This window comes from Cryptomeria japonica, chromosome 11 (genome assembly GCF_030272615.1).
Source record: "Cryptomeria japonica chromosome 11, Sugi_1.0, whole genome shotgun sequence".
NCBI classification, from domain to species: domain Eukaryota; kingdom Viridiplantae; phylum Streptophyta; class Pinopsida; order Cupressales; family Cupressaceae; genus Cryptomeria; species Cryptomeria japonica.
Window position 1 is genome coordinate 690,524,698 of NC_081415.1, and position 144,179 is coordinate 690,668,876.

The window sequence follows — 144,179 nt, forward strand, 5'->3', positions numbered from 1 at the left end:
GAGAGTTGAACCAGTAAACCCTACCTGTTGTTTTGATAAACCCTAACAATTTAAGTTTGGTGAATTGGTTATATTGGTTTATGATCTGATGATGAGAGGTAATGATTATGACACGTATGCATATTGTATGAAGAGAGTTTCAAAGTGATTTTGGCACGTTGAGTTAATGGTTTTTTGTCTTGGGAATGAGCAAGTATATTTTATGTAATGCAAAGTGTGTGATGAGTTACTGAGTTCGATGAAGCGGTGATCAAGGAGCGGTCGAGGCTTTATTGAATTATGTGTAGAGATTGTTATGTAATCCAACTATCATACTTGAACCGACTTGTTTTCAATCTCTATGTGAATTAGGTTTTTGTTGTGTTATCGATCTAGTTGATTTGTTTATAAGGTTGATGAGTTGTTTAGTTTAAGTGTGTTGGCAAAGTTGAATTGAGTGTGTGGTTGCTGAACCAGATGATGTATCTACAGTTTGAGTAAATGTAGATAGGAGCATGAAAAGGATCTGAACAAGCAAGTGAAGTGCTATTCAAATAGATAAGCAAACTCCTGTTGTTTTCTAACAATTACAATAGTTAAATCCCCTAACTGGATAAGCTCTAACAAGTTTGGTGTTATTCAAATCCTCTAACAAGGTGATCCATTAGCTTGGATTCTAAATCCTTTACAAAGGTTACTCATCACAGGGTATTGCTTCTAACAAGGCATTATAGTCAATCCCTTAACCGGGTGGTCCCTAACAGGATCTGTTCTTAACAAGACTTTTTGTAAAAGCTTTAACAGGCTTGGCTCCAAACAGGGCAAACTTCAAAAGAGTTCAAATAGTTATCTTGTGAGTCTCATCCCACCGTGGTTTTTCCCATTTGGGTTTCCACGTCAAAAATATTGTGTAAAGTGGTGAATATTTTCATGGTTATGTTTTTATGGTTGATTTGCTTAACTACTTATTCCACTTTGATAAGTCATGATAACCAACAACAATATAAAATAAAGTTTTACTTATGTCAGTAAAAGTATTTGGATGGTTATGAGTTTCAAGTTGTTTACTGTTATCTGTTGTAACACTCAACCAATTTAGCTTGACAATCTTAATCTTGATAGAGATATTGCATTGATAGTTATATGTTTACTTGAGAGATTGACTTTGAGATTGGTGAAGTTTTATCAGTTTTTCTATCTACTGATTCACCCCCCTCTCAGTAGTTGACCGGATCCTTGTTCTTTCATCATACCATCAATTGGTATCAAAGCATAACAAATTGAGGTAAAGATCTTGTAGATCATGATGAAGAAGGAAGGTTCGATGTTTAATAGAAAGAACTATAGGATATGGAGTGACAAAATGAATATTTATATCAAGAGTCTAGGAAATCAATACTCGGAACATGTTAATACTCAATATGTTGCACCTACTAGGATTATGATTGATGATCATAAGAAAGAGCAACAAGAAAACAATCAAGCACTGGAGGCTATTATTAGTTCTTTATCTAATGTTGAATATGTTGATGTTCATGGTCTGGAGACTGCACATGAGGTATGGAAGAAACTTGAAAAGATTTATAGCGGTGATGAACACGTGAAGATTGCCAAGGAAGAGAGTCTAAGAGGGAATTTTGATGACATGCGGATGGTTGAAGGTGAGAATATCAAACAGTATGGTCAAAGGATAAAAGAGATAGTTGGTGAGATCAAGAGTGTTGGTGGTAAAATGGATGATGCCACACTAGTTAGTAAGGTATTGAGAACCCTGGTACCAGTCTACGCTATCTGAGTTGCAGCCATTCAGGAGCTGAAATCTATTGACAAAACCAAGGTAACCCTTGACTCCATCATTGGTAAGCTTACTGCTTTTGAATTAAATGGTTATGATGGTAGTGTTCAGAAATCTGAATCAACATTTAGAGCTTTTGTTTCTAACCCATCTATGAGAAAAAGAAGAGATGTCAGTCACAGTTATAAATCTAGATCCAGTAGAGAAGTTGATGATGAAGACAGTTTGGTTGAGCTTGAAGCATTATTGTCCAAATGATTGCCCAGAGGAACCAGTAAATATAGAGGTAAATTACCTTTGAAATGTTTTGCATGCAACAAGATTGGACACATAGCTGCTAACTGTCCTAATGGTGATAATGAGCACAAGCAAGACAAGTTCAAGAAGTACAAGGGAAATGGAAAGAGAGATTGTCTTATTACAGTTGATGGTGGTATCACTGATGAGGAATCTGATGGTGATGCTAATGAATACATTATGTTTGTAGCCATCAAAGAAGAAACATCTGATCAGAAAGCTTTAGTTTCATGAATGGATAATTCTGATGATTGGATCATTGATAGTGGTTGTTCACATCACATGATCGGTGACTGGAGTAAATTTATTTCTTTGAAGAAATTTGATGGTGGATTTGTAAGATTTGGTAATGACTCACCCTGCATGGTTAAATGTAAGGGAACTATTTCTCTTAATGGAAAGAGCAGTGCAGATGATGTCTACTAGGTTGAAGGTCTAAAGCACAATCTGTTGAGTGTTTCCCAACTCAATGACAAAGGATATCCATTGGAGTTTAAGAATGGTATGTGCAAAATCTATGGGAGCAAAGGTGAACTGATCGCAACCGGCAAGCAGACTAAAGGTAACCTGTTTCACTTGAATCCTAAAGTTAGCAACTATTTAATTGCTAAAGTAGATGAAAGTTGGATTTAGCATAGGAGATTTTGTCATTTGAATCTTGATAACATTGTTAAAGTGAGTAAGTCAAAGACAGTGAGAGGTTTGCCTCAGTTTGACAAACCGGTTAATGCTCTATGTAAGGAATGTAAATTGGGAAAGATGACATCCTCAACTTTCAAGAGCAAGTCTTTTTCAGCAGAGCATTTGTTAGATTTGGTTCATACAGACCTATGTGGACCAATAAGGACTAAAACTATTCAAGGTGATAGATATTTCATGATCTTCACTGATGATTTCTCAAGGATGATGTGGGTCATATTCTTGAAGGATAAGACAAAGGCATTTGGTAATTTCAAGGCATTCAGGGCCTTAGCTGAAAAGGAGAGTGGAAAGAAGATAAAGTGTCTGAGGACAGATCAAGGCAGAGAATTCACTTATGAGGAATTCACTAGATATTGTGAAGAGAATGGTATCAAATGACAACTTTCTACACCAAGGACACCACAACAGAATGGTATTGCAGAGAGAAATAACCGGTCAGTTGTTGAAGCTGCTAGGATGATGTTGATACAAGGAGGTGTAGCGAAAACTTTCTGGAGAGAAGCTGTCAGCACAACTATCTACACAATGAACAGGATCTTGGTAAAAAGAGGTAAGAACAAGACTCCTTGTTAATACTGGTATGGTAGATCACCTAATGTTGGTTATTTTAAGATATTTGGTAGAAAATGTTTTATTAAGAGAGGTGACTATATTAGCAAGTTTGAGGCTAAAAGTGATGAAGGTATATTTCTTGGTTATTCCACCAAGAGTAAGGCCTACAAGTGTTTTAACAAACGGACACAAAGAATCATAGAGAGTGTTGATGTTTGAGTGGATGAGTATCCTAAAGTCTTAGGGGAAACCAGTGTAGAGGAAAAGGATGAAGACCCTTGTATTTTGTTTTTGGAACCAGAACTTGTGAAACCTGAAACTGGTAAAGCATATATTGATGTACCAGTTCAACCGGAACAGGTAGATTTAGAAGAAGATGATAATAATGAAGATTAACCTACAGATAATGATCATGTTATTCCAAGGTATGTGAGACTAGATCACAATCCTAAATAGATTATTGGAGATAAGGATGTTGGAGTGCTAACCAAAAGAAAAATCAGAGAAAATTCTTGCATGATCTCCACTATTGAGCCTAGAACTGCTAAGGAAGCATTTGGTGATGATCATTGGATTAAATCTATGGAGGAGGAGCTTGAACAAATTGAGAAGCACAATACATGGACTCTAGCACCCCGACCGGTAAATAAAAATGTAATAGGTACTAAGTGGGTTTTCAGGAACAAGTTGAATGAATATGGTGTTGTAGTTCGCAACAAAGCTAGATTGGTTTACAAAGGTTATGCACAAGAAGAAGGAGAAGATTATGGTGGAATTTTGCACCAGTGGCCAAATTGGAAGGTGTCAGAACTCTACTGGCTTTTGCTTCTCATAAAGGATTCAAAGTATATCAGATGGATGTGAAATCTGCATTTTTTAATGGAATACTGGAAGAAAAAGTATACATTAAGCAGCCAGATGGTTATGCTTTAACTGACATGAAGGACATGGTATGTAAGTTGCACAAAGAACTATATGGATTAAATCAAGCACCGAGAGCATGGTATGAAAGGCTTCATTCACACCTAATGAAGATAGGATTTCAAAGAACCAGTGAAGATAGTAGCATATATCTCAAATATGAAGGAGATAAAATATTGGTTAGTGAAATGTTTGTAGATTATATCATATTTGGAGGAAATGATGACATGAGCAATGACTTTGCAAATGAAATAAAAAGTGAGTTTAAAATGTCTCTAGTAGGAGAGATAAAAAAAATTCATAGGTTTGCAAATACAACAAATGAAGAGTGGTATTTTCATCACACAGTCTAACTGTGTGAAAGAGATATTAAAGACATTTGGTATGAGTGACTGTAAACTAGTTGGGACACCAATGGTTACAAGTTGTAAGTTGTCTAAGGAAGATGAGGCTACATCTATTGATGAGAAAGAGTATAGGTCAATGATTGGAAAATTTCACTATGTTGTTCATAGCAGATCGGATATAGCTCATGTAGTTGGTCTAGTTTCAAGATTTCAGAAGAATCCAAAGGAAACACATTTGATAGCAACCAAGAGGATTTTTAGATATTTGAAAGGTACTGTTGACTATGGATTATGGTATCCATATGAAGGAAACTTTGATTTGAAGGTGTACACAGATGCAGATTGGGTTGGTAATGTTGATGATCGGAGAAGCAAAACCAATGGAGCATTCTTTCTTGGAGGAAGACTCGTTTCATGGAGTAGCAGAAAGAAAAGTTGTATTTCACAGTCTACTGCTGAAGCTGAGTATGTTGCAGCTTATATGAATTGTACCTAGGCTATCTGGATGAGGTACATTTTGGAAGGTTTTAAGATGAAGTTTACAGAACCTGTAAAGATCTTTTGTGATAATACCAATGCCATAAATATTTCAAAGAACTCTGTCTTGCATGCACAAACCAAGCACATTGAATTGAAGTATCATTTCTTGAGGGAAAAAGTGTAGAGTAAAGATGTGATCTTAGAGCATGTTTCTACCAAGGAGTAGCTTGCAAATATCTTTACTAAACCTCTACCTAAGACTACTTTTGAGTATCTTAGAAATCAGCTAGGGGTTGTACCTCTTCATGAGGTAAATTGAGCATGATGTAGATTACATTAGTCCTGAAGCTACTTGCAGAATTTTACAACAGGATTGGTCTATAAGTAGAGTTATTCCACAGGGGGAGCATCAAGTTGTAGGTTGTTGATGCTACACAGTGAAGTTTTACATTGCATATTTTACTTTCACTTTGGAATTGTTGTAAAAGGGGGAGAAGAATTATGTGATTATTGTCAGCAGAATTGTATGATTGACAAAGGAAAGATGTACAACCAACTAGTAACTAAAGAAAAACTGAAGACAAGCTGAAGACAAGGAGAGTACATGGTCAAATGTAAACCTGGATTCCTATTCACAATCACAGCAATCAATGGTATCGATATTTGTATTGCCATCAATGCCAAAGGGGGAGATTGTTGGCATTTGCATGAAGATTGCATTAATGATTTGTTATGTTGTCATTGATGTCAATTAACTGGTAATGTTATTTTTGTAATGTTGTTTTGTAACTGGTGGGTAGAGCTAGTGAAAGGAAACTGTAACCAGTAGGTCAGTTTGTGGAGTGAACCAGTATTGCTATGTATTGGAGAGTTGAACCGGTAAACCCTACCTATTGTTTTGATAAACCCTAACCGATTAAGTTTGGTGAATAGGTTATATTGTTTTATGATCTGATGATGAGTGGTAATGATTATGACACATATGCATATTGTATGAAGAGAGTTTCAAAGCAATTTTGGCACATTGAGGTAACGGTTTTTTTGTCTTGGGAATGAGCAAGCATGTTGCATGTAATGCAAAGCACGTGATGAGTTACTGAGTTCGATGAAGCGGTGATCAAGGAGCGGTCGAGGCTTTCTTGAATGATGTGTAGAGATTGTTATGTAATCCAACGGTCATACTTGAACTGACTTGTTTGTAATCTCTATGTGAATTAGGTTTTTGTTGTGTTAGCGACCTAGTTGATTTTTTTATAAGGTCAATGAGTTGTTTAGTTTAAGTGTGTTGGCAAAGTTGAATTGAGTGTGTGGTTGCCAAACCAGATGATGTATCTGCAGTTTGAGTAAAGGCATATAGGAGCATGAAAAGGATCTAAACAAGCAAGTGAAGTGCTATTTAAACAGATCAACAAACTCCCATTGTTTTCTAATAATTACAATAGTTAAATCCCCTAACTGGGTAAGCTCTAACAAGCTTGGTGCTATTCAAATCCTCTAACAAGGTGATCCATTAGCTTGGATTCTAAATCCTTTACAAAGGATACTCCTCACAGGGTATTGCTTCTAACAAGGCATTATAGTCAATCCCTTAACAGGGTGGTCCCTGATAGGATATGTTCTTAACAAGACTTTTTGTAAAAGCTTTAACAAGCTTGGCTCCTAACAGGGCAAACTTCATAAGAGTTCAGATAGTTATCTTGTGAGTCTCATCTCACTGTGGTTTTTCCCATTTGGGTTTCCACCTCAAAAATATTGTGTCAAGTGGTGAATGTTTTTGTGGTTATGTTTTTATGGTTGATTTGCTTAACTACTTATTCCACTTTGATAAGTCGTGATAACCGACAACAATATAAAATGAAGTTTTACTTATGTCAGTAAAAGTATTTGGATGGTTATGAGTTTCAAGTTGTTTACTGTTATCTATTGTAACAATCAACTGGTTTAGCTTGACAGTATTAATCTTGACAGAGATATTGCATTGATAGTTCTATGTTTACTTGAGAGATTGATTTTGAGACTGGTGAAGTTATATCAGTTTTTCTATTTACTGATTCACCCCCCCCCACTCTCACTAGTTGATCGAATCCTTGTTCTTTCATCATACCATCACACATATACCTCTGCAACCTGCCAGAATCAAACACAGATCTCAAATAGGAGGTTTGAAAGATTTTCATGAAAACCTCTCCTAAGGCCGGATGCCTTAGCTTAGTTATTGAATGAGGTTCCAGCACCGGAATCAGGTACAGACCCATTTCCTAGCATTAACATCTCTTCTTCACCCAATTCTTCTTCATCTGTTATCTAATCTCCTCAACTTTTGTTTTTCCCTTCTCATTTGCCTTTACATTCTTATTCTTGTCTTCCAAACCTCTCCTATTCATATTTCTGCTTTTGCAATACTTAGCAATGTGACCAAATTTTTTGTAAGTATGGCAAACAACAATTCCTTGCATAGGTCTTAAGTTCATTTGATTTCCTCTTGATCTGCATTGATTAGCAATATGTCCAAACATACCACATGCATAATATTTGACATTTCTCCTATTCTAGAAGTTATTCATCATATTTTTGCATATATTTGTCTTGTGTCCATACTTGTTGCATTTAAAACATTGACCAGTAAAAGATGGACCATTATTGATCATCTTATTTCTGCACTAACTAGCCATATGACCAAATTCATTTCAAACAAAATAGTTACCATTGAACATATGAGCATTAGGTTGCCCTATGGGAGGCCTTCTTGAGTTGCTCTTATGTTGTGCTGATTTGGAGCTTTCACCTTTCTCAAATCCAAGACCTTGAGTATCATTAGGATTCTTCGGACTTGCAAGCATCTCATCTAGCTTGGATGAGCTAACCCAAAATTGATCTTCCTCATGCTCCCTAGCATCTTGTAGGTCAATCTTCAATTGTCCATTCTCATCCTCAAGTCTACAACATTCTTCAGATTTGTCTTTCAGGGATTGAGCAAGCTTCTCCTCATTCTTCTTCCTTTCTCCAATCTCTTTTGTCAATCTCATCACAGTGGCTTCCATATCATTCTTCTGGGTTGTATTAGCTCTAGCAAGTCTATCACATTATTATGTCTTTTCCTTCAAGGATTCTTCATCAATGCTTTGACTTTCTTTCTGCTTAAGTTGATCAACAAGATCCTTTCTCTTTTCCCTTGACTTGTTCAAATGATCTTTCAATGTTTCAATGTATTCCTCAACATATTTAAGATTTTCTTTCACTTGTCGGTTCTCATCTTATGCATGATCAAGATCTTCAAGAGCAACAACCAACTTCTTTCTAAGACTACCGGAATCCATTGGTTCACTTTCCCAGATCTTCCTCAAGTTGTTAGGCTTCTTCCAAGGAACTAGGCTCTGATACCAATTATTGGAATCAAGGAACACTCAGAGGGTGGGGTGAATCAGTGTTCTACAATTTTGACTCTATTAACCTATACTTTCAACCACTTAATGCTAATGAAGCAAAGTAAAATGTAGAAATACAAATCAAAGGTCAACAACACCATAACACCAGGATTTTTACGTGGAAACCCAGTTAAGGGAAAAACCATGATGGGTTTCAAACCCAGAATATTAGTATACTCTGTTAGAAGTATAAAAATATTACATAAGGGGAATGCGCATGCATTCAAGCACATTGCCTAGAGCTCACTTCTTAATTACAAGTAAGGGTTACAACCCGGAAGGCTCACTGCCTTACAAGATGATTATACATAATAATTGGAATGTCTAAATAGAGAAGTGACATCTACAAATGCCAGAAATAGTTCCAGTTAAGCACAAAAAACTCTGATTTGCACCACTACTTTGTTTTGATATTCTATTGTATTCCGGAGCAAAAATCCTTCAACTGCGCAAGTGAAACTATGCACAATCACTCATACACACTTCACACATCATCATCAATCTACCAAATAATCAAATCAATTGGTATTATATATCCACAATATCAATTTAGGTCTTCATCAAGCTAGTCCAACAATGCATAACACACAACATGAAACATGTTACCCAAGCTAGCTCAATCCAATCCAAAAACAACCGAGTGGACCAAAATAGATTATCCACATGCTTACCACATGTCGGTTCAACAGCCTCAAACATGTAAGAAACTGCCAAAATCGATCTGCAAGATCCACATAATGAATCTTCACATGCTACTGCCACAAAACACCATTCTACTAGAAAACCATGTACCAGATCTTCCAATTTACACAAGACATATCACCAGAGGCCATAATCCTGGGATAAAGGTAATTTACACATCTACAATGCATCTTCAATATCCGCAAAGAAAAATGTGTAGTACAAATAAACCACCAAACAAATGTTGCACACTCTGCCAGATGACCTATTCTTCTCACCAGACCTCACTAGACCTCAATCAATCTTCCTGTATGAATGAATCATGACCATGGATTGGATATATAACTCAAGTTGTCGTCAATGATAACATTTGTACATGCATGCAATGTCTCTTGCCAACATATGTTGGAAGGAAATATTTCGCATATATATTGGAGAGAAGTTGTGAGCACTGTTGTATACACTCTTAACCAGGTGCATATCAAAGGTGATACCGGTAAGACTCCTTATGAATTATGGTTTGTTCATGTTCCTACTGTTAGATATTTTAGAATTTTTGGAAGTAAATGCTATATTAAAAGAGATGAAGATCTAGAGAAGTTTTATGCTAGATGTGATGAAAGAATTTTTCTTGGTTATTCTACTAAGCGCAAGGCCTACCAATGTTATAATAAGAGATTGAGAAAGACAGTTGAAAGTGCTAATGTGAAATTTTATGAAGGTAATGAGTATCAACCGAGATGCTTCATATATGATTCTGATGATTAGAGTGATAGATCTTATAAAGGAAAGAAAGTGCAAACCCATAATCTAATTCAAGTTGTTCCAAAAAAGACAAAAAATCAAGGAGAGACTACTGCTAGTGCATAAGAAAGAGCTCAAGAGTATGAAAATCAAGAAAATACTAAGACTCCCATGTATGTGAGGTTGAATCATTTAGAAAATCAGATCATATGAGATAAAAATAAAGGTGTGATGACTAGAAGAATTATTATTGAAGAATATTGCTTGATTTCTAAGATTGAACCTAAAGATGTTAATGAAGAATGCAAAGATGAAAATTGGGTTAAAGTGGTGGAAGAAGAATTGAACCAGATTGAAAAGAATAATACATAGATTCTTGTTCCTAGACCTAAGGATAAAAATGTAATTGGACCTAAATGGGTCTTCCAAAACAAATTGGATGAACAAGGTGAAGTTGTTAGGAACAAAGCAAGACTTGTTTGTAAGGGTATTCTCAGATGGAAGGAATTGACTTTGAGGAGACTTTTGCTCCGGTGGCAATAATTGGAGCTGTTAGACTATTTCTTGCTTATGATGCTTACAAATATTTCAAAGTTTATCACATGGATGTCAAGTCGGCCTTTTTTAATGGTGAGTTGGAAGAGGAAGTTTATATAGAGCAACCAGATGGATTTCAGTTGATAGATCAAGAAGATATGGTTTGCAGATTGAAGAAAGCAATGTATGGATTGAAGCAAGCCCCAAGAGCGTGGTATGCCAGATTGGATAAGTATTTGTTGAAGCTTGGATTCAATAAAGGTACTATAGATAGTAATGTGTATTTCAAGATTGATCATGATAATATTTTGATTATTGAAGTTTTTGTTGATGATATTATTTTTGGAGGGAATGATAGTTTTTGCAAGAAGTTTGTTGATGAGATGCAAAATGAGTTTGATATGTCTATGATTGGTGAGATGAAATTATTATTGGGATTGAAAATTACTCAGTTGGATAAAGGAATTTTTATATCTCAGTCCAAGTATGTAAAGGAATTGTTGAAGAAGTTTGGTTTACATGATTCAAAGCTAGTTGGTACTCCTATGGTGATCAGATGTAAGTTGACAAAGGATGATGAATCCCCTAAAGTAAATCAGACAAGATATAGATCTATGAATGGTGGATTTCTATATTTAACTCAGACTAGACCAAATATTGTGAATGTTGTATGTCTTGTTGCTAGATTTCAAGCTGATCCTAAGGAATCTCATGTTGTAGCAGTGAAAAGGATTTTCATATATTTGAAAGGGACAGTTGATTTTGGTTTGTGGTATCCTAAAGATGATGATTTTACTTTGAGTGCTTTTACTGATGCTGATTGGGTCAGAGATGTCGATGAAAGAAAAAGTACTAGTGGTGGTGCATTTTTCTTGGGAAAGAGATTGGTTTCTTGGATGAGTAAGAAACAAAATGCTAATTATTTATCTACTATAGAGGCTGAGTATATTGTTGTTGCTAACAATTGTACTCAGGTGATATGGATGAAGCAAATGTTAAAGGATATCAGAGTTGTTTATGATGAGCCTACCGCTATATATTATGATAATTCAAGTGCTATCAACATTTCTAAGAATTCGGTGTTGCATTCAAAGACTAAGCATATATCAATCAAGTTTCATTTCTTGAGAGAAAGGGTGAATGGGAAGGAAGTCAAATTGGAGCATGTATCTACAAAGGAACAAATTGCAGATATCTTCATGAAGCCTTTGCCTAAGGATACTTTTGAGTATCTCAGAGAGAAGATAGGGGTGATTTCCCCTCCTAATAAGAACTAAGATGCATGGATTTGCATTAGTCTGGTGGATTCCATAATCATATTTTGTGATCCAGAATGATGAGTGGTGACTGCTACTTTGGGGGAGTAGTTAGTGTTGTGGTTCAGATATTCAGATGGAGAGATGTTCAGATTTGTGAGTTTTTTGGTTTGTTTGCAAAATGTGCCTTTAGCATTGATATCAAATGGGGAGAGATTCATGTGAAAAACTGAGTAATAATCTAAGGGAGAGAGAATCATGTGAAAATTTGTCATATCATATGCTAGATCTTAGGGGGAGATTGTTGAGAGTTCTTTCATTGTCATTGATTATTTTTCACATCATATATTTCCATCAATGCCAAAGGGGGAGATTGTTGGGATAATGTGCAAATATGTGTTTGGATTGACTGAGTGATGTGTTGTCATTGATGTCAACATATTCCTCTATGTGTTCTAGTGTTGTAGTTAGATTTAGTGAGTTGGTTTGGCCAGTGTGTTGCAAATGAGTTGTTGTGTATTAAAGGTTTTTGAGATAATTATCTCTGGTTGATTTAGCTCAAGTTTCAGTGGTTCGCATGGACATTTCATTGAGTTATGAGATCTGGTATCACAGTTGGTTTTTTTGTTGTTCGGTGTTGGTTAGTGTTCTTGATTTTGCTCCGCATTGATTCATGTTGTAATATTTTGGTTTGCGGATTTGGTAGAGTGTTTGGGTCATTCTGTTGTGTCCTCAATTTAGATGTTTCATGATTTAGAGGTCCGCAAGTGAATATTTCAATTTGACAGTCATTGCAGTTAATGTTCTTAAAGTTCGGTAAGTGGTGTTGGTGTAGTTGTTCTGTGGTAATTCATGATGCTTTTGGATGTTTCTAGATCTTGTCCTATTTGTGTTGATGGTTTTCATTGATCGGTGTACACGTTATTGATGATTTTCTATGATCCGGTAGTGTTCTTCATGTTCTTGGTTGACATGATGATTGTAGCATTTTGCAGATGTTCGAGGCATAATTCTTGGAGGTGTTTCATGTTTGAGGTGTTGATTTAGGTCCATACTATGTCTTAGCCGACATTTTTTTGGTCCACATATAATTGCTATCTAAATTTTGAATCATCAAAATTTGATAGGCCTATGATCGGCCTTACACATCAAATGAAAGAAAGGTACACAAAAAAAAAATTCATAATTCATAATTTATCAAATTTGAATATACAAATGACAAATTCCTTTCAAATGCAATGTATTTCAATAATGTACGTCAGAAAAGATGCATATGAAAGAATCTTTTTCATTTACATAAATGTGTAAGGATCCACACAAGTCATGGGTATAACTGTAAAAGTATAACAAATAGAATGATATGAACATGTATAAATAGAAAAGGAGAGAGAAAGATTTGTCATTGCCTTTCAATGACGAACCACTGGTTTGTTGAAGCCACATCTTAGTCTTCATGCTCCTAGTGCTCCTAGAGTGTCTAAAAGGGGTGAAAAATAGGTGTGTTAGAGCTCAAGATCTTTGTTCCTCTATTAATCTACTTATACGTATACACATCATACTATAAATGGAGAAAAATCAGATCAGAGCAAGCAAGAGAATCAAAAAGATTGAAGTAAAAAATCATTAGAAGCTTCATCAACTTTTTTTTTTCTAGCTTGTTTGTTCATTGTGCAGGTATACGACAAGTTTTCATTTCATAAATATCAAGTATGTGGGTTAAAATTCCCATAAGGGTTGAGCTCAGCATACTAGTCATCACTCATAGGGTGACAGTAATCAGCTATCAAACATGAATGCAACTGTATTCATGGTCTCATATATTGTCATCCAATGACAGTGTAGGCCGCCATCTGATGATAACATATAAAATAATAAATGAATTGCACTCTATATCTGACTAGTGACTAAGGTCATCATATGAGTGACAGAGTATGAAAGCATAAGGCAAGTGTTTCAGACCTTTATTATCAGATGACCGCAACATGCAAATGAAAAGAAGGAATTCTAAATGACCAAACTTTGAGGAAGGAGAGTGTCTGGTTTTACACAAATAGATATCACAAAGGAATAAATGCCTTCAAAGTCATAACAGTATACATAATCATTACATTCACTGTTAAAATAAAAGGCAACAGTCATTTAGTGTCTCAGATTTTCACAGTAGTCAATAGCGATCTCAAAAAGACATGCACAGTTTATAACAATGGAGGGATAATATTCATAGGTAACCAGTTGCAATTATTCCCAGGATTATCCAAAACCAATATTGTTGAGCAATATTTTTAAAGATCCTCAAAGAAATAGATATAAATGCAATAATGCTCAACTTGAACATGGTAGTAAAAGCAGTAGCTAAAGATAAAGATGTTCATTACTCAAGAGTTTTGGTTTTGGATAATCTTGAGAATCCAATGCTCGGCTACAACAAGGTGGTCTAATAAAGGTGTCAAGAACATTGATGAGTTCAAAGAACAGTAGAAAGGGTTGCTAAAGAAAAGGACAAGTTACAACACCTTGGGACAATGAAGGCAACAACAAAAGAATAGATATGCAGTCCCAAATCACAAAGGCTATTAAAGATAAAGTAGAAAGAGGATTGTAACTGTGCTAGATCAGCAATCCATTCAAAGTCATTCCCCCTTCACAGTCACAAATCGCACCAATCTAATAGTGAGACCTCATTATAGTAGAGATATCTAGAGATGAAGTCATGAGAATAGTAGTAATGCAGCAAGCAGTAACGAGGGTAGCCTCAAAGCTTCTGTTAATGATCTGAGTCATGAAAGACTAATAAATAAGACACAATGATTGTTTGAGGTAAGACAATGATTAATAATTGTGTAAATAATTATGGCAACACTATAAAGGAATGATCATTAATACCAAGCATTGTCAAGAGCAATGGATTTAGAATCATTTTGTTGTTAAGTTAATCACAGTCCATTCAAAGAGAACAACTACTAGTATGTGCAGACCTGTGTAGCATAGTTGCAGACCTTAATAATAGTGGACAAGGGCAACCACAGTAATCTTGACAAGGAGTTGTAATATTGCAATAAAGGTGATCTACACACTAAATAGAAAGCAATATCATAATGATATAAATTTGCAGAGTATTATACTTAGTTCAATGACATGTCAGTACAATGAAGTATCTCATTTCAATGCCAAGTCATTAATGGAATACTAACAAACAAAAAAATTCTCTTATCAGTCTTTTATACATTGATTAAATGGTAAAATGAGGTAGGAAGGGCCTATTACAGATATAAGACAGTGATAATACTCTACCACAGACATGATACAGTTATATAGTCATTCTCAATAAACAGTTTCAGTACTAGGATAAGAATAGAAAATCCTTGGTAGTGATAAAGACTTATAAAGAGTCATAGGGGTATCATGAAATTTGCAACACTAGAAGGTGGATATACCTCACAACTTAAAAGAATCTTCACTGTCATTAAGCCAATAATAATCTTAGGTCTGCTAAAGCAAAGTGATAATGGTCATATTTAATGGCCATATTAAAAATCAACTAAGGAGAAACCATGGAGTCAAATGGAGAGCGAGAGCAGGAGTGAGAGGGGTTTCGTGCGAAGGAGTTGCAGAAGATGGGGAAGATGGTGTTGCAGATGAGGATGATTTCCTCCCTCTCCTCCTTTCACCTTCCATGTTGCGACTATCTGATTGGGCTCTTCGTGGCTCTTCTTTGCTGGATTGGTGGGTGGACGAGTTTGGTGTAGAGAAAGGAGTGGAGGTTGCGGCAGCAATGGAAGCGTTTTGGCTTGGGTTTTTTGTGGCCTTTGTTTTTGGTTTTTAGGGGTGTGTGGTGGTTCCTATCAATGGCCTTTTTTCTACTCTTTCTTTGGTGGGTGGTGTTCTCTTGCCTGTGTCTAGGATGGTATTTGGGAAGATCTGGGACCCTGGCGGATCTCTTGTGGAGAGGCTCTTTGTGTTCTCTCCTTTCCTCTGTGCTGAGGATTTTTTGTTGTTCTGGCCTTTGGTGCTCTGGTTCTTCGAAGGAGCTTCTTTGTTGGGATACTCTCCTATTGAGGTGGAGAGTTGTCTTTGGTGCGAACCTTTGAGAGGGGTTTCTTGGCTCTTGTTCTTTTCCCCTCCTTGTCTATTAGAGGTGACCATATTTCCTATGGAGGTGGATATTTGGTGGAGGGGAAAGGGTTGATTTCTGCTTGCTGCTGGAGAGTGTTGGCTGTTGTCTTTCTGCTTCATTCTTCATCCTTTAGAGGTGGAGATCTTTCCTATTGAAGTGGAGAGATGGAATGTTGGGGATTTTCAACTTTTGGTGCTCCTCTTGTTGTTGGCTATGGATGTTTGTTTCTTCTCTCAAAGGTGTCTCCTTGGGTGGGTCTGGAAGTTCTTTTTCCCAGACTCCCAGCTTGTCTCCTGGACTGGTTCCTTTTTGTTGTTTCTTGGTTTGGCCTCCTTCCTTTTGGTTTTTGGGGTCTTTATTCCCCCTTTTTCTAGTGGTGGGTTCTTGGTTTATCCCATAGGCAGGCCAGTTGCTATTAGTTTTAAAGGGCCCAGTCGGTCTTTCTGTTGTCTTTGGTTTGGGGAAAATCTTGTGACTGGTGTTCTAAGCTCATTATTTAAGGTTGAGGGTGCCTAGCAAAACCCCTGGTTTCTGGTTTTGGGTTCTATTTTAAAACCCACTTTGAAGGTTGAGGGAGTCATTCAAAACCCCTACTAGCCAGATTCAAATTGTATGAATATTTGTTGTAATATGGTGTTGTTATTGAAGGTTAGGGGTACCTTTCAAAACCCTGAAAGTTGGCTGAGGGTGCTTGTTATACCCTCGATTATTACTCTTATGTGCTATAGTTTGGAGTTGTAGCTTTGTTGGGTGTGGCGTGACTATGCTGGTTGTTGCTAGTTTTAGTCATCTTTGTTGAATTTTGGCTACGGTTTTTCGTTGTTTATTTCTTTTAGCAGCCTGCTTTGTTGGGTTCTAGATCCCGATAAAATCTATTGGGTTTCGGGTCCCTCCAAAACCTGTTGTATGGAGTTTCGGGTCCCCTCAAAACCTGCTTTTCCCCTAATCAAAAACCATGGAGTCTGATTACAAATATATGATAAAGGTAGCCAAAAGCAAAGTTAGTAGTGATTCACAGTCCTTAAGAAGACAAATAACAGCCAAGAAGCCACTATTTGTAGCATCAAATAAATCTGCAAAAAGACAACCAAGGAGCTTCAAGGATCAATTTCAGAATAGTCATATTGACAGTGAGTAAAGAAGATGATAATGCCTTGATCATGAAAGATAAGAGATTCAGTCAGTTGAACAAAAGATGGAGCAATATATCCATGTGTTGAACATTTTTAGTGATTCAAAAGGCATTGTTTAACAGTGATGATTGAGCCAACCATAGGCACAAGTTGAAATGCCCTTACTCATTAACTATGGAATATATTGTCTTAATATTAATAAAGAATATAAATTCATGAAACTGTGAAGTTTCAACTTGACAAGCCAGTAAATCATTTCAAATCTAAGACAAAACAATAGACAAGGAAGCTAAATGCCCTCCAATGCACATATTACAGTCACAGTCAATGCATGATATTAGGTTAAAGTAACAAAAAGGGCAGTGTTTTGACAAAGACATAAAATATGAGATCACCATGGAGCTATGAGAAGTCCAAGGGTTTATAGATACAGTCAAATAAATACAAACATGTCCAATGCAAAGAGAAATCATCAACAAGAAGACATTAATTCATACATTTATGAGCGATAAAAAGTAATGAGTAGTGTCCAGGATCCAAAACAACATAACACAAAAAAGTATCACGACGACAGTCACCGTCAACCTGCTTGAGAACAGTGTGAAAATATAGAGAGAAAAGATCAATACTCCGACAAACCCTAGCATTACCTTACGCAGTAATATCATCTACAAACCCTAGCATTATGAGAGTGCAAGATAGTGTTAAGGTTTGATAAATCAAATAATACAAATACACTGAACCTTCATGGCCAAAAAGAGTTTCAGAATACTGAGAAATTTTATAATGAAAGAATGTTGTTATTAGGGTTTTAATCAACACCCTGTATATATTAAACCCAAAAATTACTCTCACAGTCATCAATAAAAGCAACTACAGTCTGCATGAAAGAAAAAATATTCTAGGGATTATTTCATCAAACCCTAAATATATGCAAACAAATATATGCAAACTTTGCAATAAATCCTCTTCCAAAGAAATAATATCTTCTAAGGACAAAGCAAAGATATTATTCAAAAAGATACAAAGAAGATGTCATGCCAAAACCCTAAACAAATGCATTTTTTCCTGCACAGAGAAGAAAACGGCAAGGATGAGAGGAAAAAGCAGCACATACCGTGCTTATGCCATGCAAAACCCCAGTCTAAGAAAAGCCCGATCCTAGTTGAAGCCCCTACCGAATTTCTTGCTTGATTTCCAACAGATGTGCATGACGGACAGAGAATGAAAGTTTTCTCCAAATAATATGCAAATGAAATGATTTTAGGGTTGGCAATTTTCGAAATGCTTTTGCCTTTGCATGCCCTAATTCTTTTTGGAATTATTATGGGCTTTATTATTTTTATAAATTGTTGTTAATTATTTATGCGGTGGTAGAGAAATGGGCTCCCACAAGGACTTTAAGTCCTAGTAGTCTATGACAGTCGTGGGGGGCTTAAAACCCTTATTATTATTTTTAAGTGCAAAGAATACTTATTATTATTATTTTTATTTATTTATTTAATAATGGTATTAAAAATAATGAAATTACAAAAATATACCATTATTAATTAATAAATAAAAATAATTAATTTAATGCACTTAGGGGATTTTTATTTTCTGTCATATGCATACATGCATAACTGAAGTGTAAAATAAATATTAAAGTGATGCTCCTATAAATCACTTTTAATATTTATTATCTAGACATAATAAGGGATGAAACCATGCATACACAATAGATATTAAAAGTAAAAGTCATGTTGACTACACTTTAAATATTTATTTTATTTTCTCCTTACACACACATGTATATGACAGAGAATGATAGTGTTCAGCAACCGATCAGAGTAGATTTCAAACAATTAGAAGCAATTCGGGGCTATTTTGAGGATTTTTTTTGGTTGTGCATTGACATGAGGGAATTTTGGAAGCATTATGGCATCTTTTGATGTAGATTCAACACCTATTTTTTAGGCTTTTCTTCTAAGCTCGAATTTTAGACTTGAGTTTGCTTTTGGAGAGTGCAGTTTTTTTCTTTTAGGGTTGCATGCCCTATTATTATATATAGAGGAAAGATTGTTAGATTTTTCCTCAATTCTTGTCTTTGTTATTCTCTTGCCTTAAGAGAATTTGCAGAGATTTGTAACGCATTCATTGATATAGAGAGATTTACAGCAGTGTTTCAATTCTATTTCTTGCAACAAGACTCCTTTTATTTACAAAATTTCATAAGTTTGCCTTTGTGATTGTGTTTTATCATGACAAATTTGATAGAAGTAATTTTTTTGTTTCACCTGAAACCTTGAATCTTTCTCTCCTTAGTGTGCATGCATCATTGTTTTTTTCAGAATCACGGGTCTTAGTTTGTGTTGCAAGTTTTGGTAAATTTGTGTTGTGAAATAAATTTTCCTTCCAGTTTACTAATTACTTAACATTTCTAAGAAATTTTCATTTGATTGGAAAGTAGATTACCTTGTGTAAGCAGAGTTTCTAATATTCTCATCATCATAGTTTGGTGCATCACCTCCTAGAATAGTTTCAATTCTCAGTTTTTCCAATCATTTCTTACTCTTTTCCATACCCATCATTAGTTTTAGGAGGTATTCAAAGGGAGCTAGACCATAACCCGAAGATTCATCTCTCATTCCGAGTTTACCCACAACTCAAGTTTTGTTTCCATGTTGCACAAGATTGCATAAGTACTGGTATTGATTTGCTTTTCAGAAGCGGGTGCATCCTCCGTGACAATAATAATATTGTAGCGTGTATGGTTATATCTTTGTAATTCGTGATGTGTGTTGAGCCGAACTTGAAAGATAGGTTGATGATATGTATAAATAAATGTAATACACATGCGAGAGAGGTATCTATGTGTGCGAATAATGCTTTTATCTTGCAGAAGCAATGAAGTAGTGTGAAGAAGTGTGAAGAAGTACGAAAGAGAAGAAGTTGTATGTCCTTAACCGGAACTGTAACCAGGCATAAGAGATGTTATTTTCTTAGTTTATGATCTTCTGGATGTAATTTGAATGTGTTTTTAAGATAGTGAGTCTTCCCTGGGTTGTAGCCCTTTGTTGTTTTTGAGCAGTGAGCTCTAGGAAGTGTGCTTGAATGCATGTGCATTCCCCATTGTAATATCTCATATACTTCTAGCAGGGTATCATCATATTGTGAGTAGGTTCCCCCCATGATTTTTCCCTTGAATGGGCTTTCCAAGTCAAAAATCTTGGTGTTATGTGTGTTATCGATGTGGTTTTGATTTTTGCTTTCATTATTAATTATTAGATCTGAAATTATGTTCGAGTTAAAGAAATGATTTTGAGAAAACTGATTCACCCCCCCCCCCTCTCAAATTTTTGCCCTATTTCCAACAATTTCTAGGTCAGCCTATGATCAAAAACAAAGTTAGGGTTTCATACATATAGCCTTTTCTTTCCTCATTTGAAGGATCCAACAACTCTATCAATTGGAGGAGGCTCTTATGAAGTGAAAGTGCAGGTTTATGTGAAGTCTTCAATCAACAAATCAAGCATCTATAAAGTCTACATCCACCATTTTCATCATCAATTGAAGCTTTGAAGATATTGAAGAATAATAGGAGATCACTAACTGTTGATTGGCTTGTACCTCTCCCTTAGGGTTTGGTATGGTTTCATGTTATTTTCATATCTTTGTATGAGCTTCGTAATATTACTTATTTTTAGATTTACATTCATGCTTTAGATCCACTATTGCATTTGTGATTTGAAGCATTTACATTGACATTTACACTCATTTAGGGTTCACTCTCCAAGTGTAGGGTAGAACTCTAGATTTACTTTCTTGTTCATTTAGGATTTTTCATACACACAAGGTTCTTGCACACACATTTTTCAGTATATTATCATCTATTTGTGGAGGTGGAAATCACCAAAACAAGGGGTTTGAACAAGGCAAAACCCCATATAGCCACCCAAACACCATTTTTTAAGTTGTAGGTGTGGGTACACAAATCCGATGGATGCGCGATCTTCAAAACCGATAGTTTTCATAGGTGCAAACTCAAGGCTAGAGGTGGGTCTCAATTTTTTAAGACTAGGGCATGATGCCCTGGTCTTGGACCAAGGCATGGTACCTTGGTCCTCTAGGGTTTTCTTCTTGTTGTGGTAGTTCTACAGTGCAAGGTCTCATATCTCAGAATCTAGAAGTTTAGCTTTGCATAGTATTAGGGACCAAGGAACCCAATACCCTGGTCTTGCTCAGTCAGGCCTATATTTTAGTGACAAGTAGACCTCTGAATTCAATTTCCTACTTTGTACTTTATGTCTTAGGTTCAAATCTGAATTTTTCTATATTTCAATTTATATCTGTACTTTTTCTTATCTTCCTAGCCTACTTGATCATTTCATTACATTGACACATCTCCTCTTCATAGAAGCAAAGGAATAGAAACCCTAATTTAATATTACTTGACTCTCTCTCTCTCTCTCTCTCTCTCTCTCTCTCTCTCTCTCTCTCTCTCTCTCTCTCTCTCTCTCTCTCTCTCTCTCTCACAAGAAGTAGTCAAAGTGAATAATCTCCTTAAGCCTTTCATATTCCAATGTGTGCATGAGAGTAGGATTATGTCTTAGTTTACTTGATTCCATTTTCATCCCACACACATAGTCAGGCATGGTAATGGTTGTGTTATCATGCTTTGATGACAAGTGTTTTTAGTCCACCCTCATCTCCAATCTTATCTAGCAGATCATCCATTGAGGGAAATTACATGGCAATAGCAGGCTAGCACAATGAAAAGAGAGATTGGACCACATTGCTATGTAGTTGCAACATGTGGCATCTTAGTGTGCTAGCATAAAAGGCAGAGGGTTGGGCTTACCAGGGTTCATATTGTCATGTGATGATAACACATGTTCAATATGCTTGTAGAGTTTTTCTAGCTTTATGGGATCGCACCAACAACATGTCAGTTTGACTTCTGCATGGTGAATTTTGATTGGACGAAGGATCTGACATGACATACATTCCCAACCAAACTATTCAAATCTAGTCAAATCATGCTTCATTGTTAATGACATTTCTAGGCCCTCTACTCATGAGAACAAGCTCGATAGTGTCTTTAAAAAACATGAGTGCCATTAAGTTTAGCTGCTTGCCCAACCATCATTGCCTCGAGCCCTAGGAGTTGTAGAAATATCTTGAAGACACTTGACATGGATTCAAATGTGTTGGACATGGACATGCTCATCAACATTGTAGATGTCTCTTAGGTCACTCCAAGCTATATTTTGCAAGCAATTTATCTTGACAAACTCAAAATCATCAATGCCAATCGAGGCATTGATCAAACGACGACTATGTCCTATCAACCCCTTTAAAAGTCAGATAATGTGTGCAATTTAGGTGGCTAGGGTTATGTTATGTGGCTATGTGCCCTTGTATCTAAAGATGATAAATATGCTTCTATGCCTCATTATAAAGGGTTGGTCTTTCTTAGTTTCTTTGAAAAACATTGTATTTCATTTTATTTGTAGCATTAAATAGCCTTATGCCTTTGTATGAATGAAATAATCAATTTTACCTTTCTTCTCTCATTGGATGTGTTGTGTAATTCATTCTTACCTCCATGTATAATTGTACTTCTATTATCTTTCATGTTAGTATGTTGTGTTAATCTCATTTATAGGGCGTAGTTGTGAATCTTCTTTTCCTCCTTTGTTTTATCAAACCCTAACCTTCATACACCCCCTATAATATAGTAGAAAGATACATGTTTAATATTTTGTGGATGCCCTTATTGATGCATTGTGTTGTTCAAACAAGAAAATTGCCATCTGATCTTGGTATATTACCTCCTTGTTCATTTTTGAATTCTCTCTCTACTTTCCTCCCATAATTCATAAAGTAGGATTAGAGTAGGGTTTCTAAGTATTGGCTGGGCCAATGCTTTGTATTTAAATTTGAAAGGAAATCAATTTTCTGTAGAGAATTAACCTCACTCGCAAAGGATTCACACTTTGAAGATTTTTACATTGTATCATTAGAATGATGGACCTACTCTAGCAAGGTGCAATTTCATGCGATAATAGATCTTATAACATACCTCATGCCACCTTTACAAATGAACATAAGTATTGGTGGAACTATGACAAAAAAATTCCTATTAGGCTATAAAGGTTCGGTCCCAACATACACATTCTATTTATTGGGTGAAAGAACAAGAAATGAGATCACTTAAAATATTTCAGATTTTTTTCATTTATGATTAGGGACCATCAAGGAACTTTAAACTTGGTTGGCTGATCCTTTGACACCTTTATTTCTACATTTCCATCTTTCTTCTTCTCATCTTTGTTATCAATTGATGGTTCAAAAAGAACCAAAAACCTATCCATGGTTTTGACAGCTTTTGGAACTTCCAAAAGTTTTGATCATGCTAAACTTAGCACCTTTCATTGAAAAAAAAGACCAAAATAGAAGTTAGGAACGTCCATTAATCCAATATTTATGAAGAAACCTTCAAATTTCACATACCTTACACATATGTTTCCCAAATCGATGATTTGGAGCTTCTCAAGAAAATTTGATTGCAGGAAGGGAGGTTAAGAATTAGGTCTAAGCTTCTTGTGGTTCTAAGAATAAGGCAAGGCTCTTCCTATCATTACCAAAATTTTGCTGAGGCACATGAAGGAAATCAATGATTGATAGCAGGGAAGAAATTGGGAACTTGTCAATGGTTTTGACAATTATCAAAATTGGTGACACTATTGATGGAGGATCCTACAACTAAGGAAACCTTTGTCTAGCCATAAATTGCACATTTTTTCGCCAAAATTATCCAAACTTTAAACAAAGATACCCATTTGATCATTAAAGAAGGTAGATGGCACAAAAAAATGTTATACTTAGCCAAATTTTAGATTTTTTCAATATGATATAAATGACTTAGGACAAGGGAAGGGAAGACACATCCAAAGGAAAACAACATAAAGGTAACCCCAAAGGCTTATCTTAGATTGGTTATCTATGAGGGACCACAAAATGGGTACATAAAGGGAAGAGAATCAAGTAAAATACAACTAGAAGTTTGAGTCCTAATATGTTGTTAGCTTCCTCACCTTCAACCTATTGACTTAGGGTGTATTATTAGGAGTGATTTTGAAAGGGTTGTGTTGTTAAATAAGAGTTGATATTTGGTGTTGTAGTTGAAAGTGCCCTAAAAGATATGTATGCAAAAATTAAAAGCATATACAAGACACAAATAAAATTTGAAAAAATATCTCAAAGAAATGTACTATCATTGAATGCAACATGAATCCAAGATATCTTTGACATGGTTTTTTTTAAAATACATTATTTTTTTAAGAAAATATAAATGACAGGTGTAAAAGTAACCTTTTCCAATGTCTTTCTCACCTTTTCTCAAATTGGAGCTTTAGAAGAGGGTATGGACATTATCAAAGTACACTTTAAAGTTGATTTTTTAAAGATGCAGTTGTTGCAAGTGCCACTTCGAATGACCATGAATTTCATAGGAACTTATGCACACATTCAATAAAGAAGAAATTATATGGATATTCTCTCTTGAATAATTTCAAATTATAATTAATTTTCTTGTTACCTTATATCATGTATACAAGATTTGAATTTCCTTGTAGTTTCTTACAACATTCACTAAAGTGGCTAAACTTTCCAAATGTGTAAATTGCATATTTAGTTTACATAACTTAGAGTGCATGAATATGACCTCACAATAGTATGTTTAGTATAAAACTTGAGTGACAAGTTAGGTAATTAAAATTTAGTGCTGTTACAAAGGCTAAGTGGCATATTTTTGAAAGGTGATGTTTGACAAGAGTTAGTATTCCAGTTTTGTAGGTGGTTAGCCTGTGTTTACGACATTGTAATTTTTTAAAAAGATTTATATGAAGTGCTTGAGAAGAAAAAAACTAAAAAACAAATTTTATTTATCATTTATTTTTCTCAAAATTTAAAAATTACAACTAGTAATTTGAGTTTCCAATATTTGGGCTATTGTAGAGACTAGGATGTTTGAAGACCATGACAAGTATAAGAGTGACTCAAATTAGCATGGTAAAGTGATTTGTACATAGGTGGAATTGATTATCCTTATATCAATAGATAGTGCAAATGGTTTGGGTGACATTTTTGTATGTGTTATATATTAGAAATCCAAGGTATACTTACATTTTTCAAACTTAGTAAACACTAAATTAATTATTATTTTTGTAATTATTTTTCTTAAATAAAGATTGCAATTCTTTAGATGTTTCTTGTTAGAGGTAGGTTATCCATGTGAGTAGGTGAACTACTTCTTTACATCTATAAAAAAGCCTATGTATATGCTACCAATAAATCAAATACTTTGATACATCTTTGAAACATGGATAATTCACTTTCAAAGATAAATACCATTATTTATTTTTCTCTATATTTAAACCTCCAATCCATTTCATTACGAGCATATAATTAGTCCCATGAAAATCTTATTGTTGATTTGACAAGGTCAATGTAGTACTATTTTATATTGTGATTACAAGTGACCAAGTGTGTCTAGAGAGGGTTATTTGTATTTGGATTGTAATTTTTTTAGATTGGATGAAATTTAATTTATAGCTAGAATGTATATTGTTTCTCATTTTCATTCTTTACATGCAATATCACAATATATGATAGTGGTTGCTATATTTTCTCCAAATTGAATGGACTTACAAAAAGGTTTGAGGTATTTTGTTTTATGGTGTATTATACAAATTATAATAACTCATTAACAAAGTTTAATACTGCATTTCATTGATAAAAAGGATAAATATATTGTGATAATAGTTAATAATTCTATTTGGACCTTCTTTATAAGTCATGTAATTCTTTGAGGCCTAACCTTTATTTTTATTGTTTATAATTTGGCTTGCTCTTGGGTAGAGCTGGGAGTGTTGTCACAAAGGATTGTGCTCGTGATGCTAAGTGTGAAACCAAACAATCCTATGAAACATGGAAACACCTTCGAGCCTGTGGGTTGCTCAAGTTGAAGGTGAATCTTCTGAGACCAGGTCGACTTCCTGTCTTGATGGATCTCCTACAACTAACTTCTTGTGAGAAAAGGGGAAAAGGCTTGCATGTGACAAAAAAACCTATCCCAATGGAGGTGATATACCAAAATTATGGAGTTTTAAACTACTGCACTAAAACTATAACAACTGCAATACTGAAAAACACTTCACAAATGAATTAGACCACCTAATTCATAAACAATTTGTGAAAAGGTTTGAAGCTATCCAACTTCTACATGCAAGAATAGTGAATTTTCACAACATGCAAGGAGTTGAAAAATAGATGAACACAACCCACAACCTGAATCATTGTGAAATTATCCCACTTTTGCAAAGCAAGAGTGTGATAGAGCAAAGGATTATAAAAATTACAAAAAACTCTATCAAAACGCTCACCTGACAGTGAAAAAAATCAAGAAATATTGACAAGGAAATAACTCTGTATTGCAAAACTGAATGAAAATATCTCTGTTACAATAATTGAAAATTGCTAAGTGTTGAGATACAATGCTTTTTACTATATGTGTAAGCAAAAAGAAAGAACCAGAGGCAAAAAAGAAGGAGAGGGAGAATATATAGAACTCATCATGTACATCTCCTTCAAAAACCCTAATGGAAAAATCCGTATGAGAAAAATCCTTGGGTGAATTTGCTCAAAAAATCTAAAAAACGCATGCCAAAATATGTCAAAAATAGCCATTGATGCTCAAGAAAGTCTCCAACTGCAATTGCATGAAAGAGAACTCCCACTCCCCAAATATAGAACTGTCAATCTCGCCAAAAATAGCTCCCCTAAAAAGAACGATGTCATCTAAAAATCTTGCATACCATAAGCTGCTAAATATAGCTCTCCTGAAAAAGAAACCCCTCTTTCCTAAAAACTGCATGATATCTCTGCCAAATATAGCCTCAGAAAAGCAACTCTATCTCTGAAAAAAATTGCATGTCCTCTAATGCTAAAAACAACTGATAAAGTCAAAAATACCTCCTCTGCTGAAAATAGAACTCCAAGTCTTGCATAAAATAGCTCTCCCCTTTTAAATATTTTATATTTTAATATATACTTATTAAGACTTTTAGTGAAGTAAGTCTTAATAAATATATATTAAATATAAATCACATTTGTTTCTAAAGGAAAGTATCAATCACTATTATATATTGATATATAATAATTAAGATTTTTATGAATTAAATCTTTAATTAATATATATTGACATATAATATGATTATATTATTAAAAAAAAAAACCCAGCCTTATTGCCCATTTACATGGGTTACAATATATTTGCTTTATTTAAAATCAATAAGACACAAAGCCCGTGAGAGATATTAGGGTGTGCATGACAAAAACAAAGTATTTTGGAACCCTAGAACATTTTGTATCTTTCATTTGTGTGAGATTTTGCCAAGATCAAGGGCACAATGAAAAGCATAAAGAGAGACAATATAATGACAAGAACAAACTGTATTCTCATCAATATACAAATGATCAACTGGATTAACCAATACAATGAATATGAGTCTGCTTATATAGGCAAGGCCATATGGATATACAAGCACACAATCATGACATGTGGCTCAATGAGAAACAAGGGTAGGTAAGAAATATTAGGGGTAGGTAGGAGAAATAATATAATATTCCACAAAAGGTGGATGACCCACCGAATGTGGAGTGTAACAACAAGATAAGACCACAAAAGGTGGAATTTCTCCTACAAGTTATATCCCTATGTGCACACTTCTCTAAGTGTCTCATATCTAAACTACGAAGAGATGCATTATCTTAAGTTAACTTAAGTAAAGTGTAATAATATCCATGATGAATATTTATTTACACCAACAATTTGAAAGAAAGAAAAACTCTGCGGCCGCCATGTATGGAAGAGCTAGGGTTTTGATCCGTGGCCCGGTCTTTGACATAGGGCTTATATTGCAGGATCTTTACATAGTATGTGTTATTTTATATCTTCCCTTCATGTAGACTTCTTGCAGAAATTTAGTTTTAAAATATGCCTATATTTGGGGTTCTTGCATGGTTCTTCTATTATGAACGCCTTCTTTGCATGCTTTTTGGACTAGGACTTGATGCTCTATCTTTCTTGTTGATCTATTGTAGATGATGGTAATGACATCTCACTATATTTTTATTGATTTGGGCCACTTTGTGCTTCTAACTCTAGGGTTTTAAGAATTCAAATCATGCTTTTATCATTATCCTATCAGAACCGTTTCAAGACATGGTCATTTCTTTTTGTCACAAATCACTCATGAATGTTATATGGTCATGATGCTATTGTATATGCATTTCAATGAAGTTTGTCTTGAAAATAGGGCACGAGATATTGGCGATTCTTCAAGGGTTATGTACACCTTTGTCTCAAAAGATGATTTCTACTACCTATCATTTACCTTATACTCAGGCCTCCATTCGTATATTGGGCATTCTTTCTAACTGTATATTAAAAAACATTGTCTTTCCTTTTGCTATCCTAAAGACCTTGGCTGTATTGATTTTTTTTCTGTTTGCTTATTTGTGGTATGATTCTGACTATACCAAACAATATATCTCTGTTTTCTGCTATGAGCATGTGATCTATGAAAGTGTCTTTGATATTATTGTCAAGATGACTAATAATACCTTTTTCTATTCTAGAGGTTTGAGAAACCTTTGTTGAGTGGAAAACTTGCTTACCGCTGTGGAATACCCTCATGTATATTTAATGTACATCAAAACAATATCTGTCTTTTCTCAGCTAGCTTGACTGTGACTGAGTTTTGATTTTACAATGAATGCTCAGAAACTATTTTCTATTATACTGTAGATGACTGTCATATAGACTTCCTTGTCAATGTTGATCGTTGCTTTCTTCATAACCCATTGCTCATAATGATTGTTGGCTGTTATAATAATTTGCTATTTTATATCTGCAAAACATGACTTTATTGGTTATGACCAAGCTTATAGCTTCTTTTTCTGTATATTTCTCCCTTGTGGCTACACTGTTGACTTGCTTTTATCTATCATTGTGGTATATCCTATATTCTCAGATTTCTCTTTTATGTCTTTGATAGTACCTTTTGCATTTATTGTTCTTAATCATCTATCAAAACTTTTGTGCTCTCTATAGAATGTTTCCAATGTATTGGGTTTTGGTAAACTATGCCATCTTTTATCACATGTACTTATTGAACTAGGGAGTGTAGACATATAAAAATGACCATATTCCTAAATGAATATTTTATGTTCATTTCTCTATTTGATTAAATCCAATTTAATTAAATTATCCACATTCTTCTATTTAATTAAGTAAATTACTCAATTTATTTAAATTAAATTCACTATACCCATTTAATGAATAAATCATTTTATTCAATTAAATCCCCCCTATCCACTTTTAATTAAATTCAAATTTAATTAAATAGTTATCCCAAATTTGATAAATCAAATTTATTTAATTACAACCAAATTGAATGAATTAAATTATTTCAATTAAATCCTATTATCCCTCCATCCACTTGCAAAATCCCAAACCCCTTTCTAATCCCTTCTAGAATCTTCTAATCGCTTCTAATTAACCTAACCCTCCTCTAAATTTTGTCACATCCCTAAGCAAAGGGAAGTCACTTCTCAAAACCCTTAAAGTCTTTGATAACCATTAAAGGTTTTCAACCTTCAACCACAAAATGGCTCAAAGTCTTTGATAACCATTGAAGGCTTTCAACCTTCAACCACTTAATCCCCAAAGTCTCCAATAACCATTAATGGTTAACTCAAACCCTCCCACATGGTTAAAACATTTGTTTTGACTCAAACTCTATCTAACCCAAGGGTCTCATCAGGCCATTAATGCTTTGACCATGATTATCTCTTAATCATTTGCACAAAGGTTTATCCTTAGATTAACTTTTAATCCAGTGGGTAAGCCTAACTTAGACTTGACCCTTAGCCTTTACATAACCATGAGGTCTTCTCAGGCCTTTAATGCCTCCAACCCCTTCTCTCAACCCAATCCTATATTGACACTTGTCACCATTTCATTGGTGCCAATTATGCACATGGATCTCCAAACTTTCAAACTCAACCCTTGATTAAACCATTCAATCCTGACCATCCATTGCCCTGTTTGTGCTATAAATAGAGCTCTCATTCCTCCATTTTTAACAATCATCTTTCAAATTTGAAGCATTACACTTATGCTCAAATTCTTTCAAGCTTTCTCATTTCATATATGCTCATCATTTAGCCTCTTTTAGATCAGGAAGTACACTAAATATGCATGTTTAGATTACTTTCTTTATCATTTTAGTTCAATCATAGACTAAATATAGTATGCTAGGATAGTATTCATACTAATCTTGTCATCTTATCATTTAGTTTATTGCATTTTAGAATCATACCTAGCCTATAACGCATCTCATACTAAAATGTATCAGAGCATCCCTCGTTCTTACATTTGCCATCCCTAAACCATTTTGCTCAGTGATCTGAGAGCAAAACATTGGTTTGAGGGACATTGTGAGATAGAGAACCATGGGACCCTCCTTGGGAAGCTGAGTAATACGTTATTACTCCATAGCTTGCATCAAGAAGTCCTGTGTGTGTGTGTGGACTAGTATTTTGAAATATTTTCACATATTAAATTCTATCAACCCACTTTTCCCGCATACATTTCTAGTGCCCACCGTGGGGCCCGACCCCAAACAACAAATCGGTTTTTCAAAATTAATGACTTTTGCAGGTCCGCGGGAAACAGGAATCGACGCGTCGGAAACATTCCATAGCGCATCTGATCAACAGTCTAGCGCATCTCGCTTACTGTTTAGCGCGTGGGCTCTATACTTTAGCGCTTGGAGCCCTTTTCTTAGCACATGACTTCACCTAAAAAAATTTTGTAGGTCTCGACGCGGGCAAAACACAGAGTAGCGCATCAAGTTAACATATTAGCGCATCTGATCCCTAATTTAGCGCTTATAGTCCATAATCCAGCGCGTAAAACTCAAAAGTTAGCACATGATATTTCAAATTTTCCTGCAGAACTGAGCGCGAGAGAAAGAAAAGGAACAGAGCAGCGCTTCCAATTCACAGAGTAGCGCATCCCAGCAACAGTATAGCGCAGAGGAACATAAGTTTAGCGCATCTGGATTTTATTGTAGCACGTACAGTCCATTCTGTAGCACATCACAGGCAAAAAAAAAAAAATTGTTGTAACCGAACTGAAATTTTAGACTTGTAGAAGTCCCCCAAATCATCTAACATTTTCTTCTTTTTTTTGTTTGCTTGCAGGATCCTAACAGTTTCTTGCAGATGGAGTGGAGGATTTTATTTTTTATTTATTTATAAAAAAAAAAAAAACACGCTTTCTTTTGTTGACCTCCAAATCGGAAATTTGCTTTGTTGACCATTTCCTTTTTATAGATCAGAAAATCTTTCTTTTAAGAATTAAAAGGAACATCATGTTTTTGTGGAGCAACATCTCTACATAGATTGTAGCAAATCACTGATTTGAAAGGATAAAATAAATCCAATTGATTGTTTTGTCTCGAAAGTAGAAGGAATATGCTCTCCCCTTAACTGGGTGATCAAAAATCCAGACCACTCTTACAGCTTTCAGTAATTCAAGCATTAAAACCTTTAGCAGACCTGCCTTCCCGAGGAGTTGCAATCAACTCTTAAAGCCATTTATGGCTGGTGTGAAGGGAACGACTTAAGTGGGGAATGGCTTTGATGCCAATAATTCCAACCCACTATAATCAAATGTGGAAAGTGACGAAAGTCCTTTTCAACGGTTGCGCGTAGTGATTAGCCTTCCCCCAGTATCCTTGAGATACGTAAAGCCTTTGTTCTAAAGGTTGGGAAGCCTCCTGAGGGAGTTTATCACTGACGGCCGAACGGGAAGCCTGATTATGAACCATAGAATTAGAAGCTTTGAACTGAGTCAGTAACCAAACATTTATAACATCATAGTGCAAGGGTGGGGAAGAATCCCCCCCCAAGATTACTCACCATATATCTCCCAAGATAACTACTCAACTGTGAAGCAATTCGCTTTTGGTTAATTTCTGGCAAAAGGCAAAAAAATGGGCGCCCTCTAGGGGGTGACACGGTTGTTTGAGCTGACGGAGTATCGAGACTAGTGGGCTATGATGTTATTTATGACCCTTGAATAAAGAGTCTTTCTGAAGTGTATTACTTGTATCCAAACCTGTTAAAACATTGGGGATTTGAACACATCCTCACAGAACATACACTTTTTGTTAGATTAGGCAAAATGGTTGTACTTTTTGTGTCGTGCTTGCATTTATTACTTCAGAAAATCATCCATCGCACTTGAAAATTTCTTAACAAAATTCAAAAACCTCAAGAAATCACCCAAACGAAAAAATCAGGGCAGTCTAGCGCATAAGAACAACATCTTAGCGCATGGAAGACTTTTGTTAGCACATTCAAACCTCAAATTAGCGCGTGAAGTTAAAACAGTAGCATTTTATCATTAGGCAAAACAGTATAAAAATCCTTTAGCGCATTCAAAACACAATCTAGCGCGTGGCAGCAACAGCTTAACGTGTAGGTACCAAGAATTAGCGCATAAAGTTTAAAAGTTAGCGCGTGACAGACCCAGTATAGCGCGTAGATTTTTCAAACAAACTCAAAAACAATTTTCAACAGTCCTAACTTTAGCGCGTAGAAGAAACAGCTTAGCGCGTGGCATAGAAACATTAGCGCATACAGTTTAAAAGTTAGCGCGTAGAAGACCCAGGATAGCACATAAACTTTTGAAACTATTAGACCGACATTTTCACAAAATCCGAACTTTAGCGCGTGTCTAGGGGCAGATTAGCGCGTGTGCTCATTCTTTTAGCGCATCAAGTAAATTCAGTAGCGCATGTAGACTCTGTTCTAGCGTGTAATCCAAAACAGGAAAACAGAGAGCTAACCGAGAGAAAAAATTCAAAATTTCAAAAACATTTTTAGAAGCCTTTTTTCGTCCAACATCAGTTTTCATCAAACCAGAGTGACAAACAAACCACTAAAATTATTTCTTGAGCTCAATTTGTGTCAAAACAAAAGTTGTCAGAATCCTAAACAAATCGCACAATAGAGGATGTCTCTCCTATCATAATCTGGAAATTTCATCATCAGTATCAACAAAATCCTTTACCATCTTACGGATTTCTATCTCAAAACACTTGTTTAAAATTTTCAAATCGTCAAATCCAGTTTCCAGATGGGGAAGCTTTTATCCATATCATTTGACATGCTTTATCGTGAAGGGACATCTAAACCTTCACTCTGATAAAGTGAGATTTGAAATTTTTCAAAACAAGAATCAATTGAATCCAAATCAATCAAAGGAAACCATTGATCACTCATGCATGACTAATCCCCTTATTCTGAGAAGAAAAAACCTCTATCGTAACATCACGTTGAAGAAACAACAACCTAGTTTTTCCAAATTCATCAAAAGAAATAAGTTTTTATACATCAATCGTCAACTCTTCAAATCCCATCAGGTATTCCTTCATCACGTCAAAAGGTATATTCAAAACAAATCTAACGAATTTGACAAAGAACCCTTGAAGACAAGAGCATACTGTCAAAAGTCTGCTTTTAATCAAACCATAAACCGCAGCGGAAAGATCAATCTAGCATTCTTGCCCGACGAATGCATCACATATAACACATCTCGACCAGAACCATCAACACCCAAGCAACACATCGAAGAGGCTTTTGTCCCTTTCATCACTGAAAGTTTCTACTAAAATGCCTGTTACTCGCTCTCAAAGTAACAAACAAAGTGAGACACACGCTGAGTCCAGTATGAATTGAAGATTATCAAATCCTTTCGAAGTTCCACCAGTAGAAGAACCTGAAATTACTGAAGCCCTTCTTCGGGAATGTCAAGAAAACCCTTCCTTCCAAAAACTTGTTGAAAAACTCAGAAAATGACAAAGAAAAATATCTGTTGATGCTTACAAGCAAAGGCGTTAAACTTCCTGAAGATTTCGACCCAAACATTTTTCAAACCGGATCTCAACAATATACATATCAAGAACAACACAAAGAAGAAGAAACTCGCATACCTGAACAACATATTCCAGAACAACACATTCCCGAACAACGTATACCAGAAATGCGTATACCTGAGCTAGAAACACCAGAGCAACATATACCATTTACCACACCTTTTCAGCTGAGAACCAATACAAGGCAAGAACTTTTTCCTCGACAAGACACTATACCTTTGGCAGCCCTTACTCAACAAATGCAAATGTTGCAAAGGCAAATACAGGATATGCAACAAGGGACAATAGTGCGGCACTCTTTAAACGAAATCTGTCCTTATCCATTTGACAGAAGCTTGAACATGGTGCCTTTTCCTCCAAACTCGGACGTTCCCAAATTTGATAAATATGATGGGAAAAGTGATCCCCGGGATCATGTTCGCGAATTTTGCACACTGAGCCTTGAATTTGCTCATGATGACACCTATTTGATGAGGTTATTCCCCAAAAGTTTGGGAGGGCAAACCATGGAATGGTTATCCAAAATCTCGCCACCTGTCAGATCATTTGATGAGCTGGTTAACAAATTCATAACCAACTATTCCTACAACATCCAACATGCCATAACCATGCTAGATGTTTGCAATACCAAACAAAAGAACAATGAAACATTCATAGTATTCCTTCAACGCTGGCTACGCATGGTCTCCAGATATCCTCGAGATATTCCTGAAAAGGAGAAAATGGAAATCTTCATCGATAACTTGAATGGCGAGATGAGTTACCGACTAAAACTTCAATGCATACCATCTTTCACTAAATTGATTGAAAATGGCATTCAAGTAGAAGAAGCATGTGTCAAAAAGGGAACACTCAAATTCTACAAGGAAGGAACAAACGCATCAAACTACAATAACCAAAGCAACACCAACCTTGACAAATCTCGATTTTGGACTCGAAACATAAACGAAGGCAACAATGAATCACATGATCCCAAATCTAAGCAACCAGTGCTTGCATTATTTGGAAATTCTCATAACATGAAAAATCTCAAAAATGCTTCACCAAATGCTAACACATATGCACCAAACATTGATCAAAGACAGCTCAACACAAACAACACCAACAATACTCAAAGCAAAAACATGAATCCAGGACCTAACAACAATTCACACAACGCGAACAATTTCCAAAAGCGCATCTTCACACCACTAGGACAATCGTTAGAATCATCATTCAGAAAACTTTTGGCAAACAAGATTCTGTCTTTACCTCCAATCAACAATTATGAACCCCCAATCAAACCACCTTGGTGGAATGATTCACACTATTGTGATTTCCATCGCAACAAGGGTCATAGAACAAACGAGTGCATGAGATTGAAACACATAGTACAGGACATGATTGATCGAGGTGACTTAACGGTTGATGGTCTCAAAACAAATGGTGATCACGGAGCCTTCAAAAATCCTCTCCCAAATTACAACAAGGATGGAGCATCCACTTCAGATGATACCCGCGGCGCTCGTATTAATCACATCTACAACAACACCATCAACCACATATCAGTTGAAGATCATCAAGTAAATGTCATCACCATCCGAGATCAGCGTGATCATGAATCTATCAATGTAACAACCCGAACTCAGAAATATGTCTTGAAAGGACATACTGCACCTGCAACTACTCCACCAAAAATCCAATATGACTTGGTTAGCCAACTACGCAAGACTCCAGCTCAGATATCTATCCTGGAATTATTGAAACTATCACCGAAGCACAAAGACATATTAGAACAAGCACTATTGGAAACCAATGTACCTCAAAATTTGGATACAGACAGATTTCAAGCCATGGTTGCCCATATGATTGGATCTCATAATCTCACCTTCTCAGAGCATGACGATGCTTCCTTGATCCATCCACATAATACTCCTCTCCATATTGAAGTCATTGTTTGCAAACACAGAGTCAAAAGAGTCATAATAGATGGAGGAGCCGACCTTAATATATGTACTTTAAAGCTTATCCGTGTATTAGGCTTCTCAGAAGAATCTATTGATCCTTGCAAGAAAATTACCATAAAGGCATATGATGATGAAAAAAGGTCCTCTAAAGGCACAATGATATTACCTATTCAAGTGGGACCAGTACAAAAAGATACTATATGTCAATTCTTAGATATTGATCTAACCTATAATATTTTGTTAGGACGACCCTGGATACATGAAATGCAAGCAATACCTTCTACGTATCACCAGTGTGTCAAGTTTCCTTATGATGGACAAGAAATATCCATATCCGCTGATCACAATCCATTTCAACATTGCAACGCAATGGGGGCAACCCAGGACAGTTTGGTTCCTCATAATAGAGAAAAGCAGCAATCTTCAACATCAGATCCACACACAGCAAAATCCAACTCCTTATGGAGAGACTTCAAGCAAAAAATGCAAATCAAAGACCAAGGCATGGGAGAATACTTTCTAGAGCCTTTATGCTTGGCCAAATTGCCAACATCACCTAGATCACATGGTTTGCCTACTACATCAACACAACTAGCTACTCAGCCCATCACTAAATTTGATGGTACCTTCATCCAATTGGGTACTCTAGCACATGAATCAGAAGACAAAGATGTTCTTAGCTAGTTATACAAAGATGAAGAAGAAAATCACAGAGCAGCCGCTCTGGACATTGTTCTACCAACACACCTGTATGGAAAAGGCTACTTAATCATGAAGCAAATGGGATATGGTGGTAAAAGACCTATTGGGAAACGCAAAGACGGAGTCACTGAACCTATAGATCTTCCTTCACAACCTAGCAAAAACAAAGCAGGATTGGGTTCTAAACTCACGTTCCTATTGAAACGGTCGCCACACCTACCTATCAAACCTCAATGGAAAGTAAACACAAAGTACAAAGAAGAATCCTGGCAGGAAGCACTTTTTTAATCCGCAGAAACAATCCGCAAGGCACGGGAACGTCAAGATCAGAAGTTACATCAGGAAAAGCTTCTAAGTCATAAGAAGGCCCTATCTGCAGTAGTAGCTCATATTCAAACACCAATATCTCAAGAACAAATCAGGTCATCTCCAGATACCATTATCCCTCCCCGAGGAAACACAGTCTATGAACAAATCCAGCAAGTAGAGGACGGATCTGACACAGAATCAACAAAAACCATCAAAATGGTATCAATCATCAAAGATTTATTTTCACCATACAACCTACCTCTTTACAGCACAGATAGAATCTGGGATGATGCCTATGAGACAGATTCTAATGAATATGAATGGGGTACCTGCTCCAATGCTACTACTGATATCCTGGATGATACTGATTCTATATCCCTTTCTCAAGAAGAACATAACACATGAGATAGACCTCTTGAGTTTGGACCACAACATATCTATGATGCCAAGGAAAGCGAACAGGAACATTATGAGCAAGTATATGTGGAGGATAATACCATCGAAGATCTCAACAAAATCCTGAACTTCTTTAAAACCAAGAACCATCACGATGAAAACTTTGTCCTAACACTCACAGTAGCCAAACTTGATCCACCTAACGATTCCTTACCACTTGTCTTTCCTAATCTCATTGACTGGGATGAACCTGAAATCCATGATATACCAATTTTCCCAAATGACAAATCTATTATCCATTACCTATGTACCGTAAATCCCGACACAGGCTCTATCAATGAACAAAATAATGATATCTGTCAATCAGGGAGTGTCAAGTCTCTCAGTCGCAAAAATGAACTAAATAAAGGATCCAATGCTGAAAACCAGTCAATGGCAGCTCTAGATCACAAAACAGTAAAAATAAAGGACGCATCTGAAGGTGAAAACCTTTTTAAGACGCCTAACGATGGGAGACTTGACACTCTTCCTGAGCACTTTCATGAGCGATCACCCATATTGATTGAGCCCACTCAATCAATCAACATTGGTACCACAGAAGCAGCCAGAAACATACACCTTGCAGAATCTCTGACAGAGGAAGAAAGATTAGCATTCATCATTTTCTTTAAAGAACAGCAAATTAACTTTGCTTGGTCATATGTTGATATGCCCGAAGTAGATCCTCATTTAATCATGCATCACTTGTCCATTTCTACCGGAGTTAAGCCAGTCAAGCAAAAGCTACGAAAGATGAATCCATAGGTGGCACTCATGGTCAAAACTGAACTAAAGAAATTATTAGACGTCGGATTCATTCCACCCATTGACTATACAAAATGGATTTCCAACATTGTTCCAGTATCAAAACCAAATGGTAGTATCAGAATCTGCACTGACTTCAGAGACGTCAACAAAGCTTGTCCAAAGGATGACTTTCCTCTGCCAAGTATCGACATAATTGTAGATCTTATAGCAGGCCACGCAATGCTCTCACTAATGGATGGTTTCTCAGGCTATAATCAAATCAAAATAGCTCCTGAAGATCAAGATAAAACAGCGTTCATCTGTCCTTGGGGAACGTACTGTTGGAATGTTATGCCTTTTGGCTTGAAAAATGTAGGGGCCACTTATCAAAGAGCAATGACCACAATATTCCATGACATGATGCACACATTTATGGAAGACTATGTGGATGATTTATTAGCTAAATCCTTCACTAGAGCTGAACATCTTGGCATCCTAACAAAGATTTTTGATCGATTGGAGAAATTCCAAGTCAGGCTCAACCCTAAGAAGTGTGTCTTCGGGGTTACATCAGGCAAATTATTAGGCTACATTGTCTCAGCTAAGGGTATTGAAGTAGATCCAGCAAAGGTACAAGCCATTATGGACATGCCACCACCAAAGAATATCAGTCAACTCAGATCTCTACAAGGACGACTTCAATCAATCAGGTGATTCATCGCTTAGCTAGTAGATAAAAGTCTCCCATTTAACCATTTACTACACAAAAATGTACCATTCAAATGGGAGGCCAAGTGTGCAGAATCTTTTTACCAAATCAAACAGTACCTGATGAATCCACCAGTTCTAGTACCTCCAGTCGCAGGAAAGCCTCTTATTTTATATATCTCAACCACAGACATATCGCTGGGGGCACTATTGGCACAAGAAGATCAACAAGGAAAGGAACGCGCCATATATTACATCAGTAGAACATTGAATGGCTATGAACTCAACTATACATTCATTGAAAAGGCTTGCTTAACAGTGGTCTTTGCATCTCAGAAGTTCCAACATTATATGTTAGCACACACCATCAAGTTAGTTGCAAAAATTGATCCTCTCAAATATCTACTCAGCAAGGCAGCTCTTACAGGCCGATTAGCTAAATGGGTCATGATTCTCAGTGAATTTGACATCCAATACACAGAAAGACGAGCCATCAAAGGACAAGCAATTGCAGATTAGTTAGCCGAAGCACCCCTACTAGGAAAACACACCATGGAGATTGAATTTCTCGACAGAGACGTTCTTGCTCTTTCTACCAAACACTGGACCCTATACTTTGACGGATCCTATACACAACATGGTTCAGGTGCCGGCATTTTATTCATCACTCCTGAAGGACACACTATACCAAGATCATACAGGCTTATGTTTCCATGCACCAATAATGTCGCTGAATATGAGGCATTGGTCATAGGCATCAAAATAGTCGTAGAATGGAAAATCACAGAGCTAAAAGTCTATGGGGATTCACAACTGGTCGTCCATCAAATCAACAACGACTATCAAACAAAGGATGACAAGCTCTTACCCTACAAGCGAATGGTGGATGACTTCAAACAGTATTTCGTGCACATCACTTTCGAGCAAATACCAAGGTTGAACAACAAAGCAGCCGATGCAATGGCTACTATCGCTTCACTACTACAAATTCCAGAGCAACAGAGTCATTATGAGTTCCTGGTAGAGCAACTGTTCTCCCCCGCCTATGACCATTCTGAATCCCATGTTATCTATGTCTTGACTGGTTCAGATTCTCCGTTATATGGACCAATATACGATTATCTCAAGCATAATATCTTACCCCTTGACCAATCCCGTAACCAAAAACGTAACTTTATCCGACAAGCTACCCGTTACACCCTTACCGCTGATACTTTATATTGTCGAGGTCTCGATGGTACTCTTCTTCGTTGTCTTGATCGTAATGATTCCAATTCTGCTTTACACGAGCTTCACGAAGGTATTTGTGGCACACATTCAAGTGGCACTACTCTTGCTAAAAAGCTTCTAAGGATGGGATACTACTGGCCTACAATGGAGAAAGACTCATATCACTTTGCCAAGAAATGTCCTAAATGCCAAATCCATGGTAATCTAATACATGCACCAGCACAAGAACTACAACCATTTACAACATCATGGCCCTTTTGTCAGTGGGGACTGGACCTCGTTGGCAAAATTCATCCTTCATCATCAAATGGACACAAGTTCATTATAACAACAACAGAATACTTTACCAAGTGGATAGAAGCAGTTCCCATGACCGCAGTGACTGGGAAACAAATTGCCTCTTTTATCCTCAATTATCTGATCTGCAGATATGGTATTCCAAGTTCAATCATTACAGATAATGGACGACCCTTCAAGAATCAAGATGTCCAAGAACTATGTGAAAAATTCAAAATCCAACATAGGTTCTCTACACCATATTACCCACAGGGAAATGGTCAAGCGGAGGCATCTAACAAGACAATACTGAAAATCCTCAAGAAAACAGTGAATGATGCAGGCAAAGATTGGCATGTACAACTCAATCCAGCACTTTGGGCATACAGGACCAGCATCCGCACACCTACAAGGGCAACACCATACTCATTGGTATATGGATCAGAGGCTATTTTACCCCTGGAGGTAGAGATCTCATCTCTCAGAGTCTCTTTGAAAGGCTTAATCCCAGATGAAGAGTATCGAGTTAACCGACTACAAGAACTTGAGCTATTAGATGAAAGACGCCAACATGCTTATACTCATCTCAAAGCATATCAACAACGCATGTGCAGGAGCTACAATCACAAAGTCATTCCCCGCAACTTCAAAGTTGGTGACTTAGTCCTCAAAGAAAATCCAAGAAATCAGCAAGATCGAGAAAAAAAAGGGAAATTTGAGCCTAACTGGTTGGGTCCCTATGTCATCATATCAGTTTATGGATCAGGTGTCTATCAGCTAACAAATTCTGAAGGAGATGTGCTCGACGAACCAACTAACAGCATTCATCTGAAGAGGTACTATACTTAAAGTAGCCTAGTGCACGGAAAAAGCCAAAAACAAACAAAAAAATTAAAAAAATCTAGAAAAAGCAAAAACAAAGTACAATAAAAACAAATGGTGAAAACCTGGTAAACAGGCGCTCTTGTGAAAGAATGGCTCCTCCATCTATCTCCACACCATTTTATCCCTACAAACACTATCGACCATCGCCCGACACTTAGCAAATATCCATTCAGGACATACTTAGCATAGTCACTATCCTGATTTGTCTATATATATCCTCTTACCACTAATCCACCATGGCTTGGAATCACTGTATATATTCACATCAAGAGGCACGCTCAGCTAGGGGCATGTCAATAATATTGCAAACACTCAAGACATCAAGCCTAGATGCAAAACTCAACAGCATGACATCCAACAAACAACTACGCTTCATCACCAAACAAAACTAAACAACTCACAAAAATACCAAGGATGGATGATTTTCTGAAGTACTGAATGTTGCACTATAGCATAAAATCTTAACTAGTTTTGCATTTTGAACTTTTTGCATTATTGGATTCTCTTCCTTGTCTCACTAAATGCTTCACAACTAGAGGTCAAGGGGAACTTCCAATATTTTCTTAGTCTTCTGTCTGGGAGGCAATCACTTGTACTATGTGAATACTTGCCTCGAGACATGATACATCGAATATCACTAAAGGCCTGATTCCACTTCACGCATACAAATGATCAAATCTTGTCTGTTTACGCAATACGCACTCAGGTCATCCTGGTTCAATTATACCTTGACGCTTGTGCTATCTTGCAAAATCAAACATCATGTAAATTTTTCTCAGGTCATTATGGTTCAATTATACCATTATGCTTGTATAAATTTTCAGTATATCCTCAACAAATCAATTCTCAATGATGAAACCTACAAAGAAAGCAAAAATATGGTTCTATCGGATGGCAAATACAGAATGAGGGATGCTCCAAAAACAATTAGTTGCACATCATTTTACAATTAGTTGCATATCATTTTACGATTAGTTGCACATCATTTTACAATTAGTTGCATAAGCATCATTCCATATCATTTAACCTCATTTACATATCACGATACATTTAGCAGCATAAATAAAACATACATCTCATTTTCAAGATACATCTCACAGCATATAAAAAGCATACATCCTGCATCATGCATTACATCATGTATTGCATCATCACATAAAATAACTCACATAACATACATCCATATAAACACATCACATAGATAAAAAATGGTGCCCTATATATATATATATATATATATATATATATATATATCTCAAAAATGATCAACATCTACAAAATGTGTCAAAACACTGTGTCCAGTCCAAAGGATAACAATAATCCAAAAATACAACAGAGACCATGTCTCTCAAGTATGACTATCTCCTGACGGAGATGGTCTCGCTCCAGATACACCCGCCCTTGGATCTCCAGGAGGGTCCTGTCTCGGTGGCCCCGTCACACCTCGGCTCTCAGATCGTGACCCGGTGGCTCGAGATCGAGTCGATCTCAACTGTGCAAAACTCTCCACTCACCGATCCCTGGGTACTGTAGCCTCATAATGCCGCCTATAATACTCTGCCTCCTGGGCTCTCAACGCCAGCTCTCTCAGGGTGTCTCTCATCGGACCACCCGCCGCTGCTCTCTGCACACTCACCACCACCTCCTCCGCTCGTCCTCGCCGCTCTATCTCAGTATCTCTCTCAGTGGTCAACTAAGAAATTTGCCGCTGATAGGTCAAAATCTGCGCCTGCAGCTGCTGAACGGTAATCTGCAAGGTCTGGATCTGCGCATCCTCCACATGACCTGGCACTCGAACCCGCAGCGGTACCTGTGCTGGAGGAACCCCTCCCACTCGGCCCGTCCTCGGTGCTGGAGGTGGGAGCACATCTGTCCTCCTCCTCTAAGCTGGTTGCATGACCTCCTCCTCACCCCCCATTGCAGCTAGCACCTCCCCCACTCTCCCCTCTCTCTTGGCTCTGATAGCCAATCCTCCTCTCCCCCTCTCAATCCTCCCCTGCCGCACCGCTCTCTCCACACCTCTACCTCCCTGCCTCCCTCTGGCTCCTCTGGCTCCTCCTCCTCCTCCATCCTCCCCATCATCTCCATCATCTCCCCTGTCTCCCTCCTCCTCATCTGAGTCAAACGCTGGCCTCATCTCCTCCGGATCTGAGATCCTATCCACCGCTCGCGCAACAAACAAACGGGCAAACTCATCTGTCATCCCTACGTCCTGAATCTCTGGGGCATAGTCCCAGATCTGCCCGGCCAACCCCGCAAACTCCTCCACTGCCACGACACTATCAATAGTCGGCCTTCAATCGGCCACATCCTGCTGCCACCGTGCATACAAACATGCTCCTTGAGGAATCCCCTGTTGGCACCCGAACTGCCTCAAAATTCGGGTCACCACAAAACGCTCAATGACGAACGGGGTCCTCCCAATCAGATACCTCGTCATAAATACAAAGGGCATTTCCAGCCCATCCTCCGCCCATACCTCACAACCTGTATACAGTCTCCAGGTGATCGTATCTATGTCGTCAAAAACCCTCCTCCAATGCTCTAGTTTGTCCAGCTTACGCTGGGCAACTAGACCTCTATATCCGTAGGCATACGCTGCACCTACGGGCCTGTCTCTATCTGCCAGTGGCCTCGCTGCTGCAATGTGCTCCCAGCACCATACCTGTAATAGGGTCATGCCAGCTGACAAACTGTCGTAACCGAGGTATACTACCTCATGTAAACTCTTGTATAAATGAGCTAGCATCGCTGACCCCCATGCAAACCTCCTGCCATGAGTAACCATCTCCTCCAACACTAACCCCCATCCCACTGAGAATCCCTTTGACCTGCGATCAGGACAAAGGAATCCCCCAATAAATCCTGCCAGTACAAATGGCAGCGGTGCATAACCCAAATCCAAAAACTCCTGCTAGGGTATTTCATAACCACAAACTGTATCATCCTGAAATATGCGGTGCATCTGTGCCACCCTCCTCTGACTGCTCATAGGGAAGTAGTGCCCCTACTACAGGAATGCGCAAAATCCGGTAGCAATCCTCCGATGTCACTGTCATCTCTCCAGTGGCAAAATGAAAGGTGTTCGTGTCGCTATGCCACCTCTCTGCCAAAGCTATCAAAAGCCCCCAGTTTACAGTGAACCGAGACATATCCAGGAGGGAGGTCAATCCACATCTCTCAATAATGTCCAAATCTGCCTGTGACAATCGCGGTATCAACGTCCACGGTCTCGGGAATCTCTCCCTCGACTGTACAACACCCAATCGCTCCTGTCAACAAACAAAACATATCCAATATCAGTTTCCACATCAAACACAAAGATATCAAAATCAAACTTACATCAACAACATGAAACAATTTGCTCATCTCTATCAAAGTTCAAAATCCTATCATTTCATATCAACTTGTAAAACAACTCAAGTTCTCAAAAACCATATCAAAACTTGTAACACAACTCAAGTCTCCACAATCACATAAACTTGTAAAACAACTCAAGTTTCCCACCCATATCAGCTTGTAAAACAACTCAAGTTTCCAACCCATATCGGCTTGTAATACAACTCAGGCTTCCCACACATTGAATTTGAAACAGAACACGCAAATACATCATATTCTGATTAACAAAAAATGTTGATATCTATACATAACTTGGAAACTCGCAAATCAAAACAAGTTATACAAACACTCATATTGGATAAATTCATTAAAACACGTCAGGCAGACAAAACAAATTTTCAAATCGGCCAAAATTGCAAAATTTTTCAGATGCGCTAAAATAGATATTCAATGCGCTAAAACATCCCCACGCACTAGGCTGTCTCTCCTACGCGCTATTCTATCTAACCTATGCGCTAGATTCAGTCTACGCGCTAAAATTTTCACCCCATGCATACCTAACCCACCCCATGCGCTAGACTCTGCCTACGCGCTAATCTACCCCTCCTAGGCGCTACCCTTTTAGCCCTATGCGCTAGGTTAGTCCTACGCACTAAACCCTCTTCCCTATGCGAACCCCTATGACCCCTATGCGCTAGGTCACACCTACGCGCTAATCTGTTGACGCGACGCGCTACCCAACACTTTCCATGCGCTATTCTACATGCACGCGCTAACCTACTAATTTTATGCGCTAACCTATCTTTTTCGGACGCGACCCCTAAAATTGACCTCGATGCGCTACTCTAAACTTCGTATGCGCTACTCTAGACCTTAGACGCGCTAAACCGGTAAACCCGAACTTTAAAATTCAAAAACTGACTGAAAACGACAAAACCAAAAATAAAAAAAGGTCAAAAACGTTGACTTACTGGTGGTCCACGTGCTACAAGTCTCCGATACCTCCGGACGCGCTCGAAACGGTGTCTGTGATAAGGAATAGGCATTTTCTCTCCAGAGCAAATTCTCTTTCTCCAAAGTCAATAAAGCACAAATGAACCTAAATCAAGCCCTTTTCCTCTTTTATAGGAGGAAAATGAAATTAGGGTTAGCCGACTGGACCTGTAATATGGTCGCGGTCTCCCTTATACCATAACATTTGTAACTTATCGGGAGATGAATCAATTTGCACACTTTTCATATACACGAAATTATACAAATCATCAAATTAAATCAAAATTTTTTTTTTTTTCAAAATATTGATTCATCTCCCGAGGGGGCATCATCATCAAATATCAAATCTGGGGCATCACATCAAATTTGGGGCACGACTGGCAAATCAAAAGAACGACCCAAAAATTACATTTGATCATAAACCATGATAAGGCATCATTTTCTTTGAAATAACATGTGCACACACGTCACTTCAAAGAGGGGCAAAATGTAGACATATAAAAATGACCATATTTCTAAATGAATATTTTATGTTTATTTCTCTATTTGATTAAATCTAATTTAATTAAATTATCCACATTCTTCTATTTAATTAAGTAAATTACTCAATTTATTTAAATTAAATTCACTATACCCATTTAATGAATAAATCATTTTATTCAATTAAATCCCCCCTATCCACTTTTAATTAAATTCAAATTTAATTAAATAGTTATCCCAAATTTGATAAATCAAATTTATTTAATTACAACCAAATTGAATGAATTAAATTATTTCCATTAAATCCTATTATCCCTCCATCCACTTGCAAAATCCCAAACCCCTTTCTAATCCCTTCTAGAATCTTCTAATCGCTTCTAATTAACCTAACCCTCCTCTAAATTTTGTCACATCCCTAAGCAAAGGGAAGTCACTTCTCAAAACCCTTAAAGTCTTTGATAACCATTAAAGGTTTTCAACCTTCAACCACAAAATGGCTCAAAGTCTTTGATAACCATTGAAGGCTTTCAACCTTCAACCACTTAATCCCCAAAGTCTCCAATAGCCATTAATGGTTAACTCAAACCCTCCCACATGGTTAAAACATTTGTTTTGACTCAACCTCTATCTAACCCAAGGGTCTCATCAGGCCATTAATGCTTTGACCATGATTATCTCTTAATCATTTGCACAAAGGTTTATCCTTAGATTAACTTTTAATCCAGTGGGTAAGCCTAACTTAGACTTGACCCTTAGCCTTTAGATAACCATGAGGTCTTCTCAGGCCTTTAATGCCTCCAACCCCTTCTCTCAACCCAATCCTATATTGACACTTGTCACCATTTCATTGGTGCCAATTATGCACATGGATCCCCAAACTTTCAAACTCAACCCTTGATTAAACCATTCAATCCTGACCATCCATTGCTCTGTTTGTGCTATAAATAGAGCTCTCATTCCTCCATTTTTAACAATCATCTTTCAAATTTGAAGCATTACACTTATGCTCAAATTCTTTCAAGCTTTCTCATTTCATATATGCTCATCATTTAGCCTCTTTTAGATCAGGAAGTACACTAAATATGCATGTTTAGATTACTTTCTTTATCATTTTAGTTCAATCATAGACTAAATATAGTATGCTAGGATAGTATTCATACTAATCTTGTCATCTTATCATTTAGTTTATTGCATTTTAAAATCATACCTAGCCTATAACGCATCTCATACTAAAATGTATCAGAGCATCCCTCGTTCTTACATTTGCCATCCCTAAACCATTTTGCTCAGTGATCTGAGAGCAAAACATTGGTTTGAGGGACATTGTGAGATAGAGAACCATGGGACCTTCCTTGGGAAGCTGAGTAATACATTATTACTCCATAGCTTGCATCAAGAAGTCCTGTGTGTGTGTGTGGACTAATATTTTGAAATATTTTCACATATTAAATTCTATCAGCCCACTTTTCCCGCATACAGGGAGTATCTATAAGCTCCTTATTGTTCCTAAGATGAATGATTGTATTCCTTGAGCCTGCCTTCATGATCTGAGTAATCTCATTCTTCTGTGACTATCTACATTTGCATCATTGTCATGTGCATGTGATTGTCTTCTTTACAATGTAATCTTATTTGGATTGTTCTTTTGCTCAAGGATGATACAATCTTGAATGGACTGATATGAGTAGTGGTCTGGGCTGTAATTATCATTGATTTTGTTGCTACTAAGCCTTTCTCACTGGCTGTGACTTTATTAGGACTATTCTTCTGAGTTTTTATGAATCATATCATTATCTTTTGTTTGAGATATAAGTCGAGACATGAAGATGAATCATTGTACCTTAGATAATTGTGCATGAATGATTTATCCATTTTCCCCTTTGTAGCTATGAGTTATTTTTCTCTGTTAATATACGAATTTGAGGATTTTGTTCATGGCAGTGAATGTACTCTCGGAACTGTAAGTTGTGACCATACTTTGACTATTCGAGAAGTTACTATGCTTGTGATCTATCAAACTCCCACCATTGATAATGCAATCTGATCTTCCCTATTGATGAAAGTCATCTTTACATCACTGTGTTATGAACTGTGATAGGGTTTTGTTTTGACTGTCTACTGAAGCTTGTATAGTGGCATCCAAGACTGGTGTCTGGATTCTTATTAGAAGTGTGATTGCTACATGACCATGACCAAACGATATTGTATAAACAATCTTTGTCAAGAAGAAAGTGGTCTATGTGCTACACTTTCTTAACAAGTCATTGTTTGATTGTCTCATGTTCTTCATAATATTCTTATGGCTTCTTTTTTAAATCAGAGTTTTCTGTGAAAGCATCTGATCTATTGGGTGGAGTCATTGTACTTATTAGCTTGTCAAGACTTCCTCTAAGTTGTAACTCTCATTATTGAAGATAACTTCTAATACTGGCTTTGTGAGGCTATAAGAACTATGAATGTACTAAAAACCATTTCATTGCAATCTTGTGTTACTACTTATCAAGTTGCCATTAGTTTTATGTTCAAAGTTATTCTATATACTCTAGTCGGTTATATCTACCGAAATATTCAGTCGGTATGCATAGTCCAGTCGGTTATAGAAGAAAGTAGTCTCAGAGCGTAGTATACACCGAGCTATCTACTGAGTAGCAAAGATGACACACCGAGTGAAACGTGTTATCGGATTCATTGAACCTGGACATGCATATGGAAACGTGTTACAAGATTGAGGAACATCTAACCGTTATCACATTGGAAATTGCACTTAAGGATTGTGTATGATTTTGAGGTCATCTAACCAATGAAATATTTTGCATGGTTATTCATTCGATAAAATATATTTGTAAGATCGAAGCAATGAATGGATCACCGACATAAGAGATCTATTTATACAACATGGATTAAGATCAGACATATACATGTAGCATGACAGAAAGGAAGATATCGAAATATATGAAGCAAGACATGTGAAAGCACTAAGTGTTATGACTGTTACAGAGACACAAAGGTCACCGAGAAGGATTTCAGAGAACAGTCAAAGAACAAAGTAAACAGAAGGGTTTACCGAGTTACTATATGGGTTACCAAGGTATGCTATAAGCAAGGTAATCTTATTCTGAGCACATAGAATCTGCTATAACATTTTAGATGTAAAGTTGCAGATATTTGTAATGATTTTATTGTAATATTTTGAAGTTGTAAGAGAAACCTTTAACAGGGTAAAAGACTCTAATCAAGTCTATAAATTGTAAAGCCTCTAACCAGGTGCAGCATTTAGATTAAGTGTTGTAAAATCCTTTAACAAGGTAGATCTAACAGATCTTGATACTCCTAACAGGGTAAGCTATCAGAAATAGCTAATCATGTAGCTCTAACCGAGCAACCTTTATTATTGCAGTAGTGAAGTTGTGGGTGCCATCCCCACCGCAGTTTTTCTCTCTAACCAAGAGTTTCTGCGTAACCAAAATATATGTGTTATGGAGTGAATCATGTATGATTGTTATCTATTTATTTTAGCTTTATATTATGTTACTGCACTATTCAGTTTATGCATAACAGTAAAGTTATTATTGAAGAAAGGTTTTGGAGTATTGATTCACCCCTCCCCTCTCAGTACATTAGCTTTACATATTGGGCCTAACATCTTGTTGTAAGGATGACTGCATTCTTGTTGTAGTAGTCCATGGAACATATATAACTCTTGCTTTGACTTGTGACTGTCAAAATCCATTAAAAATTTGTTCATGGTTGCTTATTGTATTTTCCTTTTTTGATCTTGATGAGTGTTCTAAAGTTGATCAATCCACTTATCTTTCCCATGTTAGCTGACTATCTCTGTATTGGTTGCAACATTTGTTTTGCACTCATGCATTTTAGTGAGGTTCTTTGAAATCTTTATCAATGTTGTGTATCTTTATACCTCTCTTTTGTATATGAAGTTGTTATTTCCATGAACCTTTGTCTAGCCATAAAATTTCACTGTGTCATAGAACTATGACAATCATTTGTGACTATAAAATTTGCATGGTATTTTTTGATGACTGTCATTAGATGTATGATTGATTTTGAAATAGTGAATGTACTCTCGCACTGTTCTTATGCATTGTTGCTTTGTTGAATATTTCTCTGGATGCCACCATATTTTCACAATCATTGTACTTCATGTAGATTATCATTACTATCAGTGCATATGAAGGCTACTCCTATGGATTATTGTCACTATCTTGAGTGACCCAGGGATTATTTCTCTTCTCTTTGCATTATGACACTGTAGATATGTCCTTAAATTTGTTCCAACTATTGTGTAGGGATGATTGTGTATAGGGTTAACACACAACTTCACTGTTCTTTATCATTTTTGTGACTACGCTTTCGAAGATGCTTTGAAGAAATACATCCCTTACCAGTTGCTAATAAACTGTCCTTGATATGCTTATGAAATCACCAAACTGTTCTTTGTGACTTTGAGACCTTGCTTAAACTGTTAGAACAATCATTTCTTTAGCTTTAGTTGTAGCTAATCTCATTCTATGGATGTTGATAAGAAACTTCTATATGACCGTTCTTTCATGACTTATATTATTCACTGCACTGCCTCTCTTCTTTGTACAACATAAGTGATTGTTATAGATGTTCATAACCTTGGTATGGGCTAAAACTTGATCCATACATATCATTTCTAGACTTTTCATGCCACGGTGACTGCATCTCCGAGTCTTTCATTCATTGCTTTCCCTTGTATTTAGTATCTTCATTCACTATGATTGTATTCAATGTCCTTTTGGATTGTTCAAGGGCCATAAAAAAATGTAAACTTTGCATTGTCTATGTCTTCAACTATGATTTTGCTTTGTGACTATCATGATACCACTGCCATTATCAATTATGAAGACTACAACAACTTCATTTCTTCATTTAAATGACAATGATGTGACTTCTTTTCATGAGGCTCATAGATAACTTCTACCTATGTTCTCACAACTGCAAGCATAAAGCCTCTCTTTTCACTGTTACACTGCCTTCTAAGTGTCGCAATATACAATATACCTATGTCATGATATATTTTAGGCTCTCACAACTTTGTAGTTTGGTGAAAAGGCTCTTCCACTTCTCTATACCTGTAGGTCTATGCATGAGTATTATTGTTGTTTCCTTTCATTCATTGTTATAAGCCCCTTTGTCTTTTTGTTGACAAATGGACTGTCTAGGACTTTGAGACCAATATGCTGCTCTCTGTTTGTGCCCTTCATTGTATTGTTCTTTTGGGTTCCCTAAATCCCTCAGATTGAAGCTAACTACCCCTTCATTGTTTGAAAGCCTATATGACTAATGTTCTTAATTTCAATCTTATTTAGTTCATTTGTTGCCCAACCATCTTTGAAGTGTACTTGTTCCACTGTAGCAACATATATTGTAGCAGTTCTTTGATGATTTGTGTCTTGGAGCATTGTATACTTGTCTTTTCTCATATGATGGCTTTAGTCTCCTATTGATTGTGGGACACAATTTTATTCATCGTTGTATGTGTTATTGGATGGCAGATTTTACCTGTCATTGAATGCCAATATATGGGACCATGGACATAGTTGTCTCATGTTTGATAGCTAATTAGTGTCACCCTGTGAGTAGTGACATGTATGCTGAGCTCAACCTCTTAGGGAGACATTTTAACCCACATACATGATGGATATGAAATGAAAAACCTGTATTTGCACATGAAGCAAACAAGATAGATAAAAACATGGTTCTTGTTGATATCGCATGTCATCTTTTCTGCACCATTTCTCTTCTACTATGAATCTGATATAACAGTGTAGGCACACTAGGAGTAGTATATTGTATGTAAGGGTGAAAGTAATAACCTAGAGCTCTAACACAACCATTTTATCTCTCTCTTTTAGGACATCACATGGAGTAGACATCAGGATGCTCGAATCAACGAAGCTGATAATAACACTCTTTTGCAGAACTCATCAACCTATTCAAGCAATAATGGGTTCTTTCTTTCCTTTCTTCATACATTCTTCTATTTATTTTGTGTTTACATTTTTGTAGCGTCATATTATTGCAGCCCTAGCAATTTTCAATTGCATTAGGGTCCTCACACATGTGAGCTCGAATCTTCTAGCCTGACCGGAGACCAGAGAGTGCTTGTCTTGTGAAAACAACTTCTTCCTTGGCCTCTACATCACCCCGTCCGCATTCTTCCCTGGAGAAAGGGGTAGGATAGGGGCGTGGTGCCACTGTCCCCCCTTGGACAGGGGTGTGATGCTCCTGTTCCTGCCCTATTTTAGGGCAGGACCCTTCCTAGAGCATGCCTCGTGGGTTGTGCCTTAGGTGGGAAACCTCCCCAATGTCGGCCCGTGACAAAATTCAAATCCTTCAAACATGTATTTAAGGGGGCATTCGCTCTCTCATTTGGATAATTTGGATAGGTCAAATTTGGAGAGATTCAAGTTGCATAAGTGATCAAGCATTCAGGCATTCAAGCACTCTTTTCCAACATTGAGCATTCTCAAGTCTCCCTTCAAGGCTAAGTGTTGCATTCAAGTCAAGGATTCAACCATTGAAGAGGAGACCCCTTTCAAAATTCAATTCCACACAAGCATTTCTATCAACATTGCTACTACAACCTCCCTTGAGGTGATTTACAATTCAGTCTTTCATTTACATCTACTTGTAAGTACTTTCTTTCATTACTTGGTTAATTCTAAAATTGGGGTTTGACCTAAAGGCAAACCCCTAATCCCAACACATTTCCCTCTCTTTTTTGTGTGTAGGTTGTAGGTGTGTAACTATACTTTCAGATCCGGGCTTCATTTGCAGAGGCGAAAAAACCCTTTTTGTTTTGCGGATTTTTTGGAGGACCGTGTACATTCCCGCCACACTCCAGATAACTTTTCGTCGAATTTGCAGGGCGACTTTGTCTCACCATTTTACTGCCAAATCCAGGTGCACAGCTTCATCCCATATTCTGATCTCATGTTATAATCGATTATTTGTCACTTTTGCACTACATAATTCAATCAATTCCTTTCCATTTCAAACAAGGAAGAAGGGATCATCCTAACATTCTCAATTCATTCAAAATTTAATCTATCATCTTTGTGTGGAGATTGAATCTAGTGAATTATCTCATCCCTTATCTTCCTAATGTAATGGTGAAAAGTGCTTGAAGGATAATCAATAGTGAAACTCTCATCTCTTTTTGAGGTAAAGGGTTGTTTTCCTCTTGATCCATCACTCATCATTTTCCCACCATTACATTTTGGTGAACCCGACATCTTGCACGCTTTCCTTTGAACAAAATTGCATTTTTTTTTTCATTTACAAGTTTCAACTTTCTGCAAACTTAGTGGTTAAATCATTAAAAACCCTAGTTTTTAAATTTAAAATTGAACTTGTGATTTGTAAAAATTGCTTGTGGTTATCTTAGATTTGAAAATCGCTTTGTTTGTCAAATTCAAATTCCTCATTGTCTTGTTCAATTTGCAATTAAAATTTACAAAATTGAGAGGTTACTTGTTAAAACCCTAATTTCCAAATATCATCTTGAACTTGTGCAAAAATTGGATTTCCATTTAATTTTCAGATTTGTCTTCAATCCTACAATTCAAAATTTTAATTTCCCCCCTTTTTCCTAAAATTCAAATTTCAAAATTAAGTGGTTAGGTCATCAAACCCTAATTTTTAAAATTAATTGGATTTTGTGTGAATTTCAAATGAATTCCAGTTACATTTAGATTTATAAACATTTTTCAAGGTGTCCCTATAAATTAGGTTTGACCCCTTTCAAAATTGCAATTCAATTCCTCTTTTTCTTCAAAACCCTAATAGGGTCCTATTTTCACCTTTGTGCCTTCATTTCGCCCATCTAGAAAGAAAGGAAGTTCCACATTTTGGAGGCTTTTGGTATATTTGTTAAGGTGAAGATTCTTTCTTTGTTTGAGAGATTTAGGGATTTATTGCTCATAATTCTGCACCATTTTGCATCTAGATTTGAGTACAATATCCATATCATTTTTGCTCCTATTGCCTTGTTTTAAATTTTCATATTGCGAATATCGAAATCCCCTTGAGTTTTAGGTCTTCATACTTTTTCTCATACTATTAGAGAAAGTTTATTTTGATTATGCAAGTTATTTGATTATAAAAAAGGTTTTTAACAAATTTTAAACTTCAACCATTGATCCCCATGGCATCTTCAAGACTAACATCATATATGTTAGAATAACACCCCAAATTGATTTCAACAGTATTATTTTACCTCATAGTACGAGCTATTTACTTCACCAAGACACAATCTTCTTTGAAATTGAAACAATCACATTTTCACAAAAAGTTACATATTTCCACTAAATAAAAAATGAATGCCTAGGTATTCACAAGAGAGAATTAAACAAACAACCCTATAAATTTGACATTTTGTTCCTAATTCTTGATGATGCATCGAGAGTTTTTTTTTTAATTACATGTATTGAGTAAAGGCAATACCTATTTCATTGCTTTTTCTTCATCTAAGTTTTCTCAACCAAAAAGTAGAGTATCGTTAGCAAACAAGGAGTGGGTAATTAGGTTTGTGCATGAATTTATCTTTATTCCCTTCTATTTATCTTGTGATTTGATTGCACTAATTGATATACTCAATCCTTCAATCATGAGTATGAAAAGGAAAGGGGACAACGGGTCTCCTTGGTTGATGCCTTGCGAGGAAGAGAAAAAGCCACATGAAGCATCGTTGAGTAGTATTGAGCATATAGAAAAACTTGCTCTTGAGATACATGAATGGATTCATTTGCACTATTTTTATTACAACCATGTCTTTATAGAACAACTAAAAGAAAATCTCAATTGACCCTATAATAGGCTTTCATCATGTCCAATTTTAACACAGTTGCTAGTATTTTGTCTCCCTAAATTAAAGGCAATGAGCCACAATTGGGCCATTTAGGGTTTCATGACCTAGCACAAAGCCACCTTGCTCATCTAAAATGACTAACGGAATGAGGTGGGCTAATCTCGCAACAATGGTTTTTGTGAAGATTTTATAAATTGTGTTACAAAGTGCAATTGAGTTGAAATCAACAAAATAGGAGGGGTTGGGTTTTTTAGGTATTAGAGCTAGAAAATTATAAAAGTAACAACAACATTTCAATTGACCTGTGAAAAAGTAAAACATATTTATTTTCGAGAAAAGATTAATCAAAAATAAAATTGTGAGATTTTGCCAAGATCAAGAGGCAATGGAAAGCACAAATAAGAGAGAACAAAATAGATGATAGGAATAAACTGTATTCTATCAAAATGAAAATATTGATCAACTGGATCATCAAGCGTTACATACAATGAATATGAGCCTGCTTATATAGGCAAGGCTATATGGATATGTGAGCACACAAACATGACATGTGGCTCAATAAGAAATAAGGGTAGGTAGGAAATAGGTATGGGTAGGTAGGAGAAACAATATAATATTCCACATGAGGTGGATCACCCACTGAATGTGGAGTGTAACAACAAGATCACACCATAAAAGGTGGAAATTATCCTACACACACTATCCCAATGTGGCACAAACACTCAAGTGTCTCATACCCAAACTACTATGGAATGCATTTCCTAAGTAAACTTAAGTAATGTGTAATAATATCCATGATGAATAATTATTTACACCACCCCCCTTTAAGTGCAACTTAGGGGAATGCACTAAAGTCTACAATGCAACTAAGCAATGCAAGATGAGTCCCGGCTACTAGGCCATGCAAGGTACCCATGTACAAATGCAAATGCAATCTCCCATAAAGCGGGGAAAGAGAGAAAAACCCAATGGAAAAAAACCCTCCCCCAAAAGAGAGATGATGAAAGAACCCAATGCTCTCAATGATGAATGAGAAGAACAAAAAATATGTCCCCCCCATAAGAGAGAAGAAGAGACCATGAAGCCCCCCCTCAATGTCGAATCTCCTGCAAAGATGGTCCAATGATGATGACCAAAATACCTCCCCATAAGGAAGAAAGAGAGCCTATGATGCACCAAAAATGTCAAAGTGTGACAAAACTAGGTACCAAGTCGATGACGATGAATCACTCGCTGCAACAAAATGAAGATCAGGCATGGAGACAACCTGCTGTGAGCATCATCTGGATACTCAGAAATAGCAGAAATACCAGTACAATCAAAATCTCATGGGAGCCATGCACAAATGTGTACAATCTAAGTCTCAACTGGAGCCATGCACCAAGTCTCACAAGATATTCCTAATCTATGTATACAAGAGGATTACATCAAATATGTCAATAATGACAAGATACAAAGAGGTGTGACATTTTATGATAGTGCGAGTACAACATTGCTTGAATGCAAGAGCATACATCATGATAAAATATTCAAATGTAGAAACATGAAAATGATGCCACCAACAAAGAAGCCCTGTAGAATACTGCAAAAAAAGACGCCTCCGATTGGGATGTGGCCAAGAGATATAAAGGAGCAAATCAACCCCCCCCTTTGACTGCCGGTTAGAAGCACTGCAAGACAGGTGTGAAGTGACAAGAAAAAAATGTGTTCCCAATTTGACTTATTAAATGATGTTTGTGTTTTAAAAAGATTTTAAAAATCTAAATAAAAACAACTTATTATGCCCCCAAAAAAACTTTATTAAAAAATAAAGGAAAAAAATGAAATGAAAAAAAAACTTTAATAAAAAGTTATTAAAGACAAAAAAAACTTTAACAAAAAGTTATTAAAGACAAAAAAAACTTTAATTTTTTTTTTTTTTTTTTAAAATTATTAAAAAACTTATTAAAAAAAAAAAAGAAAAGTTGATTTTTTTAATTTATTAAAAAAAATAAAAAAAACTTAAAAAAACAAACAAACAAGGGCCCTTGTGGGGACCACTGCAGGGCAACCTGCATCACCCTACGGACCGCAGGTGGCCTGCGGGCCCATAATGACCCCCCCCCACATAAATTTTTTTCGATAGTTCATTTTTTTTAAAACCCCCCCCCAAAAAATCACCCCCCTTTTTAAATAAATAAAAAACTTTCGATTATTTTTTTTTAATTTTTCTAATTTTCCGAAAATAATGAAAAACGAAAAAAATAAAAAGAATATTTTCAGACTTATACTTGCAAGTCCGTACAGCGGGTTAGGAGGGGAGATTTTTTCAACTTGGGGTAAAGGAGGCTGATTTCGACGAATTGATAGTTGATCTTGGGGTTTTTGGGTTTTCTGAGCACAATGGCAATGACAGATTTGGCAAAAAATGCTCCAAAATTGCAGATTGGTGTCGGGACAAGTCACCACCCTCCACTTTCAAACGGCTCTAGATTTGGCCTCGGATGTCGAATTTGGATGAAATAAAAGGCGATTCTTAATTGCTCAAACCTCCTCAATCCAATGGTGACCCCATATCTGACCCAACAAGCTCCAATAATAACTTGCAATAAAAAACTCCAAAATGCAAAACCCCAAATTTCTCTCAATTTGCAAACCAATGGCACTCTAATGGCTCTGATACCATGTGAGATTTTGCCCAGATCAAGAGGCAATGGAAAGCACAAATAAGAGAGAACAAAATAGATGATAGGAATAAACTGTATTCTATCAAAATGAAAATACTGATCAATTGGATCATCAAGCGTTACATACAATGAATACGAGCCTAAGGTGGAAATTCTCTTACACACACTATCTCAATGTGGCACAAACACCCAAGTGTCTCATACCCAAACTACTATGGAATGCATTTCCTAAGTAAACTTAAGTAAGATGTAATAATATCCATGATGAATAATTATTTACACCAACAAAAATATTAGCTTGAAATTTTGACGATAGATGTTGAAATGGAAGGGATGTTGAAAATATTGTATTACCATGTGAACCCCGAAGGATACATCTTGCATCTAAGGGGTTAGGATTTCCTTGAGATTCACCATCAAAATTTAACTTCATCCATCCATTTGGTTGAGGTTGTCATTGAGCAAGAGCCCTAAGGGCTTGGGAGTTAATTCCACATGCCCCATTAATAGAGTTGTACCAAGTTATTACTATATTATTATATTTTTATAATTCTATTAAACACTTGACCAAAGCAAAAACTCTATTAAGACTACTTTTTTTTTGATGCATAAGTAGATAGTTTGTATTGATCATTAAAAAAATATTGTTTTTCTAAACTATTATTATAATACTATTTTATTATATTATATATTTAAACAATATAATTTTAATTTTTTTTTTTTATATATATTTATTAAGAATATTGAGGTACTCATCTTGTAATAATAATATTAAATAAAAAAATAAAATAAAAAATAATAAAAGATTTTTTGTTTTTCATGTATTTAAAAATGTTTCTAATTTTTATTGACGAACATTTTTGTATGAATATGTGAATATAATATGCCTTGGACATAACTAATTATTATAAAAATTCTAAAAATTCCAATCTAAAATTATAAACAATGGGAAGTTTATGTCCCACAAAAATAAAAAATGCCTAAAAACTTACCGTTCACATATTGTAAGAAAAAAAACATAAAAAACCAATATTTATAATCTTTAAAAAAAATGTTTGTAGCCATATTTAAATATCACTGTATTTATACGAATTCAAAATCACCTCTACGGCACAGGAAAGCCAAATCCCAAACACAAAAGTGAAAAGGATCGCCCAACGTACCAGTAAAAAAATACACACACCATTGCCCCTAGGGTTTGATTTATACGACAGGATTTTAGCTACGGCTGTTAAGGTATACAATGTTGTGCAGTTGAAAGGACACTTTCATTACTTACAGTAGAAAAGAGAATTTTTTTCTCACTCGACCCGACCTGGCCAAAATCGCAACCGGCTGATCTCTCAAACCTTCAATACCATGGTAACGAGTAGTAATAAACAGGGATTTCTTACAGTTACTCTTATCCCGCCTGAAATTTGAATTTATATATTACTATGTATCTTTTGTAATAGGTATTGCCTCTCTCTATTTCAGATACATTGAAATCGTCTGTCATCAAGGAGAAAAGATCTACATTCTCAGCTGTGCAAGGAGGGTGGTTTTGAAGAAGACATAAATCAGTTGCTAATTGAAACAAACAACATGAACGGGGAGCCTGTGCAGAAGGTGTGATGGCGATTATTATTATTGTTTCTAATTCTGTTTTGATTTGTAGTTAACGACTGGGGTAGTTTAGTGGATGCCCTTCCCACATAATTTTAGACATAATTTTAGATAGAAATTACTCATTTCACTCGAAACAAGAAAACAATGTTGAGTTCTTGTAAACTTCTCAAATCTGACATGCCGACCATTTCAACTACATCACCGATAATGTAGATATTTTTTGCCTGCCCTCGTTGAAGAGGTAAGACTTGTGAATGTAGAGCATTTGTAATCAAAATTAACTTGTGAAGGTCTACCAGTCAGAAGGAAACTGGCGCTAGGATTTCTTGCCAAAATTACCTATAGAAGGATTACCCTTGAGAAGGAAACTATAGCGCCATGAATCTGATCTGGCTACCCTGATTCACCTTCTGTGCACTTCAAATTTGCACGAAACTTTAGCTACAGATTTGTGATCCCATGATGTATTATGTTAATTGTAGTTATAAAAACCTGAATGACTTTTGACAAGCCGCAGGATGGGGCTAAGAAAAAACAAGACGACAGTCAAATATTTCCACAAGTTGTATGCCAATTAAAGAGGGTTTTTGTGGGCTGCACCAATACCCAGCAAAGTGATCCGGATTTAGCCGAAGACACAGAAGTAAATAATAGATCCGGGGTTGGGAAGGGTCCAACTAAGCATCAATGTATATGTTAATCCATGCTAATTACAATGACATACGTAAAATAAATGATTTACAAAAATAAGATAGCAATAGCTCTAATCCAACCACAAGATCTAACGCTTTTACTGGTCCAATTCTTAGAAAAATAAAGGATAAGGTTAGAAATTTCACTGCCTACAACTTCCCATTTTCTGCATCAATTTACCAAATAATTTTTGACTTAACAACTAAGCAAAGACCAAAGACAAACATCTGAATAAGAGGCCATCTCTCCATGGTAACATACGACAATGAACTAAACTGAAGAATCTTTAATCATCGGTAGAGATACTGGGATTCCCTTCTAATCATTGTTTCAGAGAAAAACAAGAAAATTTACTTAGAGTGGATTTACCAATAAACAAAGTTTCCAAAAAATATTGACCAAAGTTTATGAAATGTTATAAAATAAATAAATTTTCCAAAATATAGCTGTATTAATTGTATTAAATGGGATTGAGCTTAAGAGGATAGTAATGAGGGTTGTTATAGTATAATTGTGGGTTAATTCTCCAGGACACTATGTAAATTTTAAATGTTAAAATTGGATAAAAGATATTTAACTGTGGTGCAGCATACCCAATATTCAAATCTGTTACAAGCTCCAATTTTCTGTCCTACACGCCAGATCAATTTTGTCAAGAAAAAACAAACATTTTGCCTTCTGCCTCAACTAGGTAAGAGAGGATAATGACAAACTACAAAGGCTTACTGTTAGATTTGGATGCCTGAGTTGAAGGATAGAACACACTGCCTCAGGAATTTCTTCCCACATTCATGCAGTCTTAAGCTGAATGCAGAAAAGAAAACTCTAGGCAATGAGAGCCAAATATAAACGACTGCATCACATAGAGTCCTAATAGTCTAATGAGTTGGAGGTTTCCCCAAAATCTTTGAAGAATCAGTTTGCACTCCAGAGAAATCCTTTCTACAAACAGTGATTGCCTCATTAGTCATTCTTTAACAACATGACAAAACGCATTTAAAAGATGGTAAATTCTCTTTACTTAATTTGTTCCCTACTAAAAATTCTCATCCCTAAATTGGCTAGAAGGTCCACTATTATATTCCCCTCTCCTTTTGACGAGAATCTGACAATCCTACTCCTTATCAGTATGGGCTATTATATCTTGAAAAATAATATTGAGCTGCCAAATCTGACTGCACCTATTATGGATGCCTTTGATAGCAAGAAGTGAGTCTCAGTTAAAAGTCTATGTGATGACAATTGATGTACAATAATATTCTTACTTTAAGTTTATATGACCTGTGAAGATGCATTATCTGCCCAACCTGCCTGGGTTTCTCATAGTTGCCCTATCAAAGTTCAGTTTTATCCATTCCTTTCTAGGGGACACAAATTAACGCTTGGTCTAGAGACCTTAATTTCACGAACCCTATTACTCGAGGTATAATTATAATTATACATGGTTATTATTGTGTTGCTTTGTATTGACCATGCTATAAATGAAAAATAATCACAGATTATCGAGAACCAAGTGCTGACCATAGCAAAAGCAGTAGAGGAGAAGCTGGATGAGCAGATATCTTGTTTAGATCTAGATCGGTTGGATGAAGATGATTTGGAGCAGCTGAGAGAAAGAAGGCTACAGGAGATGAAGAAGATGGCTACAAAGAGACAGCATTGGCTTTCTCTAGGTCATGGGGAATACCAAGAAATACCCACAGAGAAAGAATTCTTTGCTGTCGCCAAGGCAAGTGAGCGTGTTGTTTGCCACTTCTACAGAGAGAACTGGCCATGCAAGGTTTCTGACTTCCAACTTTTTTCCTTCTCTTTTTTCTTTTGTAAATTCAAGTTCAGATAATTGATGGGTACAAAAGGAAATCTAATCAATAATTTTAGACAAATCTTCCAACTGTTCTTTCGTTTCTCAGTTGTAGTTTGGAGTAGATATGCTTGCATATGTAGTGTGAATATTTATAGTTGTAGATAACAGTTTCCCAAGTATTTGCAGTCGTATATCTCTATCTCTTTTTGGCACATGGTTATGACACTCTTTGTTGCATCAAGATCAGAAAAAATATAATTGTTCACGAACACTAAATCTTATTGTAGGAACAGAGTCACAGCAACAAACAATTGACAAAACTTTTCATAAACCTTAATGGAAGCTGAAGGACTGTTTCCTTCAAGTTGTATTTAAAGTTGATTGGGGTATCATCCATATTTGCTGTCCATCTTGCCAGATTGGCAATCGGTAGAGCTTAAGTACCTTTCATTCCATTAAAATGAATCATGCTGCTTGATATTTGTATTCACACTGATGCAGGAGCATCCAGGGTTTGTGCAATCCTGCACACTCAAAAATATTATTCAAATGATTTTGATTATTCTTTTCTGGTATTTTTCATGTGTGGCAGGCTTTGCTTGATGTTCCTGTTCTTATCTGTGTGTGTGTGCACTCTTTCCTTTCCTTCATGGTCTCACTTGTTGCTGGCGTGGCTTTAACCTTCTGTTGTGTGGAGATGTAGATTTATAATAGCAGATATGTTTTTCAATGTTGGACAGTTTCATTCCTGAAATGGCACCCCCTTCATGATGATGACTGTTAGCGGCAGTGGTTACAAATCCTGAACATGGGTGATTAATAAGAGTTACAAGTTAAGTGAGAGCTGACAGTTACCTGTCAGGTCCAGACTCACCTTAAAAATAGCTATTTCTGGATGGTGACTCATAATAGTCAGTAATGCTGGGTGGTTACCATAGGGCTTAGTTTACTACTTCTTCATCCATTTGCTGCAGCAGGCCTTTAATACTCACACGTGAATGTAGTCATGCTTCCTGCTCGCGTTTTCACTCTATTGCATTTTTATTGCTGGCAGTTACTGGACACCACCATTTACCTGGTGTGAACACTCCCTATCAAATATAAACCTTGATCCTCGCAGTGGCAGAATTATTCATTGAAGGGATTCTGGTTACATGTGGCTAAGTTGAGAAGATATTAAAAAAAGGTCTACAGGCGGCCTGTGTGCTAGGCTGTGTCAGATATGCAGTAATAGTTGAAATGCAGAAGGTTTTTTAGTTTCTCAGTATTCTTTAAGTCTGTTTCCAGGGCTGTGTGCCTGTTGCTTTCATTGTTTGATTCTGGACTTTCTGAGTGTTACTTGCTGGGTTATATGCCTGTAACTAGTATTGACTGATTAAGGAAAGGGGTTCCATTGCTTTTTAAATCATAATGTATTTCTTTCAAAAGGAGGAATGTTGTTATAATGTGAAATACTGGGTTTGTTGCAAGTTGACCGCGTGTGTGTAGCTGCTTGGGTTCACTTCGGACACCTGATTTCTTGACTGCATTACAGACTATTTTCTTGAAGTTATTTGGGTTTGAGCTTTAAGTGTAGATGTAGGCCTTATAGAAGTTGTGGTTGAATCATGTAGAGACTGGACAAGAATAACAGTCATCTAGTCATACAAGAATCGTAGAACTTCCCTATCTATCATTTCATTTTGAAACATTCATTTTGTTTTTTATTGATTAGTTTAAATTTTAAGACTTAATATCAATGTGTTGTGTGAGTGTCTCAAACCCTGCTTTACAAGGCCTATCCTCTCTGCTATTCCTGAACTTCAGGATGTTGCCATGTTCTTTGATTCATCCGATTCTACGGATGTACTCAGCCTAAAAAAATAAATATCGTACTGGCATACCATACCCACGTACCTTTACACTTACCCAAAACTTATTCAGCAACTTTGAATATCTCTAATGACACAGATGAAATTAGCTTCCTTCATAAGGTACTGCTGATGGTACCATTTCCTATACCCTGTTCATTCCCAGGTAATTGGTTTGTTTAGTTGAGTCGGGACACTTATGGTTACTTGAGTGTTATCTGACTATTTTTTTTTTGTCTTTCATCCTGTTGTGACCTAATCACACATTGCCCCATTGCAAATGGGGACCCCCTACTTTTGGGCCCTCTCGGTCTTTTGGTTTTTGTTGTTGGGTTTTTTCGCGGCAGTCTCATCAGTTCTCTGAGTTTGCAAATGTTTGGGGGTCAATTTGATCAAGTCTGGAGCCTGTTTTGTCTGTTTTAGGGTTTCATCCTTCAGACTTGGATTTGAGGCCTTTCCTTTAGGGTTTTGGAAAAATTGAGCGTTGCATTGGAATCAAGATCCTTTAAGGACCTACTCATGAAATTTGAGCAAATTTTGAGTAACTTTCTATTTTTAGAAGGTTCCTATTTTTAGGGATTTCATTGCCTCCCGGATTGGTCTAATTTTGCCAAAAATCGAACTTACTATTTTTAGTAAGTACCTTTGTGTCCTATTTTGCCCTAATCCTAACATTTTGAAACACTTTCTATTTTAGGAAAGTCTATTTTGGGCAGGTTCTTCAGAGGCACAGGTGTAGACATTGAAGATTGAGCATTCTTGAACATTTTTAAATCCGAAAATTGTGAAATGGAGGCTAATTGATAAAAAAAATGGCTAAGTATGGGTTCCCATTCTAGAAGTGGAAAGCATTGAAAATCTCCCAAGTCTAGCAAAGAAATCTACTTCAATTCCAAAAATGGCATCCTGATCTAGGAATGAGCGAAAAACGGCCAAGTCTGATGAACAATCAATGATGAATCCTTACCAAGGCAGAATAGCATTCCAAATGCAAGAGGGCGCCAAAGTAAGGCCATGGAGAAATTTTCCTCCATGGTGGATTTTCCTTAGCAAGGTAAAATTATCGCTCATGAAGAATGAAGGGCGCCGAATTGGTGTTTTTTTTCCACCATGTGTTTCTAGCGCCCAAGGTCAACCTAGGGCGCTGTTGGTGTATGCTTTATCATATACCGAACATTAGAATAAAATATCCAAGGATACTCTATCCTCTCCTGAACAAAATCACTACTTGTGCCAAGATTGCGAGAAAGACCACAAGGCGATGCCAAGGTCTATATGTGCGAACAGGCGACTTTATGTGGATAGCTTCTTGGGTAGTGTGTGCTGAAATACAAGGGGGACTTACGCTTGACAACTAGTATCATTCACAAGATGGACTTAGGCGAATTTATCAATAATTGCTCTTTGTTTTTGGATTTAATGATTTGGGATTTCAAAAAAATAGATAAAAAGGATAAGAGTTTAGGAATTCTAACTACTGCTAAGAACTTAAGAGACGATGTAGACTGGGTGAAACCAATAAACAACACTTTGTTTCGCCACACTTAGGACAACTATGCAAAGTATGTGCAATCTTCTAAGGTTGTGCTCAAGATTTTCACACTTATGAATAATACCAACAATTGAACAATATTACTCAAAGTAGAAGTTAATCACCCACATCAAAAGCTCAGGCTAACTTTACACATTGAATGAAAATCATCCATCCAAAAAAAGTATGAACAAAATTTCACCACTCTAAACTATCAATCTTTCATTCATCTAACAACTTCAAAGCAAATTACTCAAAGCAAATCTATTCTAAGTGTTGAAGAAAATATGCAACCATACAACCACTTGATAACAATAAGACTTCAAAACAATACTGATAATGAACTTTTTATTACTCAAGTAGCTCTACGCAACAATTTTATAAATCTCTCCACACTGAAATGAAATGAGAGAATGAGTTTATATAGAGTTTTTGAAAACAAATGACTGGCCAAGATCAATCTAAGATCAACGGTCGAGATTAAGACAACCTAACCCTAATTAGGGTTTCCTAAAATAAAACTAATATCTAGTGCATGCAAGACAAGTGGCACAAGGTGCTATCTTTTAGAATTGCACCCCCTTCTCTTGTTGAGAGGCAGAAAGTTCAATGAACTTGGACACAATTTGATCAACCTCTTCTATCGTGACATGTGGCAACACACTGACTCTGAATTCTAATCCTTCCAAATTCTTGTTTTTGGAAAGCATCTTTGATGGACAAGAGGTTTGATGCCTTAGCCAGATTCTGCTTCAGGACTGGTCCAGTGGTGAAGATCTCTTGTGTCTTGGTCTTTAGATTTTTAGATTTTCCAACTTCATATCCTTCTCTTTGATAGTTTCCTTTTCAAGTACCTCTGCAGCTACAAGGTAAACCTTGTCTTGAATTTCTTTTATCTGCTCTTCAGCTCTGTCAGCATCTGCCTTCACTGTCTCCAAGACTTCACTGTGTGCAACCAATGTCGAGTGCCAACTGGTGAAGTCATATGCAGCTCCTGCTTCAATTATATTTCCATCAATTAGTTCTTGCTTCGAAACTCCTTTCAATTCTTTAAGGCATGGGACAATTTTGTCTAGAATATCTTGGAGATCAGCCCATGCTTTTGCCATGCTTGCAATCCTGGAGAGTAAAGAGGAGGTTTGTCCATATGTTAATGCTAACCTTTCCACAAATGTGGCTGCCTCTTTACTTGTGCTTTCCATCCATTCATTAGTTTCCCTGGCCGTCACTACTTCCTCACAATTTTTGACCGTTTCTTGTGAATTCAAGAGTGGAGGAGCTTCTGGATTTGCTTGATCAAGTGGCTTAGTCAAATGCTGAATATAATCCCTTAGGCGCTCAACTTCTTTCTTGTATTCCTTCTTTTCTACTTCCTTGTTTAGTCTTGCCTTCATGGAAGCAACTGAATTATCCAAGTCTTCACCTTCTTGCTTCTTGGTAGTTGGTCCTAAACTGATTGTAGTGATTTCATATTCATGGGGACCAATATCTCCCTTTGCCTTGTCCACTTTTGGCACAACAATTTGCACTCTTCTACAACCGACTTCATCTCTTTAGATGGTGGAAAACCTTCTGGCTGGCTTCTTTGTGGCAACCTGTTCTAATCTGGCCAAGAAATCTACCATATCATCCTCTTCTTGAACTTCTGTTTCTTGTGTCTTTACTTTCAATCTTTCCTTCAACCAATCAGGAACAGTGAGCTGCTCAATGCCTTCCACTTCCTGATTGCCTTCTTCACATGTGATATCCCGAAGGGCGAAAATCATTCCTTCTTGAAATTCACCTTCCTCAACATCCATTTCATTGTCCGACTCCAATACTTCTGTGCCGGTAGGAGACGAAGGCTGCTCATCTTCTTGATGGATTGACTCTACGTTTTCTTCATGAACTGGGGAAGGAATTTACATCTCTGCCAATGATTCATCAATGGCCGATATGCCATTTATGTTTGCTGATGCAACATAATGAGATGGTTCTAGCCTTTGTTTCTTTTGAGCAGGTCCTTCATTCACAACTGCCTTCCCTTTCTTTTTAGCATTTTCGATTGGCCTAGCACTTTGAGATGCCTCTGCATTTGAAGAACATTCTTCTGCTTCACCCATCAAGTCATAAGTCAAGGTTATATTTTTCCACCTTAATCTATGAATTTGTTGATCAACCCACCACTTGGAATATTTCACAACTGGCTGCATCAAGGTGGTCAAGTCTACATGTATTGGTTTTGACCATTTGATAGGAGAAAGAGGTGCATGCTCATCAAAGATAGGTTGAGTATATTTTGCATTATCTTCTAACTGATTCGGCACAAGGAAAGGTTCAGTCGTTTTGATCAAGCTTACTGGCAGTCTGGTCCATAGTCCTTTCCTAATGTCAAATTCATCTGCAACATTTGCCCAAAAATCCTCTATGTCCACTCTATGTCTGAATCTTTCTCCATTCACTGATCCAATATTACTGTATGGATCATAGTTAGCTCTGGACTGGTAGAATGTGAAAGGATACCATTGCATCTCTAGCCTGACACTTTCAGCTGCCTGTGCTGTTGAACAAGACTCCTCCATATTTCCAATAAAGAATGGAAAGGTAATTGCTACCTTCTGTCCTATTCTTTTGAAGCCTTGGTATGTTTCCAGTTGTCTGAGAACTTCAAGTAGTACCATTCTGTTGGTTGAAGTTGGTAAGGACAACCGTCAAAACCTTGAACTCTTATGTATGTAAATTTTGGAAACTGGATAAACCAGGATCCATACTCGCTTATTAGACTTTTGGCTTCAGGAGATAGGCTCTGGTGAGTTTCTCCTTGTAGTGTCCTTGTGATATACATTAGGAATGCATCATTCACTCGCTTGAAATGGCTCTTCTCCTTAAGTTGTAGCTGAGGATAATAGTTATAAGACTTGAATTCATTTTCTCCATTGCCAACTACGTCTTTGCAGATCAGTCCGGAATATCTAAAATTTCTGGCCAATGAGTAGATAATGTAGGAGCTCATGTAGAATGACTTTGTCTTATCTAGATTTGTCAATTGTTCATGGAGATTATTATTGATTATGCGGGACCAATTGAACATCTTGACTCTCGAGGTGATTTCATCAATGAAGTAGCACATCCACGTCTCGAATGGCGCTCCCTGAGGGCTGCCCATTACCCTATTCAGCAGTAGGATGATATCACCATATTCCTCTTTGAAGTATGGTCGTAATAGATTCTTTGGCACTTTCCCTTGGGGTCTTTTCTTTTCCAACCATGACTTGTTAATATTTGCCGCATAGAGTTCAGATTGGTTATCATAGATCTTTTTGGTATCTTCTTTGGTCTTGTAGGAGGTTTTATTGTAGTTTGGTATTCTAAACGTCTCTTGAATGGCTAACTCTGAAAGAGTAGCTAAAACCCTTCCATCAGGTGCAATGATCTCTCTTGATTGTGCGTTGTAGTGTAAAGCACACTCAACTATCAGCTTAACACATTCTTTAGCTGGAGGAAATCTAGTTGCTTGGACGATGCCATTTCTCATCATCCGGCGAGCAATGAGTGTCGGCAGGTGTTCATCATGACCGTACAGTCTCTTTTTGAATTCTAAATCCACATGTCCAAGGTCAGTGTCTGTGATATGCTTCCATTTAAATTTGATCTTGGATTCCGGCTATACTCCTTTACTAGCAAACTTCATTGGTGCTTTTCTAGAATGTGCTCCTTTGGTGGTTATTGTTGGTGTAAATAATTATTCATCTTGGATATTATTACACCTTACTTAAGTTTACTTAGGAAATGCATTTCATAGTAGTTTGGGTATGAGACACTTGGGTGTTTGTGCCACATTGGGATAGTGTGTGTAGGAGAATCTCCACCTTTTGTGGTCTTATCTTGTTGTTACACTCCACATTCAGTGGGTGATCCACCTCATGTAGAATATTATATTGTTTTTCCTATCTACCTACACCTATTTCCTACCTACCCTTGTTTCTTATTGAGCCACATGTCATGTTTGTGTGCTCACATATCCATATAGCCTTGTCTATATAAGCAGGCTCATGTTCATTGTATGTAATTGAACGCTTGATGATCCAGTTGATCAGTATTTTCATCTTGATAGAATACAGTTTATTTCTATCATCTATTTTGTTCTCTCTTATTTGTGCTTTCCATTGCCTCTTGATCTTGGCAAAATCTCACATGGTATCAGAGCCATTAGAGTGTCATTGGTTTGCCAATTGAGAGAAATTTGATGCTATTTGGGGTTTGCATTTTAGAGTTTTCTATTACAGGTTATTATTGAAGCTTGATGGGTCAAATCTGAGGTCACCATTGGATTGAGGAGGTCCAAGAAAGTCAGTTTTGCCTTTTGTTTCATCCAAATCGGACTTTGAAGGCCAAATCTAGAAATTTTCCAAAAATTATAATTTTGCAGGCAATTTTCAAATAGCGATATCTCACTCATCCAGACTCCTTTTTTCGAGCAATTGTTTTTGTTTTGGGGTAGAATTTCGTGATCTGTACAATGGTGCAAGATTTTTCGGATTTTCGGATACAGGTTTTTCGGAAATCATGAAATCTCGATTTTTACAACTTTGGAGGCTTCATTTGGGCTCATATGGACTCTTTTTTAGGTGCCGTTTTTTTTAAAGTGCATAATTTTTTATCTACTTTCATAATCTACTATCAGTTTTCAGCAATTTTGGGTAGAAATTGTACTTTGATCATATGGTCTTATTTGGCCAATTTGGCATTTGTATTGCATAGATCTATCTTTCTGATCTTTTGCTTTGTAGTTCTCAGCCTATTGGGGTAGTTGTAAAACAAAATCAGAAGTCCACCTTGCCATTTTTTGCAAGTGGCCTATTGTACACGCACTACATATAAAGTGCCAAAATCATCATTTTTGGGGGGCTACTTTGATTGAGTGAATTTGGGGGGTGTCTCTTGTGCTTTTGTGCTCTTGTGTTCCTTCCTTTTTGCTGCTATGAGTTCTTCTAAGTTTCCTCTATTAACTCCTCATAATTATGCTACTTGGAAAATTGATGCATGGAGTAAACTTATGGAAAAAGGACTAACTCATTATATTGATGGAACTATTGTTGCTCCCATTGATCCTAAGGTTGATCCAGTTGGTCATTTGGATTGGCTCACTAAAAATATCATGACAATTGGTACCTTAAGAAAGTATGTATCAAAGGATCTCATTTTTCATATTGAGAAGTGTACTCTAATTAAGGATGCTTGGCAAAAGTTTCAAGACTTGTATGGTCAAGTTGATGAGATTAGGGGATATCAAATTGATAGTGATTTCACCATGTTAGATCCCAAGAACTTTGATACTATACAAGATTATGTCACTAAGACAAATGAGTTGAGGGCACAACTCAAGGATTGTGGCATTGATAAGAAGGATACTCAATTGATCTTCAACTTGATGGGCAAACTTCCACAAGAATATGCAATATTTGTTTCTAGTTTCCAAACCCATAGGATGACAATGGGTTCAAGCTACACAATGCCTACATTTGATGCTTTCACTGAAATGTTGATGATGGAACAAACTAAGTTGATAAGCATGGGCATTCTTAAGGCTTCTAAGTCTCAAGCATTAGTGGCAAATCAAGGGAACAAAGGAAATCAAGTAAAGGACAACTCAAACAAGAAGAAATGGCAATCAAAGCCTAAGGACAAAGCATCATCCTCTCCACAACAAGGAGATTCATTCTCTTCCAAGAGGGATAACTCACCAAAGAGGGAGAGACCTACGTGTGCCTATTGTAAAAAGTTTGCTCATGAGGAGCGTCGTTGCCATTCTAAGAAGATTGATGAACTCACACATATCCTCAAAAAGCATAACATTGATTTGCCTAATGTCTACAAGAAGGATGATTCATCAACTTCCACTCCCTCACATTCAAAAGGAAAAGGGCAAGCATTCATGGCTTCTACAAGTGGGAAGACTCACTCTTTTGGGACAAGAAAAGGAAAAGCTCTTTGTGCTACAACAAGTCATGATTCAGAGAGATGGCTTCTAGATTCAGGGGCTTCTCATCATATGGCATCTTCGCAGTCTATGTTCTCTACATTTGAGCCTTGCACCATGCCGCAGATTTTGATGGGCAATCATACATACATGGATGTGATTGGGAAAGGATCTATTGACATTGGGGATAACTCCTTCAATGATGTGTTGTGTGTACCCCACTTGACAAACAATCTCCTTTCCATCTATCAAATCACACATGGCGCAACTAAGAGAGTTGTGGAGTTCACACCGAGTCAGTTTTCATTAGAGAATTGGAGACTAGAGCTATCATTGCGACTGGGGTGGTTGATCATGCATCTCGGTTATACTCCTTTTCAGATTTTGTTGATGATGATGATTTCACATTTGATGATTCTACGCATGATGATCACACGTCTTGTGATGGTTCAGATTTTGAGGAGAACTTTGGGCACTTGAACATGGGGATTCTCACATGTGACCTCGTTCTTGAGCCTTGTATTTCATCTCCTCATATTGATATCACATCACCTATTGCACCTGATGATGCGGATAGTGCGACAGTTTTGCCTTCATGTGATTCAGTGCAGCAGGATATTCATTGTCTTCCAGCTTCAGATTCATGGGATGATTACTTGACAAACATTGCAGGTTTGTTTGTGGAATCCTACATTGCAGATTTGGGAGACATCATTGATGACATTCATCTTCTCTTTGATGAAGATGATCCTTCTTCGATTGTTGCGAGGGCACACTCTGACCGTCTTGTTCATTCTCTACATTATCATTCTTTTGAGGTTGACATGATTGTGGATATGTATGTACAACAATTGGAGGAGGTCTCTTTATCTTTTGAGGAGACATGTGAGTCTTTGGGACATGTTCTACATCCATCCCCACTAGATCTTGGAGTGCTTTTTAAAGCAGTGTGGCACAGTTTACCACCTTTGGAGGGGGTATCTTTCAGCATTGACATGGGGACACTTGAGCAGTTTTCAGAGATTCCATTCATCATGAGTTTTTTTCATACATCTTCCCTTCATGATTGGGGAGACTTCATGGATACACCTTTGGTTTTGTTTCTTCCTAAGGGGAGGAATGTTGTTCGACGTTCGTGGAGCAGTTTCTTCATACATCGAGCTTCTATCATTGGTGCAGATTCCACATTGAGGGGGGGCTTCCTAGTCTCTCTCTTCTTCTTCTTCTTCTCTCATATGGGGGGGACTTTTTCCTCACATGGGGTTTTGTCCTTCACATACTTCTATGAGAGTTCTTTGTATCTAGTTTTCATCTCTTTTTTGGGGGAGGGTTTTTTCCCATTGGGTTTTTCTCTCTTTCCCCGCTTTGTGAGAGATTTTATTGCATTGGTTTGCATGTATTTGCATTTGTACATGGGTACCTAACATGGCCTAGTAGCCGGGACCCATCTTGCATTGCTTAGTTGCATTGTAGACTTAAGTGCATCCCCCTAAGTTGCACTTAAGGGGGGGTGTTGGTGTAAATAATTATTCATCTTGGATATTATTACACCTTACTTAAGTTTACTTAGGAAATGCATTTCATAGTAGTTTGGGTATGAGACACTTGGGTGTTTGTGCCACATTGGGATAGTGTGTGTAGGAGAATTTCCACCTTTTGTGGTCTTATCTTGTTGTTACACTCCACATTCAGTGGGTGATCCACCTCATGTGGAATATTATATTGTTTCTCCTATCTACCCACACCTATTTCCCACCTACCCTTGTTTCTTATTGAGCCACATGTCATGTTTGTGTGCTCACATATCCATATAGCCTTGCCTATATAAGCAGGCTCATGTTCATTGTATGTAATTGAACGCTTGATGATCCAGTTGATCAGTATTTTCATCTTGATAGAATACAATTTATTTCTATCATCTATTTTGTTCTCTCTTATTTGTGCTTTCCATTGCCTCTTGATCTTGGCAAAATCTCACAGTCATTAACCTGCATAACACATGGAAATTCAATATTATTTTCAAGACAACTTGCTGATTTTAATTCTGATTTTAGACCTTTTTTCTTGAAAATTTCACTTTCAGCTTGTCGAAAAGCTAAATTTCTGCGAAAAAAGTAGACTAAAAAGTGAAGAATTTGGTCTAGAAATTGATGAATTTTGAGAGAAATAAGACAGCATAATAGAAGAATTTAGTCAAACGCAGATTTTAGGTATTTGAAATTGATCTTATGACTGAAGTTCACCTTCAATTCTTATGATTCTATCTTAAAATCAGAAAAAAACACTTTGTTCTTGTGTTTCAACACCCAGAAAATTTTTCTCCTTCAAAATTCCTCTTCAAAAATTGATTTTCACAAAAATCTAAGAGAGAAAACTTCTTCTCAATTACTCTCCAAATTTCCAACTTGAATAATAAATTTGAAAGTGACTAGTTGAAAAATATATAGAGAAGCTTCATCTTTGTTTTTTTGTTTGTTTGTTTGTGTGTTTTTATGTTTTAAATCTTTCCAAAATGGAAAGTTTTATTTTTCTCTCAAAATTCCATCCTTAGCTAAGGAATCTTCTAGAACTTTCTTTCAATTTCTAAAATTCTCTGAATTTTTCGAAAATATTTCTAAGTGTTGAAATTATTTTCCCTTCAAAAATAATTCTAAGTGTTGGAAAATATTAAAAATATTTGATGTGTCAAGTTTATTTTCCAACCCGTTCGTTGATTGACCCCTGATTTCATATGCTTATTTTCTCAAACTTGTTTTTCTTTTAGCCATTTTTCTCTCTTTGTCATGGCAAGCTGATGGTCTCCCTGTCCAAGCCATGGGCGAAATTTTTATGTCTTGCTTAGGCATCTTCACATATTCCATTTATGCCTAGGCAAACCTGGAATGTCTAAGTCTTGCCAACTTGTGTTTTTATCTTGGCAAATTTAAATTTCCTCTTCGAAGTGTGCTTAGCCAATATCTGGCTTCTTGCTATGTCGTCCAAGTTGTTTGGACAATTCTCTTTGGCGAACTTTGATAGTTTCTTTGGTCTTTGCCATGTCTTAATGTGTGTTTTAATTTTTTTCCATGCCTAGCGGACTTGGACTTTTTTGTGCCAACTTTGTTTTGCTTTAACCTTTTCCTACATGGCTAGCGGACTATGCTTGGTCTTAACCATATTTTCATCAAGAAGAGGGCGAAGTTTGAAGCATGTTAGACATCTCCTTGGGGCGGACTTGGAAGACATCATGCCGACTTTCTTTAGCTTTAATCCTTTTCCATGCCTAGCGAACTTCAAGTGTTTTCTTTCCAAGGCGAACTTGAAGGTGGACAAGACATGTTTGTTTTGATTTGCTTTATCTCTTGCAACCTACTTGGGCAGAGTTTGCCTTCCATCTGCCATCTTTCATGTGCCTAGGGGGACTTTGAATCACTTTGGATAAGTTTCATCATAGCTGGGCGGAGTTTGTAGTGCATTGGATAGGCATCTTTGTTTTATTCTTGGCGGACTTGGAAAGCTCCTTGCCATTCCAAACTCCTTGCTTTCTTCTTACTCTCAATCCTTGCCTTAGCTTTATTTCTTTTCTTTTGCCAAATTGATTTTGCTTCCATCATGTCATGTCTAGGCGACTTGTCCAATGCTTTGCCATTTTAATCTTAGCTGGACGGAGTTCATGTTTAATGTGTCATTCTATGTTCATGCTTGGCAATTTAGGCGAATTTCATCTGGACAACCACTTCTTCACACTTATTCAAACTGTCATGTCCATCTTTGACTTGCCATGTTTATACCTGAACTATCTGGAACAAAACCCTAATTAGGGTTTCTGCCTTGCTTTCTGCACTTGGAGACAATTTTTTAATTTTGAGTATGAGTACTGATCATATGGTCTGAGGAATGATCTTCTGGAACAAAACCCTAATTAGGGTTTCCACCTGCGTTTTACACTTAAGAGGCAAAATCCTTCAATTTTGACAACATGGATAGTAATGATATGGCTTGAGGATCAAAACCCTAATTCCACAAAAAAGCAGAAAAAAACATAACCTTATTTTTTGTACTTGGAGACAAAATTTTTCGAATCTGAAGACATGGGCACTGACCAAATGACTTGAGGAACAAAACCCGGGTTCTACTTTAAAAAAAGCAGAAAAAAGCAAAAAGCGAAAAAGCAAAAAGCAAGCCAAAAAAGCTGCTTCTCGGATTGTGCCCAAAGTGCCAAAAATCAAACTTTCTAAATTTAGAAAAAAACAAAAAAGCAAAAAAATTCCTAAAAATAGAAAATTGTCAGACTTGATCCAAAGCAATTGGGATCCTCGTCCTAAAGACCTTCTAAGCACTTTGACAGTGTTCAAATGCAATTTTTAGCAAGATTTCACTACTTGGCTCGGGATGACTTGAGAAACTTTGACTCAAAACTCTCAAAGAAAATGTATTTATGAAACTGCAGAGCTAGGACAAAACCCTAAAAAGCAAAAACAAGGGGTCCCCATTTGCGATGGGGCGATGTGTGAAATAGGTCACAACAAGCGCCAAATAAAGGGGGTCGTGGAAAACTGAGCCAAGGTGAATATTCCTCCAATGCATGAAAATTCCGCCCAAGACAAGTGATGGGTGCTAAAATGAGGAGGTCATGGAAAAACAAGAAACTTGGAAATTCCCTCAAGACATGGATTCAGCGCCCAGTTTGGAGGTGGGGCGTTGAATGAAGGTGAGCAAGGAAAATGTGAACCAAGTAAGAATTCCTCCATACCAAGCATCCAACGCCCAAGATGGTTGAGGGGTGCCAAAATGGAGGGGCTATGGAAAAGGCCATTAAAGTGAAAATTCCTCCCCTATATGGAATCAGCGCCCAAAACAGTTTTAGAGTGCCAAATGGGGATAGCAAGGAAAAAGGTAAGCAAAGAGAAATTCCTCCTTATGGTGATTTTGGCGCCCAAGGTCAAGTATGGGCACTAAGTCAGATATAAGCTCTTCGTAAGTCCTCTCTTTTAGATCGGTTATAATCTTTCTATACATTTGCCCACGTGTAGGTCTGATATATGTTTAAGGACTAGGACGACTTTCTATATTTGTTTAGAGATTGAAGGATAACTTTTCTGAATTGATTATCTACAAACTCAGATCGGACTCTCTGTACATTCTTCCCCTTTTTATTTCTTCTTACTTCTTATTTCCAAGTTATAATCCTTTTTGAATTGAATGTTATTTTTCCCTTTAATTTATTATAGTTCTAGATGTTCCCAATCTACCTCCCTCAATCCGTCTTTCATATCTGCACATGATATTTATTCATGCCTTTTTATATATCTGCGGTATTTCGTACGATCTCTGGTTCCTTTGAATATCGGGGTGAATATATATATCAACTGGAGCTTCTAATTCCATACCCGTCAAATATATTAATTGCTGTGTATAGTGTCTCTTCCTTATAAAGATCGTTGCAATTGATATAGTCCAGCCCTTTATAGTGTTGCTGTTAATGATATATTCATCAATTACCCCCTTGCTAACTTTTTTTATTTTCTTCCTATTACGTAAAAATGTCTGAATAATCCCCGTACGAGATCTACAAGTATTCTTATTATATATCTTACAAGACCCAAAAGTCACATCCCTAAAATGTCCAAGAGACATGTCAATTTTTAAAGCTGGCAAATCAATTTATTTAGTAAATCGTATCTCTTCAAAATATATGCCAATCACACTTATTAAACAATTGGTTCATGAACCCATCGCTTGATGTGTTTTGACTAGTATTGGGGATGACTGAATATTTGGCCGAGTCGCTGTTGACCAGTTGTATCTTTTGGGGAATCGAAATTGATATTTATTCGTTAGTCTTTATCAATTAATTATTGGTGCTTGTTATTTATCACACCATAATAAACGTAACTCTTAATATTTCTTACCAAACCAAATATGGATAAGAGTTATGAAGAAAACAATCTTCGATACCCCTAAGGCTTCCCATATCTGATGTAACATCTTATTGTTTGATGTAGTTTTAAGGGACCAAAATTGACACTATTCTGACATTCTGACATCCTCTGTTTGTTGTCTGCTGAAGGCAGGGACTTAAGAGATGAAATTACCTTTAATGTTCCATAATATATTTCGATGGTGAACAATTACTAACAATCTAAAGCATTGTTTTCAAGCTGGTGTGTCCAGGATGCACAGTGGGCTGAATATTAATACTTTATTTCTGATCTGATTATCTGTTGCACTATTTATAATATTATTTTTGCAATAATGTATTCTTATAATATTTATATTGTTATTTTGTCAATAACATAATATTGTAAAATTTATATTATTATTTGATAAATATGAAATTAATTATGAATTATATATTGAATCTTTTTTATTATTATTATTAAGATTTATTTAGTTCATTCTATTCATTTATTTGGTTATATATATATATTTTTATATTTTAATTGTATTATTATTTATTATTAAATTCTATTTTAGAGTGGGCATTATCATGTTTTGATTGTTTTGATGGGGACATCACAAATTCCTCCTCAATAGAGATTTGGCGCCCAAGATGGTTGTGGGGCGCCAAACTCCTCCATGGGGTGGATTAGCGCCCAAGATCAGAGCAAGGTGCCAAGTTGGAGATGCCAGGGAAGAGATAAAAGATTTCAAAATTCTTCCATGGCAAGGAAACAACGCCCAAGGAGATGCTATGGCACCAAATGAAGGGGGTCATGGAAAAAGTGAAACAGGTCAAATTCTTCCACATGTTGTGATTAGTGCTCAAGAAGAATGGAGAGTGCTAGGAAAGTGGGTTCAAGGAAAAATAAGAAAATTCCGCCTCAAGGTGAATTCCACGCCCAGGTTTGAAGAATAAATTCCAAGGCAAGTGTTGACGTGTATTTTGTACACAATCATACAGAGAATAAAATACCCAAAGGCATCTTATCCTCTCTTGAATAAAGTCTCTAACTGCTGAAGATATCGCAAGAAGGATCAGTTAGGGTGACTTCAATGTTCTTTTAAGTAGGGTCTCTACGTGTGGATAAGCACCAGTGGTCGTTGTGATTGCTGTTTCATCAAGGGGCCTTACGTTTCCGAAATGCAGGAACATGATTTCCTAATACTAACAAGCTCTCAAAAAAGATCAAAAGAGTAGGGCTTGCAAGGGATCTAGTCTAATCTAACCCTAAGAATGACTCAATGTGGACGAGACTTGGCAAGATTCTACCAACTTCAATATTGCCATAAAGTAACAACTCAATTGAAATTGATGCGATCTTCTAAGGTAACAAATGATTTTTTTTCAATTCATCAAGGATCATGGACACTACCACGAAGGCACATATCCAAGATACAACAATGATTGAAAGTTTAAGCGATTCAAATATCTCCAGTCGACCACGCAAGGCGTTCCTACAATCAGCAAGAAGCTAGTGGTTTGGAAAGCGAATCCTACCAAAGATCAAGTCCAACACTTTGTCCTTCGAATTAAAACACTACTTTGATTGAGAATGATTCAAGAAAATGCACAACCATGAAGATAACCACGAGAATTGCAATAAAACACCATAACTTCAATATTTTATTGATCTCAAAGCCATCATGAACAACAATTGTTTGAAATTCCTTCTTCAAAGCTCAATCTTGCTACAAAATACTTGCTTCTCTAATCACTAATGCTGATATCTAATCTCTAGTTTCTTAGTTCTTGTTACAAAATAAAAAGAAATGAGGGTATATATAGCATCCTCAATTACAATGAACGGTCCAGATCAAAAGAAGATCAATGGCCAAGATTATGACACTTAAACCCTAATTAGGGTTTTATTACAAAAGTTCCCCTTTTATTGCACAACATTAAATGCATAGCCAAATATTAAATTTGGCACGAAAATCTAGAAGACATAGACCAATGATAATTAAGGTGCCACATCATCTATAACAACCTCTCATCTAGAATCTTATTCCCTTTCCAATGCTCCTTTTTAGCATATGCAATGAATCTAGATACGATTCCTTCGATCTCAGCAATGGGAATCTCGGAAAGATTCTTCATTCTTTCTTCTAAGTGGATGACCTGATCGAAAGCCTTGAGAAGAGTAGCGTCCCATTCAGGTTCAAGTTCCTTGGTCTTCTCAATCAGGAGCATGGTGGCAAACATCTGATCTCGTTGCTCATTTGTAATAACATTCTCATCTTTGCAAAAGATGACCTTGACTCTATCTTCCAATTCCTGCAAATCCACATCTGTCTCAACTTCGATCCTCCTGCCAAGAATAGTACGTAGTACCTCAAACACCCTGTCCTGGATCGGGTGGATGTCCTCCTCAACACGATTGCATCTGGTACTGATGTCCTCGAAGAGAACTTCCTTCGTCTGGAGTAAAGTCGACCACTGAAGCAAACTATGAGGTCCTCTATCCATTATCTTTTCCTGTGCTAGGACCTTCCTTGATGTTTGTCTGATTACTTGCAAGACAGGAATGATAACATCCTTAGTATGAGCAAAAGCGGCTACCGTTATCATCAAGTTGTGGATGATCTCAAGAACCTGGATAGCCCTATGAATGGTCTGCATCATCCTTGTTGCAAATTCCATGGCGACTGTATGAGATTTGTCAATCCATGAGCTCATAAGCTGGACTAAACTCTTGACTCTCTCTGCCTCACCAATTGATTGAAGGGGAAGTGCCTGTGTAGGAGATACTGCTGGATCCTAACATCCCAAAGGTTGATTGAGATGGCTGAAGTATGTTCTCCATGCACCGACCTCTCTCTCAAGCTTTCTATTTTTCTCCATTTCTTCTTTAAGCTTATCTTTCAATGCCTCAAATGAATCGGTGGCATCATCTAGTGTCTGCTCGGCTGTGAGTGGACCAAGCTCAAATGTCTCTACATCATATTCTTCTGCAAGGATCTCACCTTCATACTTGGCCACGACCGGTGTAGCTATCTGCAATATTCTGGATCCAGTCTCATCTCTAATCATCTTGGACATCTTAGTAGCCTTCCTCTTCTCTGTCACTTCCTGGGAATGTCCAACGAGACTCTCCAAATCAATCACATTGTCCTCATCCTCGACCACAATTACCTTCGTTAATCTTTCCTTTAACCAATCTGCGATGGCAGATCTTGTTTCTTTAACCTGAATCTCCTTAGGCAATTCTTCTTTTCTGGGAGGAGATGTCACTTCGTTATCTTCCCTATCTTCATGCAACTCATTATCTTGGAGAGATCCACCTGGTGACCTTCGAGGTGCCTGTCCTTCTTTATCATTCTGCACCATTGATTCCATGGATTCCTCTATCTCAAATGTCCTCTTCTCCTGTCGAGAAGATGTGCCGGATGAACGATCTCGGTTGGCCTCTTGCTTCTTCTTGGAGGATTCCCTTTTCTCAGGTCTTTCTTTCCTCTTCGAGCCTCTAGGATGGAGATTGCCTTCACTTGCGCTTCGAAGGTTGCCTTCACTTGTATTTCTGGGATTAGGATTACCTTCGCTTACACTTGCCCCACCTTCAACTGGTCTCTCCTCCAAAGTGAAAGTCATAGCTATGCCCTGTTCTCTCAACTTTTGATGCTGCACATCAACCCATCTGCGAGTACAAGACAAGACTGGAGCCATCAAGGCATCTAGATCCACAACCTCGGGCTCATTCCAATCTAACCTCACTGATTTGCTTTCTCGATCATAAGATGATTGAAGATGCCTGCCACTGTCCTGAGCTTGGTCGGCCACTCTGTAAATCTTGCATTTCCTGATGAAATCTAAAGGCAATCTAGAATGCATCTTTCTTTTCACTTCAAGATCATCTAAGAGATTCATCATAAAATCTTCTATTTGAAACTCATGCTTATATTTCCTACCGACTGTCTCTTCTATATATCCATGTGGATCAAAGCTCTCTCTCAAGGCAAAGAATGAAAATGAATATAAAGCTAACTCCTTCTCTGCGTCATCCATGGCTATAGCATTAGGACATACTTCAACTGAATTTCCTAATATGATAGGTACAGGAACTCCATTTCCATGTCTGTGTCTGAATGCCTTCGCATAAGCTGCCAACTGTCTAGTTACTTCAAGTAACACTATTCTGTCTGTCGGATATCTTGGCAACATGTATGGAGGTGAAGGACATCCATGAACTCTAATATAAGTAAATTTCGGAAATTGGATAAACCAAGCACCGTACCTCTTTACTAGCTCTTGTGCATCCTGTGATAGCCTATTGTGAATCCCGCCTTGCAACGTCCTGGTGATGTTCATCGTGAAGGTATCATTAACTAACTTGTAATTACTTCTTGGTGGATGATGCAAGTGGACATAGGAATCACAAACTCTGACCTCACCGGGTCCTCTTCCAATCACTCCTCTGTGAGGTAGTCCTGCATATTCAAAGCTCCTGATCAAGGCATATATGACGTATAAACTCATGTGGAATGACTTGGTAGCCTTCAGTCTCCTTAACTGTACGTCCAAGCAATGGCTAATCATTCTAGCCCAATGGATTGTTCCTTTCCCCTGAACTATCACTTGGATGAAGTAGAACATCCACTTCTCAAAATAGAAGGCTTGAGGAGCCCCTGTGACTCGGTTGAGTAGTGTTATCAAATCTCTGTACTCCTCCTGGAAGTCGATCCTATGTGGTGTATTCGGAATCTTGCTCAGGCGAGGACGACTCTTAAGTAACCAATTCTTGTTGATGATGCTTAGGCAAGCATCTGGATCATCTTCGTACATGGACCTGGCTCCTTCTATGCTTTTATAAATCATATCTTTATGTTCTGGCAAGTGAAGAGCTTCACTGATAGCTTCCTCTGAAAGATAAGCAAAAGTGTCACCTTCCTTGGACACTATCGATCTGGATTGTGGATCGTAATGGCGAGCACACTCGATCATCAACTCATGGCACTGGATTGCTGGAGGGAAGCCGACCGCCTTGATAATGCCACTTTCAATTATTCTCCTTGCGACAGGTGATGGCTTGCCAATGTAAGGGACCTCTCGAAACTTCTTCACACTGAAGTTGCCCAAGTTGGTATCTCCAATGTTGCTCCACTTAGACACGATCTTGGTCTCCAGTTCTTCGTTCTTCTGATCTTCTTTCATAAGAGCTGGACGACTGGTGGATGCTCCTACCTTCGGGGTCGCCATCGTAATACCTACACAACATTTCATAATAAGTAATAGATTTTGCAATGTATAACCATGTATTAGAGATTAAATTTAGGAAACTTCATGATAAGTCTTTGAGTTATCATTTCCTAAAAACGATTAAGCTAATGGAATTTCAAAATTTCAAAATTCAAAATTTAAACCCATGACGATCAAAATTCAAAATTAAGACAAGGGATCTTCGCCATACCTCTCTTGCGAGCTAACTCTAAAAATGCAAAATAAGGCGATTTGTCTAGACAAAAATTTGGAGTTTTGAAGATTTCAATGTGATCTTCCTCAAGCGAACACCTTCCCTAGTAACTTCACCAACCTTAGGGGTCTTCAACGTGATGATGGCAAATTCGCTGAACTCCAACCTAAGTTCGCACTCCCTTTTATGATGTTTCACATCACCTTGATGAAATTCGCACCTTGATGAAATTCGCACCTTGATATTTCGCATATGAAAGGATGAATATGATGGTTTGAAATGAGATATCACCTCCTCATTATATAGGCGCTCACCCTCTAATTGCACATAGGCCGACTTGGAAATAAGTCAAATAATAACAAAATTTTAAATAAAAAGAGGAGGCCGACTTTGCAAAACATTTAAAATAAACCCAAGCGCTCTTTCTTTATTTAAATTAATAATTAATTAATTAAATGCCTTGTAATTAATTATTTCGATTTTTTAAAAAGGCAAAATTAATTAATTAAATGTCTTGTGCGCACTTATTAAATGCCCATTTTATCGAAATTTAGCATTTGAAATAATTTGAAAATGGCATTAGCGCCAAAACATGAGAGGTGAAAGGGTACAAACCACATCGCTCTGGTCCCTGGGAGAGGGACAGGAGCGAACTTCATTTTGCTCTTGATTTTCACGTCCCTTTTGCGTTCAAAGTCACTTCTTCTACGTCAAAATTGGCATTTTAATTGGGGAACCTTGAGCTTGATCGATTCAATCTTTTGAATGAATGTCCCCTAGACCATTTTCGCCCTGGTTCCTTGGTGAGGGACAGGAGCGAACTTTTGTATTTCTCCTTGATCCTTGATCATTTTAATTGCCAACTTACGTTACAAGGCAAGAAATAACTTTATCTATTCATTCCACGCATACTTAACTTGTCCATTGCAAGGCTAATTTGATATTTAAGTGAATATCGCCCTGGTCCCTTGGTGAGGGACAGGGGCGAACTTTGTATTTTAGCTCCAAATTGTCAACTTTTAACATTAACTCCTTGTTCATCACCTTTCTAATGACATTTCGGACCTTGCATGACTACGCCTTGCTATCGTCTTTTGAAGGAAATGACCAGTTTAATAAATATCGCCCTGGTCCTTGACTGAAGGACAGTAGCGATTTTTTGTTCATTGTGCTAATCCTTGATTATATCGACTTGCAATTGCCTTCGAAGTATAAAATGAGGTCCCTTGCTCCCTTTTGAACGTTTGAAACGAACGTGGCCTTCAAAATTTAAGCATACTTAGAGATTTCGCTCTGGTCCCTGGCTGAGGGACAGGAGCGAACTTAGGTGATTTCATCATATTAGGCGGTCTTTGCAACTTCATTCTTCGTCGAGGCGTTCCAAACATCATTGCCTCCTTGTACCTTGACTTGGAGTGACTTAAACTTGGAGGGAAATGTTAGATAACCTTGATTTCGCCCTGGTCCTTGGCTGAGGGACAGGGGCGAACTTGTACTTGTAGGCTCAATCACTTTTTGCCGATGCTTAAAACTATCTTCAACGGACTTGTCATGCTTCCCTTCATTCACCTTTGACATGGAATTCGTTTCATCTTGGCGAGAAATTTGTCTAGGGAAGAAATCGCTCTGGTCCCTGGCTGGGGGACAGGAGCGCCTAGGACAACATAGGCCTCACTTGGCGTTTTACAATCTTCAAATTATCTTCAACGGGTTCGTTACGCCTCCTTTGCTTGCCTCAAAGTTAAAACTTACTTGATCTTCGCCTAAATCTTGCCTTATAAGGAAATTCGCTCTGGTCCCTGAGAGAGGGACGGGAGCTACCACTAAAATTCGCCCTGGTCCCTGGGAGAGGGACAGGATCGATTTTGCTTCTATGATCCATTTTCCTCATGATGACATTTTCAAGTTATATTCAACTGATAAGATGTATCTCTTCTGTTCTCCCCAAATCGCGAAATCGTTCAAATCTTGCAAGGACAAGGCAATGTTGGATTTTAAGCTTCGGTCCTTCAGTGAGGGACAGGAGCGATTTTTGCTCCTGGCACATTTCCATGTTTGCAAATTTCCTCAAATTATATTCACTGGAAAGAACATGCCTCCCCTCATCTCTTCCAATCCAAAATTCATCTTGATCCTGCAAGGACAGTAAAATTTTGAGAAACAAGCTCCGGTCCGTCAGTGAGGGACAGGAGCGATTTTTTGTCCCTGAGGGCAAATGTTCAACTTTTCTTCGCAAATGACTAGGTCCTGGCATTCCATCATGTTTATTCCATCTTTCATCACGTCCTTGACGTTTTAGCTTGATCAAAATGAAGTCAGAATGGTCCAGACAAGACATTTCGCCCTGGTCCCTGACTGAGGGATAGGAGCGATTTGTCCTAAAACTCCAAAAATTCGCCATTTTCAAATCTCAAAATCTTCAAAAGGTTTCAATTCGCGTTCAAACGCATCTCCTGGCGACCCTGCACAAGACAAATGAAACAAATTAATAACCAGGATGCATAAAATATCACTTTCGCCCTGGTTCCTGGCTGAGGGACAGGAGCGATTTTGCTTCCCTAGGCCAAAATATCATGATTTTGGAGTTTTAATCACTTGACAAGGCAACAATAAGACTTTTCCAATGTCCGGGGTCAATTATCAAAATTTTCAAAATTTGGTCAAAATCATTCAATCAGACAAAATTCCATAATTCCATCATCAACACTTAGGCAAAATTTGGACTTATATTCAAAATTCCGACTGAACCTAGACCAACCTACTCGACCTCTGACGAATTTACCCCACTTCAAAATTGCATCCTACGAGAGGAAGCTCAACAATCTCTCAAAATTGGACTGGACTCTGGCTTAAAATCATCAAAACGGAAACCCTAAGGCTTGACCCTAATCCAGACGACTGACTCACTAACCCAAAACCCTAAAAGCAGAGAGAGAAACAGGCAAAACCGAGCAAAAAAGAGGGGGTCCCCATTTTAATGGGGCGATGTGTGAAATGGTCACAACAGCAAGGAAAATGGAAGTCAAGGATAGATTGGAAAAGAAATTTCCCCTCGGGAACAATTTTGCGTCAAAAATCACCCGAATTTAAAAATAATGATTGATTTGGATTCGTGAAAGAATTTTATCTCTCGTTGACCTTGGAACCGTAATTTGGAAAAATCCCTAAAAAATAGGAGTTGTGGAAAATCGATGAAAAAGCTTCCTTGGAACAAGGAAAATTCAAAACTTCAAGAAAATTCTTCCTAGATGAAGTTTTCTCTCTCCTAGGGTTTCTTGCCAAGTGGATGGATGGTAAAAAATATCAAGTAAATCTTTCAAATATCCTTCCAAAATTTCAAAATGGAAAGGTTGGCGAGTTGGCAACACAAAAAGAAGAATATTCTAAATTATGACGCTTGACTCAAGGAGTTAATAAAAAATTCCATTTTGAAACTCAATGATAATGGCAGGTCTCGTTTACATGGCATTTTGAAGAGGAATGTATGATGCATCATTAAGATAATTGCGAAAGTTGGTCTTTTGCCAACTTAGCAAGCTGGTGAGAGAATTCTATTTAAACATGCAAACACAATTCATTTTTCATGTGTGAATTTGGAGGGAAAGTTGGAGAGAAGTAGCAAAGTCATACTTGAAGAATTACTTGTTCCTTTTCAGAAGTTTTGATCGTGAATAAATGGCAGAATCAAGCAAAGCAACAACTATTTCCAGGCAGGCACAGATTAAAAATGAGATGAAGGGATTGCTTCTGAAGTCTAATTGTGTCCAAGTGGAAGGAGATCAGCGACACGAATCTTGGAACTTTCAACTTGGCTGCTTTCTGGATCAGAATGTTTGGAATGGCTGGACATGCTCCATCACCCGTTGCTACCAGAATCGTCAAGAGTGGAATTGTTGCGGTAGCTGGTTTCCCTCCATCTATCTAGTGTTCGAAATTAATCTTGGAGTGCACAAAGCACTACAATCCAGAAAGAAGGGCGATTCTGACGTTAGGCTGAAGGCTTCTTGCCAACTTGACTTCGGAAGCTATTGTATTCATTTGGAATTCCATCACATCATTCCATGACCTACAAGACTAAGGGTGGAGCCAAGGCAGTATATGATGCAGGCCCTGATAGGTGTGCTGAAATGATCAACAAGAGCTGGATGCAGAGGCCAAGACCTCACATTTCCAAGATGCCCAAGCAACTCACTATTTTTGAATTCAAGCAGGAGTATGTGGACTTATTGATGATGTTGAGCAGAATAATGGGGTGTTTGCATGCCATCAATTTTGAAATGTGGATGTTCTTCTTCATTGGTGAAGTTATGAATGCCAATGGACTAGTGGATTGGGCTAGATTGATTAGCCATCATGTGCACGAGCAGTTGATAAATCTGAAGAATAAGAAGACCTAGTCCTTCTACATGAGCTTGTACGTGATTTATTCACTCGCAAGGATGGGTAACTTCGATGGCTTGAAAGGAAATGGGCCCATGGGATGTGGACCAACATAGTTGAAGGTCCATAAATGTTATCCCCAACCGCACTTATTCAATGCCATTTCATTCAAGTTGGTGAATGACACTTTCACCATGTATTTAACTAGGTTGATGCAAAATCAGCTTCGTGTGAGAGTGTCAACAGAGGCTAGGGCACTAGTGCAAAAAATTTGGGGCCGTGTTCTTGCAATTTCCAAAGTTTACTTATATCAGGACACAAGGATTTTCCTCCCAACCACATAAATTTTCAAGATATTTGTTAGACAGACTGTTCTTGTTGGAGCTTATTAGACAATTGATAGCATATGACCAGATTCAGATTCAGAAAAAGAAATTATCTATGCAGTTCCCAATTGTCCTAGGTGATTATATGGAGTTATGCCCGAACTGGTAGCAGTTGAGAAAGCAGTGGAGGAAATGGCATTCTACCAGTTACTTTTCTACGCATCCAAATCCCTACTTTGATCCATATCATAAAATTTAGAAGGTAGCTGAATAAAGTTTGTGCATAAGTTTCACCTCGAAGATTTTTGGGCTAGTGCCAGGGATGACCTTGAGGTTAGGAAGAGAATGTTTTCCAGACTACACCTTAGCATGTTCAAAATTGGTGAAATAATGCAAGTGCCGGATCAAGTAAGGAGGATCCAAATGTAGTGCAACCGGAATTTGAAAAAGTAAAGGACCAGCCTATCCAGCTTCCAGATTGGTCAGAACTGGAAGTTGATGATCTAGACATTTTAGCCAGACTAGTTTTGAGGTTCACTAGGCATTGGATCGATCGGCATGTCAAGACGTTGAAGGAAAGGAATGTCCACCTGAGCTACCAGTTAATGGGAAATCTGGATTCTCGTAGTGAAGCCAGGAAAGGATTGTATAGGCCCAAGCTGAGGAAGGAGAAATTTATTAGGGAAATGCTGGACCTAGTGGAGGAAAGAGCGCTCCAAAGAAGCCTCGAGCAAGGAAAAGGAAGGAAGCCCAACTAAATGTTCAACCTGAAATCCAGCCAACTCTTCAGCAGGAAGTCCACCAGGAAGAACAACAACAAAAGAGAGAAAGGATGGAAGAAGTTCAAACCCCAGCTAGTTCTTCCAGTGTTTGAGAGGTGGAAATGTTCGCACAGGAAAATTCAGTGAATCCACCTGACAATGTGCTTGCGCAAGATGTACTTAGTGTTAGGGCTACTCATAGGCCAACTTAGTTAGGAGGTCAAAGCCAAGAAATTCCCTCCCATCCAGAAGAGCCACTCTAGGATAGTTTCGTAGAAACAATCCTTGAAGAGATGGAGGAAGCTTCACAGGAGCAGGTGCACATGGAAATTCAGGATGAGCCGACAACTGCTCCAGATTGGCTGAGAGATAGATTAAGAAAAGAACCAAAAGTGGGAGCAAATCCAGCACAGGAGTTGGAAGAACTTCTGAGAAGAATGGATAAACCAGCAAAAAAGAAGGCCGCCCGAAAGTTTTCCAAAATCACAAGAGATAAGTTTGGATCTAGAACTTTGCATATATTTGAGCATGCAACGGATAAGGATAGAAATGAGATCATGCCAGACGACTATGTAATCAGAGAAGTTGATTTGGGGCGTGCTTCCACGGTGTAGGTATGGAGGACTTTGAAGGATCATCCTTGGCTATGATAGAAAATATGCAAAGATGAAGGCAAAGTGCCAAAGGCTGAAGAGTGAAAACATGGCCTTGTGCGAATATGTTAAGAGTTTCAAACACCCACTTAGGGAAGAGGATCCGTCTTTTGTTCTACCCTCTTCTCTTCCTAAGGAGTCCATTTAAGAAGTTGAAAAGGTTAGGAAAATTGCCTAGTACTCTAGGGAATGGGTGGAGGATGTTTTCACTGCAGCCGGAAAATTCATTGAAGACTTGGCTAGCCTTCATTCTAGACTTGTTGCCCTCTTGAACCGGCTAGAAGTTGCGGATGGTGCATGGGAGGATGTTCACATTTATTAGGACCTAAACATTCCATGACTCAGAGCCTTGATGAAAGTCCCGAAGCAGACATTGATAGACGAGAAGGTGATCTAAGAAAACGAGGTGAATGATTTCCCGCGATGGTTTTGTACTCTCTGCATTGGAAGGGAAGCATTTGAAAGATTTTGCATGGAGTCTTTGAGTTTGAAAGACTCAATTAGAGGGGTACATGAAGAAATCATCAACGCGGTTGAGACATTATTTGCAAGGAAGCTGAATGAAGGCAAAGTGACAATAAATTTCCTAAGGGCTCAGCTGCATGAATTCTTCTTTGTAGGATCATTTTCAAAGGTCCACTTTGAAAATGTTTCTTTATTTTCCAGCACTATGCGGAGGACACAAGAAATGATGGCAAAATGGGAAAAGTTTCTTTCCAAGATTGAAGAAGAAATTACTTTGATGGAATTCAGGATAGAAAGTGTGCCAAGTGTCTCTGTAGGAGAATTGGAGGCCGTCATCTCCAAATTCATTGCTTATGCCATTAATGAGCGAGATAATGGCCGTCCATTTCTGGACGAAGATCTTTTGAATGAGTGACATGGTGGCATATTTATTGCTGGAATATTTTGACCACATGGCAGCCGGGTCAACGCATGCTGAATTAATGGAGCATCTTTTTACATGTAGCCGTCACATTGAAAGCATTATGGCAGATTAATTTTGCATGCAGCCGTCGCATGTGGATTTGATGGTGCATTTATGGCATGATGGGGTGATTTCTACATGGTGGAATATTCGACACATTTTGGGCAAATTTAGTGAAGAATGACACATTTAATTCATTTTGAAATTAATTGTATATGGGCATCATGGGTATTTATTGTAGATTCCCACCTTGTTGCATCATGTGTGGGGAATTTTTTTAGGGGAAAATCCTAATTAGGGTTTTCATGTGGTCAAGGCTTGAAGCTTATATAAAGGGGTGACCCCCCTCATTTGTAAAGGAGGAGAGATTGCTTTTTGAGATTTTTGCGATAAGTTTTGAAGCAGTTAACTTATTACATTGTTCAATTTGATGGTGTATACTTGTGCTGTTTTATGACTTGCATGGTCTCACTCTCTTCACTTAGATTAGATTTGCTTTCAAGTTGTTAGATGGACGAGATTGATGAGATTTTTTTATAGTGCAAACCCTTGCTCATACCTTTTGATAGTAGCTGATTGTTTCTAACTTTATAAGGTTAGTCTGAGCCTTTTATATGTGTAAACTTAACTTCGATCATTAGGTCGATATTGTTCTATGATGGTGTCCATTGGTGGTATGAAAAACTTCTGCACAACCTTTGAAGATTGCACCGCCTTTGTGTAGTTGTCTTTTAGTGGCGAAGCAAAGTGTAGTTGGTTCCACTTGAGCAATCCTTTTCTTCGTGTTTTTAGATTTAGATTAGGTTTAGCATAGCTTTCTAAACCCTTTCCTATTTACTTTCTGCATATTTTAAACCCAAAATCCTAAAAATGAGCCTTTCATTGTTAAATCATTCGTGAGTAAATTCCTTGAAGTTGTGAAATTGTTTAATCTTCTTCGAGTGTGCATAAGTCCCCTTGGATTACCGGCAAATCACATCAGTCAATCGAGTCACGTCCATTGCGAAAAGGAACCTTGGAGTCGATTGTTTGACTCATGACAATCTTAGTGTACAATTGTACTTTGATCAAGAGAGAGTGAAGTGACCGTTAGGCAACTTTATTCTATGTTCAACGCTGTCATAAAAAACACGTCAACACATCCCATTCTTGATGTCTCCTTTATACATGCCTTGGCTGCATATGGTTCAACTTGATTGTTAGAGAAAGGACATAAGTATTTGCTTCACTCCAAAGGCTAGTAGTTATTTTTTTTGAGCCATCTCTTACCACACCTCTGTTGGAATCAATGAACACTGAGAGGGGGGGGGGGGTGAATCAGTGTTCTGCAATTTACAAACTTGTTAAGCTGATTCTTAAACCACCGGATGCATAAGAATGAAAGTAAAGTGTAGAAACATAAAGCAATCAACCACTCAACCATAACACCAAGATTTTTTACGTGGAAATTCAGGATCAACCGATACAACCACCAGACTTGTAGAATCCACAGGAGGCTGTTAAGCCATGTCACAAACCCGAGCGCTGCATTGCACAACACAAGGAGACCAAGGGCGCACACCTTGCAACAATCCCCCCCCCCCCCTAGTGCAAGTGAGGGGTTTGAACCTGTGACCAAGTGATGATACCACTTGTTTGACTTTCCTCTTGTCGGATCAGTAAATTTCTTATCCAAATCTAAGTCTTTCTCCTTGTAAGTACCAAACCTCTCTTCTTTCTTATCTACCAGTTTACTCAGCATGTGTTGAGCATATGCATCAAGTGTATTTCCATCTACCTCAAACCCCATGGGCATGATCCAAACAGTTCTAAGTTCAATTGCCTCCATGTGACATTGATCTTTGTCGACCATAAAGCAGATTGTGCTCTCATATTTTTCAACAATATATTTTGGGATCCTCTCTCTGCCCTGCATCATTGCTTGAAATGATTTAAAGTATCTCCACAAAGCAGATTTTTGAGCTACAGTATCACCCAATCCCTGCAAACCTTCTTTGATTTGGACTGCCACCGGTTTATCACAAGTCCATTGTACTTTTCCTATTCCAGGGATTTCATTCAAGAAGTAAAGTGCTAAACAGACAATCAAAGAACCGAATTTGAAAACATGTTTCTTATCTTGTTTTATCTTCTTCAGGTTGCTCATTAGCTCACTGAGAAGCACTCCACATAGGTCATACCTTTTGTCCTCCTTAAGCATTTGACAGGCTGCAAATATAGCAGTCCGGATACTGAATTCTGTCTGCTAGACTGATACACCTTATATCCCGTTACCATTGAGGCAAATCTCACATCATGTTCAATGATATCACTAATTGTCATCGACCGACTGTCATGTTGGGATCCGGTAACCGCATTCATTGTTGTGTTCTGAACTTTCCTCAAACCGGGGATCTCATTGGTTGCATTCAAATAGGTTACCGCTTGAATGGCTTGCTTTGTGATCTTGTGAGGTCTATCCAGCCATATAAACTCATCATGAATTCGGCTCAAAACACACCTAACCCATTCGGGTTCATCAAACACCGGAAAATGAACGAACTGGATAAAACCCCTGTCTTGGAATGATATGAATTCGGGCTTCAGATTCCCCATTCCATCCATCATATGCTTGGTGTATAGTGATAGCATGTCCACATTTCCAAGCTCCTCGATATTACAGTGAATATATGCCCTAATATCTTCATTATGCAGCACGCCATATGGTACAAAAGAAAATGCACCTTCTGGATCATCTTCAACGGATATGAATGGATGTCGCTTAAACATTGGCCTTGCCCTTTCAATAATCTCAACAACCAACGGAGTTGCACCACTAGATGTAGATGCCATTTTGAAATTAGGGTATGAAAAACAACTCGAACATGAATAAATACCTTCTCAAATTCTTAAACCACTAGATGCATAAGAATGAAAGTAAAGTGCAGAAACATAAAGCAATCAACCTGTTGACGTGTATTTTGTACACAATCATACACAGAATAAAATACCCAAGGGTACCTTATCCTCTCTTGAATAAAATCTCTAACTGCTGAAGATATCGCAAGAAGGATCAGTTAGGGTGACTTCAATGTTCTTTTAAGTAGGGTCTCTACGTGTGGATAAGCACCAGTGGTCGTTGTGATTGCTGTGTCATCAAGGGGCCTTACGTTTCCGAAATGAAGGAACAAGATTTCCTAATACTAATGAATTCCAAAAAAGATCAAAAGAGTAGGGCTTGCAAGAGATCTAGTCTAATCTAACCCTAAGAATGACTCAATGTGGACGAGACTTGGCAAGATTCTACCAACTTCAATATTGCCATAAAATAACAACTCAATTGAAATTGATGCGATCTTCTAAGGTAACAAATGATTTTTCAATTCATCAAGGATCATAGACACTACCACAAAGGCACATATCCAAGATACAACAATGATTGAAGGTTTAATTGATTCAAGTTTATCCAGTTGACCACGCAAGGCATTCCTACAATCAGCAAGAAGCTAGTGGTTTGGAGAGCGAATCTCACCGACGATCAAGTCCAACACTTTATCCTTCAAACTAAAATACTACCTTGATTGAGAATGATTCAAGAAAGTGAACAACCATGAAGATAACCATAAGAATTGCAATAAAACACCATAACTTCAATATTCTATTGATCTCAAAGCCATCATGAACAACAATTGTTTGGAATTCCTTCCTCAAAGCTCAATCTTGCTACAAATCAAATTGCTAATCTCTAATATCTCTCTAATTCTCTAATTTCTCCTTAATCCTTAGTTTTCTAGTTACAAAATGAAAAGAAATGAGGGTATATATAGCATCCTCAATTACAATGAACGGTCCAGATCAAAAGAAGATCAATGGCCAAGATTATGACACCTAAACCCTAATTAGGGTTTTATTACAAAAGTTCCCCTTTTATTGCACAACATTAAATGCATAGCCAAATATTAAATTTGGCACAAAAATCTAGGAGACATAGACCAATGACAATTAAGGTGCCACATCATCTATAACAACCTTTCATCTAGAATCATATTCCCTTTCCAATGCTCCTTTTTAGCATATGCAATGAATCTAGACACGATTCCCTCGATCTCAGCAATTGGAATCTGGGGAAGATTCTTCATTCGTTCCTCCAAGTGGATGACCTGATCGAAAGCCTTGAGAAGAGCAGCGTCCCATTCAGGTTCAAGTTCTTTGATCTTCTCAATCAGGAGCATGGTGGCAAACATATGATCTCGTTGCTCATTTGTAATAACATTCTCATCTTTGCAAAAGATGACCTTGACTCTATCTTCCAATTCCTGCAAATCCACATCTGTCTCAACTTCGATCCTCCTGCCAAGAATAGTACGTAGTACCTCAAACACTCTGTCCTGGATCGGGTGGATAACCTCCTCAACATGATTGCATCTAGTACTGATGTCCTCGAAGAGAACTTCCTTCATCTAGAGTAAAGTCGACCACTGAAGTAAACTATGAGGCCCTCCATCCATTATCTTTTCTTGCACTAGGACCTTCCTTGATGTTTGTCTGATTACTTGCAAGACGGGAATGATAACATCTTTAGTATGAGCAAAGGCAGCTACCGTTATCATCAAGCTGTGGATGACCTCAAGAACTTGAATAGCTCGATGAATGGTCTGCATCATCCTTGTTGCAAACTCAATAGCAACTGTATGGGATTTGTCAATCCACGAGCTCATAAGCTGAACCAAACTCCTGACTCTCTCTGCCTCGCCAACTGATTCAAGGGGAAGTGCCTGTGCAGGAGATACTGCTGGATCCTGACGTCTCAAAGGCTGATTGAGATGGCTAAAGTAGCCTCTCCAAGCACTGACCTCTCGCTCAAGCTTCCTATTCTTCTCCATTTCTTCTCTAAGCTTGTCCTTAAGTGCCTCAAATGAATCAGTGGCATCATCCAACGTCTGTTCGGCTGAGAGTGGACCAAGCTCAAATGTCTCTACATCATATTCCTCTGCGAGGATCTCACCTTCATACTTGTCTACTGCCGGTGTAGCTATCTGCAATTTCCTGGATCCTGTCTCATCTCTGATCATCTTGGACATCTTAGTAGCCTTCCTCTTCTCTGTCATCTTTTGAGAATTTCCAACAAGGCTCTCTAAATCAATCACACTGTCTTCGTCCTCGATCACAATCACCCTTGTTAGTCTTTCTTTTAACCAATCTGGAATGGCAGATCTTGTTTCTCTAACTTGTATCTCATTAGGCAATGTTTCTTCTTCTCTGAGAGGAGATGTTACTTCATTATCTTCCTTATCTTCATCTAGCTCATTAGCTTGGAGAGACCCACTTGGTGACCTTCGAGGTACCTGTCCTTCTTTATCGTTCTGTACCATTGATTCCATAGACTCCTCTATCTCAAGTGTCCTCTTCTCAGGTCGAGAAGATGTGCCGGATGAACGATCTCGGTTGGCCTCTTGCTTCTTCTTGGAAGATTCTCTTTTCTCAGGTCTCTCTTTCCTCTTCGAGCCTCTTGGATGGGGATTGCCCTCACTTACACTTCGAAGGTTGCCTTCGCTTGCATTTCTGGGATTAGGATTACCCTCACTTACACTTGCTCCTCCTTCAACTGGTCTTTCTTCCAAAGTGAAAGCCATAGATATGCCTTGCTCTCTCAACTTCTGATGTTGCACATCAACCCATCTGCGAGTACAAGACAAGACTGGAGCCATCAAAGCATCTAGATCCACAACCTCGGGTTCATTCCAATCAAGCCTCACTGATTTGCTTTCTCGATCATAAGATGATTGGAGATGTCTACCACTATCCAGAGCTTGGTCGGCCACTCTGTAAATCTTGCATTTCCTGATGAAGTCTAAAGGCAATCTAGAATGCATCTTTCTTTTCACTTCAAGGTCATCCAAGAGATTCATCACAAAGTCTTCTATCTGAAACTCATGCTTATATTTTCTTCCGACTGTCTCCTCTATATACCCATATGGATCAAAGCTCTCTCTCAAGGCAAAGAATGAAAATGAATATAAAGCTAACTCTTTCTCTGCATCATCCATGGCTAGAGCATTAGGACATACCTCAACTGAATTCCCTAATATGATAGGCACAGGAACTCCATTTCCATGTCTGTGTCTGAATGCTTTCACATAAGTTGCCAACTGTCTTGTTACCTCAAGTGACACAATTCTGTCTGTCGGATATCTCGGCAACATATAGGGAGGTGAAGGACATCCCTGAACTCTAATATATGTAAACTTCTGAAATTGGATGAACCAAGCACCGTACCTCTTTACAAGCTCTTGTGCATCCTGAGATAGCCGATTGTGAATCCCGCCTTGCAATGTCCTGGTGATGTTCATCGTGAAGGTATCATTGACTAACTTGTAGTTACTTCCTGGCGGATGATGCAAGTGAACATAGGAATCACAAACTCTGACTTCGCCGGGTCCTCTTCCAATCACTCCTCTGTGAGGCAGTCCTGCATACTCAAAGCTCCTGATCAAGGCATATATGATGTATGAACTCATGTGGAAAGACTTGGTAGCCTTCAATCTCCTTAACTGTACGTCCAAGCAATGGCTAATCATTCTAGCCCAATGGATTGTTCCTTTTCCCTGAACTATCACTTGGATGAAGTAGAACATCCACTTCTCAAAATAGAAGGCTTGAGGAGCCCCTGTAACTCGGTTGAGTAATGTTATCAAATCTCTGTACTCCTCCTGCAAGTCGATCCTATGTGGTGTGTTTGGAATCTTGCTCAGGCGAGGACAACTCTTGAGTAACCAATTCTTATTGATGATGCTTAGGCAAGTGTCTGGATCATCTTCGTACATGGACCTGGCTCCTTCTATGCTTTTATAAATCATATCTTTATGTTCTGGCAAGCGAAGAGCTTCACTTATAGCCTCCTCTGAAAGATAAGCAAAAGTGTCTCCTTCCTTGGACACTATCGATTTGGACTGTGGATCATAATGGCGAGCACACTCGATCATCAACTCATGGCACTGGATTGCTGGAGGGAAGCCGGCCGCCTTGATAATGCCACTTTCAATTATTCTCCTTGCGACAGGTGATGGCTTGCCAATGTAAGGGACCTCTCGAAACTTCTTCGTACTGAAGTTTCCCAAGTTGGTATCTCCAATGTTGCTCCACTTCGACATGATCTTGGTCTCCAATTCTTCGTTCTTCTGATCTTCCTTCATGAGAGCTGGACGATTGGTGGATGCTCCTGCCTTCGGGGTCGCCATCGTGACACCTTCACAACATTTCATAATAAGAAATAGATTTTGCAATGTATAAACATAAATTAGATTAAAGATTGAATTTAGGAAACTTCATGATAAGTCCTCGAGTTATCATTTCCTAAATACGATTGAGCTACTGGAAATTCAAAATTTCAAAATTCAAAATTTAGATTAAGACTATGACGATCAAAATTCAAAATTTAGACAAAAGAAAACTTCGCCATACCTCACTTGAGAGCTAACTCTAAAAAGATGCAAAAATATGAAATTCGCCTAGGCAAAAACGAAATTTGAAATCTTCAACGTGATCCTCCTTTAGCAAAGGCGCCTTTCTTGTCAATTCCACCACCCTTGGGGTCTCCAACGTGATGATAGAGAATTCGCTCCACTTGCAACAAAATTCGCACTCCTTTCTTGATGATATTTCGCACTTTCTCCTATTGCTCTCCAAAATCGCATGCAACAATGATTGAATGATGATTTGAAATGAGATATCATACCCCCTTTATATGAGCGCTTACCTCTTCAATCCCCCATAGGCCGACTTTTGAAAATAAGCAAATAATAAATAAATTTTAAATAAAAATGGAGGCCTACTTTGTAAAATATAGAAAATAAAACCCAAGCGCTTCAATTTTATTTATTTAATTTAATAATTAATTAATTAAATGCCTTGTAATTAATAGCTTCGATTTTTAAAAGGCAAAATTAATTATTAAATGCCTTGTGCGCACCCATTAAATGCCAATTTTAATTAAAAATATCAAGGTTTATCGAAATTTAGCATTTAATGCAATTCAAAATTTATTGGCGCCTAAGCACGTGAGAGATGTAAAGGATACAAACCATATCGCTCTGGTCCCTGGGAGAGGGACAGGAGCGATCTAGCATTTTGCTCTTGAATTTCTCGTTCAAAACCACTTCCTCTACGTTGAAACTGGCATTTTAAATAGGAACCTTGAGCTTGATTGATTCAATGTTTTGAAACGAATGCCTCCTAGACCATTTTCGCCCTGGTCCCTTGGTGAGGGACAGGAGCGAACTTTGCTTTTCTCCTTGATCCTTGATCGTTTTAATTGCCAACTTACGTCACAAGGCAAGAAATAACTTCATCCATTCATTCTACGCATACTTAACTTGTCCCTTGCAAGGCGAATTTGATATTCAAGTGAATATCGCCCTGGTCCCTTGGTGAGGGACAAGAGCGAACTTTGAATTCTAGCTCAAATTTGTCATCTTTTAACCTTAACTCCTTGTTCATCACCTTTCAAATGACATTTCGGATCTTGTGTAACCTTGCTTTGATGTGATCTAGGAAGAAAAATGATTGATTTTATGAATATCGCCCTGGTCCTTGACTGAAGGACAGGAGCGAACTTGCCTCTTTACTCAAGTTAGTCACTTTTTGACGTTTGGTTCCTTGCTTATCATCTTCTCAAAGACATTTTCGACCTTGCGCGACCTCGCCTTGACGTGGTTTTTTGAAAGAAATGACTAGTCTAGTGAATATCGCCCTGGTCCTTGACTGAAGGACAGGAGCGAACTTTAGTCTATGGTGCAAATCCTCTATCATATTGATATCAAATTGTCTTCAAGGCGTAAAATGGTGCCCTTTATTCCTTCTTGAACGTTTGAAACGAAAGTGGCCTTCAAAGTTTTAAGCATATTTGACTATTTCGCTCTGGTCCCTTAGTGAGGGACAGGAGCGAACTTGGATAATTTGATCAATTTTCATGGTCCTTGCAACTTTGTTCTTCTTTGAGGCGTTTCAAACATCATTGCCACCTTGTACCTTGGCTTGGAGTGGTTTAAACTTGGAGGAGATTATTAGATAGCCTTGATTTCGCCCTGGTCCTTGACTGAAGGACAGGAGCAAATTTTCACTTGTAAGCTCGTTCGTGCTTTGCCAACTTTCAAATTTGTCTTCAACGGACTCATTATGCTCCCCTTCACTTATCTTTAACATGAGACTTGCTCCAACTTGGTGGGAAATTTGTTTTAAGAAGAAATCGCTCTGGTCCCTTGGAGAGGGATAGGAGCGCCTAGGCAAATATGGGCTTCATTTGGTATCTTGTAATCTTCAAATGATCTCCAATAGATTCGTTATGCCTCCTTTTACTTGCCTCAAACTTAAAAACTCTTTTCACTTCGCCAAAAAACTTGTCTTGTGGAGGAATCGCTCTGGTCCCTTGGAGAGGGACAGGAGCTACCTTTCAAAATTTGCCCTGGTCCCTGGCAGAGGGACAGGAGCGATTTTGCTTCTAGGGCCAACTTTCTCCTTCGAGGTACAATCAAATTATATTCAATGAGTAAAATGTACCTCCCTTGTTCTTCTCAAATCGCGAAATCGTTCAAATCTTTCAAGGACAAGGCAATTTTAGATTTCAAGTTCCGATCCTTCAGTGAGGGACAGGAGCGATTTGTCTTCATAGCATGTTTCCTCGTTTGCAAATTTCTTCAAATTATATTCAATGGACAAAAGATGTCTTCCTTTACCTCTTCCAATCCAAAAATCGCCTTAGTCCTGCAAGGACAGTTGAATTTTAAAAAACAAGCTCCGGTCCTTCAGTGAGGGACAGGAGCGATTTTTGTCCTTGAGGTCAAAATCTCAACTTTTCATTGCAAACGGCTGAATCCTGGCATTCCATCATGTTGATTTCACCTTCCATTGCGTCCTTGATGCTTCAATTTGATCAAAATGAGGTCAAAATGATCTAAGTAAGTCATTTCGCCCTGGCCCTTGGCTGAGGGACAGGAGCGATTTGACTTTAAACTTTAAAAATTTGCCATTTTGAGTCTCAAAAATCTTCTAAATCTTCAATTATTGCATCTCCTGGCGACCCTGCACAAGACAAATGAAATAAATTAATAACCAAGATGCATAAAATATCATTTTCGCCCTGGTCCCTGGCTGAGGGACAGGAGCGATTTCACTTCCATAGGCCAAAATACCAAGATTTTAAGACTTCAGTCACTTCACAAGGCAAAATTAGGCCATTTCCAATGCTCAGGCTCAATTATCAAAATTCTCAAAAATTAGCCAAAAATCACCTAGACAAAATTCACAATTCCATCATCAACACTTAGGCAAAATTTGGACTTGCATTCAAAAATCTGACTGAACCTAGACAAACTCATTTGACCTCCTGACAGATTCACCTTATTTCAAAATTGCACCCTACGAGAGGAAGCTCAACAATCTTCAAAATTTGGACTAGACACCGGCTTGAAAACATCAAAACGGAAACCCTAAGGCTTAACCCCAGTCCAGACGACTGACTCACTAACCCAAAACCCTAAAAAAGCAGAGAGAGAGAAACAGGCAAAACCGAGCAAAAAGAGGGGGTCCCCATTTTAATGGGGCGATGTGTGAAATGGTCACAACACAACCACACAACCATAACACCAAGATTTTTTATGTGGAAACCCAAAAAGGGAAAAACCACGGTGGGATTTGAACCCACAATATTATTATACTATGGCCGAGCGTATGATAATATTACATAAAGGGAATGCACTTGCATTCAGGCACACTATCTAAAGCTCACTGCTCAAATACAAAATAGGGTTACAACCCCAGAGGAAGGCTCACTGCCTTACAAGTGATCAGAAATGATTACAATAATGAATGAACTGAAGAATAGCATCTACATATGCCAAAGAGCAGTTCCGGTTAGGCTCAATTGGACTTCTGCAACTATTTTGTCTCTCTGCTTTGTTTTTCTGCTCTATCATATACCAGAGCACCAAAATCTTCAATCTCATTCATTAACCTTCACAAATTTGCTTATACAGACTTCTCACATACTTCTACACACCCAAAATGCTCAACCAAATCGATCTTATATATCCGCATCAACAAAATAGATCAATTCTCATGTCGGCTTCCAAAAACCGCATAACACGCAACATGAAATGTGTAACCAATGAGTCGGCTTAATCCGTCCACAAATCTATATGCGGACCCAAACAAAATGATAAAAAGCTTCACACAAGTCGGCCCAATTACCTTGAACACGAAACCAATCATCGAAATCAACCCAAAGATTCCACATCACATGTTACACCAAAATTGCTCTGCTCTTCCTGAATTACCCGATATTGGACCTTTAATCTCGCTCATGAATCAACACCGGATATCAGGATTATGGAGTAATTTGCCTCGAACGTCGAATCATCTGCCTCTATCACCGCAACCAAAATTATACAGCCAAAATCAAGATATGCACATTGTACACATGCTCTACCGGTTACTGTATTCCACCTTCCAGAGTTATGCCTAATGAACAATATGACTTCCGGTAAATCAAATCTATGTACACCGGATATGATTTCTGAACTGGGTTGCCATCAATGACAAATCCTAAGCATCAATCTTCACCGGAACAATGTTTCTTGCCAACAACCTCTTGCCTTTGCTCTAGCTTCTCTGTCATTGTTTAGCTTGATGGTTCCTGGGGGAAGGACTTGCCATTGTAATTTCCCTTTTAAAGTACCTCAACCAATCCCTTTTTTAGGGGTAGCAATGTTTTGAACTCCCCGCTTCCTGAAGATCTCTTATTCCTGCCAAGGAATCTGTTCTTGTTTTTCATTTTAATGGTTTCCACAAAGATTTCAACTAAGTTTTATGTAATCTTACCATACACTAAATCTTAAGGTTCAAGGCTGTTCCTAAAGGTGCTCCCATTTCTTCCAATCAAAATGTTCCATGTAGTAAATCCTGGGGACAAGTTTCATAGAACACAAAGAATCCAAGATTTTCAATTTCAATTGGGGTCCTTGAAAGAGCTAAAGTTGGAGTTGTCCGGTTAAATCTGTAAGGTTCCATAAACTCATAGAAACTGGCTAGTCCCTATAGAGGTGATTTATGATCGTTTCTTCTTCAAGACCCTTGTAACCGGATTGCATTTCTAACTCTTCTAAAGGATATCCAAGTGAAAGTTGCACCCACGGGCCATTGGAAAGGATGCCAAATATTTAACCGATGCATATTGTCATTCTCATCAATTTGTACAACAAACCAGTAAGTTTTGTTTCCAGTTTATCCTATGTTCCATGGAGTCTTGGTATGTGGGGACCAAGGGCCTAGATTTGGGGATGACAGCAGGCTGGAGGTTTGGGGGTTGAGCTCTTGTGGGGTTGAGAGGTAGCATCCCTTTGATGATCACACAAGCAATACTGGGGGGGGTGGGGGGGGGGAGGGGGAAGGCGGATGGGTGAATCAGTATTGCAATTTTGATAAACAACTAATAACTCTTGAAACAAACTGAAACAAAGATGTAGAAATGCAAGCAAAGCTCAGAAACAACAACACAAAATTTTCTCGTGGAAAACTCTTTCGGGTGAAAAACCACGGCATAAAGGTTTCTTATAATTTTCAAAAGTGGGCACCAACCAAACAGTACAAAAGTGAGACTCAACTCACGAAGGGCATCAACCCTTTCAAAACTAAACAAATGACTTAGAAGCACCAACTTCACACACAGCAAATCAGGAGCACCAACTCCAGATGAATCCCTTTTTTCAAAACACACTGTCACATAGATTTTTGAACATCACATAAATGACTCTGACAAAAGATATGTTCACTCAGTTCCAATAGAATCCAAAAGTTCCCTTCGCTACTTGTTCTCGCTCTGAAAAACAAACAGCTGTAGCTCTTCAACAAAAATATATATAATCACGTGTCACTCACTGTTAGGAAGAATATAAAAATTATGTCCCAACACTCTGCAAAAAATTCACTGTAAACTGAAGCTCTACATATATAGAGCACACAGGCACCACGCGCAGAACATGAAATCGTTACCAGCTCAAAACCATAATATTTTTATAACTGGCTAAAAGAAGTATCGCGCAACCTCCGCAAAAACTCATACCACCATATCAAAAGAGGACGATTTAAAAAAAATAAAAATGTTCAACTTACTGCCAAGAAAAAACATATCTCCACGATCCAGCACACACACTTAAGGAAATTCCACTATCCCTGCCAAAGATGTAGTTCTGGTACGTATTTTTTTTAAACTTCACTGTCGTGCTCTGCCAGAAAATTTATTTCTATTTGCCACGAAGGCACCCAAGAAAATTCACAACTTCCGCCAAAAAATCTTCTGACCCAAATTCATTTCTAATCACCAAAAAAGGATTAGAGCCTCCGACACTACCACAAAAGGATACTTAGCGCGCACAATATGAAAAATCTTTATGTCTCATAATGCACACCCACAACTTAAAAAAAAACCGATCAGCTCAATATGTTCCAATGGGATCCTACATAGCCGAAATTTAAAAAAAAAATTTAATACTCAAATAGACCCCATGGTCTTTACTACCACAAAAAAAAATCCCGTTACACACCTAGATTAAGTATATAAAAAAATTGGATATTTTTGAATTCGGGTTTGTAAAAATTCCACTCCAGTTTGTGTAAACTTTTCTGTCAGATATAAACCACCCAGACTATATTTGAAGGCATGACCTTGACAAGGCAATCAAGACCATGTTCTATTCTCAATTTCCACGAAGGATACTTCCGCCAAAAAAATCTACAAAGGCACTGTAATGGTGGAAAAAGGGTGAATGATAGATCAAGAAGGAAACTACCCTTTCCCTGAAAGAGAGATGAGAGTTTCGCTATTGATTACCCTTCAAACAATTTTCACCATGCTACATTAGGAAGAGGAGAGGATAATTCCCTAGATTCAATCTCTCCACATGAAAATGGTAGATTGAATTTTGAATGAATTGGGAATGTTAAGTTGATTCCCTCTTCCTTGTTTGAAATGGAAAGGAAATTGATTGAATTGTGTAGTGCAAAAGTGACAAAGAATTGATTATAACTTGAGATTGGAATATGGGATGAAGCTGTGCACCTGGATCTAGCAGTAATATGTCGAGACGAAGTCGCCCTGCGAATTTGAGGAAAAGTTGCCCGGACTGTGGCGGGAATGTATACTGTCCTTCAAAAAATCCGCAAAACGAAAAGGGTTTTTCCGTCTCTGCAAATGAAGCCCGAATCCGAAAGTATAGTTGCGCACTTGCAACCTACACACAGAAAAGAGACGAAAATGGGTTGGGATTGGGGGTTTGCCTTTAGGTCAAACCCTAGGAACTAACCAAGTAATGAAAGAAAGTACTTGCAAGTAGCTGTAAATGAAAGACTGAATTGTAAATCACCTCAACGGAGGTTGTAGTAGCAATGTTGATAGAAATGCTTGTGTGGAATTGAATGTTGAAATCAATCTCCTCTTCAATGGTTGAATCCTTGACTTGAATGCATTACCTAGCCTTGAAGGGAGACTTGAGAATGCTCAATGCTGGAAAAGAATGCTTGAATGCTTGAATGCTTGATCGCTTATGCAACTTGATCTTATCCAACTTCAACCTATACAACTTATGCAAATGAGAGGACGAATGCCCCCTTAAATACATGTTAGTGGATCTGATTTTCGTCACGGGCCGACATCGGGGGAGTTTCCCGCCCGATGCACAACCAACAATGCAACCCTAGGAAGGATCCTGCCCCAAAATAGGGTAGGGATAGGGGTGCCACGTCCCTATCCTAGGAGGACAAGGGCGCCACGCCCCTGTCCAAGTGGGGACAGTGGCGCAACGCCCCTGTCCTACCCCTTTCTCCAGGGCAGAGTGCGGACGGGGTGATGCAGAGGCCAAGGAAGGAGCTGTTTCTGCAGGTTGAGCAATCTCTGGCCTCCGATCAGGCTAGAGGATTCGAACTCGCATGCGTGAGGACCCTAATGTAGTCGAAAATTGCTAGGGTTGCAATTTTATGAAACTACAGGCACAACCCTGACAAGGCAATCAAGACCACGTTCTATTCTCATGGTTATAAAAAAAACGTAAGTCTTTCATTAGAAAATTCTAGTCAATATCCTTCTGACAGCAAAAGGACACATCACCAACTCACTATCTCCAAAAAATAAAACTTGAAATCATCGAACCTGGTCAAATGTCATCTGGAGCCGCTCAAGCAATCATAAAAGAAAAGTCAGCTCTCTCAATAAGCTCAAAAAAATTCAACATGCTACAAATCAATAGCTTGTTTGACTATTCAAGAATGACTTTTCAAAAGTGACATGGCATATGGAATATTCAAAGCTGATTTGGCTGCTGACAAGAGACAAGTAGGCACACAGCTCAAGCAGACAGGCACCCAGGTAGCTGAAGCAAGCAAGTAGACAGAGTTCAATCAACTAGGTACGCAGGGAACTCAATCATTATACATAAATAAGCACAATTCAGCTATTGACATCAATGACAAATATTCCAACACCCTTGTGGGGGTCTGGGTGCAGAATTCCTATTGGGATTGAGGGCCAGCATCCCTCAAGAGAGTGTGGGGGTAGAGCTCCCAGCAAGGTTGAGGGGCATTGCTTGTTGAAGGGTCTGGGGGCAGCAAAAATTGAAGTCTTCAAAACCACATGAACCTTCATGGTGCATGACAGTTCCACAATTTTATCACTTTGTTTTTTGCAACACCAAGTTTTCACTATTTCTAAAACTTGGGAGTGATTTGGAACGAGGCTTGGATGCCTATTTATAAGTTTTTTTTGTGAGTGTTTAGGGTTTGGGTGGGGCTAATACTTAGATCGAAAGCACTATTTGATTTGAAAAAATATTTTTTTCATTTTTTTGTCATGGGAGATTCTTGGAAGTCCCTAAACTGTCCCCAAAGTAGGGGACATCCCATAAATGTCCTTGGTTTGGAGCAAAGGTTGTGGGATGACGGGTGAATGCTCCCCCAAGTCCTCGTGTATTGCTAATAGGGAGATTTGTGTCCCCGTGGAACATTGGTTTATTCCCTTTTTCCCTTGCACCCATGTCTATGCAATTCCAGTCCTCTTTGTGGCCAAAATCTTTTGCTAAATGCAACTCTTTGCCCTATTAGGATGTCAAAAGTTAAAAGTATTGTTTCTAAAGGCTGTCCAAGTGAAAGTTGCACCCTTGTGCCAATGGAAAGAATGCCAAGTATTTAATCAGTCCATGTTCTTATCCATATGACTTTGTACAAAAGCCCAGAAAACTTTGTTTATAGTTCATTCACCTTTTCCCTTCCACACTCATCTATGCAATTCCAGTCCTCTTTGTGGCTGAAGTCTCCTGCTAAGCAACTCATTGTGTGGGAACCTCTTGAATATTTGCTGGCCACTGGTATCTTTTGTATATTTGAGTTTCCAAAACAAATTGAAGGCATGTTATTGATCATACCACAAAGCAGAAAATAATGCTGAAGCCCGTGCTGGAATCTCTACATTTAGTTATCGTTCCATGCTTTTGTAACACTCTACTGATTTCTCAGAAATATCAAGATACATCTGTCATATCATCCTGAAAGGTTTTCAACTTCACTTAAAAGGGTTGCCGTTTGTGGCTTTTGACAGAGCAGAAACATCCCAGAGCTGCCATTTCAGATTTTCAGCAACCTTCTAAGCTTTGTGTTAAATGGAGTTCTGTCATAGACTCATAAGGTTGAGCAGGGGAATGCTGATGTCCGTTTTTTCCTCTACATACATTGATTCTGTACTCCTTTATTCCAAATTCTGCACAAAATGATGGCGTCACAGAACAATCTCCATCCTAGGAATGTCTTTGACATTCTTCATGTCTTGCACAGGCATCTTGATTAAAATATGGATCTTGCAATCTGCTGCAAATGCAAATTTTGAAAGAAAAGTTTCACCTTCAATTCTCTTATTTGGACAATGTTTATGCAAGCCCTGGTGAAGAACATGAAAGGTCTTAAAAGTCATGTAAAACGTTATAACTTATAAATAACAACCTACCCTTCTGTGTTTGTCCAAGTCTTTTCAGTCCCTTGTAAACATTTGCAAACATACGCTAGAAAGATGAAATCTCCATTCTCTTTAGCATGACGAACGAGTCAAAGTTATTTCAGATGAAGATTACAACAGTGATAAAGTACCTGTTTGTAATATTGCTTGCAAAGGGTTGGAACACCGATAATGATTCCCCATCTGGGTAGTTTAGGTCTGAAGCTACTGCACAGTCTGCTTTGACTCTTGTTTCCAACAGGCTTAGCTCTTTAATTACACATGCTTTTAAAATCACTAACCTTGCTAACCTTGTTTCCAGAACTGGTGATTATCTGTGTTGCTAGGTATGTTCCCACCACTGTTGGTGGTGCTACTGTCCGGAGCACTAATAATGATTCCCCATCTGGGAAGTTTAGGTCTGAAGCTATTGCACGGTCTGCTTTGACTCTGGTTTCCAACAGGCTTAGCTCTTTAATTACACAGGCTCTTAAAATCACTAACCTTGCTAACCTTGTTTCCAGAACTGGTGATTATCTGTGTTGTTTGGTATGTCCCCACCACTGTTGGTGGTGTTACTGTCCGGAGCACTAATAATGATTCCCCATCTGGTTTAGGTCTGAAGCTATTGCACGGTCTGCTTTGACTCTGGTTTCCAACAGGCTTATCTCTTTAATTACACTGGCTCTTAAAATCACTAGCCTTGCTAACCTTGTTTCCAGAACTGGTGATTATCTGTGTTGCTAGGTATGTCCCCACCACTGTTGGTGGTGCTACTGCCCTCTTTCAGCCTGTACCCGAAAGATGTGGACCTAACATTAATCTGTGAGAACCCAAACATCTCTCCTCCAAAGACTCCAACCAGCCACAGCCTTTCTGAAAATGAAGTTTTTACTCACCCAGAAACTACCATTTATTTAGTGCTTGCTAATATAAATGACACTTTTAATGGGATTTTGAATATTGCAGAAACACAGTCAAAAGCATGAAAATGACCACCTCTTGATGCAAGATCTACAAGGCATTAAAGAGGATCAATGTGCCATCATCACTTAGTTTTATATGAAAGAGGAAAGTTTATTGACACCGAGGCACTGTGATCAGTTTGTTCACAACCTCACTGAGGCTATCAACAAGTTTTTATGCTTCAAAAATCTGAAAAGGAGTTCTTGGTGTTTCAACAATAGATCCAGCAGATCAACAAGTCTAAAAGATAGTCAATCACACATCTTTCTCACTTAATGATGTAACTGGTCCACCTGATCAGTGGCAATCCCACTTTGGCAATCAAGGAGATGGGTACAGAAAATGGATTTGAAATGCTGACATTTGTACTCCTCCAAGAGTGAACACTAGGAAGGGGATCTGCCTCTGGACTTCTGAAAGAGCAAACTACTATGGGAACTATGCGCCCCAACTTATAGCTTTGAGTTTTAACACTTTCTCTTCAATTTCTGCAGTTCCAGATATGACTCAGTTTCTTATCTTTAGTAACGCTGTTTATCTTTGTGAGTGTTTGCTATGCTTATGGTTATCTAGTTATAAAGGGTATTTTGTATATTCTTGCCATGTAATCTTCCCTCATCACTACCGTGGGTTATTGTAATCTATATCATCTGTTAATTTAAAAGGTTTCATCTTAATTAAAGAAAAAGAATGAATGGGCCTCCTTTAGCAGAATTTTTTGAGGGGCTAACAGGAGCACAAATTTGAGTGACCGAATGCACCGACCCATCCCTCAAACTGTAATCAACGAAAGGTGTTTGATTGGTCCAAGTCACTGTGATCTGTTGCAAAGATTAAATAATTAGAATAAAATTTAAATTAGTCTATGAAATTTTATTCTATTCATCACAGGTTGCACATCTCGTATCCAACATTTTGAGTTTTGAATGATGACTAAGAAGATTTGCCACTTTGTAAATGATCCCTACTGGAATCAGCTGAACATATGATGCCCAATTCAAGTGTTGATGTTCCTGAAGAGGCTGGTGATCTGTAACCAGGCTGATCTTTTCACCAAGAGAAAACAACGCCTCCACAACTCAAGTGCTTCAAGAAGGATATAATAATAAAATTCTTTATTCTAGTTGGAATTACAAGCTATTAAATACCCAGCTTATTAAACTACTGCATCTATGGCATATTGGGCATTGCAAGCTCAAACAGCAGTTGAAATTAAGTGAGAGAAAGCACAATAACATTGCAAAAACCATTTAAAAAATAAAGCACTGCATCTATGTCATATAGGGAATTGCAAGCTCAAACAGCAGTTGAAAGTCAGGTTGAGCTGTAGACACCAAAAATTGACCATTTAAATTTGGTCAATTTATCCCTCTGATTCTCCCATTCTCGCTATCCTATTAATTAGATAATTCATAATTATTTGAATAATTGTGCATTATTCTGCCATCTCCTAGCCTGCCCTTTTAGGTGAATTAATTTAATTAATTTACCTGTTCAACTGCACCCTTTAGCCCTTCATCTATTAAATTAAATAAATTTCCACATTTATTTAATTTAATTCATTTATTCCCCTTTTCCTCCACATGCATTAAAATCAATTTTTTAATTCTCTCCCTTTTCTCTCTCCAATTGTCAAATCCTCCTACTCTCCCACTTGCATCCTAATCACCTTTCTAATCCACCCCATTATTCCCCCTAATCATTGACACATTCTGAAGGGGGCCAACCTTTGCCATAAATGGCTTCCCAAGTTGCCCAATCAGCCTTAAAGGCTACCCACTTTGGGAGGGTACCCACATTGGTCCTTCCCCTCTTGTCCTTCAAAGGCTACCCACTTTGGGAGGGTACCCACATTGGTCCTTCCCCTCTTGTCCCTTTGAAGGAATTAAATTTTTTTTATTCTTTTATTCTCATTCCCCATGTATGGGGACAAGAAATGCCTTTATGGAAAGACCTTGCCCATACTCCAAGGGTACCATTTTCCAACCACCTCTCCTCACCTCCTCTCCTAGCCACTTGGCAACCTCTCATACATTGAGAGGACCAATCCAACCTCCACCATTGATCTCGTGTATTTAATCCTAACCCTCCAATCCATCTCCCCTCATTCAACCACTAGACTTAACCATTTTTCTCTCATTCTCACATCTAACAACTACATGCATCTTGAAGCTTTGAGCACCCTTATGCTGCCAAAATTGTGAGCACACATCAAATCTGACATCGCTGGGCAAATTGTTGCATCGAGGATATATATATATATATATATATTTGGCTCTATCTTGAGCGTTTCATTGTTTTGTGATTTTGGGTTGTTTTATTGCTAATTTGGTACATTTGGGAGTCACATTTCATTGCACACAAGAGCAAGCACAGGAACATTGCAAAAACCATCATTAAAATGGTTAAATGCTCAGGCTATTTGTGGAGTCTATGTAAGAGTTTCCTGAATAGTAAACTGATGAATAGGATCGGCAACATGTGAATAATTATGAACAAAATTTCAATATTGTTAGTTTATATATCAACTGATAGACAGGATAATATGAGAGTACAGTCATATCCTTTTTTCTTGACAACAAGAGAAGTGTAACAATTGTCAAGTTCAGATCTCATAGATAAACTCTACATAATCTTCAATTGAAGTCCTTTGAATGTTTCAGTTTCCCAGATTGCCTTGGATTAAAATACATTTATGGCAGTGAACCTTATTTTCAGTAGCAGGGTGTGGAACTATCTATCCATTTGTTCTCAACCTATCGACCTTGGTGACAAAACTTGTGGAATTTTTGCGCAAAACTTGTTGAATCTTATTGAAGAAAATTTTTAATTGTCAAATTCATTAGTTGAGTTATGTACTAAATGGTGATCTGGAGTTTTGTTGGAGTTTAAAAGATACACCTAGCTTTTGCAAACTTTGATTGGCTGGAAGGAGAATATTTTGTTGTCCAGAGTCTAGACATTCAATGATCAAATTTACAATGCATATCTGGTTTGCAGGTAATGGACAAGCACCTGAGTCTCTTAGCCAAACAACATCTAGAGACACGCTTTGTGAAAATTCAGGCAGAGAAGAGTCCATTCTTGGCAGAAAGGCTGAAAATAGTTGTTCTGCCTACATTGGCACTGATAAAGAATGCCAAAGTTGACGATTATGTGGTATTCTTTGCTTGCACATATGCCTTCATTTAATTTTTTTTGAATTCTTTGTTAGTGTTTGCTTTCAGTGTGTGAAATAATCCGATGTGGGGATCTTTTGAAGACATCCTTTCTTGAATAATTGGATTTTAACGATTATTTAACTTAACGTCAGGTGGGCTTCAATGAGCTAGGCGGGACAGATGAGTTCAGCACAGAAGAACTTGAGGAGAGATTGGGTAAATCCAAAATAATTGCATTTGAGGGTGAATCATCTGAAGGCAGGTGGAGATCCAAAGCTGCTTCTAACAAACGGAGCATTCGACAAGGTGGTAACCAAGATGATTCAGATTCAGATGATTGATAATTTTACCCGAATATATGAAACGCCTTGTGCTTAGTGTAGTTGAATGATTATATTTTGAAGACTGGAACTGCTTTTCGGGATCAAATTTGTTATGCAATAGAGTAGCAATTTGAAAGGGTTTTGATACGTAATCAAAACACAATTTCTTCTCTCGATCTTCTAATCTTCTTCTGCTGGAGAATCCTTTAGCAACATTTTCTACTTAGCAGAAGGATTTCTTTATTTTTACAATCATATATACTCTTGTTTATAGACTTTCTAAACAATATTTTTTTTTTTAATGTTCATTCATACAAATTAATTGGGATTAATAAGTTCAAGTGCTTCTTTTTCAGCTAATCAAAGCCAATTTTAAAAACTTAATCGTTTCATTGTTTATTATGACTGAAATACTTCTGCTGCAATTAATTCTGAAAAATTGAGATGTGGCAAAGTTCGAGTCCATGTCACCAAATTGAAATGTCAAGGCATAAAGTTGTGGGCAAAGTATATTAGGAGGGTTTGGGGTTTGGGTATCGAAAGGAAAGATGCATTTGTCAACATGACTTTTATTGTCTTTTATTAAAATATTATCTCTATGATTTATAGAGTAGAAGATTGAATTCCTTCTTGAATGTTGATGTTTACGTGATGGCTGCCTCTATGGATGAGTAAAGGAAATTTTTTTGGCAACAAGTTACATGATAAAACAATGTTGGAGAATTTCCAAGTAACATTTTCCCCTTAATTACCACAAGAAGAGATGCATCATGCCAATTTAGTGAAGAAGGCTTATTAATCCACTCGCTGTTTGGAAGCTCTTGGAGGCGTTCAGTGAAATTGATTAGAGAAGAGTAAAATGGTCCTTGCCAAGCGTTACAAAGAGTAACATTTATTTTATTTTTAAGTCAATTGGTAATCCCTTGATATGTGGGATCTAACTGTAATGATGTAGAATTGATAAGCGTGATCCACAACAAATGAGACTCACATTGAAAAACACATGATGTGTATAAGATTGACTCGATACATTGTTGTTCTAAAAGGGGTAGTCAGATTTTTTGTAGATAGCCAATTACTTTTTTAGTGTTCGGAAGGTCCTAAATAAGCATTTTATGGGTTGTGAACCAATGAATATCTTGATATTGGAAGACAGCCTAGACAGGAATAATTTGAAAGAGATGCCACATGCATTGATACTATGATGACTTTTTTTGATTTTGAGCTAGGGGAAGGTTGGTTTTGGGATCGAGCATACTGTATGCAAAGTAAACAGACTACACATGATTAATGTGATTTACAGTCTAAATGCTTTTAAAATAAACATAGTTCTAATAGAGCTGAGATTGAGATTTGAGAAACAAAATAGCTGTGATATTGTTATCAGTATTCAGATGTGTAGTTCTTGAGTCAAACTAATTGACCCATGTTTCATGAGTAGTTGTTCACAAGAACCCATCTCTCATGAGAACGAATGGAACACTATTGGGCTTTCTCGGGAGGCCACCCATCCCAGTACTATTCCAACTCAAGTTTGCTTAACCATGGAGTTTCCTCCAAAGTTAAGCTCACTTAGCTTGCAACCCCATTTGCAAAACCTTCAGCAATTGTTGTGCCTTATGAACCATCCATTATAGAACCCTTATAACTCATCAATTGATAAGTAGGAGATATTTTTCACAACAAGTCAAAATTGTGATATTGCTATTAGGATTCAACCGTGTAGTTTTTGAGTCAAACTCATTGACCCATGTTTCATGAGTTGTTGTTCACAAGAATCCATCTCTAACGGGCATGAATGGAACACTTAGCACTCATTGCATCTAGGTGATGCTTACAGAGGTGAAGCATTGGGCCTTTTTGGGAGCTCACCAATCCTAGTACTACTCAACTCAAGTGCACTCAACCATGGAGTTTCCTCCAAAGTTAAGCCCACTTAGCTTGCAACCCCATTTGCAAAAATTTTAGCAAGTGTTGTGCCTTATGAACCATCCATTGTAGAGGCCCTATAGCCCATCAATTGATAAGTAGGAGATATTTTCCACAAGAAGTTAAATTGTGATATTTCTATCAGGATTCTATTGTGTAGTTTTGAGTTGAACTTATTGACCCATTGCTATCAATTGATGAGCTATAAGGGATCGATAATGGATGGTTCATAAGGCACAACACTTGTTGAAGGTTTTGCAAATGGGGTTGCAAGCTAAGTGGGTTTAACTTTGGAGGAAACTTCATGGTTAAGTGCATTTGAGTTGGAGTAGTACTGAGATAGGTGGCCTCTCGAGAAGGCCCAATGCTTCACCTATGTGAGATGTTTCAACGAGTTTGACTCAAAAACTAAATAATTGAATCATGATAGCAATATCACAATTTGACTTGTGGAAAATATCTCCTACTTATCAATAAAATAGTTGAGAATAAATGAAAGGCTTATTTAGATTTTAAAATGATTTCAACTTTGACCTTTTTGATTGGTTGATATGATTTGTCATAAGATCAGGGAAAGTCTTGATATTTGAATATAGATAGAGATACCATGAAATTGTATGAAATTGTTGTTGCCTAGGACATAATCATACCCATGACTTGGGTTTGTGGAAGGTAGTATAACTATCATAGTTTTGTCCTCTAGTTTTGTTGGCTTGTGGGATTCAATTGTCCATGCATTTACTTTGTTTAAACATGGAACTATTCTCCATGATGTCATGATGCACGTGGTTTCTCTGTATATGAACAAAAATGTTGTATAAAGGTGACAATTTTGTTGCTATTTTAGAGAAAAGTGTTATGGTTATGTCCCATGGGTTAATAATATGTTTCATGACTTTGTTTTGGGGATTTTTTGATATTGTCTACTTGTTAGAACTTTGAGCATTATCATGTGAATGTATAGCCAATGATGTATCCATAATTGCTAATTCATGATTTTTTAATGTTATCCTTATTTCATCATAATATTCAATTGAAATCTAGGGTTAGTCATCGTACAACCAAATTGTGTTATTTTGAGGTTCACTTGTATGCCTATTTGTCCTCGATACTTGTCATGTTTGATATCCCCAATGTTATTATTGTTTTTTTGTTTTTGATTAGGTAAATGGGAAATTTGTGTCCCAACCCTAATATAATTCAAGCTTGTAGGTGGAGACAAATATAATGATCTCCCTTAAGGGAATACACCATAATTGTAGCCCAAGTTGCTAAGCACAAACACCTAAAAACTAAAATACCAAGGGGTCCAACCTAAACAATTCTAGATCCATTCTTATTCAATTTCACACCTTTCATTCTTGTATGAGATTGGGAGACAAATTTTGTGAGGACCTTTCTTCCTCCTTTGTACAATTGTTTAGGAAATATTATCTTTTCAAGTTCTCAGAACTAGGAGAAGCAAGCAAGGGTTCCCCCATAGAGACCCCCACCAAGGGTGCATAAAAAATAGAGGAATGCTAGGTTGGAGTAGACAAATGTTGAACAATCACCACATAGGTTGGAGTTGAATTAAAGTTGATGGACATGCATATTGAGTAACTAGATTAGAAGATGGATGTGGCTCAAAACAGGAGCCAAAAGAGCAACAAGGGTGATAATAGTTGCTTGAGCAAGATCACCATTGGAGAATCAAGAGGAACATCTAGAGAATCCAAACACAATCATTATGCCCCACCGTAGAAGACTCTAAAGTAGATTCATCATGCCCCACCATTGGAGAATCAAAAGGAACATCTAGAGAATCCAAACAATTAGAAACATCAATCATCAAGTGTTTGAAGAGGGTGTCATATCATTGCGAAGTAGAACTAGCTTTACTTCAATGTGATCAGGGCTAATTAAAAGCAAGGTGCCAAAAACTGAAAGAATGCTTGCAATGGAAGGGAAGATCTTCATAGTCAATAACCTAAGTCCAAGGCATATCCTCCACCATCAAAATGGCTTCCTCAGGAAGTGCCTTGGAGGTGTCAATGCCCACCAAAAAATGAGCATTGGTAGTGCGATCAATGTTTGAAATAATAAGTCAAATTTCATAAATTGCCCAATTGAATTGCCGAGTCTTCCTAGAAATGGGGTAGGAGGTTGGGTAATTTGACCCAAATTGGCACTATATGAAGGAGCTTAGTAAGGGGATTAAAAGGAAATTGAGGCTTGGGTGAAAGATGTTGATTTTAGATCAGACTGTTAAATATAGATAGCAATAACAGGAAGACCAATACAAGGAACACAAAAGACAACAAAATAACTTGGGAAAACCTCCCTCTTGGAGGTGAAAAAACCAACAATTAATCTTAGATCTTATTATTCAATAATCAGTAAGTATCTTTACAAGTCTGCTTCAACACTTGAAGCACTTAGAATAACAATATATGCACATGAGAGTGATGATTTCCAAACTAGGGCACAACAATACAATTGACTAATCCACTATAAGCCCCATTCACTCATAATGGAGAGGATTCACTACCTCTGAATGAATTCACTATGCTTGAAGATGGTCGCTGCTCCTAAAAGGTAGTTCGTTGTCCTTGGAAGTTGATTCGTTGTCTTTAGAAGTATTCGCTGACCTTGGGTGATAGTTCACTGATCACTGCTGAAGGAGATCTCTAAATGAATAATGTATTCGTTGATTGTGTGTTGATACAATGATTTAGACTTTGTATATATATGTCTTAGCCTCCCAATTCACCCTAGGCCGGCTTACAAGAAGAGCAATTTAATTACAATATAATGCTTTAGGTTTGGCGCCCAATATAGGGTCAACCCTATCAACACGTTTCAATACAAGTTATGATTATTGCATATAAATCGCGACTAAGGCCAATAGGCTAATTAGTCACATACATGTGCTAGGTCGGCCCTAGAAGGGATCCAACCTAGCTATAACATCAACGCTCCCTCTTAGCTAGGGAGGAGACCTTCTCAAGATCTAAGTCACATAGTGACAACCACCATGGCTACTCCCAGAGGGTGGGTCCATCATGGCTACACCCATGAATGGAAAACAAATGAACACAAGTGCCCATCACGCAATCGTGATGACGTTTACCATAGCTACTCCCAGAGGGTGAATAAGCACAAGTGCTAGATTATGGAATTTCTCCCATGACATCCACCATACCTACTCGCAGAGGGTGGAACAAGGGCTTTCACCTCAAAATTCTCTCGCAGAGAAGAATGCATTAACAAGGGCTTTCACCTCAAACTTATCTTGCAGAGAAGAATGCATTAACAAGGGCTTGTACCTCAAACTTCTCTTGTAGAGAAGAATGCATCAAGATACATCTCAAGAAATCACTGATGTTGAGACTCCCTCTCAGCAAGGGCTTCATTCTCCACAACTCCAAGCTTGTCTCGAAAATGCGCAAACTTCACTTTGGCAAGGGGCTTGGTAAGAATGTCAGCCGTCTGCTCCTCAGTGCAAATGTATCTCAATTGAACAACATTCCTTTGTACTGTATCTCTGATTTAGTCATATTGAATCTCAACATGTTTTGATTTGTCATGGAACACTGGATTAATCAAAACCTTCACACAACTTTGATTATCACAATGAATAGAAGTAGGCTCCAATGATTGTCCAAACAATCCTGCAAGAAGCTTCCGAAGCCACACTGCTTCACGAGTTGCCACACATGCTGCAATGTATTCTGCCTCTGCGGTGCTCAATGCCATTGAAGATTGCTTCTTGCTACACCAAGAAATCATAGCAGAACCCAAACTAAAGCGACAACCAGAGGTTCTCTTCTGATTAGTTACACTTCCTGCCCAATCAGAATCAGAGTAGCCTTCTAAACTTAGGTTCACACCGGAAGGGTGTTTCAAGCCATATCCAGCTGTGCCACACAAGTATCTCAAGATATGCTTGGATGCAACTAGATGTATCTGTCTCGGTTCACACATGAACTGACTATGTGCACTCACAACATAGCAAATATCCGGTCTAGTGTTAACTAGATACATCAAGGATCCAATCAACTGCCTGTAAATAGTAGGATCCACAAGATCTGAACTAGCTGCAACTTCCCTCAATTTCTTCAAGTTAGTTTCCATTGGAGTAGGCATAGATTTGTAGTCTAACATTCCAAACCTCTTCAAGATATCAATGATGTATTTCCCTTGACTTAGGATAATCTCATTAGGCCTCTGCCATACTTCCAACCCTAGAAAGAAGTGCATAAGTCCTAAGTCTTTCATCTCAAACTCTGAATTCAATTCCTTCTTGCACCTATGGATGAGATGATCTTCCCCTGTAACAAACAGGTCATCAACATATAGTACCAAGATCAACATGTCACCATTGAATACCTTGAAGTAAAGGTTCAGATCAACATCATTCTTGCAGAAGCCCAAACTAGTTAAGTATTTGTGAATTCTTTCATACCATGCACGAGGAGCCCAGTTAAGGCCATATAAGGCTTTCTTCAATTTGCATACATGAGACTCTTTCCCATGAACCATGAAACCCTCAGGTTGCTCAATGTAGACCTCTTCCTCAATCACACCATTGACAAAGTTGTCTTCACATCCATCTGATGTAGCTTCCATCCCTTAGTTGCTGCAATGACAATGATGGTCTTGGTGGAAGTATATCGAGCAACTGGAGCAAATGTTTCTTCATAATCTATCCCTTCATTCTGAGAGAAGCCACGAGCCACAAATCTAGCCTTGTATTTCTCAATGCTTCCATTAGCTGCATGCTTAATCTTGAATATCCACTTGGAAGATACAACTGACTTTCCCTTAGGTCTTGGTATAATGTCGCAAACATCATTCTTAAGGATGGATTGATATTCTTCATTCATAGCATCTTTCCATAGTTGCTGATTTGAGGCTTCCTCAACACTGGAGGGTTCAATCTCAATAAGATTACACATCAATTCAACATAGCTAGAGAATTTTTGAGGTCTTTTACTTTCTCTGAATGTACCTCTAGGAGCCGTGAACTGTTCTCCCTCTTGCATAGTGTTTCTTGCCCAAAGAGGTCTCTTCCGAGTTATAACAATATCTCTAGGCCCATCAATAGGATCAAAAGGTTCAATTGGATTATTTTCTGCTAATGGTTCAATAGACTCCCTCTGAATCTTAGGGGCATGATTAGTGTCCATGTCTTGAGAATTCTCATGAACTTCATCATCTATCTCCATGCATGAACCTTTGGATTTGCTAAATGCAACATCTTCCTCAAATGTAACATCTCTACTAACCTCAATATACTTCTGTCCTGGAATGTAGATTCTGTAGGCTTTGGAGGTTTCGCTGTAGCCCATAAATATTCCTCTTTTTCTAGAAGGTTCCAACTTGGTTCTCTTATCTTTGGGCACATGTACATATATTGGACACCCAAAGATCCTCAAGTGACTAATATTAGGCTTGATCCCTGAAAACGTTTCTTCTGGGATCATGTCCTGCAAAATCCGATGAGAGCATCTATTTTGAATGTACACGGTTGTTCTAGAGGCTTCAGCCCATAGAAAAGTCTATAGATCTTGATCATGAATCATAGCTTTTGCAGTTTCAACAATAGATCTATTCTTTCTTTTTGCAACCCATTTTGCTGTGGGTTGTAGGGAACACAAAACTCCCTCTTGATCCCTATCTCAACACATAAATCATGAAAGCTACATGAGGTGTATTCACCTCCATTGTCAGACCTTAAAACTTTAATTCTATTCCTGGATAAGTTTTCAGCTAAAGCCTTAAATTCTTTGAATCTACCTAGGACTTCATCAGATTCTTTAGACTTTAAGAAATAAATCCAAGTCTTTTTAGAGTAGTCATCTATGAAGATTACATTATACAAGAAGCCACTTGGAGATGCAATAGACATGGGTCCACATAAATCAGAATGTACAAGAGCTAAGTTTTCCTTGGACCTACTTTCACTTTTATGAAATGGACTCTTAGTGTTTTTTCCCATAGCACAACCCTTACATGTATCATCATGAATGTGACTAAGTCTAGGCATACCTTCAACCATCTTCTCCAAGGTTGGAAGAGCCCGAAAGTGTAGGTGACCAAGTCTTCTATGCCACAGTTCGCTTGAGCTGTAAATGTTACGTAGAAGAGCTTGAACCGATCGAATGGAAAGCTTATACATGCTGTCATACCGATTCCCAATCACACGAGCTGATTTAACGTTGGTTTTCTTTGGCTATGCAAGAACTCTTCCCTTAGAGAATGCCACTTGATAACCTTTATCCTCCAAAGATGAAATGGAGATAAGGTTCCTCCTAACCCCTAGTACAAACAAAATATCACTGAGATGAAGAGAGATTCCAGAATCAAGGTTGAGGGAAGTGGCACCAAATCTCTTTACATAATAGCGTGCATCATCTCCAATAATAACTTGGAGATTAGGCTCCCTCTCCACTAAATCTAAAAGATGTCCCTGATAGCCGGTGATGTGTCTAGAGGCACCATTGTTAATCATCTAGGTATCACTATCTGTGGGAACATTGTTTGGTAATGCTGAGATGAAGAGGAAGTCATTGGAGTTGTCTTCTGCTTCTTTCTGATTTGAGACTTCATTGAGGTTTGCTCCTTGTTGCTTTGGCCTTGACAAACAATCTCTTGTGAAGTGACCAAACTTGTCACATCTGAAGCACTAAATTTGGGATAGATCTTTCTTCTTCTTCTTCTTCTTTGAATCAGGAGTAGATTCAGATCTTTGATCTCTACGCCTCTTGAAGTTGTCTTTCTTCCAATTTCCTCCTTTCTTCTTGACGGACTAGGTAGCAAGAACATGAGAGTCTTCACCATGAGAGATTTTGACGATTCCTCTTGCAGCCAGTCTTGATTCCTCTTGAATGCAATTAGCTCAGAGTCGGTCAAACTTGGAAAATTTGGATCTCCCACTTATGCCTTGCATAAATGGCTCCCAAGAGTGAGGAAGACCGTTTAATGAAAGCATGACAAGATCCTTGTCCACAACTTCATCTCCCATGGGGCTGAGCTGATCTCTTAAATCTGAAATCTTCATGAAGTAGGTGATGACTGATTCTCCCTTTGCCATCTTGACTTGATGAAGTTGCTGCCTCAATGCAAGTGCTCTACTTGTGTTGTTGATCTCATACATCCCTTCCAATGCCTTGAACGTATCTCTGGCTGAAGACATCTTGGAGATGATATTTCATGGAGTCAATCAAAATCTTCTTGAATTTGACAACATTCTACTTGAACTGAAGTAATTCATCTTTATCTTCAGGCACAAACTGTTCCTTTCCTTGCACAAACTCCAGAAGATCATTTTCCTCGAGGGTGACAAGGATTCTGAATTTACATGAAGTGAAATTCGAGGCTCCTTCAAGTCTGTCCTCAACTTTCAGACCTTACACCATCTTGAATGCTGGAAAATGGTGTGAAGGGATGGAGTAGGAGCATTGCTATCACAGAGTCTAATCACAATCAAGTCAACCATGGCTTTGATACCATGTTGATTTTAGATCAGACAGTTAAATATAGATAGCAATAACAAAAAAACCAATACAAGGAACACAAAAGACACCATAATACCCTGGGAAAACCTCCCTCTTGGAGGTGAAAAATGATAACTTAATGATGAACGAATAGTACCAAACCAGTACTGAGAGGGGGGGGGGGGGTGAATCAGTATAGGCAAAAACTCAACCTTAAACCGGTTTGTCAACTAACACTTATGCATTGACAGACAAACAGCAGCACCGGTCCTTCAACAGAGTTCAACCGACAAAACCTAGTGTAACTAAGACAAGCAAAGACCGGTTGACACTTATCTTCTCATATAATCTAACTCTTCATTCCCATTTCACTCTAATGCATGAACAAGCAATCTACCATCAAAGATATACATATTACAGCAAGATCAACATGCATCACCACTTAATCAGAAAACAATCATAACATCACATGAAGAAAACATCACACATGACACATATTTTTCACGTGGAAACCCAACTGGAAAAAACCACGGTGGGGATGAATACCCACAAGCTTGTTTTTGAACTCTTTGGAAGTCTGCTTTGTTAGGAGCCTTGTCTGGTTAAAGACAGATACAATAGGTTCTGTTAGGAACCAATCCTGTTAGGGATCACTCGGTTAAGGGATGACTACAATACCCGGTTAAGGGTACCTTGTTAGAGGATTTCAAGAACTCAATAGCTAAAGGATATCAATGACTCAGTAGCTTTGAGTTACCCTGTTAGAGGATTTTCAACAAGCCGGTTAAGGCTACCCTGTTAGGGGATTTCACAACTGTTGAAGTAGTTAAAGATCAACAGGTATATCAATGACCTGATAATAGCACTCAATGCCAATGCAGATCCGCTTAAGCTCCTCTTCACCTTTTGCACTTACACTCTTCAGATATGACTTCTCTCCTATGGTTTGGCAAGAATCACATATCTCTTCTCTTAGATACACACACACAACTTTTGCCAACAACCTCTGAAAGAATCACAACATTGACCTTATAGGACAACAGACAGGTCGGTAACATAAACCCTAAACCCTAGACCTGTTAGGTTAAGGAATTCAAATGGTTCAATCCTGACCGTTGATCATACTGTATTGAATGCAACCATCTTGATCCAATCTCAAGACATTCTCCATTGTTCATTTTCCACCGATTTCATGGCGGCTGATAACCCATCACACATTATCACCGTTTACAGACTTCGCACATTCCCGAGGTAGATAGAAACACTCTTCTTTATGCAGGATCCTTCACGCGCACAAGGGTTACGTGGCAACACTATCTGTTCTTCCTTATCATGCTAACTTCATCACATAAAGATCAACGATTGAGTCACACAGGCTTGAGATACTCCAACCGGAAATCCTGAAGTGGAAACTACCTACCAACCGGTAGTCATACAATGCTTCCATGTGCCGGTTCCCATGACTACATGCCGGTTCACCTTGACATGCCGGTTCACCTTGAACAAATATACCGCTTTACTTTGGCATATATACCGGTTCTCACATATCTTGGTTCTCTTTTCATATCACATATTGACATCAATGACAACATACAATATCATTATGTCCTCATACTGGTTCACATAATGCCAACAATCTCCCCCTTTGGCATTGATGGCAATATACAAAGATATCTTTCTGCAAACTCATCTTCTCCCCAATTTTTGTAGATATCTTCTCCGCTACACTTCTTCTCCCCCTTTGACAACAATGCCAAAGTGGAGGCACAAACATCCCTGTTCCATTATGCTGCTCCCCTTGAGGAGTAGCATCCTTCAACACATCAATCAAAAAAAAATTGACTATGCAATACCTGACTGATGTGGAACATATACTTTTAATTTAACTCCTGAAGGGGCAATACCCCTAATTCACCTCTTAAATACATAAATGTAGTCTTTGGGAGAGGCTTGGTGAATATGTCTGCTAACTGCTCCTTACTGGAAACATGTTCCAGTGCAATCTCTTTATTCTAAACCTTTTCCCTCAAGAAATGATACTTAAGCTCAAAATGCTTGGTTCTAGAATGTAAAATCAGATTCTTTGAAATATTGATAGCACTTGTGTTATCACAGAATATACTTACCGGTTCAGATACAGGGATTTTGAAGCCATCTAATACATGCTTCATCCAGATTGTCTGAGTGCAGTTAAAGAAAGCTGCAACATACTCCACTTCCGCTGTAGACTGAGAGATACAACTCTTCTTCTTACTCATCCATGAGACCAGTCTACCACTGAGAAAGAATGCACCACCGATTGTGCTTTTTCGATCATCCACATTACCTACCCAATCAGCATCTGTGAATACTTTCAGGTTGAAATCATTGCTGTATGGGTACCACAATCCATAGTCAACTGTTCCCTTCAGATACCTAAGAATCCGCTTGACTGCAACCAAGTGGGTTTCTCTTGGACTTTTCTGGAACCTTGCAGTAATGCCAACTGCATGTGCAATATTTGGTCTGCTATGCACTACATAATGCAACTTACCAATCATTGATCGGTATTCCTTCTCATCAACCAATGCGGAATCATCCTCTTTTGATAATTTGCAACCGGTCACCATCGGTGTACCAACCAGTTTGCTATCTTCCATTCCAAAGGTCTTCAACACCTCTTTGACATATTTGGACTGAGTGATAAAGATTCAATCTTTCATCTGCTGGATCTGTAGTCCAATGAAGAACTTAATCTCCCCTATGAGTGACATCTCAAACTCTTCCTTCATCTCATCAGCAAACTCATGACTCATCTTGTCATCTCCACCAAAGATAATGTCATCAACAAAAACTTCACAGATCAGGATTTGATCTCCTTCAGATTTCAAGTAGATATTGCTATCTTCACTTGTTCTCTCAAATCCAATCTTCACAAGATGAGAATGTAGACGTTCATACAATGCTCTAGGTGCCTGCTTTAGACCATATAAGGCTTTATGTAGCTTGCACACCATATCATTGTCTTCAGATAGGGAAAACCCATCTGGTTGCTCTATATACACCTCCTCTTCAAGTACACCATTTAGGAATGCAGATTTTACATCCATTTGATATACCTTGAATCCTTTAAAAGCTGCATATGCAAGAAGCATACAAACTCCTTCCAATTTGGCTACAAGAGAAAAGGTTTCTCCATAGTCTTCTCCTTCTTCTTGAGCATATCCTTTGCACACCAATCTGGCTTTGTTCCTGATCACTGTGCCATCCTCATTCAGCTTGTTTCTGAACACCCATTTGGTGCCAATGACATTTTTATGTTCCGGTCTGGGTACCAAGGACCATGTACCATTTTTCTCTATCTGGTCAAGTTCCTCTTCCATTGCCTTGATCCAGTCTTCATCTTTATGAGCCTCTTTGAATGACTTAGGCTCAAATTCAGAGATCAAACATGAGTTTTCTTTGATCTTTCTTCTTGTAAGGATTCCTGCATCCTTATCTCCTATGATCTTCTTAGGATCATGACTCAGCTTGACATACCGAGGAATAGTCTTGACTGGTTCTTCTTGCTTTTCCTCTTCATCCTCATCTTCATCAGTATCAACATTCACCGGTTCAGGAACACTGTTACTGGTACTTGGTTGACTGACAACCGGTTCCCAGAAGGTTGCAATCGGTTCATTTACAGCTTGCTCACTGCTTGTTTCCTCCGGTTTCTCAGAGGTTTCATCAACTCTCACATTGATACTTTCCATAATTCTTTGAGTCCTATTGTTGAAACACTTGAGAGCTTTGCTCTTGGTGGAATATCCTAGGAATATTCCCTCATCACATTTAGCTTCAAAATTGCCCTGATGTTCACTCCTCTTGATGTAACATTTGCTACCAAATACCCTAAAGTATCTAACTACAGGTGTCTTACCAGTCCAATACTCATAAGGAGTTTTATCCTTACCTTTCTTGATGAGTACCCGGTTCATTGTGTAGACTGCAGTGCTTACTGCTTCTCTCCAAAAGGTGTGAGTTACTTTTCCTTGAATCAACATGGTTCTAGCTGCTTAAACCACAGTCTGGTTATTCCTCTCTGCTAGACCATTTTGCTGTGGAGTTCGGGGGGCAGACAGTTGCCTCTTGATGCCAAATTCTTCACAATACTTGTTGAATTCACCGGAAGTGAATTCCCCTCCTTGATTAGTTCTGAGACACTTGATCCTTTTACTGCTTTCCTTCTCCACTAATGCTCTGAAAGCTTTGAACTTCACAAAGGCTTCAAACTTGTCTTTCAAGAATGTGACCCACATCATTCTTGAGTAGTCATCAGTGAGAATCATGAAGTACCTATCACCCTGCACACTTCTAGTTTTCATAGGACCACACAAATCAGTATGCACAAGATCAAGTAAGTTGTCAGCAGTGAAAGATTTACCTTTAAAGGTTGAGGAAGACATTTTCCCCAATTGACACTCTCTGCACAAGGTATTATCCAGTTTGCTTAGCACTGACAACCCTCTAACTGCCTTGATCTTACTGTAGACACCTAAAATTGTCCAGTCTAATTAAATAAATATTTTATTTATTTAATTATCTAAGCTTAATTCTTCTATTAATTAAATAAATCTTTATTTATTTAATTAATTCATTTATCCTCTTCTAGCCTTATTTCTCATTTAAATAAATACATTTATTTATTTAAATTATCCTTTTCCTAAATTAAATAAATATTCTTATTTATTTAATTGATCCCACTTCTTCTATTAATTAAATAAATCTTTATTTATTTAATTAATTCATTAACCTTTTCTACCCATGACACATGTCATTCATCTCTTAATTCATACACTACCTACCCCTTTCATTATTTTGGTATTTCTTTTACCTACCCTCTAATCCTAGCCGACCTCCTTTTTACACCTCTCAATCTTATCCCTCCATTTCATATTGTGTCTTCTATTTAAAGAGATGCTTCCTTCATTATCAAACCCTAATCGACAATTTGGAGGACTCGACTACACTTACGATCCTACTTGCAACCACATTCCGTTCTTTGTTGAGCTCTTGTGCACATAAAATCTGAGAGCAAATATATCAAGCAAGATCAATGGAGATAGGAAGAATGGAGATCAAAACCCTATTGGACATGTGATGGTATAATCTTTGTGATTTCATTTGATTTGCATTGTCTTAGGTAATCTTCATATGTTATGGTGGATCTTTGTTGATTGTTAGGCTAGGGTTTGGTGGTTGAATTCATTTAGCCTTTCAATATTGTTATTATTGTTATTCATTTTCACCATATACATTTTGGCACGCCCGGTGGCACTCTTGTCCCTTTGCATCTAACCTCCTTGTTGCAGATTTTTCGTTTTTGAAGTTGCAGATCGGACATTTTTCGACAGCATTTTAGTTTTTTTTTCGCGTCTGTGAACTTTCGGATCGCGTCTTTGATTTTCTGGCGCGTTTGCTGGATCTGGAATCGCGTCTGTGTTTTCGACAAATTTTATTTTGCAGGTTTCAGAAAGGAGCGTCTGTGTTTCAGAAATGCGTCTGTGTTATTTCTACCCGCGTCTATGTCGGAAAGGAGTGTCTGTGATTTTTAGGCGCGTCTGTGCATCACAGAACAACGTATGTGTTATCCAGACGTGTCTGTGTTGAGGGTAACAGCGTCTGTATATTTACTGTTTCAAAATTTTGAAGTTTTCATTGATTCAATTTTCGGATTTTGTACTTAGGGTTTCAGATCTGGTTTATTTTTGGACTAACACTTTCAGATCTAGCTAACTAAATTGGTGCAGCTTGTCTTGGAAGCAAAACGTTTTGTTGAAGGCCCCTATGTCACAAAGTCTTTTGGGTTTTTAAAATGTACCTAACTTGTGTGTTTGCAGGAAGGGGTGATTATGTCAAACAACCCAAACTACTAACAACTTTTGTTGTAGGTCCTTGGCTAGGGTTTTGAATTTTTGTTATGTGCTTTGTTTTCATAGAATAGCAAACACTTCCATTGGGGCACTAAAATTGAATCATTGTCTTTTGTGTCTTGAGCAATAGGCTCTTTTTGTTTAATCTTTAGAGGGCCTGTCTTCCCGTGTGGTCATTAGGACTACTAGTGAGAAGAGAACGACCCAAGTGGTAGCGAGGAAAACCCACCTCTTCTGAACCACTATAATCAAATGTATTCATGGTGAAAACTATGAATAACGTGTGCTGATTAGTTCATACCGACACTATGTCTCCCCATAAACCCGTTTGATCAAATTTATTTGATCATTTGTAGGGCGTAACCCCTACTGGCTGGGAGCCTTCTGTATTTACAGAGCCCACCTCTTCCGAACCACTATAATCAAATGTATTCATGCTGAAAACTATGAATAACGTGTGCTGATTAGTTCATACCGACACTATGTCTCCCCATAAACCCATTTGATCAAATTTATTTGATCATTTGTAGGGCGTAACCCCTACTGGCTGGGAGCCTTCTGTATTTACAGAGCTGAAAGTGCCGCATGTATGGCCACACGAGCGGATGCCCTTCCTAGCACCTTTTTGTTTTAGAAGCCCAAATCCTTCTAGTTGTTGGGGTAGGAGGTCGGACCTCTGGTAGCGGCCCACACACATACGGTTCTTAGTAGAGATACAAAGTTCGCCATGGGGAGTTTTCATGGGGACTGATGCTTGGTTGACCCGAGAAGTGAGTGCCGAGGGTGGAGCCAGTGAGGTCAAGCATCTAAGTATCCGCTCTGAATAGCGTAGCCTCGGGGGTAAAACCCTATGTGGGATCAACAACTATTGTCTTGGCCAACCATAAGAATTGTGCTTGACTTATGTTAAACATTCAAACAATCAAGACCAAACAACAAAACATTGTGTCTTTTGTGTCTTCAAGTGTATGCAAAACAATTTTACATCAAACAACACACTTTCTTGGAGTCATTTTGACGTCTAAACATTTGCAAACATTGAGTCCTCATCAACATTGTGTCCTCTTGTCATGAAAAACAGTCAAACAATCAGATTTGGTCACAACAAAACGACTTCATAGATTGGAAAAATTACACAAATTTTACAGAAACGCGTCTGTGTCTGTTTTAACCGCGTCTGGGTCATATAAACGCGTCTATGAAGGGCAGAATAGCGTTTGTGTTTATAACAGTGTCTGTGTTGAATAGAAACACGTCTGCGTTGGATAACCGCATCTGTGCAGTATACAGGCGCGTCTGTGTTCAAAAATTGCAAGAAAATTTCATAGTCCAGCAAACAAAAGAAATCAATTTCAGAATACTTGAGCTTCCTAGGTTGTTTCTCCAGGTTTCATCTAGCATTCAACCTGTCTTTGGGTCTCACACAGTCCATCATTGCTTCACATCTCATTTTACATTCACACTAGTCTAAACTCGAGTCAAAAGGTCACTTGCTTGTCCTCATCATACTTTGTCAACACATTACATACAACAACACTTTGCTAAGTGGTCCCTCATCAAGGTTTCTTACCTTTGGGTCTCATTTGGTCTTACTTAGAGTCAAGGTCAGCTTACCTCATCAAAAGAAACTATCCTTTCTTTGGAAGTCACACCTACTCTACCACATACATACTTGGTCTTACACTTTGGACATTACAAGTACACTTCAGACTCATTTACATTTCATCCAACTCTTGGTCTTCCATACTCTTTCCATTTTTCATCTAGTCTCACACATCTTGGTCAATACCTAGTTCATGGTTGAAACCTGTCTTCAAAAATCGAGGAGAGAAACTAAAGAGGCTCAAGAGTCCGCAAACATGAGTTCTTATGAGTATGACAATGAGATCTTTTTCAATTCTGATCATACTACATTACCTGACATGGATGTCTATAGAAACATTCCAAATGTGGAAAACACAGACACTACAAACAACAATGCTACACACAATGACAATGTGGACAACTTATCAATACATTCAGCAGATGTGGAAGAATCCATTATGAATCCCCATTTCAATCGATTGGTTGAGGAAATCATGAGGAGGGATAGACAATACTTCTTACAAATGATGGCACAAAGTGGAGCCAAGATACCTCATGATTTTGACATGTCTCAAATAATGGAACATAGACCTTTGCAACAACCTCACTCCAATATGGATCAAAGGAGACCTAATAGTGGGGGAAATAGAGGACCACACATGGTACCTGAATCACCATCAGCTTTGCTTCAAAAACCAGAGGTCCCACATACACATGGCCAAACATATGATACTCACCTTTGCAGACCATTATGGAAGTCTTATGGAGAAAAATATGCTCAATCACATATCAATGCTAAGGATCAACCACCAAAGCAATGGGATATTCCAAGGCATGCTCAAAATTTAGACACAAGGAAACCTCATGTCAAATTTGGGGGCAATACAATAGAACATGACATGCCTGTAGAGTATGGTATACATGCACAAAATAGATATGGTGTTCCTCAACATAAATCTATACCAAGTGGTCCATATATGCAACATCATTACAGACCTCCTCCATATGAACATGTGTATGATCAATATCATCCATATATGCAACATGCACCTCCTCCAATGGGTACCTCAAACATAGGATATGGTCCAAGAAGTCGATCTCCACCTAAGAGCAATTTGGAGCAACAAATCAGGGACTTACAAAAGAAAATGGAGGACATAAATACACCGAAGCCAACATACACAATGAGAGACATATGTCCTTATTGATTTGACAAGAGCATTCCAATGCCTCCTTTTCCTACACACTTTGTGATGCCTAAATTTGACAAGTATAGAGGAAAAGGGGACCCCAAGGCACATATAAGACAGTTTTTCACAGCTTGCATTGAGGTAGCAACAGAAGAGACATATTTGATGAGATTATTCCCACAAAGCTTAGGTGATCAAGCTATGGAATGGTTCTCCCAACTTCCACCTGGTATTAAGTCATGGGGTGACCTAGCAGAAGCATTTATTCAACATTTCTCCTACAATATAGAGACAGACATATCAGTCACTACGTTGTGCAATACTAAGGAAAAAGAGGGAGAATCTTTTGCATCATTTTTACAAAGATGGAGAAATCTAGCCTGCAGATGCTCTTGTGAGATTCCACAAAAACAAATGGTAGAGATGTTCACCCAAAATGTTAACAAAGAGATTGGTTATGACTTAAGGAAAGCTTGTTTGTCTACCTTCAAGGACGTTATCGAAAAAGGCTTAGCAACAGAAAAGGTCCTAATTGAACAAGGAGTCATTAAGATATTTAAGGAAAACAAAGATGACTTTAAAGGAAAAGACAAGCCAAGATTTTGGAATAAAAACAAGAACACAGTCAATGATGGTGTTGTTGATGCCAACACAGTGCGACCTAAATTCATCTTTTCAGGATCAAGTTCTACAAACAATCAAGTAAATACTCAAACAACTTCCAGATCACGAAGGAAGTACACCCCATTGGGAGAACCACTTGAATCAGTCTTCAAAAAGCTTGTGGCAAACAAAGTGATCATAGTTCCAAATTTTCCTCCATATGAACCAAAGGTCAAACCAAATTGGTGGAATGATGATGAGTATTGTGAATTTCATAAGAGCAAGGGTCATAAGATGGGAAATTGTCATCGACTGAAGAACATTGTGCAAGATCTCATTGATAGAGGTGATATTGAGATTGAGGGACACTCATCCAATCAAGAACATGAGATGTTTAAGGAACCATTCCCAAAGCATGACAAGGGAAAAGCCAAAGTCACAGATGATCAAGCCAACTATACTAGAGCACCTTATAACTATGATTCAACTATCAATCATATCTCGATGGACAATCATATCTCTACTATTACCATCAAGAACAAAAACCTTGAGAATCCTCCTCAGTGACCCAAGATTGTCCTAAGAGGTGTTGGATCTTCTTCCGAACCTACTTCTGAATGTCATGTTACAACCCGATGAGGTAAAATTACTTTGCCAGGTGCTTCAACTAAAAACACCACTTCTTCATCTACCAAACCTGAGTATGACCTTATAGAACAGTTAGGGAAGACACCCGCGCTCATCTCCATCCTTGAGATTTTACGCATATCTCCCGCTCATAAAGCTATTCTTGACAAAATCTTGAGAGACACCGCCGTTCCTACTGATCTGAACGTGGACCAGTTTCAAGCCATGGTGGGATACCTTTCCATTCCACATTCCCTTACATTCACAGAAGTCGATGACGCCTCCGTAAGTCAGCCACATAATGCACCATTACATGTTGAAGCCTTCATACACAAACATCGAATAAAGCAAGTCCTGATAGATGGAGGAGCTAGTCTAAACATTTGTACATTGAGCACCATTAAACAATTGGGATATTCTGATAAAGCTGTGAATTCAACAAATCAAATCACCATCAAGGCATATGATGATGAAGAACGCTCATCCAAGGGCACAGTCACCTTACCTCTAAGAATTGGGCCAGTCACAAAGGATGTGGTCTGTCAGGTCCTAGATCTGGATCTCACTTATAATATATTGTTAGGACGTCCTTGGATTCATAAAATGAGGGCAGTCCCATCGACATATCATCAATGCATTAAGTTTCCTCACAACGGAGTCGAGGTAATAGTTAACGGTGATCCTAATCCGTTCATATATTGCAATAACTTGAGATCACATACTGAGACCATCATTCCCAGTAATTGTGAAGCTGTTCCTTCTTCGACATACATTGATCCTGAGTCATTGAAACCTTCGACATCAAAACAAGGTGAACTTAAAGGCAGATTTCAGGACAAAGGCATGGGAGAATACACTTTAAATCAGACCATGTATTTACGACAAGTCATGAGCTCTCCAAAAGAATATGGAATGCCACATCCTAACAAGCAAATATCCATCATGGTATTCAAATGGGATCCTACTACCTTTCAAAGATGGGGCGAACTGGAAGAGGAAGGTTTATACAAAATGCTCTACAAAGACATTAAAGATGACACACAAGATCAGATCAATATACCCTGTGAGAAATATGGCAAAGGCTTCAAGATTCTACAAAAATTCGGGTATGATGGAAAAAGCCCTCTTGGGTTACGCAAAGAAGGCGTTATGGAGCCCTTACAACCTGAATTGACTGTAAAAAGGGAACGCTCGAAGGGACTTGGTTTTCTGACTTCCAAGATCCATACTAAAAGGACAGAAAAGGCATCACAAATCAAAGTTGCCAAAGTTCAATAAGAGGAGTGCTATTCCATAGATTCCAACGAATGGGAATGGGGTTCAGACAAATCCTCCAGTGACTATGAGCTCACTGAGACATTCAGAGAGCCTGATGAACCCACAGAAGAAGAGGAATTTTATAAAAAGTTTAGAGTTGGTCAAGAAACAACCCAGGAGGGTTACACATAGTCTTTGTCTCACGGTTCTAGGTTGAAATCACATAGGATGAGAACACCTATCCCAGAATGCGCTACTAGTGATGACAATTTGGATTCGCTTGCGATCGAGATTGATGAGGAGAGTGCCATCGATGACCTCGATAATTACCTCGACATACCCAAATATAACCACTTCTTCACTCTTGACCCTGCAAGCTCCGAAAACATTAAAGTCCTTCCCCTTGTTCACCACCAACTCATTGACTGGGATTATGAAGGACCAACACAGTTTGACACATTCCAAAATGATGAAGCTGTTATTGACTATCTCGGCGTACGAGATGATCTTCCCCTTGGAGACCATAAAGCATGATACACTATAGAACTCAACAACATGACATATTTTGGTGAGGGTGTCGGACCTTCCAGTCGCAAAAATGTGAAAATAAGAGCAAATCAAGGATCTTATGGCGAAAACCACACTGTGGCGCTATCTGATCCCAAAAAAGTAAAAAGAAAGGACGTATCTGAGGGCGAAAACCTCTCTGAGGCACCTGAAGATGGAAGGCTCGACATTCTCCCAGCCTCGTATGAGGAAAAGTCATCCATGCTGGTAGAGGAGACTATAAAAACAAACATTGGTACGGAAGAGGTTCCACACAACATATTCCTGGCTAAATCATTGACAGAGTCTGAAAGGTCAAAATTCATAAGTTTCTTCAAAAAGAGACAAATCAACTTCGCCTGGTCATACGCTGATATGCCTGGATTGGATCCGGATTTGGTAATGCATCATCTGACAGTCAAACCGGGGGCAAAACCAGGAAAACAGAAATTAAGAAAAATGCATCCACAAGTGGCATTACTAGTCAAAGCAGAACTTGAGAAATTACTCGATGTCAGATTCATACGCCCAATTGATTATCCGGAATGGATCTCTAACTTGGTACCTGTCAGTAAACCAGATCGCAGCATCAGAATTTGCACAGATTTCAGAGACATCAACAAAGCTTGTCCAAAGGATGACTTCCCATTACCAAACATTGACTTGATTGTTGATCTCACAGCAGGTCATGAAATGCTATCATTAATGGATGGATTTTCTGGTTATAATCAAATCAGGATTGCACCCGAAGATCAACATAAAACATCATTCACGTGTCCTTGGGGAACTTTCTGTTGGAATGTCATGCCCTTTGGGCTAAAAAATGCAGGTGCTACATATCAAAGAGCAATGACCACTATCTTTCATGATCTCATGCATGTAACTGTGGAAGATTATGTTGACGATCTCTTGGTCAAATCAATAGACAGAAATACACATTTGGACATACTTTCAGTTGCCTTTGATCAGTTGGAAAAATACAAAGTAAGATTAAACCCCAAGAAATGTGTCTTTGGAGTAACCTCCGGGAAGCTCCTAGGATTCATTGTGTCCAAAAGAGGAATCGAAGCCGATCCAACAAAAGTCAAGGCTATCTTGGACATGCCGCCACCCAGAAATATCAGTCAACTTCGATCCTTACAAGGGAGACTCCAGTCTATACGAAGATTCATAGCCCAACTTGCAGATAAGTGCAATCCTTTTCAATACGTGCTACATAAAAATGTCAAGTTCAAATGGGATGATAATTGTCAACAAGCTTTTCAGACGCTTAAAGATTATCTCTTGAAACCACCAGTTTTGATGCCACCAGTTCCAGATCAGCCTTTGCTACTATACATATCAGCTACTCCAACAACACTAGGGGCACTCCTAGCACAACAAATTGCTGACGGCAAGGAAAAAATAGTATACTATATCAGTCGCACATTGGTGGGATATGAGCTAAACTACATGCCAATCGAGCGTGCATGTCTCGCCGTGGTCTTTGCTTCGTAGAAATTATGACATTACATGCTCATTCATAAGACTAAGTTAGTTGCAAGGATAGATCCATTGAAATACCTCCTCAATAAAGCAACACTTACTGGGTGGCTGGCCAAATGGGTAATGATACTTAGTGAATTCGACATCGAGTATGTGGACAGAAAAACAATAAAAGGACAAGCCATCGCGAATCAATTAGCAGATGCCCCCATGATTGATGATGTCCCTCTAAATTCAGAATTTCCAGATGAATCCATTTTAACAATATCACATGCAAACCCATGGCAACTGTATTTTGACGGCTCATACACACAGCATGGGGCAGGAGCTGGTATTCTCTTTATAACTCCTCAAGGCGATTCTATACCAAAATCATACCGCTTATCATTTCCTTGCACTAACAATATAGCGGAATATGAAGCATTAACAACTGGATTGCGAATTGCAGTTCAGTGGAAGATTCAGGAACTTCATGTTTTTGGGGATTCTCAACTTGTCATCCGTCAAGCAACTGATGATTACCAAACAAAAGATGAAAAATTACTACCTTACAAGCAAATGGTGGACGATTTGAAACAACATTTCACAAAGATAGATTTTGAGCAGATACCAAGAGAACATAATCGTGCTGCAGATGCCATGGCTACAATTGCTTCATTGATTGATCTACCTCAAAATGAGACCTGCTATGAGTTCTTGGTGGATAACCTTTTGGTTCCTTCATATGAGATCACTCCTACTGAAATGATATGCATTGTTGGTCCCGAATCCCAGTTATATGGTTCCATTTTCACATACCTACGTGACAATACTTTACCTCCTGACCTATCAAATAACCAACGTCGCACCTTCATTCGCCAATCCTCTCGATATGTCATTTTAGCTGATATCCTATACCGACGAGGTCTAGATGGCACTCTTCTTAGATGTTTAGAAAAACGACGAAGCACAGATTGCGTTACGTGAAGTGCATGAAGGGATATGTGGTCCACATGCTAGTGGTCCTACCTTGGCCAAGAAACTCATTAGGATTGGATATTACTGGCCCAATATGGAAAAAGACTCATATCAGTTTGTCAAGAAATGTAAGCAATGTCAAATTCATGGAAACCTCATACATGCGCCAGCACAAGAACTACAACCACTTGCGTCTCCTTGGCCCTTTTGTTAGTGGGGACTTGATCTCATAGGCAAGATTCACCCTCCTTCCTCTAATGGTCATAAATTCATTATCACAGCCACAGAGTATTTCACAAAATGGATTGAAGCCGTGCCTCTCACACAAGTCACTGGAAAACAGATTGCTACCTTCATTCTTAACTATATCATATGCCGATATGGTATTCCTATTTCCATTATTACTGATAACAGGCGTCCCTTCAAAAATCGGGATGTTCGTGAACTCTGTGACCGCTTCCATATTTCCCATCGTTTCTCCACACCGTATTACCCCCAAGGTAATGGCCAAGCTGAGGCGTTTAATAAAACAATTCTTAAAATCCTCAAGAAGATAGTCGATGACGCTGGCCGTAATTGGCATATCCAACTCAATCCTACACTTTGGGCCTACCGCACAAGTGTCCGCACACCTACAGGAGCTACACCCTATTCACTTGTTTATGGCACTGAAGCCATCTTGCCTATTGAGGTCGAGTTACCTTCTTTACGGGTCTCTTTGCAAAACATCATCACTGATGGAGATTACAGGGTCTCTCGCTTACAAGAACTAGAACTACTGGATGAACGAAGACAAAATGCTTTTAATCATCTCAAGGCTTACCAACAACGAATGAGTTGCAGCTACAACCACAAGGTCAAGCCTCGCACATTTGAGGTAGGTGACTTGGTTCTCAGAGAAAACCCCAAGAATCAGCAAGATAGAGAAAAGAAGGGAAAGTTCAAACCAAATTGGCTTGGTCCTTACATTGTTACAACAGTATATGGCTCTGGGGCATATCAGCTCTCAACTACAGAAGGTGAACCTTTGGAGGATCCTATCAACAACATGCACCTTCGCAGGTTCTACACATAGCTCTTCAGAGTATCCTAATTAAAAAAATACAAAAAAATCAAAAAAATTCAAAAATACAAAAAAATTATAAAACAAAAAAATTGTTACTTGGTGAAAACCTGGCAAACAGGCACCTTGTGACACAAAAAACATTGAAAAATCGAAAAAAGTAAAGAGAAATAATTTCGTCCAACGGTGAAAACCACTTCGGTGGCGCCCTGGGCAAGTACCATGGTGAAAACTAGGTCACCAGCGCCATGTGTAGAGACATTGCTCCTCCCTCCTTCACGATTCACTTTCATCCTTTCACTTTGCACACACTCACAACCTATTCATCCATAATAAACTTACCCAGTCCCATCATGGCTTGTTATTGATCTACCTAAGATTGGTTAGCCATTCATAATAAACCTTCCTTTTCACATCCCTTTCCATCCATAACAAATCAGACCCTATCTGTGGCTAAGGCAAATCCTACGTCTAGTGATGGGTGTGGAACTGAGAACATCACATGTTCAAGGAGTACAGTTTCTTCCAGCTTCCTTCAGTCTATTCGCGCACAATCCGTAATAAAGCAACATCGGCATCACAGATTCGCAATAAAGTTTCATCTTCTCCGCAATAAAGTATCAGTTTCATGGATTCAGTCAGTTTCAGATGAGACATAGCAGCAACAATGGGCTTCAACAAATCAAATCTTTCAACAGACTCAGACAACATATGGTTCAGTGCTATCTATCCTTTTTGTGAAAGTAAACATTGTGACCGCAATCAAATAAGACTTATACAAGTGACAAGAGACACTAAACTTGAGGACTATAGTGGATGTTGGTGTCGAGTCTTGGTTTTCTATTGATTTCATCTTTTTTGGTGACATGTCTTTTAGCTTTTCCGGGATGTCTTTGACTAGAGATTCTATCTCCAGGATGTCTTTGACTAGAAAGGCGAGGATGGGGTATCGTCACCTATTTGTATTTTCTGTCTGTGGATTCTCTCTTAGTAATGCTATGACTTGTCCAAGGATATGAGGACACTGTGAGTCTAGTATGAACTGGGGCATTCCTTGTTTCTGACTGTCTTATCTTCATGCAAACAGGTGCAATGACTTTCTGGGTCGAACATATGCCTCAATTGTCATAACCTATTTTGCCATAATAAAGCTCAATGATGATAATGCACAAGAAGCTCTTTCACTTTCATATCTTCTGTCTTCCATCCCCCTTTCTTGATTGACTTCCATCGTCCTTCTCGAATCCGTGTAGCCTGCTATCACATGACTGAATATAATGACACACCAAAAACATTTGCATTTCATGTAGCTGCACCTACATTACCACATATAAGTATTTCATACACACATATAGATATCACAACTGCATCACATCCTGCACACAACACCTGTTAGCACAATTTACATTTGCATTATCATATTCATCTGCATGACATACATTCACATTTGCATCATGCATACACATATATAAAACATAAAAGAACAAAATATATTGCATTGCATCATATACATATTTGCATCCATATCATAAGCATCACATAGAAACATACATCATTAAACCTCTCATCACATAGGTACACATGCATATAGCTGCCGCAAAAATGAATCATCTCATATATATAATCATAAGTGTCATGATACAATGATGTCAAAAATACATATGGCTACAAAAGCAGCCGCAGGTGTCTACAATACAAAACAATGGTACAAAAATGATACAATGGGAGCCCTCTAAGGCTATGATGAACTCCCTCCCTCGGAGCCGCCTGGCCTTGACGGAATCTGAGCCCCCGAAGGACCCGCCCTAGGATCATCTTGCCTGCCCCCTCTATCTGGTGGTTGGTGGAGGACCCATGACCCCACCACTCGATGCCTGCCTCCTCCGACTCCCTCCCGTAGCTGTCGCTGTACGTGACGGTCTATGGAAGCTCCTCGTCCGCTGATCTGCCGACACTGCACCGTAGTAGAGGTCCCTCCAGTATCCTATCTCCTCTCCAGCCCGCAGGACATATGCATATCCTGCCCCTGTGTCCTCCGCCGCCTGCCTCCCTGCCCTCAGCGCTGTCTCAGCCTCTGTGTAGTGCTGAATCGCCTGATCTCTCTCCCGCTCAGTATCCCTGAGCCTCATCCTGAGTCGGTCTCTCTCCCTCTCTAGATTCTGTATCTCATCTGCTTGGCCCTGGCAGATCTCCCTGAGCTCAATCAGCTCATCCTCCTCTGGGTCAGCCCCCTCTACCTCGGCCTGTGGCTCTCCCTCTGCAGGTGCCTGCCCCTGTATCGGTACCTGTACTGGTGCTTGTACGGGTACCTATCTCTGTGCATGCCTCTATCTCTGCACCTATCCCTGTACCTGTCCCTGTCCCTGTCCCTGTCTCTGCCTGGGACCCTGTGCTGTTGGTACCTGTAGGGGTAATCCACCGTGACCCCTCACCACCCGAGCCTGCCGCTCCTCTCCACCCTCTCTCCGAGGTGCAACCCTCCTCTCCCCAACTACTCCCCTCTGCCTCCATCGACCTCTACCCCCATCACCTCCGCCATCATCATCATCGTCTCCACCTCCATCTCCATCCAACAGCTCCCCTGGATCTGTCAGTCGTGGGAATGGATGCTCCGCCCAATATGCTGAATACTCAGCATCCATCCCGGCATCGTCGACCTCTGGCCACATGTCCCAGGGTAGGGGTACCATCTCTGCCAGCTGTGTGACCGCCTGATCATATGACAGTAGAGACCCAAACTGCACCTGATCTCTGACTGTGTGGGCATACATGCCCGAGCCCCGTGGCATCCTCTGGATCCTGCCATACTGCCTGCATACCCTGTCCACAAGCTACCTCTCTAATACATAGGAAATCCGCCCAATCAAGTACCTGCTCCGGAAGGTGTATGGCAGCTCCACTGCATCATCCTCCCACTCCTCGCAGCCTAGATATGGTCTCCATATGACCACATCGATATCATCCAGCACCCGCCGCCAATGCTCCAACCTGCCAATCCGCGACTGCGAGGTGATCATGTCGTACAAATGCACAAAACTGCGTCCATGTCCCCTGCCTCGGAAGTGTATCGGCCTCGTCACTAGCAGATGCTCATAGGCCCATACCTGCAATAGTGTCACCCTGTAGCCCAATCCCACTGACCTGTGATAGACAAACTGGTGAAGCTCATAGTACAGGTGGGCCAATACACATGGTCCCTAGGCATATCTGGTGTGATGTGTCACCAGTGTCTCCAGTGCTCCCCCCCAGCCCACAGCCAATCCCCGTGTTGCCCTGTCTGGGCATAGAAATCCATTGATCACTCCTCCGATCACGGCCGGCAATGCTAACCCTGTGGCGGTCATGGTGTCCCATGCCACGTGTCCTGCCCTCATCTCCAGTCCGGGATCCTGGAACACCCATCTCAAGGCCTCCCGATCTCCATCACGATCATATGGAATCAAATCTCCATCAATCGGTATCCGTAGAATCCTGTAGACATCCTCAAGGGTGACTGTTATCTCACCCATCAGCAAATGGAAGGTGCACGTCTCCGAGTGCCATCTCTCAGCAAGCGCAGTCAGCAAACCCATGTTTGCCCGAAACTCAGGCACATACAATATATGTCTCAAACCCATCTCCTCGATGGCAGCTCTATCCTGAAACGACAACTCAGGTCGCAATCTCTGTGTCGACGGGAATCTCTCCCGTGACTCCAACATAGGCAAATACTCCTGTAGTCAAGCAAATCAATCATGTCAGTCATGGTGGCATTCACTATTTATCACAAAATGCTACTCGCTATCTAAATGCATATGGCTATCTACCCTAGTGACACTCACTATTCATCACAAAGTGTTGCTATTTATCCTAGTGGTACTCCCTGTTCATCACAAAGTACTACGTGTGTGACACTCAATGTTCATCACAAAGTGTTACTCACATTTGCACTCCCTGTTCATCACAAAGTGCTGCTCATACTTTGGGTACTCACTGTTCATCACAAAGTACTCTATCTTGGTACTCACTGTTCATCACAAAGTGCCTTGATCTATCCTAGTCTTCCTAGAGGACCTGCTTGAGTGTATCCTCTCAGCAGCTTATCCAATCGACAGCGTATGTTCATCACAGAACTGTCGATTTGACCTCGAAGACCAAAACTTGCATTTTTTCAACGCAAACGCGGTTTCAGACGCAAACGCGCCTGGCACCGACATAGACACGCCTGACAGACACAGACGCACTTGGCACTGACGCAGACACGGTTAAACGGTTTTTGATATTTTTTAGCCCTACTTCTAAGCGCATTTATTTCTCTAACTAGCATGCATTAATGACAAAATTAAATGCGTCAAAGTACAAGGAGGCTTGGTGGTACTTACCGGCTTTCCTACCTCTGCTGGCCTCTGGAATCGACGAACACGGTTGAATTTGTGCACGAAAGCCATCGCTGCTGACTGCTCCTGCTCTATTCTCACTTTGCAATATGCTCTTGTGGATGTGTAGATGACAATGAGGATGTATTTTCCCCCGTGGTCTATCTTATAGCCTACCCTAGCCCTCGCCTTTATTTCCCGAGTCAGTCTTCATTATCCCATGACTTTGTCACTTTATCCGCCCATTCCATTCTAGCCTTTCTTTCTTATCGAGAGATTGTCTGCAATCTTTCCAGGCATTTTCATCCAATCTCTCGAGGGGGCATATTATTCCCATTCTGGGGCAACGCTGTATCAGTTCATCTTATCTTCTTTGAAACAACGCGACAAGCCGCATTGTCTCAAAGAGGGGCAAAATGTAGACACCTAAAATTGTCTAGTCTAATTAAATAAATATTTTATTTATTTAATTATCTAAGCTTAATTCTTCTATTAATTAAATAAATCTTTATTTATTTAATTAATTCATTTATCCTCTTCTAGCCTTGTTTCTCATTTAAATAAATACATTTATTTATTTAAATTATCCTTTTCCTAAATTAAATAAATATTCTTATTTATTTAATTGATCCCACTTCTTCTATTAATTAAATAAATCTTTATTTATTTAATTAATTCATTAACCTTTTCTACCCATGACACATGTCATTCATCTCTTAATTCATACACTACCTACCCCTTTCATTATTTTGGTATTTCTTTTACCTACCCTCTAATCCTAGTCGACCTCCTTTTTACACCTCTCAATCTTATCCCTCCATTTCATATTGTGTCTTCTATTTAAGGAGATGCTTCCTTCATTATCAAACCCTAATCAACAATTTGGAGGACTCGACTACATTTACGATCCTACTTGCAACCACATTCCGTTCTTTGTTGAGCTCTTGTGCACATAAAATCTGAGAGCAAATATATCAAGCAAGATCAATGGAGATAGGAAGAATGGAGATCAAAACCCTATTGAACATGTGATGGTATAATCTTTGTGATTTCATTTGATTTGCATTGTCTTAGATAATCTTCATATGTTATGGTGGATCTTTGTTGATTGTTAGGCTAGGGTTTGGTGGTTGAATTCATTTAACCTTTCAATATTGTTATTATTGTTATCCATTTTCACCATATACACTTACTAGCCTTCACAATATTATCAAAGTTTACATGGTAGAGTCTCCTATGCCATATCTAGCTATCATCAAATTTAGCCATAAGACATGTACTTATATTTACATTCAGATGAAATAGGTTACCTTTGGTCTGCATGCCGGTGGCCACCAATTCACCATCTTTTCCTTTGATTCTGCAGATTCCATTCTTGAATTCCAGAGTGAGGTCACTGTCATTCAGCTGGGCAACACTCAGAAGGTTGTGTCTGAGACCATCAACCCAATACACATTGTCAGCACTACTCTTTCCATTCATAGAGATGGATCCTTTTCCTTTAACCATACATGGTGCATCATTGCCAAAACGAACCGCACCACCATCATACTCTTCCAAGGATAGAAACTTGCTCCGATCACTAGTCATATGGTGTGAGCAACCACTGTCAATAATCCACTCATTGGAATTATCAAAGCGGGAGACAAGAGCCTTCTTGGCTGACACATCTTCCTTTACAACAACAAACACAATATCTTCATTCTCTTCATCTTCTGATTCCTCCTCTGTGACACCTTCATGAATTGCAACAAAACAGTTTCTCTGGTTTCCTCCTTTGAATTTCTTGAATCGTTCCGGTTTATCCTTGTTGTCACTATTAGGACAGTTCATAGCAATATGTCCTATCCGGTTACACGAGAAACATTTCAAAGGGAGCTTACCTCTGTATTTACCGTTTCCTTTTGGAAATTTCTTGGCAAGAAGAGCTTCAAATTCCATCAGAAACTCCTCATCATCCATTACTCTACTCTGTCTTGGTTCACCACTAGTGCTTGCTTCTTTTCCTTTCTTGGATGGTACAATAGAAGCTCTAAAAGCTGATTCAGTCTTTTGAACACTGCCATCAAAACTATTTAGCTCATAGGCTGTCAATTTTGCTATGATGGAGTCTAAGGATACCTTAGTCTTGTCAATTGATCTCAGCTCCTGAATAGCAGCAACCCTTATTGCATAGACCGGCAATAGGGATCTCAGGACTTTGCTTACCACAGTGGAATCTTCCATTTTACCACCCGCACTCTTGATATCTCCGACAACAGTTTTGATTCTAATACCATATTGTTGAATGGTTTCACCTTCAACCATTCGCATGTCTTCAAACTTTCCTCTAAGACTTTCTTCCTTAGCTTTTTTTACATGCTCATCACCTCCATAGATATTTTCAAGAGCATCCCATACCTCTTTGGGATTTACCTTATCTTGGACATCAATGAACTCAATATTAGATAAGCTACTGATTAGGGCTTCCATGACTTGCCCATTCTCTTGTATCTCTCTCTTTTGATCATCGGTGAGAGTACCGGTAGGGGCAACATAGGGATTCTCAACATAGCTCCAGTGTTGAGCACCCATGCTTCTGATGTATATCTTCATTCTATCTTTCCATATACTGAAATTTTCTTTGTTAAACTTTGGACCTTCCCTCTTCATCATTACAACAGGATCTTTCCCTCAAGTGGTTAAGCTTACAACACAGAGGACCTGGAGGATGCTCTGATACCAATTGATAACTTAATGATGAATGAATAGTACCAAATCGACATTGAGAGGGGGGGGGGTGAATTAGTACATGCAAAAACTCAACCTTAAACCGGTTTGTCAACTAACACTTATGCATTGACAGACAAACAGCAGCACCGGTCCTTCAACAAAGTTCAACTGGCAAAACCCAGTGTAACTACGACAAGCAAAGACTGGTTGACACTTATCTTCTCATTTAATCTAACTCTTCATTCCCATTTCACTCTAATGCATGAACAGACAATCTACCATCAAAGATGTACATATTACAACAAGATCAACATGCATCACCACTTAATTAGAAAACAATCATAACATCACATGAAGAAAACATCACACATGACACACATAGTTTTTACGTGGAAACCCAACTGGGAAAAACCACGGTGGGGATGAATACCCACAAGCTTGTTTTTGAACTCTTTGGAAGTCCGCTCTATTAGGAGCCTTGTCCGGTTAAAGATAGATACAATAGGTTCTGTTAGGAACCGATCCTGTTAGGGATTACCCAGTTAAGGGATGGCTACAAAACCCGGTTAAGGGTTAAACCCTGTTAAGGGTACCTTGTTAGAGGATTTCAAGAACTCAATAGCTAAAGGATATCAATGACTCAGTAGCTTTGAGTTACCCTGTTAGAGGATTTTCAACAAGCCGGTTAAGGCTACCCTATTAGGGGATTTCACAACTGTTGAAGTAGTTAAAGATCATCAGGTATATCAATGACCTAATAATAGACTCAATGCCAATGTAGATCCGCTTAAGCTCCTCTTCACCTTTTGCACTTACACTCTTCAGATATGACTTCTCTCCTCTGGTTTGGCAAGAATCACGTATCTCTTCTCTTAGATACACACACACAAATTTTGCCAGCAACCTCTGAAAGAATCACAACATCGACCTTATAGAACAACAGACAGGTTGGTAGCATAAACCCTAAACCCTAGACCTGTTAGGTTAAAGAATTCAAATGGTTCAATCCTGACCGTTGATCATACTATATTGAATGCAACAGTCTTGATCCAATCTCAAGACATTCTCCATCCTTCGTTTTCCACCGATTTCATGGCGGCTGATAACCCATCACACGCTATCACCGTTTACAGACTTCACACATTCCCGAGGTAGATAGGAACACTCTTCTTTATGTAGGATCCTTCACGCGCACAAGGGTTACGTGGCAACACTATCTGTTCTTCGTTATCATGCTAACTTCATCACATAAAGATCACCGATTGAGTCACACAGGCTTGAGATACTCCTACCGAAAATCCTGAAGTGGAAACTACCTACCAACCGGTAGTCATACAATGCTTCCATGTGCTGGTTCCCATGACTACATGCCGGTTCACCTTAACATGCTGATTCACCTTGAACAAATATACCACTTTACTTTGGCATATATACCGGTTCTCACATATGCTGGTTCTCTCTTCATATCACATATTGACATCAATGACAACATACAATATCATTATGTCTCCATACCGATTCACATAATGCCAACAAAAAACCCAACAATTAATCTCAGATCTTATTATGCAATAATCAATATCTTTACAAATCTGCTTCAACACTTGAAGCACGTAGAACAACAT

At 38.3% G+C, this 144,179-nt stretch overlaps 1 protein-coding gene across 1 annotated transcript; it reads left to right on the forward strand.

The window, feature by feature from the left end:
- Positions 1 to 58,685: 58,685 nt before the first annotated feature.
- Positions 58,686 to 111,217, forward strand: LOC131038139 (thioredoxin domain-containing protein 9 homolog). Its single transcript, XM_057970469.2, has 5 exons — positions 58,686 to 58,955; positions 59,070 to 59,201; positions 61,393 to 61,674; positions 110,388 to 110,546; positions 110,701 to 111,217. Exons 2-5 carry the CDS (start codon positions 59,178 to 59,180, stop codon positions 110,887 to 110,889), a joined length of 654 nt encoding a protein of 217 aa, XP_057826452.1. The 5' UTR covers positions 58,686 to 58,955; positions 59,070 to 59,177; the 3' UTR covers positions 110,890 to 111,217.
- Positions 111,218 to 144,179: the final 32,962 nt, after the last annotated feature.

Coding starts and splice junctions, on each gene's coding strand:
- LOC131038139 (XM_057970469.2), top strand. CDS start 59,178: ATGAACGGGGAGCCTGTGCAGAAG. Junction 59,202..61,392: donor ACGGGGAGCCTGTGCAGAAG/GTGTGATGGCGA, acceptor AAATAATCACAG/ATTATCGAGAACCAAGTGCT. Junction 110,547..110,700: donor CCAAAGTTGACGATTATGTG/GTATTCTTTGCT, acceptor ACTTAACGTCAG/GTGGGCTTCAATGAGCTAGG.